The sequence below is a fragment of the Lichenostomus cassidix genome, chromosome 1 (assembly GCF_008360975.1).
Source record: "Lichenostomus cassidix isolate B80296 chromosome 1, HeHo_3.0, whole genome shotgun sequence".
In the NCBI taxonomy this organism is placed as follows: Eukaryota; Metazoa; Chordata; class Aves; order Passeriformes; family Meliphagidae; genus Lichenostomus; species Lichenostomus cassidix.
The window spans coordinates 98,297,393-98,441,300 of record NC_139479.1 but is presented as its reverse complement, the minus strand read 5'-3'; the positions used below and the strand labels follow the sequence as shown (position 1 = coordinate 98,441,300).

At 41.1% G+C, this 143,908-nt stretch overlaps 3 protein-coding genes across 10 annotated transcripts; all 3 read right to left on the bottom strand.

Annotated features, from left to right (window-relative positions):
• Nucleotides 1-2,758: 2,758 nt before the first annotated feature.
• TAGLN3 (transgelin 3) lies at nt 2,759-13,542 on the bottom strand. Its single transcript, XM_085073240.1, has 5 exons — nt 13,142-13,542; nt 12,538-12,719; nt 11,514-11,688; nt 6,793-6,895; nt 2,759-3,317 (listed from the first exon to the last, which is right to left on the bottom strand). Exons 2-5 carry the CDS (start codon nt 12,715-12,717, stop codon nt 3,176-3,178), a joined length of 600 nt encoding a protein of 199 aa, XP_084929366.1. The 5' UTR covers nt 12,718-12,719; nt 13,142-13,542; the 3' UTR covers nt 2,759-3,175.
• Nucleotides 13,543-22,851: 9,309 nt separating this feature from the next.
• On the bottom strand, nt 22,852-29,840 carry ABHD10 (abhydrolase domain containing 10, depalmitoylase). Its single transcript, XM_085073228.1, has 5 exons — nt 29,723-29,840; nt 26,716-26,899; nt 25,800-25,911; nt 24,722-24,859; nt 22,852-23,677 (listed from the first exon to the last, which is right to left on the bottom strand). The coding sequence occupies exons 1-5, from the start codon at nt 29,814-29,816 to the stop codon at nt 23,336-23,338; spliced, it is 870 nt and encodes a 289-aa protein (XP_084929354.1). The 5' UTR covers nt 29,817-29,840; the 3' UTR covers nt 22,852-23,335.
• Nucleotides 29,841-31,343: 1,503 nt separating this feature from the next.
• On the bottom strand, nt 31,344-96,882 carry PHLDB2 (pleckstrin homology like domain family B member 2). 8 transcript variants are annotated; one of them, XM_085073176.1, is made up of 21 exons: nt 96,562-96,882; nt 87,556-87,665; nt 83,058-84,406; nt 73,988-74,371; nt 71,531-71,674; nt 70,536-70,673; nt 60,778-60,906; nt 56,821-56,976; nt 55,949-56,059; nt 55,119-55,208; nt 52,931-53,002; nt 51,756-51,899; nt 50,758-50,931; nt 49,958-50,098; nt 49,254-49,353; nt 41,779-41,986; nt 39,871-39,961; nt 39,302-39,448; nt 36,667-36,886; nt 34,013-34,098; nt 31,344-33,294 (listed from the first exon to the last, which is right to left on the bottom strand). In XM_085073176.1, exons 2-21 carry the CDS (start codon nt 87,602-87,604, stop codon nt 33,154-33,156), a joined length of 4,074 nt encoding a protein of 1,357 aa, XP_084929302.1. In that variant the 5' UTR covers nt 87,605-87,665; nt 96,562-96,882; the 3' UTR covers nt 31,344-33,153. The 8 variants fall into 8 exon arrangements, with proteins under 8 accessions (XP_084929302.1, XP_084929321.1, XP_084929311.1 ...); XM_085073195.1 differs by lacking the exon at nt 60,778-60,906; XM_085073185.1 differs by lacking the exon at nt 52,931-53,002 and having other exon boundaries at nt 96,562-96,881.
• Nucleotides 96,883-143,908: the final 47,026 nt, after the last annotated feature.

Sequence of the window (143,908 nt, the reverse complement as noted above, 5' to 3'; positions counted from 1 at the left end):
ATTTTAATAGAAGAATAATAGTAGGCCAGACTATTATCATTTAATTAACAGTAACATTAATATTTCTTTATCTATCATATGGGGACATGAAAAAATAAAGTTAACTCACAGAATAAAGTATACTTTGCAGCCTTGACTGTCAGAGACTAATAGCTAGATTAGTTTGATGAATTAAGGTAATTACAGAATATGTTATGATCTTGGGGATGGGTTGCCAAAAATAAGATCCTGGGGAATCAGTGTTTTTGGCTGCTGTTCCCACACCAACTAGGTCCCGTGTCTGCAGCTATATGGTATAGATTTTCTTTCCTGGAGCACTGCTTTTCCTAATACGGTTGGTTAATTTTTTTTTCTGATGTGCAAGCACACAATGTTTTCTATAACTTCAATGAGGCTGTTAGCATCAGGAATAGAGAAAGCAACATACCCTGGGGACTTAATTGTAATGCAGCACTTAAAAATTGTGTTTTCAGAGAGGACATACATAATGTAAATCCTGCAGCGAGAGAGGGGAGGCCCAGGTCACCAAGTTCAGGATGGATCCTGCAGGCTGTGTCCCCCGTGGGGCTGGTGTGGGGCAGAGGCTCAGGCTGGGACCTCTCAGACCTCTTACCTACCTACAAGGCAGTTCTTCCAGCTCCTCCCATCAAGCCATTTTGCCTGCTGTAGCTATGACTTTCTAGTTTCTGTTTCACCAAGGTGAAATTTCTGGTGGCAGGCATTTGTCTTGCCATCAGCCCAGATTTCTTTCATCAGCTTCTTTGCGTTTAGTAAGAAAACCTGCTATTCTCTTCATGCTACATCTAATGTTTTGTCCAGGGGGAAGTTATGCACTATACTTAGCAATGAGCTACTGCCCTACCAGAGCTGAAAGGTGAGCTCCCCTACCCAAGATGCACCATCTGGGGTGGTCATCTGCTCCTCTGCTGAGCTAACTCACCTAAGTAACAGAACAATAGCCCTGAACAGGTAGTAAACACAAACCCCATGTTTGGCAGTAGGACAGTGGAGGAGCCAAGATGCCTTGGCAGGTGTAAGAAGAGGTATAAGTGGGGACAGAACCCTTTCAGTGGCAGCTACTACAGATCCACTCAGCCCCAACAATGCAACGTGACCTTCACATCACTTTCTCTGCAGTGCTTGGCTGAAGTGGGGAGATGTTACTCTCTTTTCCTGACAGGGAAGATAGAGCTTCCCATGAGCTGAAGGAATCATCCCTTCAGTTTACTCAGTGGTAGAAATTTTTGAAGCCACATGAACCTGTGTGCGGCTGGCCCCAGGGCTACTTAGTAAACAACTAGCTGTCAGCATGTGTCACTGGGTTCAAAGCCAGACAGAAATCACCCATATCTAGGTATGCAGGCACTCAGAGAGCTGTCAGAACAGATTAATCTTTATTTGTTACCTGCCTAGATATTATGCTTTCAGGCCTTCTTGGAAGACTGTCATGAATTAAAAGGGAAAAAAACCAAAGAGCCCACAGAGTTCAATTATCATGTTTCCCTTCCCTCTTGCTTGTGGGGAAGAAGTGAATGGGCTTTGTGAGTGAAGCTAGCAGAGACAGGCAATAGGAAGGAAACCCCGAAGAGAAAATAGTGTGCACCCCTCAAGTGTATGTGGGGCACAGCCCCAAGGCAGCTGTGCTGACTGGCAGGTCAAGTACTCAGAGAATCCTCTGGTGAGCTTCAGTGGCCAGATGACTGTGTCAGCCACTTCTTCTGCTGACACTCCAGCAAACTGTGTCCAGATTAATCACCAGCCATATTTACAGCCCTTCAGAGGTGAGCATAGCAAATTATTTGAATTGGAACTGTGGGTATTTTTCAGGTGAGAAGCATTCTGGTACTTTTGCTCTATTTCTTGTTTTGCATTTAAAAAACATCTTGGTTTGTGCTTTGCTTGGTATCAACTATCACAAGATGAAGCCTGTTGTCACTTCTGTGTGACAGACTGTTCTTTCACAGTGGAGAATTCCTCAAGTTTGGAGACTCACCTGCTGCTGGGTGTACTGAGTCTGTATGGGATGGAGCCTGTAGGGTGCTGTGCTTTGGACTGGGGGACTAGAGAAGTTGAAAACACAGTGGTGGTGGTGGTTACTGTTAAACTACCTGCACAGTGCCAAGGTCTCCTCTCTTTCTCATTCCGTCCCCTCAGCTGGGAGTAGGCAAGAAGCTGGGAGCAGCACAGCCAGGACAGCTGATCCTACCTGGCCAAAGGGATATCCCACATGTATTCTGTCATGGTCAGCAGCAAAAGCTCAGGGAAGAGGAGGAAGGGAATAGCTGTGGTGACAAGTAACCACCATGCATGCTGAGGCCATGCTTTCCAGGAAGTGACTAAATGTCTCCATGACAATGGGAAATAGTGAATTAATTCCTTAATTTGCTTTGTTTTCACACATGACTTTTGCTTTCCCTGTAAAACTGATTTTAGCTCAATCCACAAATTTGTGGGCTGCAGATGACCCAGCACACTAGGTCAATAAAAATCTGAGCTAAATTGGCTGGGACTGTATGAATCAGACTCAATGGATAATAAACATTTTCTTTTTTTTAGGAAAATAGTTTGGGTGTGCCTTTAGACAAATACTAAATTGAACATGTAACATGTGAACACTATAGCAGGGAGTCACTCAGAGAGGGCTTTGGGTTAGAGATAAAACAGATGGACTATTGAAAATATTTAACTCCTCCACACTGCACCATGTGATTGTTGGTTTCAATTACTTTCACCTTCTTTAAATAATGAGTCTTTGAGGTGTCTTTAATTTGTCTTTATTCTTAAGTCAAACAATATCATCACTGAATTGAAGAACGAGGTTACTGGTTGAAATACAAGTGCAGTGTGAGACAAATATGGAAGATAACACTTTGCAAATAAATTAATACAGAATAATTGTCTTTGCATAGTTCAGAAGTGAAAAGTAGGAGGCAGCAGTGCGCACGTGCTGTGAACTGACACACACCACCACAAAAACCCAAGTTCCTAGATGAACTCTTGCAGCTGCAAAGTAAACAAACCAAACCAAAAGTACCTCAAATCTTAGAGAGCGCTATCTATTAAAAACCAGGCAGAAAGGGAACTAATAAGCTTTTTTTTTCTTTTTCTTTTTTTTTTTTTTCCCATAACAGACCATGCTGCAGAAAGAGTGTTTTCTCCACAGACAGAGATGCTTTTAGATAATCTGCCTTGGCATCCCATAGCCTGTCATACCCGACTGTGATGCTCCTTTGTTGCTGCCCATCTGAAGGCCTATTACGTTCTGTCCCTGCCGAAGCTGCTCTTCTGAAAATCCTCGTCGATTCTGCTGTGCTTTCCTGTCCAGATACACACAAAAAAAGCAACATACATACATACCATCATTCTTTGTATGGCCAGAGGATCATGAAAAGCAATCTGAAATTGGCTTATGTCCCTTGTAATGCAATATGTCATTTGCACTATCCCATGTGCTGGACAATACTGGCTGGGCTAATTGCTTTCCTGCAATTAGAAGTAATGCTCTAGTCATATCTACAGCAATTCAGACTTTCACTGTACCTGTTATTCCAGAACCCCAAGGGACTTCCCCAGCAGCTATGACAGGTAAAATATTTATGTAGTGCTGTATATAATAAAATAGGGTTAATTTGTGTTAACCCCTATAGCTCTTAACAGCTGTAGTCCAAGGGATCTGATCCATGAGACAGTTACCTGTGCTGTACTTCAAGTTGATACCCATCTACAGCAACACTACAAATTGGTACAGTTTAACTAGTGGAGTAAATAAAAGCTGAGTGTACCCAGAGCAACAGCAGGCCAGAGAAGAGACTCCCTCATTTTTGCAGAGCAGACATTGATTGTCTGCAGGACAGAACATTTCCTTTGTTGCCATTTCCAGATCTCTCACCTCCTAAGCAACAGACTTCGCCCTTTTCACCTGTGTCTTAACTGTATGACAGTCCTTTATCTTCTGTCAAAACATGCTGACCACTTTTGTTCAGTGTCCCTGGTCTCAAAAGCCCTTTGGATCAATGAACCTTTGTTGAGGCATAAAAGAATCATTTTTCTCCCTGAAAATAGCACTGAAGGCCAAAGTGGTAGCTAAGAAGGCCAAAATTTGCACTCTTGTGCCTCGCAAGAAACTGTTCATCTTGGATTTATCTTTCATTTAAACAAGGTGGGCAAAACAGCAATTTACAATGGAGAAGGGTCAGTCTGTTTCTATCAAATGAGCCATTTGAATCATTGGAGCCCCAACTGAGGGAGGCTTTCCATCTACCAGACCCTACTCCCACACAGGCACAATCTATTTCCCTGCTGTGTCTGTTTGTCCTGTGATCAGGTTACGCTGTAATATGGCATCGAGTTACAGTTCCCCTTTTCTTCCCCACCCCACGACTAGATGAGAATACTAGATTAGGTACCTGCTGTGATTGAAAACCATCAACATGATCCTCGCTGTGAGGGTCAGATCCTGTTCTGTGCTGAGAACCCAGGCCCAAGTCCAAAAAAGCACTTAAACTCTCTGCTAAGCTCAGGGTGTTCAGGACATTGCAGGAGATGAACCCATGTTCACATGAAAACCCAGCAAAGCAGAAGGGTGAGAAAGAGCCACAGGACGCCAGGACTGACCAGTCATTTTTCAGAAAGAGCCACAGGACACCAGGACTGACCAGTCATTTTTCAGAAAGAGTCTTTGAGGCTCATCATAGGCGCTCAGATCCCACAGCTCTTGCCAGAAAGATCACTGTTTTGGGGGAGGCACAGAAAATCATGGTGCCTCAGACAGCAGGCCTCTCTCACTGCTGCATAATTTCTTTTCCAGAAGACTTAAACAGGCACCAAACTACTGCCAGAGTCTCTACAAGAGGATGTTTTTAGAACTACTCCTATTACCTAATTGAAGCTCAGGTTCACTGTGTCTGCCTCTATTTTAATTAAAAAAACAGGAAAGCATTCTACTGTTCTTTTCTCTTTCCTCCTAGAATGTTTACCTATGTTAATGAGTACTTCCACAGAAAGTCAAAAAGTAAATAAACAGGAAAAAAACCAAGAATTGCAAGGAAGAAACAAAAGGATAGATTAAAGAGAAGCCTGGATATGTTAATAAAAGTTGATTACATATACAGCTTGGATCATATAGTGTTATTTTTACCATCATAAGCCCCACATTTAGTGTATGATGGTCTTACAGATAACACATACAAGATTTGTTTTTAGGCGTGTGGAAACGGCTTTAAGTGAGGGTAACAAAAGAGGTGAAGGCAAGTCTGCTCACCTTCCATGTCTCACAATATGTCAAGTCCTGTTTGGCCTGTCTGGCATCTTACCTAAAACTGAGCCCACCAGATCTGTCAGCTTTACACCAGTGCTTGTGTTTGCCAAGCCACAGGATAACAAATAGCTATGGATCCATGAACCTTGCTGGGGCGTGCAAGGAAGGGTGGATCAGTCTGATGGGACTGGGTATATGAGACAGTGGAAATGGAAAGTTAAATGGTTTAGTTCAAATGTGGCATTATCCTAATCACTCTAGATCCCTGCACGGATACTCTTATGCCATTTGATATTGGTCTCTCAATTTAACTTAAGGCGATTAAGAATCAGCCTGAAAGCCCTGAATTATGAGTAACACTGGGTAGCAGTGAGGGGGCTTGGTCTGCCTGAAGGGATAGGGAAGCTACTCATAAAACAGCTCCTGACTGGCAATGTGCCGTAACACCAGCTTTCCTTAAGGCAGTGGCTCTAACATGGTATTTCACAGGGATTGCAATAGATATGGATTGGCTGTCCCAGCAGCATGGGCTACACAGACAGCTAAAGAAGAAGGGAGGTGATCACATCTTCATCCATGCCAACAAAAACTGTTTCCACCCACAATTAGGAGTCCAGATGAAAATTAATTTTTCCATGCAGGACTTTGTTTTAGTTACATAAAACAAATAAGCCTGTCTGGGTCATAGTGATTTCATGTCTGGTTTATATTAAAGCATGTAACTGGATTTGAAATCAATTTTAAACCTAATTATATTCCATAAATATAAACCTATTTGTGCAGTGTATTAAGGTAATCTAATTTGATTTCATATAAACAATGCACAGAAGTTTGAATTTATTCACCTAAAATTCAAATCTCAGATTCAGTTTAACTTGATGAAGTTTGCTTTATTTTCACTGAGCCTCACCTAGATGTCAGAAAATTCAAGGAAAAAAGACAAGGTCAGCACTCTTTTTGCTAACATGCCTTTGACATTTCTGTGTAAGAAATACTCTTGGATGGCAGAAACTCATGTCAATAATATGCCTGTGGGGCAGGAGAGCTAACTGTGGGAGGATTTCCTTTTCTTCCTGTTCCTGCTTTTCAGCCTCCCTAGCCAAAACAAATGGAATTTCAGAACAAATAAACAGCTTTGCCAAGACAGAGAATTCTTCACAGATAAGTGGTGCTCCTCAAGAAAAAAGAAGACTAGGAAATGCAATAATTTTTGGTTTGATGAAAAATAATAGAGAGACTTCATGCCTTCTCTTTGCTCAGTAAAGAGAATGGGGGCTCACAGACATCCATAACAGCCTTGTCTTCATTAGTCTTTCTGTATGCTATCTGCTGTGAGAGAGCAAATCTGATAACAAATGTACACTTTTCCTGCTTCCCTTCTCTAGCCTTCGGAGAGAAAAACCTCTCTATTACCAGGAAACTTGGGGAAGATTCTTCCCTTCCTTTCCCAATATATTTCCTTAAACCCTAAAGGCAGATGATATTACCAGCTTCCCAGGGAAGACAGCTCTGAGCAGCTCTGCTCTGGACTTTACCTGTGGAACCAGGATGGATCTCCTTTGTAGCAGCCATCATCCTTGGTGACTGCCAAACTGCCCAAAGCCATTAAGGTTCTCTGCACCGCTGCCATGTCCTTCCCTAGAAAGCCAGACGGTGAAATTAATATAGGAAATCCTTGCACAACAAATAGCTTGGTGCACTGAAAAACAGTTTTATCTGATGTATTAACTAACTCCCTCAGGTCCCCTGAAGAGGTGCATTATTAGAATTATAAATGCTATTTTACCATTGCTGTAATGAAAGTACTGACTTTGAAAGTACTGATGCAAGAGCATCAGTACTTTCAAATGAAAGTAATGAAAGTACTAATGCAAGAGCTTATTAAAAGTCAACAAAGGGATAGAGTTAAGGCAAAACTTAATTTTTCAGACATATCTAGGTTTCCAGGCCTTTGATTATTTAAATGCCTCCCCCCAGACAATTTTAAGTCTAAATAAACCCTTTGACAAAATTTTCTCCTAAGGAGAGATTACTTTGGTGTACAAATAATGGAAATAAACTCAGTAAAATGTAGCTGAAAGGAGAATAGCGTGTTAAATAACAGTGCTTTGTCTCAGTTTGTTCAGAGTAAGTTTGATCCCTGTGCTAGCGGAGCTCACAGCAGTCCTGGGGAGCTCCTGTGCAGGTAAACTTCTATCAGTCCTTCCCAAATTAACCATCAAATCACCTCTCTAATCATTCCGACTCACTACAATGCTATTCAGTTTCATACCTTCAGTTTCTGCCATTCGTTCCACTATTTTTCCATGTTATCCCTATGAGACCTTACTTCAGTTCAAAAAGTCAGGCCTTGTCTCATCTTTAGCCAAATAAAAGTTACATAAGTCATTATCCAATCCAGACATGGTGCCTTTTGGAAATCTTTCTAGCAAAAAAACAGTTGCAGCAGGTATTTTCAATTGTGTGAGGTGGTAAGTTATTAGAAATCTGCCTTTTGCTTCTCCCATATGAAATCCTTCCATGACTATTTTATGACTCCCCTCCCCTCTTGCATTCCAGTTCTTCCTCTCCCCTAAAGTAATGTATCTAGTTAACAGATCTGATTCCGGTTCTTCACATGTGAAAACAAGCAATACATAAAAGAGGAGATACCAGAGACACGATGATAACAGAATTCAGAAATACCTCCAGTGGACCACTATTAATGAACATCACCGTAGACGAACTGGAGTGTAGAGGGAAGGGAGCAGTGGACACTCTGTGTTCATGTGGTGCATCACCCTGATTACAGGTTGACTGTAATCAGGTGTACACCCTAACTACAGATGCAGCCCAGGGCTCTGTAACACACTGGCTGAGGTGAGGACAGCACTCTAAAGCTGAAAACATCTATCAGCTTCTAACTGTGGCTGTCATACAGACTACTAAAGTTTATAAAAATCCTATCTGCAGGGGACAATTTGCTCAGAAAACAAATTGTCAGCCATCCAGAACTGGTGTATTTTACTGTATTTAAGGCAAACTGTGTGAGACGAGGTCCTTGCTTGGGCGGGCGGCTGCAGAGCCAACATCCCCACTTGCACATCCACAGGCACACGCAGAGGAGCGCGAGGCAGGAGCCCTCAGAGCTCCCTGGAGCAGCAGATGCACCATATGCTGTAACAGATGCCACATACAACGTCCTTGGGATGCCTCCCATAGAACAGGAGTGCAGTGACTGCCTGGGATGAAAAGGGATGTGGAGAAGGATTTAAAAGTGAATCAGCTGAATAATGACGGCGAGTGAAGAAAAAAGCCAAAGGAACAAAAGATAGGCAGTGAAATATGATGATCAGCCTTGCAAAGCCATCTGGCAGCCCCCCCACGCTCTATGCTCAGCTCTGCTTTATTTGTCAGTGACAAGTGGGAGATGCTGCAGGGGAAAAAACTGAGTGGGAGCTGAGTGACACGTGACAAAACAAAGCCATGGCCACGGTTCTGCTCTGCAGAGACTCCTTGCTGCATATAAGGAGTGCTGTGGGCAAGGGAAGACCTGAATCCAAGTGATCTTTTGTCACTTGCCCTCTTCCAGCAAAGGATACAAAGGGCTCCATGGTCAGCAGAAAAAAAAAAAACACAAGGAAAAATTTTAAATTTCCAGTGCAGTAACCTTACACAAGGGACCATACACCTTCTCTAAAGCCAGGTTTGATTCTGGTATTGCAGCAAATTGTAGTCAGTGCCTTCCCTCAGCTCCAGTACTTGTTTATTGACAGGCATGTGAGCTGTCCACCTGGCCCACAGCTTCAGTCTCTCTGCAGGGACCCACTCTGATGACACTCCTGCATCTCAGTGTCCCCTGCAGTGTGCTTTGAATAGCATGGCCTTGTAGAGGAACTTGACACTGTTCTTAAAAAAAGGAGGAAGGGGTCTCCGCTCACTTCTTGAGCTAAGCCTTTGTTTTTAGAGGAAAACCTGTCTGGAAGGACCTCTTCTTCAACACCAGATCCAGAAAGAGAAGGTTCAAACACAAAGATGGAGAACTGATCTGCATAGTATTCCTGAAATGCTTTTTTGTAAAGGTTGAACAAATACCCAATGGTGCAGCTGCCTCTTCCCTGCCTGGAAACATACCAAGGAGGGATCTGTAAAAAGCAGGGAACATATCTTGGACATGGATCAGGAAAGCTGCTCAGCACAGTACGTTTATGTAAGAAAGGGCCAAAAGAGAGATGAAACTTCCCCTGGATCAAGAAGCCAGAGAGATGAAGAAAGATGCACCAGATGGACTGAGTGAGTTTGAAATAGCCAACAGCAGATCGTATCCTAAAACATTTTCATTAATCACTGCTAAGAATTTCAAAGCAAAAGCTCCCGCAAAACAACTAGTGCCAGGGAAAAGCTGTTTTTCAGTCACACACTTTTCTTTCCCTATAAACATACATTCACATCTCTCTTACTAAAGAGGTTATGGTGTGAAGGGTAGGACTGCTGCAATTAGGAAATAGTGAAAAAGAGACTGTCCTTTCTGCCCAGTTAATGCATCCCTGTTCAGACAATTCAGCCCTGAAGCAGCACAGATGCCAGAGGTCAGAGTCCTGGTGAGACACAAAGAGCTTGCAGTGCCTCACTGCTGGAGAGACATGCTGTTTCATCCCAGCACTGAAATGAGCAGCAGGAAGGACGAAAAGGGAGTGGGAGAATGAGGAAACACAGATTAGCTTTGGGTAGTCTTAAAAATAACAGTGAAGAAGAGTCTTGTATGTCTTCCTCCTAGGTTGCAAGTTTTGTTTTGACTTCCTGTCCTCTGGAAGTTACTATCTTTTTACCTTACATCTCTTGAGAAAACGTGATGAGTGAAAGGAAGAGAAATTAGGAGACTGCCACCATCATTAGGAGCATTTCGTCTTCAAAGCAAGTCCTTTTCCTAGTAAGGATCAATCTACTTTCATATGCATGATGGGAAGCCAGTAGGAGTTGTAAAAGACTGCAAAGAACAATGTCTGAAATGAGCCATTATCATCCCTTACGAGATATATGGAGCTTCTCACTCAACAGCTTGCTACGCTGAGGGGTGGGAAGGTGTTACTTTAGGGAAATGAAAATCTCATCATTTAAGACATTTAAAGGTAGATTAGATGAAACACTGCAGACTGAACTGGAAGAAACAATCCTGCCTTTGTGCCCAAAGGTATAGATTTGTCAAGCAAATCTGGTACTCTGAGACCATTATTGATCGCATAACTCCAGCTGTCAGTATATCCTTTCCCTTTAACCCATTCACAGGGAGCTCCCTGATCTTTCATTCCTCCAGCTGTCCTTCAGATGAGTGATCTCTTCCACATATCCCGACTGCTGGTGAAAACAGACCCCACTTTTTTCTCTCCATGTGTACTCCTACACAAACTATGCTGAACAGCTTGCTCAGTGCATTGTTTTCCTCTTTCCACTGTTTGATTCTCATGGAAGACTTCTGACCCTTTCATCTGTGCCTTTCACTACTCTGCAGCTGTCCTTACTCTGAGCGCTCAGCCAAAGCATTGCATCACCTTGTCCAGGGAGATGCAGGATATACAATGTGTTTGGTTAGAGCACTAGGAAGGGATGCACCACCACAGAAGTGGGCAAAACCAGCCCCATGAATGCACAAATGACTCAGCTCTTCAGCAACTAGAACATCCCTTTTGAGCATGGGATGGAGACCGACTTCACCTGTCTTACTGTAAAAGCACAGAAGCACCCTGATTTTTTTTTTTTGCTGTTGCCATAGTGACCTCTCTTAAAAGACTGTCTCCTTAGAGAAGCTCAGCTAACATGGTATTAAGCAGTGAGTTTTGTTTCTCTCTAGTCATAAATGAGCCCTCATAAGCTTCACAGAGGCATATATGCTCCTGGGAATGCATTTCTTAGCTCCAGTTTAAGCTTTGCTTATAATTTGAAAACTGCAATAAAATTTTGTCATCAGAAAATCAGGGTTTTCCCTATTTCTTATTAGGAGCTATTTACTTTGAAATAATTAGAAGAGAGAACAGGTCTGTGGATTTCTATCAGAATGATGGGGTTTTGGATAACACATCCGCTTGGAAAGGTTCCGTTATGCCCTCAGGGTAATATAAATCCCTCAGAGGAGATAATGCAGCACTGGAAGAACATGGTAATGAGGTAAGGCAAACAGAAACAAAAGATAATTGCACTAGAGAATATGTCTTAGACAAAATGCACATCAAAGCAAAGTAAAATGAAGACTGTAAACTGACTTTCAGTTTATTATTTTTACCTTCCCATAAATCCACTGTCTGGAAAATATCTGTTGTTCTTACTCCGTAGATTTCAGCAGCTTTTAAGAACTGAGATATTTGTTCCATCTGCTTGAAAGCCATTTTTGATTCAGTGATCTTTGCAATAGGCTCATTTCCCTTTGGATGCAAACTGTTTATTAACTTGCATAACAGCTATGAGATAAAGACAGAAACAAAATTAGAAAGCAGTCACCAAACTAGAGGGCAATTTCTGCACATGAAATGATGCTGCAAAACACTTTTGACCTGATCAGTTTCTGTCAGGGACATAATTTCTTCAGTTAAAAACAAAGAAGTGAATTTATAATAATCAAAGTATATTAGAAAAGCATTAAAGTTTTCACTAACTGAGGCAATACCCTAACCATGTAAATCCTAATCTGCTAGGAACAACGAAGCAATCACTGGCAGAAGTTATATAACAACTGACAGAGAAGAAGCCTCATGCCCAAGCCAAAAAATAAGCAATGTCAATTGAAATGTTGTTAAAGTCGCTTTGGCAGAGATTCAATGATTAGCATAGTCTTACAGCCACTGCAAACAGCAGCATCTGCCTGTTGTTCAATAAACCAATGGAATACAATGTTTTAGCTACAGAATCATTCCCAAGAAGACAGTTATGGCACAATCCTATCCTTTAAATTTGCTGTATCTCTTTGCCTTTCCTTGTCAACATTGATTTTTTCTTAAAGAGAAAAGTATACATCATTTAAAACCTATCTCATTTAACTGTATGAGAAAAGATGCTGAAGGAATGAGTCATATTTTTATATAACATGCATGACTCATAAGAATCATAAATATTGTACTGATCCCAGTGCACTAGTAGGATAATTTATCTTCTGAGATTAAGACTCTTGGTCAAAAGGAAATAAATTAGATACTAAGATATATATTTCTGCACTGACCATGAGCTCTGACCAATTTATCTAAATGAAGACTGAACACAGGGGCATTGTGCATACAAACACATGAAAGTGTGTAATTGGAAAAAACACTTACCGTTCCATCCATCAACCAAGTCTGAAAATGTTGTCTTCCAGGAGGAGGGTGCTCTATCTGTTCTCCACACTGTACAATAATCCAGTTCACCAGCCTAGACTCTAATTCCGGGTCGTATTTCTGTTCAATCTTTTCCTGAACTTCTCGGCTTAAGCCATAGCTCGGTCCCCTGTTAGCCATCTCTGGAAACAAGGTAGAACTTGCTCAGTGGGCAGAGTCCCAGTCTAGACCTTTGAAGTACACACAGGAAGATTAAAGAATAAAAGAGTGAGCAGCCTGCCCTAAATGTTAGACAGTTGAACAGATGTTCATCAACACTGAAAGTAACTGTATGACACCGGTTATAGCTGTTCCACAGAACAGGGGAGGGATCAACGAGGGAATATCCTTTTCCAAAAGCACAAATCAGATACAACATCTTTTTTAAAAGGAAGGAAAAAAACAGCAGTCCCCCCTGCCCAACCAGAAAACAGAAGAAAAGCAAGATTTAAAACACAGTAGGTTTTAAATAGAGGCTTCTGCTATGTTTACAGAGAATACAATAGGGTTGTCAGATCAACGTTACAGCTGCCTGCAAATCCAAAAGTACTTTAAAATTGCCTACCTAATACTTGCTAATAAGAAGAAGGTTGTGCATGGGAGCTCGAGCAATCCGATCAAAGATGCAGTCAGAGTCTTCTTCAGCAGAGATGCAAGGATAGATATCCAGAAATCAGCACACTGAAAAAGCGATGAGGAATTTAAGAGACGCAGGCTGCCACAATGCCCTGCTGCTGCTGCAGCATCGTGGTTTGAAGAACAGTGTATTGATTTGATTTTCCTCACATATGAGGAGGGTCAGAGCAGGGGCGTTGCTAAGAGCCATTAAAGAGACCTGCCTCCTCAGTCACAGCCCAGGGATCCTGTTTATCTCGCCCATCTGTGGTCTGTTTTCGTGCTTCTTTCCTCAGCCTTGCGCTGCTCACCCCACCGGCTCAGATTTACTCCACCTAGTCTGCATCAACCCAAACTGCACCAAGCATCCCAGTGACAGATAGGAAGAAATACAAATAGAGGCACTCTTTTAAATGAAGGTAACGGAAATTACCGCACATCTAGTTTATTTTTAATCATAAGCCAGAAACAAACCTTTTTTCTCCCTCTTCTGCATCTCGATGGTAGCAGGCTGAGAGTGTGAATAGTAATTTCTCCTCTTCCCTGTTGAAGTGCTGATATAAAGTTGGAACAAGAGGACAATAGGATGAAAAGTGAAGGAAGAGAAGGCAGGTAGTAGAATATTATTATCACCCTATCATCAGGCTATCAAACAGGGGAAGTGTCCTGAAAAACAACTCAAACCACTAAAATCAAGGTGAAATCACTGAAAACTAGCAAACCTAATCATAAAACACAAGGATTTTACTTTCTGCTGGTATGAGTCAGCTAACCTCCAGTGATAGAAAGGGAGCTATGCCTCTGTACAGTCACTTGAATTTTGATTATACAACTTGTACAATGTGGAAGTGGAGAGAAGAGTTAAGATGAGACTTTTCCTGTGGTCTGATTTAATCCTATATTAAATAAAATCAATTTGCTTCTTTCTGAGTTACACAAGACTTTGTCAAATGTCTTTCATTCATGCTGTATTATGTACCCTGCTATGAAACAGTTTCCTTTTGGCAAATGATTAATGTTCAGCTTGATATGAAAGGAGGTTGATAAACCTGAGGTGGACACACAATCAGTTTTGCCAACAAAAGTCCTAGCTGCATTTGGAAAGAAAAAGAAATGTGAAAAGGAATACAGTTCCTTGTATATCTGTTTCAAAATGGTCTCTTCATCCATTACTTTCTCACATTATGATTCTGAATTCTCAGATTTATACTGCTTCTGATGCTGCTGGGCTTGAACAGACTCAAGAGATGAAAAATTTAATAGATGGCCTAATTCATTGTTGTCCTCCACAGGCATTTCATTTAGTGCTTTCTCTTCTCTGCACTGGTAGTTTTAAACCCCTATGAAACACTTGATTACATAACTCAGAGCATGCTACGTGACAGGGCCACCACTTGAGCGCTTTCTGTCTCTGTGAGCACACTGTTCAAGGCACAGCAGATGCACAGGAACCAAGGCTGCAAGTCCAGCCTGGAGATCAGAGAAGCAGGCTGCAACTGCAACAGGAAGAGGCAGAACCTGAATTTGACATCCTTTCCCATCAAGCAACTCTTAGGGGCTGGGCTTCACACTCTGGCCAGTCCCACAAAGAATAAGCTTTATTTTCCACTTTCAGATCTTTTGTGTTCTTCTCTTTGAAAGGGAGCTACTTAGGGTGCCTGGCTGTTTCTGGTCACACCAGGGTGCTGAGTGCTCACTGGCAGTAAGATTTCATGGAAGTCACCCACCTTTGCATCAGCCTCTGTTTCCTAACTTGGGGGCAGGGATGAGTAATTTAACTCTCCTAAGCTGCAGAGCAGAGGTCTACCCCTTCACAGATGTTGGCTATGCAACCTGTTCTCGAGGGACCGTTCCACACTGTGAATGCTGAAAAGCTTGTCCATCAATATTAATTTTTAACAAGGCTTTGAAAAACTGAAAAACTGCAGAGGATTGGAAAAATGCCAGCTCCCCACCAATATTTTCCGAAGTACCACTACACAAATAATAAGCCTGCTTTCTGTGCCATCAATCCTGGGGAAAACAATGGAATGATATTTTTATTTTAAGGGATAATGTTGATGCAATTTACTAAAAGCATTGTAATTCATTAGAGTTTGCTATTCCATGACATCTTGATTAGGGAGCTAAACTAATTCTGAAACAACATGACACATTAGAGAGATTAAAGCTGGCTAACTAGTAGGTCCTGTAATATGACTGTAACTGAAAAATCATTAATGATGGTGTATATTTTATTCAGTTTGTACAAGAATATGTTCCCAGGCCTGAACTATTTAATGTTATTAGAAGTCACAACTCCCTCCCGCCCAGGCTCCTAAGAAGATCCCAGCTCATGTGAGTAAGCAAAAAAGTTAAAGAAACCTCCTTGAAAGCAGTCTACTTGGAAGCAGATAAATTGTCTTATTGCAGCCGAAGTCCAGTCATCATCGAAAAAGTACTTTTAAGAATGCAGCACTGTGTCCTATGACAAACAGATGTTTAAAAACATGCAGCAGATGATGAAGATAAGATGTTGGGTAAGACACTGTGATTGAAGGGCTTGGCTGAATAAAAACTGGGAGGTGCAGCAACAGCAATGGGAGAATCATATCCAGCTTTGACAATCACTCTTCATAAAAACGGGTTGGAAGAGTGAAGTAAATTCAAGTAGTGATTCCAGTAACTGAAGGATTGAAAATAGAGCTTTTACAGTTATCACTTCAGAAGGATTATCTGTTTATCTCACCAAAACCAGAAGTTAAGAAATGGCAAGCACATGTGCCTACAAGTTAAAGAAAAACTGAAGGAACTAAAGTCCCTTATGTCAGACACAGGTAGACCAAAGCCTGATGGTTAGAAATGTGATATGGAAGAAAGGGGCAGGTTTACAGTGCAAAGCTACTACCATTAGAACACTTCACCTACTGCTTCTAATGGATTTTGTCCTCTTATTTTTCTTGCAAAAGAAGACTGGAATTTAGGACTGAAAAACAGAGTTGAAGCTTGAATAATCGAAGTAGCATTTCATGCCTGTAAGCACTATGGCTCACCTTGTTCTCTCAGATAATCACTATATTACCCTATTAATTTAAAAAATCTTCGTAAGCCTATAAACAAATGCTGTCAAAACCAACAACAAAACTGACATTACCTAGCTCACTACCCACATGTAGATTCAGGGTAACTCAGTAGCTTTCAATGTCTTCCAACTAGAACAAAAAGGAAACATAAAACTTATCCTTCTACAGAGTGGTCCTTAACCTTTGCCAGATTCACTGTTTGGCAATTCATTCCTTAGAAAGAGCTTGGTATTTCAGCTATCCCAAGCATGATCTTACTAAGTATGGTGGGTTGATCCCCATCAGACAAAGCTATCCAGCAATAAGAATAACTGGTATGTCCAAGCTCCATTTCCCGGGTATGCCATGGCACAAAAAAAGACCTTTCAAAAATAAGTTAAAAGAAATAACCAACCAAAACAAAAAGAGGGAGTTTTCAAAAACTTTAAGTTCACAGCACCTCCCTTCAAAAGGAAGCATCTGAAGAGCTGCTCAAAGATCCTCCCTGCATGAATGTCTTTGTGTGATGTCAGGTTTTCTAGAGCTGCAGAGAGGATGCTCAGGTCCTGTACAACCTCGGTGCAAGAACAGACTTTTTCAGGGGACTGCAAGGAAGAAAAGTGCTCTACAGACCCTTGGTTTTATGCATGGCTTTGTTTTAAGATACCTGGAGACATTCTACACAGGAGAACTAGTCAGACTAGGGGATAAAGGTAGTATTGGAATATTGCCCTCTTTTTAATTGTGCAAAAACAGGTGGCAGAGTTATCAGAACCAGGGGACATTATTATTTTAGAAATTCTAACTTCCCCGTTACTTTGAAATCAACAATCTAGAGGTCCTCAAAGACAAAAAGAGCTAACTTAAGCAAGTATCTTCCCTTCCACTTGCAAAAAGGTTTCTCTGCCAGCTCTGAAGATGTTATGCCCCAAGCAAGTGCGTACTTTGAACACCTCAAATTTGGGATTAAAAGAAAAGTTATTCAGGAAAGGACATTCCTATTTGTGTGGCATAAGAGAATGTACCAATACTCCAGCCTGCAGAACAAGGCAGCTCCTAAGGCTGCCATGAACAGGATCATTTCTGGAACTTGTCCAGGCAGCTTGCCAGCAGAAAGAGTTACCACTTAGTACTGGAAACCAATTCTTGTGGATATAATTATCAGCATTCCCACTATTCAAGATGACCTTGGAGATAAATTGTGCATTTGAACTGTCAAGGCCTCTTAAGTTTTGTGCTTGATTGACAGCTTCCTTTGAAAGAAACCCAAAATACTTCATATCAATTGCTTATTCATATCAATTCATATCAATCTGTCCCAAACTAAAACAGTACCTCCTGAGAACTACTTTGGTTTGAAAATTATACACTGCAATACACATTTACCAGTAGAACAGAAATTGTTTCACTGAAGCATGGGTCAAAACAGAAAGCAAAATTTACACACAAATGCAGAAATGACATTTGCTTTCAGCTATATTGCTTTAAGGCACTGGAGCAGAGACCCTACCTGTAAAATATCCATTATTTAATCGAGGCTAGGGTGAAGCATGAAAACCCCTGCCAAAAGATCAAATCCCCTAACTACATAGATGCTGCTTCTTATGGTTAGGGATTTAGCTTTGATGTAAGGAACATTTTGAAGCGTTACTGTCCTAAGGACTAGCACACTCTGGCACACTTTTTGCCAGCAAACCATAACAAATTAAACCCCCAAACCGAGGATTCTTGTAAGGACAATATCTGATCCTAGGCAGCCTTCATGGGCTGCTTTTCCCAGGCTAAAGTCTGGGCAGGCCACTTGCATCACTCCACCCTCTAAGAGTGCTACTGTTCAGCAGACCTCTGCCAATGACACCACCTGCTTCCACCCCAGCAGGCAGCAGTGACCTTCTCATGTTACCACGTGGGAGGCAAGTGGACAGCATGGCCAGTGGTCAGGAGGCCCAAAAAGAACACAACCTTTCACGTGCTAGCCTAGAAACATTTCAAATATGTATTTTAATTTCAGAACCAAATGACTGGAAGTTCTAGGAGCTGTCATTTGCTTTTCCATACAAATATAAATGCAGAGCTGCCTGAAGTGCCTTGCCAGACACAAATCAAAAGACTGTAGCAGGCTGAGAATGCCTACTCCTCACCTGTGAGCTGCAATTACTGCATCATACGGAGGATGCCCTCTTCTCTTTAATGGAAAAGAGGCACTGGACCACATAACATACATATGCAGGACTTGAAAGAGAAATACAAGGTCAAACCTACAACCAGACTGCAGTAAGTCCTGTAATTTAGATTTATGCATTATGACCAAAGCTGTAACATTTTTCTGTTCTAGGCAAATATATATTGAAGAGAGATGAGCTGCTACAGTCAAAGTAAATCTGAGCTATAAAAATTGACCAACAAGCAGTAAATCTGTGAGCAGTGCATTTCTGTCCTTCATCTCTGCCTCTTTCCCAACAGTAACCACTTCCTTAGAAAACACCTGCCAGGAGCAAAGTGCCATGGACAGTGGCATTAAAACCTCATGCTCAGCAAGCTGGCTGCTATTTAACATAATGGCTGAGTTCCCTCTGCCTTTCCTGTCCCTGCTGGGCTTGAGAACAAACTCAGAAGGGTGAGAGTGCACACTGATGTTTGGTGTTTCTGTCTGCATTCCTTACACAGCTGATGAATCTTCACCAAGCCTTGGTGAAATTTTCATATACATCTTAATGAATTTTGTCATCAGCACAAAGCAGACTGCTGATCTCAGAGGCAGGTCAAACACAGAACTCTCTTCTATTTTTGGGGAAGCCTTTAGCTTTAATGTAACTTTTCAGTACTTAAAAACTAAAAAAACACGTGAAAGGGTAAGGTGGATCTCTTTGTAACAGCACAACTGAGTAACATACAAAACAAGGGAGTTGAAATCTCATTATTGCCCAGGACACGATTTCCCCTCCCACTTGTTTAGGTTTCTTTCCTGCCACAGAGGAGACAGAAGGACAGAAATGACAGAAATGACAAGCACAAACCTAATGTAGAAACTCTGAGTACAGCACAAGTTCAGGAAATGTTGCAACTCTGTATTGCAGCATGATTGGATTATTGAAAGTACTTGAGCAGCTGCAGACAAATCATTGGTTGCATGTTTCTCTCTAAGCACATTTTAATTTGATATTAAAAGTATGGTAACATAAATCTTTTAGCCCCATTGAATAACAGCATGTCCAAGAGAGCATGTAATCAAAATTAACATAAAAATGAAATAGCAGGAGGTGGTTCTTCTAAGGCCTATCCAGCTAGGCTTTTTTTGTGAGCACTGCCTTGTTTGCATTTAGCGTCGATGCAAGAGAAAATAGCTTAGCTAAACTGAAACTGTATGAAACACTTAACATGAATTAAGTTACAAAACCCCCCAAAACCAAAAAACCCAAACCAGCTGGTGTGTAATACAAAGCCAAACAACAGTAGAGACAAAACAAACAGAATATTTAACAAGACAAAAAATACATGTTTCTAAAACTGAGCTGTAAATACAGCTCAATATAAGCAGAATAAGAGCACCTGTTTATTAGGAAACAAGTTGAATAACCTTTAGACACTGGTTATTTCATGCAAATCAACCTTATTGTTGAGGATATAGACATTATATATTAACAAAGTATACTTTGCATTTGTCAACAAATTAGAAGTCTGTTAAAAAAAAATCCCAAAATAGAACATAAGAAATCATTACAAAGGATTTAAAAAATCTGCACCATGCAGAGCTTTCCAAGTGTGTAATACCCTATTTTAATACAGTATCTCTACAGACGAATGAAATACTAGTTTTTAAACATGACTAATACTGAAAATAATGACCAAGTAGGCATCTACTGGCAAAGAAAAAAAGCAATGCCTGGGGACAAAACAGTAGCAATTTTGAATGACACCATAATATGGGAATATCACATTATTCAGATTTTCAAAACTTCCTGGTAGGTCAACAGCTACTCAGAGGTAGGATGTAGATCTCTTTATCCCTATTGCCAACAGTCAAAACTCTGGTAATTTCCAGCATGAACACGGGGAAAATGCTTATGCTTGCAAAGATAAATACCAGTGGAACTACCATGGCACAGAAAAAGGTCTGTCTGCATAAGGCTACCTCAGAGCCAGCTCTGTGTTTAAGCAAACCAGATTTACAAATCTGGTAAATCAAAAGTGAGCACAAAAATCAAAAGTGAGCACAGAGAGGATGCTAGCATTCACCGAATTTCAAAACACTACTTGGGATATTGTCTCTATGAAGAAAGTATCACCTCTGTCTTTACCTTTAGGCCATAGGTAGCAAACTTTGGGTGTACCTGTAATGTAAACACTACCACTGATCTCCATTTAACCAGCAGAGAAGTAAAACAGAACTACAAAACAAGTGGCAGCAAAAACCCCTCCTCTGGGATTAAGTTTTCAGCAATGCTGTGGTTTGAGCAATTGATCCTGCACTTTTGTATTCTCAAAAATTGTGCCAACCCTGTTACACTGAATTCTCACGCCTCATGTTATTACAGCAGAATAGTGGGGGGGCAACAACACAAAACACCACCAGCAAACAAGGAAAAAAATGTCCTGAGAACTATTTACACAACTGCTTCACATTTGCTTTCAATTATCTTGCTCTAAGGCATTGCAACAGACACCTTACCTATAAAATATCAATTATTTAATAGAGGCTAAGGTGAAGCATGAATACAATGCAACTCTTTCAAGAGAAATACATAGCTGCAGTTTATGGAGGCACACAAAGCCTTTACCTGTATGTTTACAGGTATAACTCCCTAAAAAAAAAGCCTCAAAACTTTTCAGTCACTGAAATAACTTTAGTATGTGTGAAGAAAAAGTACATCTATTACAACTGGTAACCCTGGGCATTAATTAATATTAATTACTCTGGAATTACTGCAGTCCACTTGTTCCAGCTTTTTCTTCTATTATGAGCCAAACCAATCTAAGAAAAAACGGGATTAAATAAACCCTATAATCTCTTAGGGCAGAAAGTTTCAAAATAATTTTGATTTGACTGCATCTTTAAAATTTGAAAAGTCTATTTTTTAGGTCTTATCAGATGAAAGTGATATGAAGACATGAGATCACAACTGCTTAACAGTATATAAACATGAACACAGCTCCAACTCCAGGAATGCAATTTGCATTAACTTTCTCAAAAGTTAAAAACACATTCCAGAGGTTTTAAAGCTTAAGTGAATTGTATAGTGATACAGACAGAAGAACAGTTTATACCAGAAATACTTGGGAATAAGATTTTGCAAAATGTTCTAATTCCTCAAGCAATTATCCCAATCTAGATTATCCTGAGCTGGATAGAGACTGTTTATCAGAGCATGTAGTGACAGAACAAGGGGGAGAATGGACTCAGACTGAGAGAGTAGGTTTAGATTAGATAGTGATGGAAAAATTCTTTACTGTGAGGCACTGGAACAGGTTGCCCATGAGTTGTGGATGTCCCATCCCTGGAAGTGTTGGATGGGGCTCTGAGCAACCTGGTCTAATGGCCCATGGTATGGGGATTGGAACTGGCTGATCTTTAACATCCCTTCTAACCCAAACCATTCTGTGATTTTATGATTAAATGAGTTAGGGAATTGGTATACTTAAATTAGAACATTTCCATCTAAACAAGAGCCATCTTTTTTTACTCATATCAAAATTCAAATTTTGTACATCACAGCTTCTTGGTTTTTTGCAGTATTGAAGCCTAAATAAAACTGTACTTCTCAGGAACTCATATGAAATTTAGGTTTTCTTGTTGCTGTTTTTTTCATATTTTTATTTTAGTTGTTTGTTTATGGTGGCTTTTATTAAATTAAAACCCCCTACCCCAGCAAAGCCCTGTTCAGCACACTTCTACTGACACAGTGAAACTGAAAATGACAAAATCTCTTGAAATACCTTACCCCAGGAGCTTTAGTCTTTTAAGGTAATAGTAGTGATGCCATTTACTAGTTAAAAAAATAAACCCAGACACAATTATATGCTTTTGACTCATGTTACACATTAAGGCCAGCCTGAACTCATTCCAGCCTCTCACCTAAGTTTCTCTCTCTCAAGCATATGAATGGTGCTGTATTTCTGTACCAAAACAAGGCAATAGTCGCATTTGCAATTAAATTAATTTCCTATTAAAGTCTATGGCTTTACATTATAAGAATTATCCAACTATTAAGCTCTATTTACTACTTCTCAGGGTTGCACTCACACAGCTCAAGAAGAGACTGTTCCCAGTAATCTACAGCTCTCAAGTCACAGCAAAGAGGCAGCAGCACGCTATAGCACTGTACTCCCCACTCTGAAGAAGTTACTATGAAAGTCACCCTATTGATCCAGTTTCAGATCACACCAGAACTGTTCCCTTAACAGTAGCCCCTTGCCATAATTTCATTGTCAAATGAATTATGACAAACAGCCTGTAGAAGATGACACACACGCTCCTGATAAGCACAGATAAGGAGCTCTTAATGCTTTGAGGCCCTGCGTTCCTAGAAGTCAAATTCTTCCCTATGTAGTACCCCAAGCACACCATCAGGGTGTGCCTTCCACTTTTTAATTTTAACAGCACTTCAAAACAAAATAACCATTTATCTGAAATCTGTTTATTGTGCTTCATGGTATTCACTAACTCTAATAATTCAGTAAACAGTCAAGTTGTATTTTGCCTTGCACAGTTGGTTTCAGACATAAGATAAAATGATGTTACAGCAGAAGGGCAATAACTGGTGTCAAAGATATGAAAATAATGTTTTACTGCACAGGCCAATAGTAACAAAAACTTATCAACATTTCAGTACAAAACTGTAGGAAATTTGTGAAAAAAAATGGTTAAAGTGGTGAAGGAGAGGTTCTGAACACAATAGCAGCACTCCTTCACACTTTGGACTGTGTGCAAATGCAGCAATAATACAATACCTGTATTTAGGAAACAGAGGTAAGGAAACAGCAGATAAAGCTCAGTTCCTACTGTGACAGCCACAGGCCTGCCACCATCTGGGTAAGAACAAGGCTTCTGTTACTCAAGGAAAAGAGTCAGGTGTGGAGTTCATGCACTAACGCTACTCTGCAGCTTATGCTACTGTTGACAGCTTGTCAATTAAATCATCAACAGTATTCACAAGGAGTTTTGTATCCTCCTTGTCACTCATGCGATGCTGGCCAATTTTGCGGAGGATAACATCCACGTCCTTGCTCAAAACATGATCAGCAACTTGCATAGAGATCTGCCAAGGGACATCACCATCCTTCATGCCATGGATAAGTCGTATGGGACATGTTACAGGAATAGGACTATTCAGCACACAGTGATTTTCTGCTTCTCTGATAAAGTCGTATGTCAAGGAGTAAAATCCTTCCTCACTGTGCTTTGTTTGATACTTCCATTCACCCTTTTCTTCTATTTCTTTTTGTGCCTATAAAAAAAGAGAGCAAAGAATGGAGAAAACAGATGTTAGCAGTACTTAAGAGTGCCTCAACTTATTTCTGTTTTAAAAGCTGTGGAACTCCCCCAGGCATAAAATTTCACCTTGTTAATTTTTATTAACAGAAGTGTATTCCTGTTCTCCTCACACCATCTGAGAAGACAAAGTCCCTACCATGTCCCAAAAGCTGCTCTCCAAACCTCTCCTGCAAATTAATCTAGTTAAAACTCACCAATGAAAATCAGTTTCTTAGCCAGAATCTATCAGGAAAAAAAAAAAAAGAAAAAAGATGTATAGCCACCATGAACAGTAAGTCTCCTTGGCTTCAATCAGTTCACTGATCCTCAAACAAGGAGAAATCCTAGGGAAAAGACATTTTCCAGCGACCAATCTTTTCAGTCTTTGCCAACAACAGCTGTCTCCAAATACTGTATTTCCAGATTCTTACCTTAGTCCTAAATAGCAACACTGTCACTACAAAGCACCTTAGAAAAAACCCACACAAACTGGGAAAATATTTTAATTATTCTAAAGTATACATTATTTATTGCCATCTAACACCTGATTTACTCTCCTGAAGACCACACATTATCCTCATCAAGGAAGAATCTCACAAGGGCAGTTCCCACTACCTACACCTTATAGTCTTTACAAACACACTAATCTGAAGAATTTCCTTTCTATGCACACAACCTGTGTCATACTCATCACATCCAGTGCCACCTCAACTACTTTAGTAGCTACTTCTCCATCCTTGAAAGCACAAGGATCCCTAGTTCCAATGCAAATATAAGATGCCCAACACTGGGTATCTTATGGACTGCTAACAGCAGGGATCTGACTTCACATCTTTACCACAGCACTATAAGCACACTCTGGCTAGTACTCACACTAGTTCCATACTGTAAGCTTACATTATTCAAACACAGAAAATTTACTCGAAAATTTGCAAGAAAAGTACAGTTTAAATAACATAGTTTCTAAAATTCTTTGTAAAATTTTTAGACTGCACAAAAGCCAACCATTAACATTTACCTCAATGGGAAGCCTCTTAAAAGTTGTTACAACATGATCTGCTGCTACAGCTACTCCAACCAGAGCAGCTACTTTATCTGGGCGTGCTATTGCAGCATGAAGCATCAGCCATCCACCCATGCTGGAGCCCACTAGAATCTGGAAAACAAAATAAAAAAAGAGAAGAAAATATAGTGTTTTATAGGAAATGGCTAATAGTTTTTTCTTCTTGCAAAAAGTATCAGTTTTCACTTCTTTAACTATTTAAACCTTGGGCATTTAAACCTTGGGCATTTAAACCTCCTGCTGTCCTTACCCAGGCAGAACTGCTGTCACCTCCAGTGGAAATTTTGCCTGAGTAAGCACCACAAGATCTGGTATTTATTATTCTGTTTGGCAAGGCTGGTTATTGCTGAGACTGAAACACTGTAAACGAAATGAGAGTTGAAACAATTCAGTATCATTCGCATACTTTTATGTTTCCTTCTTACGATAAATGCACATGGTAAAGGCTCAGTGCAGCAAAAGAAGTAAACAAAAGCAATTAGTAATACAAAATTGCTTTGAACGTAATACTTCTAGGTTGTAGAAGATTCCAAGTTTCCCACAGTAATTTCTAAATTAACTGAAGAAATCAAATGCTGTTTCTCCTGACTTATTTTAATGCTATTTAATTATACAGAGTATCTTGTAATCTTCCTGCAAATCCCTTAATTAATGCATGAGCATGGGATGGTGACACACTTCTTCATTAAGAGGGCTGCACTGCACTGGAACAATTCTGTGTCCCCTGTCAGGTGGCACCTCCACCACCAGGCTTTCTCAGACTCTCTGGGACAACAGCCCTGCTCTGAGCAGGAAATTCTAACAAATAGCCTCCAGGAGGTCCTGCCAACCCATGCTTTCATGATTGTGTGACCTACCTGCTTGCAAAAGAGCTCCAATGAATATGACCTCTCAAATGATTCCTCTTGAGAGTGAGCAGGTGTCAGCTGTTCAGCAGAAGCTACTATTTACCAGAACTAGTATGCCATATTTTTGATCAATGTTATACCCCGAAGAAAAAAATAGTGTTCTATATTTAAAAATAAAATATAACCTGTGGTCCATCCGTAAGTTCATCCAGTATAGACAGAACATCTTTTCTCCACTTCCCAATTGTACACTCTTCAAATTTACCATCTGAACTTCCACATCCTGTATAATCAAATCTGAAAAAGTAACCATCAACATGAAAGTTGTAGTACCATCTACAGCAACACAGACACTAACTAAATGCTACTGTATAATCAAATCAGCAGGGGACAAGATACCAGACTGAGTATTTTCTTACTTGGTCCTGTTTATCACTAGGACCAGAAATCACATGAAAGAGGTTTAAATACAACATACACAACTAAGTTTTGCCACGTTCTCTTACCATTTGATATAATATCATAATTTACAAGAATAGTAAAAAAATTTCCCTTACAGGCAAAAACTCCCCTCAGATACTTCAATTTTAAAGGTATTTTTAAAATGTACAAACTCTTTCAAACACTGAACCCAAATACGAAGACATATGACACTCAGCATTCAATCTAGTGTATCAAAGGACAGCATCACCAAGCAGGGGCATATTCTTCTAAACCCACAGAAGAGACGTGGTAACTTAATCAAACTTGGCAGGTAAGGATGGTGCTTATAGTGGTAACTTAAAAAACAGAATTCCAGGTCCTTCCTTCTTAATTTTTGTGCCTGTAGCCTGACTGTAAAATGTAGCATTGGCTAGACTATAGAAAATTAGAGAATTTTCTGAATTACTTTCAGAATACATTTTCCTGATTAACCTCAGTCTCTCTACTGACAGAAATTCTACATTTGGAAATGGAAGAAAGACTTCTCAGCTTACAAGGTCCCTTAGCACAGGGAACATTCCAATTGAAATGCCAAAGTGTACATACTTGTGTTAAAACCCCTTTCCCCAACCCATGAGAACAGTTTCATTTTCTCAAAAACAATACTCCTGCATGTACCTGATGAAGGCATGACCTAATGATTTGCAGAAATCTTCAAGGGCAGTTGCTTTCTGACCATTCATATTTGAATTGAAGCCTGGAAGGAAAATAACCCCGGGATTCCTGCCTTTTAGTTTCTGATAAGCAATATTTGGTCGGTCTGGTCGAGTAAGAAAGCTGACAGATGACTTCAGCCTGCAAACTAATGAAAGGAGATATTTAGTACAGTTATCATGATAACCTTAGCAGAAGTATTTTATTCCCAGCATTTTATAAACCCAGGGTTCAGCAAATATGGACATATTATGTGAAAATAAGGTATCTTGGCTCAAGAGAAGAAAAAACTGTTTCTTACATTCTTTAAAGACTGACAAGTACTGATGAACCTAAAGGTTTACTGTGATTCATTCTCAAATCATTAAATGCCAACCATATAGAGAGTTCACTCAGCAACTAGCGAAGTGGTTCACTGAAAATGAACATTAAGAATTCTTAGATTTCATCAGACCTCATCTTTTATACCCTCTTGGATACATTTACTCATTTCACAAAAAAATCTTCCCATTTAATATCTGCTTAGTTTAACTTTTTATTTTCAAAAAGCATAATTTTGAGACTAGAGTAGTTTGTGCAATGGACATTTAGAAGTACAGGAGGTGACAAATTTTTAATGAAAATTTAAACTGAAGGACAAAACTGCACCTTTATCAAAACTCTGGATCTACACAATATAAGGAGATACAGGGGGAAGTTCATAATCAAGATTTGGGAAAGAATCTTGTGACTAACTTTTTCATCATGATGAGCATAAAACATTAGCACATTTAAAACCTAAGTAAATAAATAACATTAAACAGGGAAATAAGATTAACAGAGGAAATGCTAACTAATTAATAACAATGCTGAATCTTAACAGCTGCTACAGGATTTAATCTAACTTTAGCAGTCAGTTGTACCTCTACTGCAGGTGATGACAGGTAATTCGTAGAGAGCTGTTAAAGAGACTTAATCCACTCTATTATCCAATTTAGCAAAGTGATTTGTTAAACTGAAAGCTTGGCCAAGTCTTCTAAGACTTTGAGACTCTTAAATCTTAGATTAGAAGACGATTGGTTCTTCAACAGTGGGGCACAGAAACTACGCAACCCAAAAAAAAGTCCTGCAGCCTTAAGTTCTATTTTGTCACCATCAGAGAAATTACATTCAAGGGGTTTTGGGGGGTTGGATGTCCATGAGTAAGTGTGGATACATAACAGATACAGGATACAGCTAGCATTCAGCACTTTCCTACAGTCTAACAGAAATTGTATCACTTGAACTACAGATTAAAACCATTAAATTGCTCCTTAAACAATGAGGTAGTTATTTATCCTACTGATATAAGAGTTGTTTATAAAGGTGAATGAATGCCACAGTAAAGGTATTCAGATGCATCCACACTGTGGCTTTTGATTTGTGTGTCTCTCACTAGGCCAGTCACTTCTTCACGTGCCAGTAGGAGGATATACACGGAGAAGAACTACATTTAATAGAAAAATAATTAGGAGTATTTTTCTCCCCCTTAAGCCCTGATAGCCATCTCTGAAGCCACTGATCTTCCATGCTGCAGCACTCTGGAGGTGTCCTCAAATTACTTTGACAATGGGCAGGGTTCCAACTGCAGCTACAAGACACAACCACTGTCTAAGCTATTTCACAAACTACCCTTCCATTTAACAAGTTAATGGAAGTGCACCAGCAGCAATCCCAACCTGAATAATGCAAACCCCTAAAGCAACAACCCCTGCTAACCCAAAAGCAACACTCACTGCAGTCACCCTCTCAGATTTCCCTTCAGACAGACAAAGCCATCAGCAGCTACCCTGATGGTAGTAATTTCTCCTGCTGATTTTAGGATAGACCGTGGTAAGAGCAGGGAAGCATTTCTGAAGGGTGCAAGGGGGGCATTAGTATTTATAAAAGCAAGTTACAGACAGCAGGTGATTGCTGCAGGAAGACTGCAGGACTCTTGAGTGACGGTATCTATGGAATTCTCTTCATGTTGGAATCACTGTGCACTCTTCTGAACACCAGAAACTGTGACTAAGACCAGTATTGCATATTAAAGCCAAAGAAATCCTCCAAACAACTTTGAAAATGTTCCTGCACTGTGATCTTCCCACTGCCAGCAGCAGCAGCAGCACATTAATGCTACCGTGACAGGTAATGGACTCAACACTGCCTACACCTGGTTTCATGCAACCAGCCACACTCCAGGAGTAAGGCAGGACCAGTTCTGCCAGCAGGAACCGCTGCTTGGCCCGGCCCCAGAGCACCTAAGGACACTCCAATAAACGGATGCTCTGATCATGTCATTAACACACAGAAAGGGAGAAACACAGCAACAAAATGCCACTGTATTCAAGCTTTTATGCAGCTACAGAACGTGCACTCTTAGCGGCAAGTCAGTTTTACTCATTGAGCAACCTTAGATTAGATTCCTCTGTCCAGTTTAAAGCAATGAATAAACTCAACAAGTCAGAGAAGCACGGGGTTTGACACAGCAAGAAGAGGCACTGAGTGTTTGGGCAGAGGCCAATCGCACTCAGAAGCGGACGCCAGCACAGCTTTTCAGGTGCTTGGCGAAGCTTCCCAGACAGGCATGTTTCACAGCCGATCAAGCGAACTGGCGCACCGATTCCCAACTCCTCAAAACGCACCGAGGCAAGAGCTTAAAGCCAGCAAAACGCACGTGGGAAAGCAGCTGCCCTGCCCTGTGCACTGACACCGAGGCCCCTCCGCGGGGCTGGCACGGAGCAGAAGCCTGTCAGGACCGTCGGAAGGGAAGCGAGTTTAACATGCCCATCCCCACCGAGAGCGACGCGCCCCGGCCGCTCCCCACGGAGACGGCGCTGAAGGGGACAAAAGGGTGTCACCCGCAGCTGCCCCGGAGCCACCCGGCGGCGTTACAGCCGGCACCGACACACATCCTGTCCCTCCTACCGGCACCCCTTGTGCTCCGAGCTCCCCGGGGCCCTTCCCTTACCCGGGAGCGCCCGGGCCGCCCTCAGCGGTGACAGCGATCCCCACCCGGCCGAGGCACGGCCGACCCGCACCAGCGCTCCCGCCATAGCCGCCATGGCCGCCGCCCGCGCACGCGCCACACTCCGCCCTCCCCCCGGGTGTGAAGCGGCGGCGGCCGGGGCGGGGCGGGGCGGACACGGTCTGCGGTCAGTGCCCAGAGCCTCCTGGGGAGCGGGAAACGAAGTTCTATCGATAAAAAACCCCTCAAAGAACATCGAGCGTGCGTTTCCCAGCGTGTATGTTTCTCCTGAGCCAGCCGTGCCTTGTAGCCAAGAAAGCCGAAGGTATCTTGGTGTGCGCTGGGAAGAGCATTGCCAGCAGGCCGAGGGAGCTGATCCTGCCCCGCTGGGGCTCCTGAGGACAGGAGAGACATGGAACTGCTGGAGCGGCTCCAGTGAAAGGCAACGAGGGTGACTGAAGCATCTCTCGTAGGAGGAAAGGCCGAGGAACTGGGCCTGTTCAGCATGGAGAAGAGATGACTGAGAAGGGACCTCATTTTTAGGCTCACACCTCCTTGCCTTTTCTCCTCAGCCTTAGGTCTGTGAGCACAGGAGCCAAAACTGCCTTTATGCACTGTACCTTTTATATACAGGCCATGGAGGCCACAAAGAAAAGAAAATAATCGTAGACTTGCCAAATCATTTAGGTTGGAAAAGATCTCACATATGGAGTTCAAGTTGTGACCAAATGCCACCATGTCAACTAGATCATAGCACTAAGTGCCATGTCCAGTTGTTTCTGGAACACTTCCAGGGACATCCCTTCACCACCGCCCTGGGCAGCCCATTCCAATGCTTGACCGCCCTTTCTGTGAAGAAATTTCTGCTGATGTCCAACCTCCCCTGGCACATGACAATGAATGCTAACAAAGGTCACCTCCTGCCAAGATAAGGGTGTTTTCCCATCCAAGCACCAGGCCAGCACCTGTAGGTCACGGGACAAAGCAGATGAGGTTTTTAAGATTCAGCCTATGCTGTTTGCAATTCCCAAAGATCCTTCAGGGTAAGCAGGTGTTTGACTCCTATGCAGGTAAACCTGGCAGGTTTTTATCATCAGTGCAGACTGATCATAAAAGGTGGTGCCTATCAACCATGCTCTGTTTATGTTGCCTTGATGTCCACCTCTACAGTACCCACCCCACTCTGTGACGATGAGAGCAAACTTAGTGAAATCAATCATAAAACCACATTGGTTTTCATTTCCACAGTGAGTTAATACTTCCTTCTGTTCAAGTAATCTCTAAGTAAAAAACTGGGAGAACACAAAATCTTTAACTCAAGCAACTGGTTTGCAGTTAAACAAAAGAACTGTCAATCTCCAAGGCCGGTGATGAATTTTTCAAACAGCTTCATAAAAAATGAAAAAGGTATTATATTATGTACATGCAGTAAACAGACTACACTCCTAGTTTCACTGCCCTCCAAAGATTATTTTCCATAGCTCTTTCACGGGAAAATACATGGAATAGTTCAATTAAGTGTTACTGAGAAATACAAAATTGCTTGCATGACTGTATATAACTATTTAGAAGACAAGCAGAAATGTCTCAAGATAATGCAGCAAGAAAATATTTGAAACAAGCGTATTTTTAAAAATGTTTATTGAAATGCCTTCATTGCATCATGCAGGATACAAAAATCATTATTAGAAAACCTTTATAACTATACTTAGGAGTAAAATCAAGATACATAAGGGAAAAATAATAACTGTATAAACAAAAGCAATTTATTTCTGATAGTGTTTTAAATTATAGATTACAGGCTGTGATCTGCACAGATTATAAGAATTACCTTGCAACAACAGTCCCTTCTATGATTCAAGTCAAAACTGATGTTTGTCATGCTAGAACAACCACATCACCTGTGTATACCACAAACCTGTTTATTAGATGCAGGTTTTAAAAGGTGTAACAAAAATATTCTGCCAGCATACTTCTATTCTGTTTTCAGCTTATTTATTCCATCAAAAGCCATTAACTTTTCATCAAGAAATAAAAGGGCTAATGTGCTTTCTTCTAGTACACAGACCACAGAGCATGTAAGTTTCGATTCTGAAACAGAACCTCTTTAAAGTCATAATATAAGAGACCTTCTTGAAGTTCATTTCAATTAAATAATTTATATTTTTGCAATATTACTCAAGGACTTGGAAGCAATTTTAAAATGGGAGACCACTGCACCCTCAGTATTTTTGCTGTTTTAGGCATCTCAGTCCTTACTACTTCAAACTTTCAGGGGTTTTTATTCATGTACTGCTTAGTGTAAACTCTGAGAACTCACCTCTCTCTTTTTATTCTATTTGATGGCATTATTCTGTGCAGATATACATTAAACAACAAAACAACTCTCTGGGACTGAAAACCTGGCTCCAAAGAATTGAGATAGGTAGAGATTTTGGTGCTGACTTCAAGGCAGGCAACATTTGAGAGATTTCAGTAGAGCATTCACTTGGCACAAAGTAAGATTAGAAAAACACTGGGACCTTACTATGTAAAAGAAAATTGCTGTAGGGTCCAGAATCAGCTTATTCTATTCAACAGGGAAAATTTTTAAAAATCTCTCTTCATGAGGGATTACATAAGTTAATACATATGTTTCCATTTCTCATCCTTGTGGAAAAAATGCATCTTTTTAAAGCTATCCTCTTTTTTCTTTTGTTGAGCTCCACAGATGCAAACTTTAAACATACAGTTGTTGCCACAAAGTGTTTGAACACACAGAATATCACAACAATTTAATTACATTAAAAGTCATTAAGAGTTTTGGCACTGTCCCCTTACAGAAAGTTAGGTACAACTAACAATATGAAAACATGGTAAGGGAATCGTATAACTCTTTGGCTCTGTTGTTAACACTTAACTACTAAGGCAAGAACTGTGTGTACCTTAGGGCTGCTTTTTTGTTTGTATTTTTATAAAATGCTTGACTAAAAGTTTTTAAAAGTCACCTAATCATCTATAAATGTCCAATGTTGCATATTAAAATATATGCTAATTACGCCCTTTTGTTACACTACTAGAATTTTTGCATACCAATGAGAACACACACACTTGTAAACTGTTCAGTATAAGTTTATAAAGACATTCTCTATAGAAGAGAATTTGTAGAAACTTATAATTCAATCAAGATGCTGTAATTAAAATTGCCTGATTATCCATTTTGGAGCACCACGATTCTCTCAATACCTTTAGCTCGTTCATTCCCTATAAAGATCAACTAAAACAGGTAACAACCCCCCCTCTTCAATGCATTTGTAACCCCCTCTCAATCTGAGGTTTTGGGTGCACATCATAAGGAGGACATTTCAGGGTATTCGCTGGCTTTTCAGCTGTCACTAGGTATGGCTAACTTCATTAGTTACATTATTGCAGGATGCCCTATTGCTCCCCTTTTATTATAACATGAAGTGGGTGTAGCCTTCTGCGCCCGTAACAATGACATCCATCCATATCCTCATGGCTTCTGGAGAAGGAGCAACCATGTAGTAGATGCGGTCATGGGTCTTAACACTGAAAGTCAGCAAGGGGTTGGGACTCTAGAATAAAACACAAAGAAGGTATCAAAAGAGCGAAATCAAAGCCATTTATTGGTACTGGAAGTGGAATTGCTTACAGGGATTTTTATGAATAGGGTTAAGAAGAACGATAAAATGCTGTACCACTGCATCTTATATTGCAACAGAGATGCATTTAATGTGTTTGTAGCCACCATAAACACCTTTTACTTACAGCATTTTTCCAGTAGACTACTATACAGTGCTAAAGGGCTCCAAGCTGTTGTTTCATGCCTAAATGACTAACTCCCCGACTCTGCCCAGTGGTTTTCACAAACTGTTGACAGCTCATTTAAATTACAGATGAGAGGCAGGGGGTGCCATAAGCTGCCGGCACAGTTCACTCCCTCCCTGGGACAGAGGCATGCAGCCAGCCCTTGATTTGTCCAAGCCACTGATTTCAGTCGTCTTGCTACAAGACTACAGCACTAAGGAACTCCTTGCACCAAATCCCACTTTGCAGGTAGACACACTTATCTCTGCTTCCACCAGTATAAAAAAGAACCAAACCAAATCAGTGCTAATCACTGATTAGCTTCCTCTTCTTTTCCTCTACTCCAGGTTTTTTGAAAGTATTTGTTTTGTTCCTTTTTCCCCCCCACCGCCCAGTAATGTTAGCTCTCCCTTTAATTTCACAGCAGTGACCATGCTTTGGGTACTCTATGTGGTATGTAGTTAAAACAGCAATAACAAAGTTTACCTTATATGCATTCTTTAGATGATCATAATAGACTTCTTCAATTGCTTGAAAATATATTACACCTTTTAATTTAGTTTCGTGTTTGTCTAGAATGGAAAAGAGAGAAAGACTTCAGAACTGAAATGAACAGCAAAAGCAAAAACTTAATTTGCATTTCCATATATGTTCAGCTGACAAGGAACTAACTTAATAGTTCTGCTTCTGAAATCCCACAGAAACCTTCAACCTTTCTTACTAGTTTGTTGGTTTTGTTGAGAGATGCATTTTTGACTTTAACGTGTTTCTTTTTCACCTAGTTTCCAAAGATAAAAGCTTTTGTAACTTCCTCATCTATTTGCAAGTCACTCCCTTCACTGAAATGTTTAAATGTTATATATATAGAGGGTGTTAGCCCACAGAAGGACAGATGTCTCTCAGATACATCCACTCTTCCAATTCCATGAAAACAAGCCAGACTTCACACAGTTTGCAGGCTAAGATCTCCACTTTGCCTTCAATGGAAAACTGTCATGATGATCAAATTTTCAATACAATCTGACAGCAAAACCTCTGTATTAAAACATAATTTGTGCTTGTACATTTAAAAAAAAAAATGCTTCTTCACATGTGAACTTAACAGTCTCTACTATAATGTTTCGCGAGAAAAAGGAGCAGGGCAGGGCAGCATCCACCCTCTGTTTTCCTGCAGTGGGAAAAGAAATTGTTAAGAAGCATCACAACTGCACATGGACACTGAAGGCCAAACTTCCTTTCCCTCCCAGCACTTTTGTATGAGAATATAATGCTTTCTGACCCCAAGTTATAGTGTGACCTCAACACTGAACAGTCATGCAGAACATCTTTGTCAGTCCCATGAGGGATTCTGCTGTCATTTTAAACACTTGGGGAACTCAGTTTACATCCTATGGGTAGCTGCAGTTCCAAAAGCTTCATATGATGGCAAAATGAAATCCCAGAGGGCAAACGATACAGCTTTGGCAATCTGCCTGCTGGCCCCTGGAGGCACAGTACTGAAGCACTGAGGTATTGGATTATGAGATTACAGCACACAATATACTGAGAAATGCAGCACTATACAAAGCATACTGTCTGTGCAGTGCAGGTAGGCAGGGCATCCACTCTCCTTTCAAGCCCCACCTGTGCCCTTGGTCATAAGAGTGTATCAGGTCCCATCGCAGGTGTCTTTGTAGAGTTCCCTGAATGCTTCACTTCAGAAAGTGCAGATGCTTCAGTCACCGCACTAAACTCTCAGACTTTAGGGTAAATTCTTTGTTCGGTGCACTGGCAGAACTAAAGCAATGTATCAGTACATTCACTTGGAGTTCAACTACTCTGAATTTACAGCGCCAATACTTATTTTGGAAGTCTACTATGTATTTAAAGTTCTACATGGATCCTCGTACAAGCAGTGGCATTTTAGTGCAGCTGGTACAGACTTCTCATAAAACTATGCTTGTTGGCTGGAGTGCTTGAGACATTAGGGAAAGTTTTCTTTGGTAATTGAAATTTCATTATGGTAACTGTTCTGCACTCAAAACTGAAGCGGTTAAATGTTAACATAACTACTAAAATGAGAAAAAAAAAAAGATCAGTACCAGATGGGAGCACTACTGTGTGTTACAGGCCTTCCTAACAAATAAAGCAGATGTTAAGAACAAAATAAAAAAATGTCTGACACGTTCTTCATCATATTACTGCAAACTAGTAAGAAATAGTCAGTGGGCATGTAATGAATGAATGTAATGAATTCAAGTACATGTTTTAAAAAAGACAGAGAGCAATGCATAATCCTGCCACCAGTTTTAAGTTCCTTACAAGTTGTTGGAAAGCAGTTATGTCATTAAAGTAAATTAAACTGTTTGGGTGGTTTTTGTATTCGGTGTTTTTTTCTGCTTTTTAGCAATAGCCATCCTACATATGCCTCTTCTAACAAATATTCAGAGCACAATGTTACTTTTCAGGCTTCCTCTGAAACTTCAAAGTCAAACCATGTGTATATTTGCACATAATTTGGAGAAATATGTATGTTCCTAAATTCCAAATTCCTGCATTTACCCCAAGATAACAAAGTAGTATAATGCTTATAATGGCTCCAGATATTGTATAACACAACTTAAGTGTACAGAAACCTCTTTGGAGTATTGCATGTTCTTCATCTGAAATTCCTAAGACTTTCAAAATAAGTCAAACTCAAAAAATATACCCCTGTTTTTTAATTTCCTGAAAGTCTTTCCTGCATATCAAGCAACACGACTGCAGAAACATTAAACTTAATTTTCCTGGTAATTATAATAAATTATACTCTTGTTTGATGGGCACAAGAAATCATTCACTTATTGAGTGGAGTGTGTAATATTTAAAAATAAAATATGTTGACCCATTATTCTGTGTACTTGTAACCTGATCATCTTCCATTCTCTTGCCTTTCTGCATTTCTTCCTTTGTTTCACTTTGTATGCTCAGTTCTGCCTTTACCAGGCATGAGGAATGAACTCTACAGGGAAGGGTTTGCATGACCTCTAAGTGAACGTGTAAAATACCGGATGAAACGGAAACCTCAGTTTTATCTGGACTCTCTACTTGTTCATAACTCAGTTGAGTTTGATAAGAAAATAGAGGAACAGATGTACCCTAGTAGCAATCCTGCAACCTACCTGCATAATAAGTAAAAGTTCTCTTGTTTCTGTCAAAAACAAACCACCGTTTTTTCCACGTTTTAATTTTGCCTCCCATTTTAATCAGAAAGCCTCGGCAGGTCTTCTCTGTGAGGGAGATGTGGTAACAGGTCTCTATGTTGTGCCCAGCTGTTTCAATGTGACTTCGTAGGTCGAAGTCTTCCTTTCTAACAGGCAAATAGCGAGTCAAGGGACGAGCCTACAGGAAAGAAAAGAAAATCATGTTAATTGTTAAGAGAAGCCTTAACATTTCCTACTCTTTCTGCTGCAAGGACACAACTGAAAACTGCTCATAGATTCTAAGAATGAATGTAAGAAAAATTCAGAGCTTTTATTGCAGCTCTAATTTTCTTGAAAAGAAAAATCTGTTAAACTTTTAACTTTACAGTGTTGGATAACTTTGTAAAAGCCAGATAGAGCATAGAAGCTTCTTGAAATCAACAGGTGATAAACTGGTAAATCAGGGGGCACACTACAGAAAGGTTATATTCGAATGATGCCATTAATTTAATGTAAGGATTTGTTGTTGCTTTAAATGAAGTTCAAGAACTTCATATGTAGGATATTAAGAAACCCCTTTATTTATCTGGGCTAAATACTCACTGCACACATGTCGCTCTTTAATTCTACTGCTACAGGTATTTTCCCGCAGAGTATAATATATAGATAACAAGAACATGCTATTGCAGAAGACATTAATAATAAGAGTGAACTGTAATCTCCAGTTAGTTCCACAGAGATTGTGGCGAACAAAACAGAATTATTTTCTGCTGAACAATTTAACTGTGATATCTGATTCACAGTATGATACAGAGACCTGAAGTGCATCCCTCTAAAAAAACAGCAAAGAAGTGCAGGACACAGTGCCTCATTCTTGACTGCAGTTCAGGACTCCACAGCAAGCCTGGATAATGTCAGTTGGGAGAAAATGCAGGAAGAGATAGTGATTTGGGATCTCTGCCAGCTGAGGGAATATTTTTGTTTTCTGTGCCTGGAGAGTCTATGCACAACCACCACCCCCGCATTTTAAACACAGAAGACAGGTCTCCCAAGGCTCCTGCTGCAGTTGAAGCAAAGAGAGGCTACTCTGGAACAGAAGCTGATTTTAGCTGCTTTCAAAGATCAGTGAAAGGAGTATCTCCCTCTCTCCCTCTGGACTTCAGAGAAGTCAGTGACCTGGAGAAACTAATCTGCCCCTGCTCCATTCCTAAAGTTAGCCTGTTAAATCCCACTGTGAGTCTCAAATCAAAGGGAGTTTCCCTCATTGCATTCCTAAGAGCCTCTTGGTGCAATAGGAGCTGTTGCCCACAAGAACTCTTAGCACTCTTCTAAAATTATGCAGTTGTGTATGATACAAACTGACACCAGCTCTGGCAAGTGCAAAGGTGGAGTTCCTTCCTCTCCTTTACATTTCTTGAGTGTCAAAGAGTGCTGGGAAAAAAACATTTGGTCTCACTGTACAAAGGAAAGAAAAAAGTAAGCAAAAAAATCATAGTGATTTTTGACAGATACGTTTTTGTCTTCCTGCCAATTCAGTCTTCAACCTCTCTGCCAAGTCTGCCAATTAGCAGTAACTGATAGGACATTCTATTACAACACATGCATTCCCTAATTTGGGATAAAGATATTAGCATTGCATTACTGTTTACGCCATACTTGACTTGCCAACAAAATTTCACAGAAAATAAGAAGGCAATCTAGCAAGTAAAATTTAGCATTCATAATATTATACGTCAAATATAATATATATATTATAATTTTACATAGAAACAAAGGAATGGATATATTTAACCAGAAATAGCTGGTTAAACACCAGCAAAGGTAGCACAGATAAAACCAGAAAGATATTCCAATATGACACAGAATCTTTTGCACTCAAATATATCCATTAAGATGGAGGCATTGTCTTGCTCTGGTGTACTAGCAATGACCGCCTAGTTTATTTGCTGTACTCTATAGATATTATTGGTTTTGGAGGAATAAACAAATAGCTAAGACCCTAAGTCTAAAGAAAAAGAAAGCTCAAGGTACCTGTGAGCCCTGCGAAAAGCAAAAATATGGAGGAGGTAACACTTTTTATTTAAGTAACGTTTCTCATGTTGTATGGTCCCATTAGCTTTAGGAAAAAAAAATTACTCTCTATGGTAAATATTTACTCTCTTTCAGATGTGGAGCTGAAAAAACTTCCTTATCTTTTTCTTCTCTGTCAAATGATTTGAGATAATAATTCACATTCCAAGGTATTTTATGTATTAAAAGCAAAAGCAAAAGAAAACAAAAAACCCCATAAACTCTGCACCAATGGTTTATGAAATTAACAGACTCACAAATTTCTGTTGTTCTGGCCAAAAAATTCTGCTCTGCCTATATTCAGTAACAAACTTTATAGGATTAATATTGATACTTTATATATAAAAAAGCTAAATAGATACCTATACTGTTATCTAACTTTAAATGAATACTTTTAGCAAAACAACTGCACCTCAGAAATACTAAATCCATCTGTTCAGCTGAAAGCAGTTCTGTTTACCATTGGCAGAAACACACTTAGTCCTTTCTGTGTATGAAGGGGAAGTCTTGCAGTTCAAAACCATTTCACATCAACATGTCTGACCTGTGCTCTTTGTTTCTCACGTATTTTGACTTCTTTTTCAATTAATTTTTGCCTCTGGCTCGTTTCTTCCTCCAATCTTTTCTCCAGTTGCTCTCTGCGGCGTTTTTCTTCTTCCAGAGCTCGTTTCTTTGCTTCCATCTCCCGTTCCTAAATACCACAGCATACACAGAATTTCAATTGTATGAGAAACTGTAGTTGGTAATGTGATTTCTAAGCTAGGGCTAAATACCTTTTTGCCCCCTAAGTAGGCAGAAACATATATCCAGCACAGTGAACTGAAATTTGGAATAAGAATTGCAAATAGAAATGAAGGTTTTTCTTAAGCGGCTCCCCTAGCCGGTGTCAAACCAATGCTGATCAAGTTTCTGATGGGATTTTGCCATCAGCTTGCCCTTTGAGATAGCAGATATTGCATATAGGCTCTAGAGTGTAGTGGGAGGTGGAGTCAAGGGGAAGAGGTAATTTTTAAGTGTCTATTAGGTATAAACTGGTTGGGGTTCTGTGTTGCATTTAGGATAATATTATCCAAACCAACATGCCTACTCTTGGTTACTCAAAATTACGCTTACCCTGGTCTCAAGCAGCCGAGTCTTTTCAGCATGCGCTTGTTTGAGAAGTCTCTCCATCTCTTCTATTCTTGCAACGTTTGAAGTGCTAGCACTGCAAAAAAACCCACCCAGAGTTATTTCAAAGAATAGCTGGTATTTAAAGAAATATTTTGCCGTCCAACATAGTTTAAGAATGGAGTTGATAGTGTTCTGATCCAGTTCAGTGCAGTAGCCACTAACAAAAAGGAGGTATTACGTGTTGTGAGTCGATGAATGACTACAGTGGTTCTGTTTCTTCTGTACTTTAAGCACCACAAATTTTATGCGTTTCTAGAAAAAAATTATTTCTCTCACCTTAAATATAGTAAAATATAACTTACACATTTTAAATAGCTCAGTACAAAGCATCATAAAAATTGTTTTCCTTTTGTCCTAGGTTGCAATATTGATGTAGTTAAGTATTCTATTACCACCAGCTGTGGGCCATTAGCTGCTATCACCCCCTCCGGATGACAGGCAATGGGCAAACCAACACACCTTTAAAGTCTCATAGGGTGGAAAATTAACTGCCCATCTTCCAGATTTGATCAACAAAATCAGCTCACACTCTTTTCTTCTTCCACCAAAGTCTGCCTTGTGAGAAACTGAAAGATCTGTTGTAAAGGGTCTTTTTCTGGTTTTTGTATTGATTTGGGCTATTTGTTTGTGTTGTTTTCTTTGTTTTCTTTCTGGCATTGACTACTGGAGTCAGAAGGAAGCAGAAGAGCAAACAGCACCACTGAAATTCAACAGCTGTTGGGGCTTCCCAGTCCTGGGCTGGAGACTGGACTTATTAGATGGCCTCGAGGCAGCTCAGACACACACCATTCTCCTTCAAAATGGTCAGAGCAGCAAGTCAGAGAGAGAAAGGTTTCATATCATTGCCATATTAGATCAATGCACAGAATTAATTCTCAGCTTGTCTCCAGCTCTCAGAAACTTGCTGACTATCCATTTAAAACTGAAATCCTCGAAACCCGAGCACTAATGTTTTTACTTTAAAAAAACAAAAACCAGCACCAACCAATGCAAAAAAGCCCAAACAAATCAGCCAGCAGAATGACTGCCACTGGTATTTTCTGAAACCCTTAACACTGCAGTGATAGCAACTAAAAGGGGAAATCAGGGGCTTCCCTGTCACAGCAAACAGATGCTAAGTAAAACACAACATGCTAGCCAAAAAGCTGTCCTTGTGTTCACAAGGGATTCATAATGCTGTGACAAAGCTGTACTTAATTATCAGCCTCTGCTGGGGCAGAACTGTGAACAGGAATGAAAGCACTACCATAATGCTGGAAATAAAAAACAGACTGTCAGGAGAAAATTGTTTGCACACAATTTTGAGACTCATCTGGACTTTTAACACAGATCACGCAAATTCCTTTGATCTGAGGAATAGTGTCTGAGCTGACAACCTCTGAGGATGAGAAAAGCAAGCCTTCCAATGTCATCTCTTCGTTTTCACTGACCCAGAAAAGGGAGAGGAAAGGGCAAAAAAGACTGTTGGAGGAAGCACAAGTCTTTCAGCTTAAGCATCTAGCTGGTTAACATGCTGGACTTCTAGAACAAGTGTATGTCATTAATGGCAAATGTTCTTGAGAAATTTCCTATCAGAGGAAATTCCTTCCGTGTAGTGACCAGGGGAGGAAGCACTGATTGCTCTGTAGACTTCAGCATTATGACTTTTCCATGTTTTTATTTTCCATCTTTCAATAAACAGGTGAGATGTAGTTAAACCTGATTACGAGGAGCTACACAAATATGATGCCCATCTAACGATCCTCTATTTTCTTAACCAATCAGCAACATTCACACTATCATAGAGTCAACATGTACTTAGTCTCTTTTTTCATTATGACCACTGCAGGATCAGAAGGAAAGAAGATTTACCTGGAGATGTTATCTGGTGAGCATGCTGATATGCTTGTCTCCATACTGTCAGAACTGTCTAAGCTTAATGTATCAAAGGCATGGTCCTTGTAACTACGATCTGGGTAATGGAAGCTGTTCAAATACACATTGGATTCTGATGCTGTTCTGCTGTAGAATTCCGGAGACTTCTGCCTTTGGTTTTCAGAGATGCGGTGATGGTTATACCCTATAAAGTACAGAGTGAACATTGATTTTACACAAAAATTATGTGACACAAGCATAACTTGTTAGCAGCACAAGCATTTTGAACATCACCTCAGTCCTTACTGCACTGTGACCAAGGTACTACAATATTATGGTTAATTTTACAAGTTAATCACAGTGAAATAAAAGCTTTAAATACCTGTTTTATCTATGATGGATTAAAACATACACACATTAGTACAGCTGACTTTTCAATATATGTTCTTGCATGTGTATTATGAAAATCTAATTTGAACAAATGAAATTTACATTTTAAAATGAAAATTAGGCCTAATCTGGAAAGTAATGCAGTTAAATTCAGGGATTTAGAAGAAATTACACTGACTAAATTAGAGAAAGAAGAAGAAGCAAAAAAGTCCTGATATTCAATATTCTTGAGTACTTGTTTGGTTGATTTTATTGAATATGGATTATTTTTTGTCTGCTTGGGAAACTTTGCCTTCTGGTAACTGCAATTGGACTCTTAGTTTCAGCTGAAATAACATGGGCTGCTTGTTATAGAATCATAGGTACTAGTGTAGGGGTACTTTACTGGAGTTTTGAAACTGCAGTTCACCATATAGGATTGAAGCAGATCCTTATAGCTCAATGATTTTGAAGAAAAATAATGTTCATGCAAAGGTTCTGCTGCTATTTTTCCACAAAAACATTTTTTTCTGAAAAGTCATCCTTCTTGAACACAGGGAACTTTGCCTATGTGTCCTTTGAAAATGTTTCTTCACAATTATTTTTATCTCATGTTTCCATTGCTCTTTGAAAGTAATGGAGACTTAGAGAGAGGTTGCTAAACTTGCCTGATGAAGAGGAGAGTATAATGACAGTTGTCATTTTAACTGCTGAAGTATTTTACACAGTTCACCCTTTTCAAGGGTTGCTCAATCTATGTGATTACAAATGCAACTGCACTGCTCATCTTTTCCATCAATGAATGCAAGAAGCGAGACTTTTTCATAGTTCTGATACTCGGTCAGGTTTATAATATTCTCTGCACATTCCTGACCCAAATCGTGGGCTGCTGGCAGAGCAGGAGATTAGGAAGGACTGACAGAGTACATGAAAACCTCACATTCTTACAAGAATGCAGCCACTGACATTCCACATATTTAAGATAAACAGACATGGGAAAAATGCAGACAAATGTATGAATGCAACAAGGTCCAGATAAAACTTTTTACTAGACACCATTAAGACACTGATGTTAGGAAAACATGCCTAAAGTGCAAATATATTTCTGCCTTATTATTGTTCCTTATCTGCACATACAAGGTTACTCTCTGGTATTTTTTGCTATGCCAGACCTGGGAGAGTCCCAGTTCAGAGAACCAACAACTGCAGTTATCTGAAAAGAGTGTCTGCAGCTGAATAATTAAAGCATGTTATTAAAGAAACTGTGCCCTACAAGCAATTCCAAGGCAGTTTCCTCCTCGCTTCCCTCTGTACCATGCAAAGGTTTCTTGGAGACAGTTAAAGCTGGTTTCTAAGGAACTAATAGGACTCACTTGCCATTTAAAAGAACACTAAATTTCAATAAAAGTTCAGTTGTATCAATTAATGAAAGACACAAAAGGGACACAAATACACCTTAGCAATCATAAATAACAGCATCACAATACAGGTGTTACTAATTCACGTGTGTGGTTTGCGTTTTTCCCCTTATTTTGGCAAATGCTTCTGTTATTGCAGATAAGCAATTACCTTTCATACTCGAACCTTTGGAATGACTAATTACTTCTGTGAAATGGTTATCAATGATAATTAGGGAAAGAGAGAAAAAAATACATTACTGAAAGAACTTTATTCAAATGCATGTTTTTCTATTGCTCCCTCTACAAATCTTTGCCTACTCAGAACTCTTAATTCCATATTTTGTATTTCACTGAAAAATAAACCCATCTAAAAGGCATGGAGCAACACAGCAGTGCTACAAATGCTCTATCTCTTAAGATACAGAGCCCATTTTAAAGAAAATATTTATCAGCTGAATTTATGCAATCATGCAAATGTAACTAAACACTGCAAGAAATAAACATTTGTTAGGTTCCAAAATGAGGTGCATTCACAGAAACAAAGCATAATTCAGTGTTTTCCTTTTATCTTCATGCTGTAAGCAACAGGCAGCTCAATGCTCAGGATCAGCTGCGTACCAACACCACAAGGCTGCACAATCAACCTGCCTCCATTACAGCCACACCTACACACTGGGCGGGCACAGTCTGTTGTTTAAGGAATTTTTCACTGCTCAGGTGAAAAATTTCACACAACATGCACTTAAAAATATTAGATTCCTTGTAAGATCCAGCACTTAATTAAAATTTTCCCACAAGCCAAGATTTGTATCAGTCAAGTCTAAACTGATACAAGAGCTAAAATGTTTGTTACTGCATTGGTTTTAGTACAGAGCTCCATTGCTCTGCAGTAAACCACTACAATTAATAATGTTAACAGCCATACTGTTGAGAAAATATTGCAAATATCCATAAAGCCATGTCATCAAAGAAAAATATTCCAAAGGAGTTACTGCAGAATCACAAAACCCAGGTATACCACCACAAAATTATGGTGAGGGTAGAAATAAAGGTGAAAGCTGTTATTACATCGGCACTGTCAAGTATGTAAAAAACCCCACTAGTATTTTATGAAAATGATCCCTTTACTTTTTCTTTTATTCCTATTCTTCTCTTTTTTTTTCTTTTTTTCTTTCTTTTTAAAGATTGACACTAACACGTCAAGATACATTTGTTGTGTGGAAACATGCCAAAGAAAGAAGCCCAAGTCTGTCTACCTTGTCATTGTCACCCACAGATCTGCAAAGATTTCTAAATTTTCTGCTCTACTTGTGTGGCTATGAGCAATGAAGCAAAAAGTGAGTCCTGTGCAAAGCCATAGCTCTGCAGGTATTAGCATAAGTCAGAAGTTTTGTTGTGACAGGTTATTTGACAGGAGGAAAAAAAGAATTTTTGAAGCGCTGTCATTATTGTACAATTATTTAAAAGTTTTCCAAGAGTCAAGGAACTACTTGACAGTGCTGATGCAACCGGTACTTCTGCAAAAACATCACATGAGAGACAGAGCCTGGGAAAGAGATGTTTTCATACCTTTTTTGGCTTTTCCTGAGTTTGACAAGAAAAAGAGTGAAAAACAAACAAAAAAGGAAGACTGCTTTGAAAAGTTTCTAAATTGTTTGTACAGATATCCCTTGCTTTAAGTACACTGTTTTTTTATACAGAGCTTAGAAAGGACACAAATAATCATCTTGTTGGTACCTAACTTCTTTGTCCCAACAGCATTGTTCCCAGTCCTGTGTCTGGTCTTACACCTTAATTCCCAATTGACCATTCCTTCTTTCCTTCTGGAGTCCATCCTGCAGTCAATGGGACTGCACTGGCTAACCCTCCCTCCTTGCTCCTACCTGTCCTTGTGCAAGCTTCTGGCACCCAGCACACTCCATGGGAACTCCGATTCTCCACCTGTGTAGGGTGAGGTCTCAAGATTGGACCAAGTAACAGCTTCTTCATTCTTTTTTTGCATATGGTTTGGTTACAAAGGCATATACATAGGAGGTGAATTTATAAATATAGTCTTTCAAAAATACCTTATGAATGGCTAAGGAATACCTTTTTCCACTAATGATTTATAACGACTATGTGTCCTCTAAAACATTTAAATTGCTCTTAACTCAAGCTATGATTACTGACAGTGACTGATTCTTTCAACAGCAGTTCTTGAACTCAGATGACTGAGTGAATACAGTTTGGTAATCCTAGAACAAAGAAAAACATGAAAGTTTTCTTTAAAAAACCATGGAAGTATTTACTACTGCATCCAGCCTAAAATTTATTCATAACTATTACTTGTTCTTGCATAAAGAAAATGAGATTGAAATCCATGTTCAAACCCAAGTGGCTGTTCTTAATTTCCATATTTCGCTTTTAACTTTTCTTTTTTTTAATCTCTGACATTTACCTTCTTGGACTGAACTAAGAAAAACTGGAGAAAGCATATTAGAGAAAACTCAGACCATGACTAGTTTAGTGATACCACGCAGATAATACCTTTAAACTAGCTGAGCTGCCACTGCCTCCAACCAGCATTGAATATACTTGTTTTCAGATCTGCATGCCCACACCAAAACATCTGGTCTAGAACTTTGCTCAGTGCTATCAAGCCCTAAGGAGCACAGGAGCTACTAACACCACATCTGGAGCACATCATTCTCTCTGAATAGCAGTTTGTGGGTCACTGCTTGATGGCCAGGGCTCCAGACTGAGTGGATGAGGTGGCATTTATCACATGACAGCCTGGCTTTCCACTGAGCCCAGTTCCAATGCACTGGGTGCAGCTCTATGCCCAACGTATCGGGAAGCCAAGACTCCCATGTCGTTTGCAATGAATCACCTTGAACACAGAAAACCGATGGACTGAAAAACCTGTCAAGTGGGAAAAGAAACGCAAAGAAAGCACGTGCTGACTCAATACACATGACAGGTAGAGAACACTTTTTATTTATTCATCACCTTTTTTAGATGAACAACTAATTTTTTGGAGCAGGAAGCTCATATTTATCAGTATAATCAGTCTCTATATATTTACATAGTTCCAGTGATTTTTTAGTAAATCTGAAAAATATTCACTTAGTCTGAAAAGGTAAACCTGATCTACCTCAAGAATGTTTTTACAACAAATAAACTGTAGTTATTAAATTATAAACATTTATCACTGAATGATGGATTAAAAAACATCTCCAAGGATGTCCACTAACATGACATTTGGCTTGGTTTTCAAATGTATTTAAAGATGTCTGCTGAAATTAATCTCAGTTACTCAGACTCAAGTCCTGTTGATTTTAATTGAAGACAAGTAAGATTTCAGAATTTTAGTGGACAATGATATTCCATTTCAGTGGTACTGTGTGGTGCGTTGAAACAGTAAATCATGTTCAGAACACTACCCAAAACTCACTGTTCCACAGAAATGCACTTTCTTTACTTTTTACTTTCTTCTGAAGAAAGTTTCTTATCCCTCCGTGTGCTGAGCACAGGTATGAAGTGTGAGGGGAAACCAGAAATCCCACCAAGTTAAACTCAGTCCCTTCCCGCTCAAACCACAACATTTATTAAGGCTTTACCTGTAAGGATGAATGAAAGGTGCCTGAAGACTGTTTCTCTGGCCCTTCAGTATAGCTGGACAGAAGTACTCTAGGATCTGACTCCAGCCATCTGTCTTGGATATTCCTATCTTTGCTGAGTTCTGCACTGCAGTGCAGAAAGAGCCCTGCAAACACTTTTGAGGTGTGTTACCCAGACAGAGGAGCTTTCCCCAACCAAGAAACATGGCACTTCAGTGCTACTGCAGTTACACTCTTCAAGTTCCTTTAACAGCAATAGTTCAAGGAGCTTGAGGTAGAACAGAAAGGGAATAAACCCTTTAGTAACTACTAAGAGAGGCCACAAATGATCCGTGTGTTCCTATATCCTTCCTGTTACGACTCTGAAAATCCTGTGACAGTTCAAAGCACCTGTCAGCAGCATTATTTCCTTTTGGCAAAGCTGATGTTTCAGAAAGGACATCAAAAACTGTCCTCTTTCCTGGTACAAATTAATCCCTTAAGGCTCTCTTAAAAATTTTCTATTTCCATTCAAACTGTTGGATCTTTCAAAAAATAGCAGCCAACTAGTATGATAAACAGTATAGCACATGATTTCTCAATGGCATACCAAAAGTGCTATGCCAAGTGCCTTAATGAATACATTTCTCTCATTCCCCCCTGCTTTTCTTCCTTGTCAGGCCACAATTCAATTCTGATTTGTCAGTTTTGAGGTTTCTCTCTTTCTCGCTCTTCAGACAAAAAATCTGACCCTACTCTTAGATTGTCTTAAAAGCACAGTGACAAAAAATTAAATGTTAAAACTGATTTATTTTTAAAACACCTTGCCTGTGTTAGGTTTGGCAACACTTTGTGTTTAAGTCACACACTAACACTCTTTGCAATCATTTCACGGAAAAATTTCCAATTTTAAACACTTGATCTCTTGTAAAAGTTTAGCCAACACATCCCTATTGATTTTCAGACTTAAATGACATCACAGTGATGAGTCTGAACGTAACTGCAAGCTATTCCACCTTTGCACACACATTACATCGAAGATGCTTTCCAAGCTGAGCCTGAAGCTCCTTTTGTATTGTACCTGAAATACGTCATGAGAAGTTAGTCACGACACTGCAGTTTTGTGTAAGGCCTGCTGCAGAACTAAAGCGCAAAATGATCACACCTGGATCAGCTCTATAAAAGGGCTGTAATAAACCATGATCCTTTCTCAGCTTGCTTGTTCCATCCCTCCGTTGAGTCATCTTGGTGCATCTGATTGATCTCAGTCATGGCTTTGACCCTTAAGCAGCTGCAAGCTCTGACAAGCCCTACAACAATGGGATGGATCTAGCCCAGCTCAGGCTCAGTCAGTGCCGTTCTACACAAGGACCTCTTGAACTGGTATCGATAATGGTGATGCAGATGCTGCAAAGTAAATAAACTGACAGATGGCACTGACAAGTGCCTCCTTTTGAAGATGGGACACTTATGAATAATGCATCTCATTAAAGCAGAAAATAAGTGTATTGACTCAAGACAACAAACAACAGACACAGAATCCCACAGCCTACAAGATCATGTTTCAGAGGCGTAGCTTGCTTTTGGATCCAGAATTGCTGTGTCCCTATTAAAAAACACAGCTATCTATCTGTAACAGAACAGCTCTCTCCCCTCCTATTTTGTAGCCCAAATATTTAAGACCACTTATAACACCACAGTCACAGCTTCTCAAAATTATCTCTGTCTGGGGTATTTATCCAGGCAAAAACATATGCCTATGAAAACCAATTTTTAAGATCACAACATTAAAATGGGAAGAAAAAAAAGGAAGCAACTTTCAATATATTCCTTCAAAATCACTCACAGAAATGACCCAGTTAAAACAATGTGTATTGTTAATATACTTTTCTTGTTTACTGGATTATATTTGGTGACCTTGTACTTCAGAACTACACATGCACCTATGTCGTAATATTAACATCTTATTCTGCCGATATCAAAAAATCAATTACATTGCTTTTGTCACCAAGAAGTAAACTTTTATTTTACAGATCTGTTGATTATAGCAACACCAGATTCAGGCTTGTTCCTGAAAAACTGAACACTGATTTTAAACAGAAATGAAACAATGAAAAAGTCTTACCTTTGTGCATCCTTCTTGACTCCGCCTCTTTGGTCATGGTTGCCAGGCAGTGAGGAAGTACGCTGCCACAGCTGTTGCTCTGGCCTAATGGTAAATGTCCCTGTGGGAAATTTTGTAAATATGTGCTTAGAACGGTATTTCAAGACTTTTTTGTATTTGCAACTAATGGCAAAATAATGTGCTTTGTCATGGATATTAATGTCATGTCATATCAATCAAGCATGGATATTTCAACTGTGTACAGTCTCTATTAGGCCAAAATGTTTTCAAAGTAGTACGTCCACCTTCCTACTGTTTGTTGATTTACCACATCACAAATAGAGTATTTTCACTTAATACAGAACCTTTTCTTTACCATTTAGAGACCTTTGGTAGGAAAGAAAACAAGACGTTGTGGCTCTAGAATAAATTTAAACTGGCCTAAAAACAAAGTCCTTGAGATAGAAGCTGTGTATGTACTTATTAATAAAAAAAAAAGCTGATTAATGTACTGCAGCACGGCATTTCCAGAGGTCAGAATAATGGCTGGAAGTACAGAAAGTTTCATATATATTCCCATTTGGTAAAAAAACTGAAGTCCTTTCAAAGTCAATTTGATACATGAATTTGGGGGTTACATAATGCTTAGCTACCCAACCTTCCCTCTACCACAATACAGGATTTATGCAGAGGCTGGAAGGCTGTAGATAGCAGCAGCCACGTACTTTGTTTGTGATGTTCCGTCCCAGCGTGGCGCTGTTGAAGTGGGGAGACACAGACGGGGTGGTTTTCTTGCGGGGCAAAGTATCGCTCAGGTATGTGCACTCCCTGTGCTGCTTCTTGCGCTCCTCCAGGTTTCTGAAATGCTTCACGGGCAATTTGTTACAGTTTTGACAAAATGAATTTATGCACTTGCTCAGTCATATTCTACATGGAAAATACTGAAGATGATAGTCTGGAAAGAACAAAATCTAACATACAGAGTACTTCCCCCTTCACAGTGCTTTCCATCACATTAAAGCCATACTGATTTAAAAAATGTATTAAATTCATGTGCACATTTTATGTACATGTCCCTGTACCTTTTCTTTTGTGCTAAAAATTCAAGTCTAGTGTACAAGGGGAGTCCAATTACAACGGAAAACTTTTCCTTACAAGTTAATCTAATGAATTGTTAACTTAAAATCAATACAGCCTTTGAAAGGCATTGTTTAAACGTATATGAAAAATTAATTTATGATTTCACACATATATTCTTGCTGCAAATCCGCTGACAGTTGCAATAGCTCCTGAATATTAATATTTCCCTCTGCATTATTAATATACAGTGACTTTTTCTTCAGTAACATTCTATAATACATCGTGTTGATTTTTAATGTGCCTTTAAGTGCAACACTCGCAAGCACGATCAACTTACAGACTATCATATCACTCCAAAGTCCTCACACATAAATGAACTTTGTGGCCACCGTAACAAAAGAAAACAAAACAAATAATCCCAAGTTATCAGCTTTGAATCTGTTACCTGTTGTTGCCTGCGGTGTTTCTTAGCTGGCAGAGGTGGAGGTGTATCAGATAAAGGAATAGGATCTACATGAGTAGCCATGACCTCAGGCCAATGGACTGATGGAAGTTGAGCAATAGAGCGAGGAGAAAGAGAGTGAGGAAACACAAATCCAGAACAGAGAGGTGATCTTAGCTTTATAGAAAAAAGAGAAATTACACACAGAGTTTTCTTTTTGGAATTTCTCAAAAGATACGGCACATACAAGCTGCAGTTTTAGCACTGTGTTTATTGCAGTGTTTAGCAGGACAGGAGTTGTGTTGTATTGAAACTCTCAAGGCACATTGAGCTACCAGAAGCAGCACAGAAATGCCAAATTCTAAAACAGTTTCTGCCTTATTGCAGTGCAAAGGTACATGGCTTTACAGTTGTAAGGTTATTCTGTTCCTTTAAAAGGGGATTTATTCAAAATTTGCTCTGGTCGTTACAAAGGCAAAAATACCATGAAGAATGAAGAAAAGAAAGTAAGCCAGAAGACAGACTGGACAGACTGTGGAATAGCTAAGGCAGGTAGAAGCTATCCATCTCCCATAACTATATAGGTATACTTCTACCAATTTACAGAGGGGGAAAAAAAGAAGTTACAAAACATACAAAATGAAGACTTGAACACCCCCTAATCAAGTTGTCATAAGCTTGTCCACAGACCACTTCCCAAAGGTGCATTACATTATAGTGTTTGGCAGGCAAAGATTGTCACCTAGTGCTGCTTGGGTCATAAGAATTCAGGTTTTTTGGCCTCCAGAGTCCCATCTACCTCATCAAAGACACTTTATAACTGGAGCAGTCCTTCAGCTTTATAACTAAATCTGTTATCTGTCTCAGTAACTAGCAGAGGGCAGTTTGCTTTAGGGTCAGTTTGTTACATGTTGAATTACAAAAAAATAATAAAAAGAAGAAAATAAAAAGGCAGCCATGAAAGAACAATGTAAACAAAGGGAAATGTCTCTCAAACAAACCTCTTTATTTTGTGGCTGGCTCGTCAGCACAGCCGTGGAAGGCTCAGTGGCAACTGCATCAACATCTGAGGGGGTCTGAGTGGAAGGGGATATATTCGTGGAATTGCCATACAGCTCACTAATTTCACTTACACTGATATAACCCTAAAAGGAGGAATGCAGAAGTTAAAAGGAGCAAAAGCCAAAAGACGTGCAAGAGTATTAATGTATCCAGTACAATGAAAGTTAGTTTAGAGTGATTCAGCCAAATATTTGTTATCATTGGAATACTTAATCATAAATAAAAAAAAATTAGCATCAAGATTTTCAAATGTTAAAAACTTGGATTCTGAAAATTGTTCTTAATTTATTTCCAAAACCATTTGTGTAATCAAAATGCAAATGTACAGTAAGTGTCCGAAAGATTTTACTAAAATGCAAATATCCTTTAGAAATTATGTAGTTCTTTCTCAAGAAAGCAATTTGGCAAAAAGGAAGAACAAGTATTATTTTTATATCTTAATTTTTTTGGTGTATGATTAAATAAAATAATCTGATTTGTTCCTTGCCAATTAAGCTAATTTGAGTAAATCAAATGACTAACAGAACTGGGAAGAACTTCTATAAGGACAAGCCATTCCTATAAATCACACTAATGCAACATCTTCCATTTGCATCATCTGAAAGATGCTTCTAACTCTTATATTGGGTCTTCTACCAGAAGACCCAGTAAGATGGTGTTAGTGTTAGCCCTGCAGCCATTACAATTTGCTTCCTTTTTTTTTTTTTAATTTTTTAAATTAAGCAGTCATAAAGGAGGTGATGAACTGAGGGATGGCAGGAACATCAGTGTGCTTCTGCCTGCAGAGAAGATTTATGCAGGCAGATTTAAGATACAATGGCAAAATATAGTTATTGCATGTATTTCAGTGTTAACTGCACAAATGTTATTTTAAAAGTAAAATATGAGTTCTAATCAATTGTGCATAGGATACCAGGTTGTACAAAGTCAAATGTCCTAATTTCTTATCCATAGAAAACAAAGCTATGCAAAAGGAAGAATAAATCACTGTTGAAGCAACGTCATAAAGATGAGCTAGAAAGTTTATTTTTAAATCAAGATGTTAAGCTGCTTTCACATTGACAGTGTGTGGCAGGGGCTGCGTTTCTATTACTGCACCAATGCAGTGACATACCCGTGTGTATACTTCAGCAATTCCATAAGAGAAGGCACAGACTGCTATAGTATTTCTTCTTTTTAGAAATGCCTAAATTTAGCAATGATCATAGAAGACAACTTGAAAAGAAATACCAACATTACTATCTATTAGCATAATTTTCAAAGTATGTTATCAGTTATTTCAAGCAGATAAGACAATTCTGGAAAATTATGTATCATACAGTGAAGAAAGCACTCTACAAATGGGAGGCAAACCTTAACGCTCACATTATTTAATACAAGACCTCATATTATTATCTTAACTCTCGCTAATTGAGGAAACTGGCTAAGATACTGAAGTTTACCTCTCAAAACCTGTGACCACAGTAAAATAGAGTCCAGTACAAATTAACATAAAACTTGCTTAACCATCTTGTAGTGGCAGTTTATCAGTAACCAAAACTCAGTCATTTTATAATGCAATATTGTATTAATTTTGAAGATAAATGCACTTTCACCACTATATGAAAAACATCCAGTTCTGACTCACAGCGCCAGTGAGGATTCAGGATGGTGATAAAAAACCAAGCTAGGAACAAATGACTGTGCTGTGCAGTAGCTCAGGCCCCTATTACACTAAAAGAAATAAATGGTTTCAAGTCAGATTAGTCATCCAAGTAATTTTGTCAATGCTGAACTTGTAAACAGCACTGATTTTCCTCACTTATTTAAGTACTGGGATGAGCATCCTGCCTCTTTATGTGAGGGCGTGTTACTCTCTATCTGCACAGGCAGTGAGTTTGCTCACAATGGATGGCAGAGCGTTACAAATGTGTTCTCTGGTGAAGAGGACTGGCAAACATTAGACCACAGACTGGACTGATGTGTGAGCAGCCCTATGGTGAATTGAACTGCTGTGTCAGTACTCTCTTTAAGGCTGTCTGCCATTTGGTGCCTGATTGTTAAAGGTGCCAGGACAGTCAGAGAAGAATTAAACTGGACCAAGACAAACACGTCATCTGGCAAAGAAAGGCATTTCTTTCGTAGGACAGAGCCTACGGAAACACTGAGGATGAAACAGATAACCCTTGCTGCTCCTTCTCTTATGTGCCTTGGACTAAGTCCTAGCTGACTTCAGTGCAGTGATCAGAGTGACACCACTGAATAATCCATTTCATTAAAAAGAGTGTAGCCTCACTTAATGTAGTTGCATTTTGAAGTATGAGATTAAACAAGCCATTATGTGGATGTGGAAAAAACCAAAAATAGATAGCATCCACTCTCTAGTGAGAGAATGGGCAGATCCATCTCAAAAGGAAAAAAAAAGAAGCTTGAATTTGCCAGATGTCCTGGTGGGAGGTCAGATGTCCAGGTCACAACACAACGTAGGACACTGAAAGTGTAAGCAAGTGAGGAACAGTGCTCAACCCCACTGGCATGTGGAACTGATCTCCAGGAACCTGGAGATCAGATAAGCAAGATCCCAGTTCCCAGGTGCTGAATGGACATGTGGCAGGCATGGTTGCTTTAGACTTCAAGAGCACAACCTCCCAGAGTGACACCTACATCATTAGATGTGGCAGACCTTGCTCAGGGCTTCAATACACGCAGATCCAGCAAGTCCAGTCAGAACTCTGAAGTAGAAGTTAATGAAGCAGCCACAGATGCCTGTCAGTGTATTTTAGATGCTAAATTTTCCACTAACTTTTTTGGAAGTTCAATAGCTCAATATGTATCTTCGAACCACAACAGCTTGAAGTCTTCAAATCAATGCTTTTTAAGAAGAACAAAATGTACATTTGTCATGGTTTAGCAAAGAGCCATAGAATAAGGGAGGGGAAGCAATGATAAAATCTACAGTGCAAAAATAAGACCAAACTATATTTGTACTTGAACAGTTATTCCCAGATCTCATTCTTCTTCACTTCAATAAGGTTTAATTGTCTCGTTTGAGCAAATTAGACATACACACACTCCACACACACATAAAAAAACCCATTTCTCCACAGCAAGATATTAAAGCGATACCAGTTACATTTGGAAGAATGTCAAGAGAAGCTGTTTTTGCTCACTAATGAATTTGGACTTCTATGAATAAGTTTAAAAAGTTGTATGAAATTACTTTGTAGAGATTTGATGACTAGTACTTCGCTAAATACTAAAGCGCTTTTGTATGAAGCATTACTAAAAGTTATGGTAAACTCAAAAGCAGAGAAACTCTTTACCTCTTTCAGACTATTGGGACTGACAGGAAATCCCTTTCCTCCAGAAAGTGTGGAATATTTCTTTTCCAGATTACAGAGATTTTCTTTCTCCTGTTAAAAACAGTTACTTTATATTAAATACCAACAGCCATGTAGTGAAAATAAAAGTTAGCCATTTCTTTGACTGTGTCAAGAAAAACACTGGGATAGAAGGCTGAAACTGCACAGCAGAGATTCAGCTTCATCCGTTTAGAACAAAACTGAACAAAAAATGGAGGTACAGAACAAAAAGCAGATGAAAGACTTTATTTAACAACCACAGCCAAACCAAGTAAGTGCTTCTCCAGCATTTTGAAAATTATAATTCTGCTTAGTGAACTAAACATGATTTCTCTCATGATTAAGAGCAGAACATAAAATGGACGGGAAGGGTTCACACCAGCTTCTTATTAACCAGATGTTAGCTGATGCGAGGTAGCTCATCAGCCTCATCTTGTAGGGGCTATTACAAGCCAAAAATCTGAGTATTCTATGCACAATTCCAGCAGCCACGAAGGGAGCACAGCCTTCCAGCTTCAGCACCTAAGTGGGTGTTTCTGCTTGAGACCTCAGGCAAAGGCGCAGCTCTAAAACACTCATGATTATCAAATGCCAGAAGTGCTTTCTCTTAAGACATCTGCTGGTTAACTGCAAAAGATTTCCTTTTTTTCTAAAGGTGAATATCTTATCACATTATTACCAACTTGCTAGCTTCTGCAAACTGATGCTTTTCTTGTGCTCTACATTTTTTTGTTCCATTAAATGCTCTTTTATTACATGCTTAAAATGTTTGAAAGACAAAAAATACTTACCCTTTGCAGCATCATTATTAAGTTGTTTTTCTCTTTTACAAAATGATCTTGTTCTCTTTGTGCTTGTTGAACAATATGATTGGCTTGTTTTTTGAGAGCAGAAATCTTTTCCTAATATAAGAAGAAAATAATGACAATTTACATAATTTATTTTCAAAGCTCAAGACAACCTACAGCAAGGATCCTATTCATAAGAGTTCACTTATTCATATGCATGACTAAGCAGCAGGAAAATTAAGTTTTTACAAGACAGCTTACTGCTCTGGAAATAATTAAATAAGAATTAGACAGTAAAGAGAAAACTTTTACAAGAGACAAAAGAATAATTGCATGTATTCTTTGATAATATAATGACAAGCATCCATATACTGAACAGAACTGGTTTAGAGATCCAACCTCTGATTTCTGAAGAAAAGTGGTATTTAATTGATTGAGATAGGACCTTTACAACTCATTTTAAAAATTACTGTATTTTCTTAATTTGGTGTTCTACTATTATTTTAACAAAATCATTTAACAGCAAAATCAATAACAAGCCTAAAATAATTGTAGTTTTGTCCAGAGTGTACAAATCTTCTTTCTTAAAGAGGGAAAAAAAAGTTGGTAATTTTTTTGAGCAAATCAAAGGGTTTGATTTCCATATGCAAATATAAAACAGGGCATGAAATGTTATTGATTTATTTCTTTTTGGAGAAGTGCTTTATTTGATCTGTGTAGGATATCACTGGGCCATTGTCTTTGCTCGGCTTCACAAACTCTTTCAAAGAGGAACATTTTGCATTATTTTTTGCAGATGGGCAGGTTGTAGATTCATTTTCTTGCCTTTATGGTCAACAACAAAGAACAAATTAATGGAGCATTGGTGCTCTTACCTTTCTACTGACAATGCTACGCTGATATTCAGCTACTTCATGCAGGAGCTGTTGTGTCAGATTTTCCTTCTCTTCATCTAACCTGCTTTCATGTTCAAGCTGCTGAAATTCTAAATCTTCAAAGTGTTTGCTTTCTATGTCCAGAATATCAGCATCCTTAAGGAAAAGAAAAAAGGTAATATAAAAAAAAGCACTCATGCTCTACACAGTAGAAGTACTTACAAACAAACACAAAAATCAACCTAAAATTACATTTATATATCTCCTACAACATGTTTCACCAGGGTCTCAATACTTTTAATGACCTACTCTCATAAGAGAGTAAACAGGGCTAATTATTATTTTGATGTTGCTTTCTCCATCACTCCTACTGTGCCTCTTGCCAAGAAGGACCTGCATGGTGAGAGAGCTGTTTTCCAGCATCCAGAGCAAGTGGAGCCTGCCAAGCTGGCTGGGCTCTGCTGTGGCCTGGCTGGGACACCACCAAAGCCTGAACCCACCTGGGGAGGTTGTCACATGCCAAACTCAGAGGCATCTGCTTTCCAACCAAAAAGAACAATATATCACTCCTGGAGAACTGGTCACGGAATTAAGTAATCATGGGAACTCCAGTGAAGGAGTCTGGATAGCAGTTAGAATTCCTTCAGGTCCCAAGTATCAGCACTGCTTTTATCACCAGACACAGGCAGATGGGACAAAAGACGTGTGGAGCCATGTGCCATCAGCACACTGCTAGCACCTCAGCACACTGCTAGCACCTCAGCAGTGATGGCCAACCATGCAATTCCTCAGCCAGAGGCTGATCGTGGACACCAAACTGGAGCTGAGAATTGCCCTCTGTGTAGTTAAGGACTCTAGCCATCCACACTAGCCAGAAGGTATATTACTTCAGAAAAGATATCAGCCCACTTTTATGTATTCCCCTAGACTGAGACCTTGTTTTGTCAGAAAAAGAAGTCGTTGAATGCTGCAGACATGAACCAGGAAATAACACCTGCCTTCTGCTTAGGGATGATGAGATAAAATTCACAGTGCTTTTCAGAACAAGAAATAAATGCTAATCTTCCTCCTGCAACATCTGTGAATTCATAATATGAATTCCTGCTTACAAGTTTCAGAGTCCTGAAGAAAAGGGTATTTTTAATAATTGTGGTATTAGCAAACGGTAAGGCCCTATAAAATAAGCACATTATACATAACTTGCTACACAAGAAAACCTACATTCTGGAAGAAATTTAACATTTTAGAGGAATGCAAACTTTTTCCTTTTCTTATTTCAACCTAAGGCAAAGGTTAGTGACCAAGATAAGCCACTACTAAGGCAGGTCTCTATAAAAGGAATTCAAAACCAGATTCCAATGTACCAGGGAAAGACACAGGATGCAGAAACTGAAGAACCCAAGTTACTACATGGAATACAAACATCTTCGCCTTACTTTCCAAAGATGTGCTCTTCATTTGTAGGAGACAGTGACGAGACCAAAAGCAAAGGTGTGGGCTAAAATTTACAAGAAAGCATTTACCTACAATACAGAAATGCATCAAATTGGCCAGACACCTTCAGCATCCCCAAAAAACCTAGAAGGGCTTTGCCTGGGCCATGAAAACCAATAAACTCAGCCTACTGTTGACCACAATGATTGCTGCTGAGGCAGTAGAACAGACTTCAGAAAAGGCAGCTGATAACCAAAAAGCCAACTGGGGGCACTTAAAATACACTTCCTACACAATAGGAAGAGTGTATATGTGTTTCAGACACAGGGAAGCCAAGCATTTGCCAGCTTCCCACCCCAACCCAAACTCCAGACCCACCCTGCAGCCAGCTGCTCCAGTGAAATTGGCTGCCCACTGCCATGGGCACAAATTACCAAGTTAATGAAGCCCTGGAGAACAAGAAAGGAATTTGTCTCCTTCTCACCTTCCTCACTGTCAGTAAAGTAGCACAACATAATGTGCTGCAGACTCAGGTATTTCACAGAATGGTTTCGGTTGGAAAGCACCTTAAAGACCATCTGGTTCCAAACCCTCTGCTATGGGCAGGGACACCTTCCACTAGACCAAATTGCTCAAAGTCCCAACCAATCTGGCTTTTAACACTTCAGGGATGGGAAGTCCAGAAGTTCCCTGGGCTATCTGTTCCTATGCCTTACCAACCTCTGAGTAAAGAAGTTCTTCCTAACATCTAACATAAACCTCCCCTCTTCCAGCTTCAAGCCATTACCCCCTGTGTTATCACTACCTGTCCTTGTAAAAGGTCCCTCTCCAACTTTCTTGAAGACCCCTCAAGGTACTGGAAGGTGCTGTAAGGGCTCCCTGGAGCCTTCTGTTCTCTAGGCTGAGCCCAGCTCTCTCAGCCTTTCCTCACAGGTGAAGTGCTCCAGCCCTCTGCTCATTTGTGGCCTTCTCTGAACTCACTCCGACACATCCATCTTTTTCTTCTGTTGGGGCACTGTTGGGAGCCCCAGAGCTGGGCTTATTTTTGGGGAAGATACTTTCTCTACTTTGGGGTACAATACCTCAAATCATTTCATGACTGCTCTCACACTTGAGATCAGTTTGAGAGCTACTGGGCACTAATTCAGTGGTAACTTCTACTGCATTGACCACAGCAGCCACAGCTAACTCCCACTACAACTGGTCTGGAATGATATGCAGTAGAACTAAGTGGACTTACAACTACAACCCCACATTTCAAGTTTGGAACCACTTTCAAATCCAAAATCATAACTAAGACAACCTTCAAGGAACAAAAACCAAAAACCAAAAAACAAAACCAAAAAGAACCCAACAACAAAAAAAAACCCACAAAAAACCAACCGAACAGATTTCTAGAAGCCTCTTGGTGGTAAATAGTGAAAAGAGATTTACAACCATCCCACAGCAACAAGACTGCAGCTTCTAATGAATTAATACATTCAAGCATGTGATTGCAGACGTAAGGCTTCCTTTCAATATGTATGAGACATTACATAATACTGCCTTTTTTTTTAAGGCAACATACAAAAATCTTTAAGTGTCTCAAAACCAGCATACTTTATCCATAGTAACTGAGAATTTAATGTTGTTTCCAAAGCTGGGCTTTTTTACTTTTTGATCTTTGAAAAAAGTGAAATAGTATTCTGCAAATAAAACAACATCTAAAGAATATCTCCTATAAAGCAGAAAATCCTTTTTTCATCACTGCTATTACAGCCTTTACTTTTAGATGGCCTCTTGAGCTTGCCATACTGATGCTTTCAAAATTATTTCCCCCACCCACTAAACCTATCTATATGTGCTGTATAACCCACTTAAGGTTAATGAATACTAAGATTTTTCCACAGAAAATAAGGGCACCTTCATTGACAATACTGTAGCTTTTTTGTTTACAAATAATGCAAATTAAAATCAAGTAGCAATTAGACTTCATGCAAAGATCATTTATACCAGTGTGACACTGTTGAGAGTATAAAACAAAAAACCTCCTATTTTAGTAAGAGGTAAAGTCTTAAAAATGGATTTTTCAAAGTATAGTTCAGGCTAACAGCTAAGTTATATACTGAAAAAGAGAAGTTATCCATGGCTTCATTGAGATGGCCAATTCCTCTCTTTGTTCACACAGGTAAAGAATGATGCTCCACCACCATCCATCTAAACATCACAACAGCTTCCACATCACCCAGCAGGCCTAAAGGGCTAATTACAGGCAAGTGTCCCAAAGCTTTAAAAACATTCAACACCAAATGATTTCTAATCCACACATTTGCACTCTACTTGCTTGCCATCATGCACATAATCTATAACAAGCATTCCACAAAAAACCCCATAACCCTCATGACTAATAAAAATTCTAAGTTGCAAATATGTTCAGACTCTGGATACTTGAAAGAGAAAATGGTACACTTAACTAAAAAAAAAAAGAAAGTTAAAAATCAACAAAATAAAAAAATTAGTGCAATCTTGAAACTTGCTACTGACCCTCTTCAGCTGCTGCTGTAACTGTTCTCTCATGGACTCAGGGCAATTATCAAGCTGCGTCTTCTGCTCCGAGTAAAGCTCCTGAAGCCTCTCTAGTTTTTCCCTCTCAGCATCAAGTTTTAATTTTTCCTGAAGCATGAACCAGAAAATAAAGACAATTACCTTCAAACCCAAGCAGTTGTTAGTGATTATGACAGTGTGTGGCAAAACCTTACTCAACAGTTGAAGCACATAGGTCAGAGACAGAAACCTCGTTAGTTGAAATGCAGTGGTGGGATGCAAAATGATCAAAAGAAAACATCTATCATTTTAGTGGGGTGATTAATTCTCTCCCTCATCACTTTGTTTTGGACCTGTGCCTGGATGATGCTGTTAAAGCCCCCTGCCCAAATACTTATCTCACCTAATGAAAAAAAGAAAAAAAAAAAAAGGAAATGGTAGCCATGTTAGTGAGGTAACTGATGAAGCTGAGAGAGAAAGAGTAGCTTTTAAGTGGATGGAAAATGACTGCGGTTTGGCAGTGAGGGGAAAATGGACCTTCCCAGGAGAATGAATTTCATGCCTTTGTGGCTTTGTACAGATGAGTAAATTTAGCAAGCAGTGAAAAGCCAGAATGAGACAGAGCATTATAAAGAAATAACTTTGGGCCAGGAAACTCTGTTGCAGCAGAAACACCAAGTGATCCAGCAAATCTGCTTCAGGATACAGGAACTGCAAGCTGTTCATGAGGATCAGAGGGGATAGCTTCCCTGGTCTCCAACTTGTTCAGCTTTCCTCGTTCCACTCAAGCAGCAGTACTCAGCACACAGCTTCTCACCCTCCAAAGCCTTTGGCCTTTTAATCTTTGTAATCAAATACTACATGATTTACTGTGCAGCACTGTTCCAAAGACTGGCTGCACATCACTTAAAGCTTGCCTATAGACTGTTACTTATCTGTGGACAGAACTTTGGGAACCAATAAATCAGCGTGCAGAGCATTTTTTTCAATGCCTTTTACTTGCATATACTCTGGCCAACAGAGCAGATGCATTTTTCTCTAATTCAGCAATTAATAACTGGAAAAAACCAATATGCCTGATATACCAGGCATGAACAATCAAGTCCCTGAAGCCAGGCTCTCTTGTATCTTCTACCATCACACCTGTTTAGCTCTCTTTTCCTACTTTTTGTTCTGTAGTATTGTATCTCTTCTCAGATGGTCTCTAGCACTCCTTAATGCTCAAAAATTAACAGTATTCTGGCTACTTCAAGAACAGCTGAATTCTGCCACAGCATCTACTTATTTCCGCTCTTTCCAATCCCTACTATTATTTAATTTTAAAATCAAATGTGTGGCACAGCAGGTGCAGTATGATCAGACATTGCATCACCCTTTGCCATAGAGAAGGAATGCCTTTTAGTATACAGTACTTGCCATTTCAAACTTGGGAAAACTTCTTTGCTATGCCTGACAAGTTTCTCAAACCCTTATGCATGGCAGAGGCATAGTAGTAAACATGTATTAGCTGTGTACCTTCTTTATGATTTTACCTCTAAATCTGAGTGGAATCAGGGGCTGGGATTTAGTTTTCCCAGTATTTAAAAACAATAACAGGAATAATTTTTATTCAAGGTGAATGTCAACCAGGTTCCCAGCTCCGTTATGTTCATTTACACATTGCTTCTCAGTTCATACAATCAGATGAACAAAATGCTGGACACAAATACATTCTGTTAAGCTTGTGAAAATGAGCAACTGAGCCAGCATATTCTATGATCTGAACCCATGTACCAGCTTCTGTCTCACAGCAGCAGCAGCAGGGATCACAAATACAGAGGATGTAGCACATGTGAGCTGCACAGTGAGGGAGAAGTCCTGCTAGGTCACCTCTAGACTGCTGACCCCAAGAAGCCCCATTTGCTCAATCATCCTTACTCCCAACATGGAAGGAAAGCTATGAATAAACTGGTAGCTCTCCTCCTCACAAACTCTGCTGTCCATTTAACATTCAACCCACAGTCTGCCACCTTGTTTCACACTTGCCTCTTCTGCCCACCTAGCCATTCAAAGCAGCAAGGACTTCTCTGACCTTAGCTGCAGTGCCTCAGGAGCTATGAATAGCTCTCCAAATGTCTGTGTGTGGCTACAAGCATTGCTCATTCATCAACGAGCAAGTCAAACCTCGAGTGTGAGGAGACATCATCAGCAAGGATAAAGCTCCCTGAGAATCCTGACGGAGATACTGTTACATGCCTCAAGAAATTAGAAATGTATTCCTTTGAGATTGAAAGTGATACTCATCTGGTCTATTTATAGCATAGGAAGTGCTAACATCCCACCAAACTGGCTCCCTTCAAAATGCGCAGTCTTAACAGGAAATATCACTTTCAGCAATGAAAGGCATTCTATGTTTTGCAGCTGTGGAGTTAAGTTTGCTGATGGCTCAGGCTGTGCATTGGTGAAGTCCATTTAATTCACACAAAGTAATTTGAATGAGAATAAGAAAAGAGAAATGAGTGAGAAATTTTTCATAGTTTTTTGTGTAACTGAATCAAGGCAAGTTCTTCTAGAAGAGGAAAGATTGATAACTTTGCAAGCCAAGTGCAAGATGCAGCCGAGGCAGGTGTGTGGCTGACTCTGCAAGCTGTTTGCTCCAGAGCAGTCAGCAGCATGGCAGTGAACAGAGCCCACACTCCTGCTGCTCATCCTCATCTAACCGCAGGAGCTGGGACTTGGTTAATACTTCTCTGCAGACAGGCACTCCCCAGCCCCAGCACTGATGCCAGAGGCACATCAACTGCAGTCTGGCTGAATTTTTAACATCCTGTTTCCAGAGAAATCAAGTACAAAATTTAGCCTATTGCCCAACCTGGCCTGTAGTCTCCCTCTAGAAGCAGGTTAAATGAACTTGGAGTCACCCAGAATACAGAGCAGGACTGACTTGGAGTTTGATGGTGCTGGGGCAATGCTTGGATCAGTTTTGGAGGACTTTTGGAAACCATGAAGGATAATAGTAGAAAGAATTTTTGATATGTGACACTCTCCCCAAAGGCACAGACATGGGATGTCAGCACAGAACACATGGTATGAACACCGACCACAAGTGATCCACTAAGGTCAGAAAAGGAAATCAATGTTTAGATCCGGTAGAATTGATTTTAGGGCAAAGGAAGAGGCAAAACGACACCTCTCATAGATGATCATGACATAGAGGAGAGGAAAGGATGGCATTAAAGGCAATCATAGGCACTAGACTAATGGGAACAACAGAAAGAAAGGGAAACTAATTGCTTCAGTGCTGTCTCCAGTGGTTAAAGATGCCTTCTGCCTGATCAGTACTGCTAATTTAAGCCCTAGTGGCTTCCCACACCCCTTCTGCAGAGAGCTGCTGCTTTTCAAGTTTTCATCCCAGTCTTCTATTGCAGGCAGGCAGGCTGGCTAGAATAGTACAGCAACATGTGGCTGCATGTACATGTGCCCTCTGAACCAACCTTCCTGCATAAACTTAGAGAAACTCTGAAGAAATGAAAGTCAATTGGATGAAGTAGAGAAGCCTTCTCAAAAACCCAGCTAAAAACTGGACAAAAAGCCTCCAAACAAGTAAGAACCCTGTAATTTTTACCAGGTCACTGTGAAATGGATTGTATGGCTAGGTGAACTGGGCTTACTCATGAATCTTCCAAATCATCCTGCCCTCCAAAAAGCACAAAAACAAACAAAAAACCCAAAGCAATCAAAAAATTCCTCTCCAAAAGCCAAGGTACGTGTTATTTTCAAAAAGAAACTGTAAATGTGCCTACAAGGCAAATGAAAGAAAAAAAAAAAGCCAAATAAGCTGAATGATTCACATCTAATATCCTCTTATACTTCCCATGTTCCAGTCTGAAGTACTCCAGGATCTTCCTCAGTCCAACTCACCTATAAACCACCATGTTTTAAGGTAGCAATATCTCATAACCCACTCTAGACTTCAGACACGCATGTCCCATCTCTCAGTATGGAATCAGCTTGTCTCACAACTCTCACAGATTTCTGAGAAATGTAACTGCATATAACTGACTAGAAAACCCCACTGAAATAAAACAGTCTCCTGTGCAAACTTGTACATGCTCCTCTTCCGTATTTTTAGACTACTCTTTCTTGCATTCCTTGATCTATTCAGTACAGAAGCCTAAATTTGCCACAATTTAATTATTTGTCACTAAATCCCTGTGGGTTTCACGACAAAAGCTGTTAAGAGGAGAAAACAGAAAGTATGCCAGGCATATGGAAAGAAGCATAATAAGATAGGAGTTTGTTCATAATAGTTCTTTTTTCTGTATGAATAGTAACTAATTTATTATATAACAGTCTGTATTCAGTAATGGCATCTATACAAGAGATCTCAATAGTTTTGTTTCAAATGCATGTATTAATCTACTGTTAAAAACATTTTAAAATCAGAGTAAGCAATCCCTCTGCTTCAAGTAAAAAAATCACAATAGGTGTACACATTAACCTTCTCCTAAGACAAATCAAATTTTTTGGAATTTGTAAGCTCATTCTCTGACCATTGCAATGTGTTGTCCTAGTGAACAAATGGGGACACAAAAGAAAGCCCATGATTCTAGAGCACTGTTCCTTCATGAGTGTAAATGAGGAAATAATCATCCAAACCAGAAGAAAAAAAATTCAAGTTAGAAAATTCAAATTCTTATAGTCTTCAACATGACAGTAAGAGGATTCCCATTAGGGTATAACCCATTCTGATGTTTCTCTCATGACTGTTTCAACAGAAAGCTTCTGAACTCAGGTTTTTCTCCTTCAGTCTTTGTAATCATCTCTGTATTCATCAGTGTTCTCTCTACAGGATATCCTTAAGTGGATATATCCAGTGGGTACAAGTGTTCCTCAAAACACTTAATCTTGCGTATTGTGCCTTAATATTGTTATGGACATGGTAGCTCATCCTTTGAAAATACTTCCTCTTACATCTTGCTGAACTGGAATCTGACCAGGAAACATTTAAGAGGCTATGGTAATAAAAATAAATTTGTCAGATTCATCAGGATAAAAAGCCAGGAGCAGGAATTTTGCATCCAGAACAGAAAGGACTGAGGAGAGAGGCAAACGGTATATTTAACTTTCATTGCTGGTGGCTCATCAGACAGCTGCTCTTTCCTTGATCCTATTCTTGCAACTCTTTGCAGTACTAATTCAGCAAAGAGGCTGAGCTTCAAATGTTTTGGCATGTCTGGGATATTCTGTTAATGACTGAAAAAATATTTCCACAAAAGCATGTGGACAAAATTAAATGTATTCCAAAAAAGATGAGTTATCCCCTGCCAGCTGCTCCTGATTTCTGCTCTAGTAGAGGAACAGGAAACCAGGGTTGATAAAGGAGTTCCAGAGCACATATTTGTACCATGACATAGGTAAAGGTCCTCTAGAAGAAAAGGAATAATCTACCTCTCTTTTTTAAGAGTCTCAACTTTTGCATAAATATTTGTTTTGAAATGGTTTGCCAAATTTCCTCTTTAGCTGTGATTACCTCCCACAGCACATCTGCTGAATTAATTACTAATTTTCACTTATTCCTGTTTATTCATGCTTATTGGTCTATTCTTTCCTTCTTTCCCTGATTACGCTGTTACTTTCAACCTCATGCTTTACTTGGAGACATGGGTTGTAGGGAATCATTAACCATCTTTTTCCGTAGATGTTGAACTACATTATAAAATGGCAGAGATTAAGGAAGCAGCATGCAAAACCAAAGCACAGTGCAGAGCTGGGTGATATCCAGTCAGGCAAATACAATTTTCTCCAATTTCCTTCTAGACAAACATCAATCCTGATCTGAGTCTCTCAGGCGAAGGTTCATTGGAAGGAAGTGGTAGATGTGGACAGCACCATGGACCTGCAGTGCTGCTCCCCTGGAAACAACAGCAACATTATTGTACACCGTCAGCACGGAATGACTGCCATGGCAATCACAGGGAGCTTGCTCTGTTTGGGTACTGCCCAGCTCAGGTCTCTCTGGAGCAGGCTGTGCTCAAAATAATTTCGTCAAGATCTGTAGCTAAGCTCTTTCCCTGAGAGCTTCAAGCTGTATCTGTCAAATTGTGTTAGTAAGGACTTATCAGGGCTCTCCCTGCATAAATGGAACTTGTGATTAATAGCCTGAATGCTGATATTCACATATGTAGGTTGTCATCTTCTTCTGTAGATAAAACCAAATATGCAGCACAATGGTAATTAAAAAAAATATACGAAAGAAAGAAAGAATGAGGTGATTGTAAGTTGTTCTCAAGAACGACAGCCAAGAAGGCCCATTTGGACTCTTCATATCCTAGCATGGTTTCCAGCACAGCTGAAAGCACAAGCCATTTGAAACAGTTCTGGAAGCAGCCACCCCAGCCAGGACAAGTGAGTCCTGATGGCGCTTGTACGTGGCATAGACGCACCACATCAGGCTATGCCGAGTCCTGCAGGGCTGCTGAAAGGTTCTGTCATCTTTTTGAAATGGCAAACCTAAGTAAATCAACACAAGTTGCTTTGTTCCTTACACTGTGTGAGGTGGCATAATCACGAAGGCAAGGGAAATGCTTTCAACTCACCCCAGCGTATGCACTACACCATCTTCCCCACCGTTCACTCGTTCTCCCCCACCATTAGTCCTCATGCCTCATGTTCTGGGAGGGTTGAGCACAGAACTTGGATGAGACCAGCATGCAGCTTAACATAAACGTACAAACCCACTGACAGAACACATCCCTGATTTACAAGCAAGGGGCTGGGACACAGAGACACTGCACCACAGCAAAGAGCACACTGACAGCCCAAAACTGAACTTGCTCCTGCCTTCTGACTTCCAGTGTGTTTTTCAGTCAATTCTTTTGCCTTGAAAGGACTAAAAATTGTGGCTTTAAAACTAGGAAAAAGTTGGCAAAACTCTGCATCCTCACCTAAATGAAACGTGCAGAGGGCATTACAAAAAAAATTTTAAAAAATCAAATAATCAGGTAGAAGGTAGTACAAGAGCTTCTACTCACAGTCCCTTTCAAGTACATAACATGGCCCAATAATTAGGTTGTAGTTTATTATCTCTCTTTCAAACAATTTCACAAGTTTTTCAAACAGGTGCATGGATAAAGGTGAGACTCAAGCAGGCAGGAGTTTCCTGTCAAACAGGTGCCAAGATCAGTGGCAAATTCCATGAGGTGCTCAAGTTGCTTCAGAGACAAGTGCCATCATATACGGCACTAATGCCCCACTAACATTTCACAAGTGACATGAACTCTCCCTCTCACCTCCAGCCAGCCAACACCATGGGTGTATTCAGATATCACTCCCTTACCCTGACAGAAATGGAACCACTGTTCAAGATATGCGACCCCAACAGCTTCTTGCCTTGAAGCCCCACCAAAAACAAGACCCCAGGTATTGGTAGGGGTGAAATATTCAGGCAACTAATAGCAACTGTGACCAACCTGTGGACACTGGGACACTTGTTCTTGCGAGAAACAACACAAAAAGTACCATCAGCAGAGTGGAAACTCCTGGCCAAAACCCAAGCCTTAATTCTGTCCTAAGCTTCAAATTATTTCAGCAAAAGGCACCACCTACCACCTCCACCTGAGCCCCCTTTTTGTGGGTAGGGGCTGATCCTGTACAACTACAGAGCCAAGATGTTGACTATCTTGCATCAGATCTGCATGGGCTGAACCTTAACACAGACACACAAATCAAGCTTTTAAAAATGCTACTGTTTCAAGCCAGACAGAACTTTTATTTGTTGACAGGATCAGTGCCATCTGTTTTGCTGGCTGACATTACTTTCCCCAGAACACTTCAGCTGTCACTTTATATTTTACTCCTTTCGTAGAAGCTCATCTTCTGTTTCTATTTTCAACTTTTACTTTTATACAATGCTTTCAGACATATTCCAAATAAAAAGAACTGTGAGTTTATTCCTACAAAGATAATTTTAGTATTAACTGTGCCATGGCATAGAGTTTAGACCACACCCTCACAGCTGGGTTTGTTTGTTTAAAACAAAGAGGAACGCAAAAGAACTGACAAGTGAAATTTTGTATCTGCTCTGACTAGTGCCATGCTTCATACTGAAAAAAAATGTTTAGCATGAGCTTGTCTTTTAAACAAGTGCTTTTTCTAGGCTGTTTTCCATGTTTCATTTCAACTAAGAATTTAAACTAGACCTGTCATTTGGATTTTCTAACTGCTACATACTCACTAACATTCCATCAGGTGACTGTAAGGAAATTTAAATGTCCTCCAGATTCTACAAAAACGTCCATTGGTTTAAGTGAACTTTGAGGCTATTAGTGAACCAATATAAAAAGCAATAGATCTCTTGAATTTCTGAACATGTTATTTATTACCACTTACCAACCAAAACTTCTAGCAGCATCCTTTAGAAGGCATCTGGTTGTGCACCCTATCTGCACACCACTTTAAACTCATCTTTCTTCTAAAAGCAAGTACTAAACATGTCCCGTATGCAGCTTAAAATGTGACCACAGGCAACACTGAAAGCTGAAGGATCAGTGAGGGGTACACAAGAACAAGGGAAAGGGCAGACAGGGAAGTTCCAACTCAAATTGGATGTCTCCCCACAGAGCAGAGGTGTGGGAGCACCGTTCTCCTTTTCAGACACAGACTTGATGAGCACCGCCACAAAACAGCAGCCAGGCTCCTGACAGGGCAGGCAGAAATCAAAGACAGAAAGCTCAGAATAAAACAATGCAAGCTGTAAGGTGTGAATTAAATTGGAACTGTGAAAGTGCTAAAAACGTGCAGCTTGTTGAAGCAAAAGCAAATAATGCAGAAGACTTCCAGATATTTCTGGAAAGCTTCAAAAAAGGAGGAGAGACTAGCTAGAGCAATTCCACAGTGACAGGTCTAAATTATGAGGTAGAGGATGAAATTTAAAAAGGAAACAACACTGGCTGAAATCCCTGGAAAAACATCCTGACCTTGAGGTATAATTGGCCGAGGCACATCCCCTGTGGAGAAGGGAACTGCATGCCTGGAGAGGCTAGCAAAGAGACTGCTGGAGGGACATGGCAATCCCTGGCTTGAGGGGGGGCAAATTCATACTGCATGCCCTTCCCATTTCTGCACTTAATATCTTATTATACTGCTATCCTGTTTTGGATATCTATGCCTACCTACTTCTTGTGTAGTTGAGAGCAATTAAGTATGTGAGTGTATACCAAAACGAATTAATTCCTGAGACTTAATTACAAAGAGAATATTCTACAGTACTAAAATTGTTGGTCAGCAAACAAAGTAAAACAACATAATTGCTTTAAAATTACATACTTGATGGATGTTTTACATATCGTTCTATATAATAATAGATAAAAACTGCACCCTTTTTCATTCTGTTCTTTTCCTGAGAAAACATATTTTTTTCCGTATTATATAACTTAAAATGGAAGGTACTGGAACAGTTCAATTAATACTGTTCTTTTAAACAACAGATAACCCAAGTACAAGCCCTATATGAGTTTTTATTAATAAAATTATCTTCACAGTAGGTCAGGTCTTTTTACTTAAGCTTACTGTATTTTGCTTGTCAATCATACCTTGGAAAACAACAGTGTTACAGGGAAATTATGGTGAAACAATTATTTTTTCTTCCATATTTATCAAACAAATTTACTTACAGGCAGTACTTCATCAAATAAGCTCCATCAATATTAACCATATAAATATATTTTGAAAATCAAGGCAAACAGAGCACACAGCAGTCTACAATTAGTCTGAATTACCTTTGTCTTTTCACCAATAACATTTCTCTCCAGTTCAGCTATTTTTCTGTTTAGATGATCCAATATTTCCTTCTCTTTCAGCAGTTCTGTTGTTTCAGATTTCTGTTCCCCATCCAAAAGGGCACATTCCATATCCAACTAGGAACACAAAACATCTTTCAGAAGCAGTCCAGATTCAGAAAAAATCTTGATACACATTATTTTCAGGGGGAAGGGAAATGAGTTGGTGATTATTCACAAGAGAGAAATATTTTTTAAAAAGGAGAAGGAAAAAATAATCCCATAAATTTTTCTGTCAGAAAAGTTAAAAAGAGGTCACAAATTTGAGAAAAAGTAAAATTGCAACATAAAATTGCAAAATAAAGTCCAAACCAACTTTAGCTCGAGGATTCTTTTTTCCAAAACTTTTGTTTTCTATCTCTTCTCTGTGCTTCCTCCTGTTATGATTCTGTCTCTGTGCCCAGGCTCCATAGGAAACCCTCCTGGAACAGCTGTTTCTTTCCTGTTGCTGATAATTGGAGCAGGCACAACCCAAATGCCTGGCCAGCTCAGTTTGCAACTGCGAGATTCCAGAAGTCAGGAGGATGCCAACATACCCTTGCCACTTTAAAGCCAAGGAGGTTTGAAAGGAAGTTGTCTCACTTCCTTTCTCCTTAAACAGTCACATAAGATAGCACCATAAAACTCCCAAGTGACACAAGGTATTTAGATCAACTGAGTGACCATTAAACAAGCAAGATTGTTCTGATTCCACTTAGGAGTGTAATGGTTACAGCTGGGAAAGGCTAACCTAAGCATCATATCCATCCCCCAGCTGGGGAAAAGTACCCTTCATAATAGGAGACTAGCAGGTTTGTGATTCTGCTGAAAAAGCACAGAATATGAAGGCTGCCCACGTCCATGACTTCCCTATGTACTTGCTGAACCCATCAGACTTACACTGTGTAGACACAAGTAAACAGGCAAGACATTTAAACCCACAACATATTTCATACCTCTCTTGAGGATTCATCCATCTGGTCATTTAAATCTTTGATCTTCTGCTCAAGTTCTTCCAAGTTATTTAGTATTACTATGCGCTCCTCCTCCAGTCGACCAAGCTCCTGCCTTCTCTGCTCTTCACTGGTGCATTCTGGTATCTGCAGTTGCACATCACAAGAGGTTGATGAGAAAAGGAGGTAAACACTGTCTTTTCTATCCCCTTTCATAGAATTTTCATTTGAGACAAGTATGGCACTGTCGGTTTTGAACTCATTACATATTTCCTATCAACTATATTGCTATTTCTATATTTAGGAAGAGTACAAGAGAAACAAACATGATACTTTACTTCCAGGCATTGGAAGTAAATACTGTACTTAACAGTAAGCACTGTTCATTCTAAATGAATTACTAAAACTTAACCTTTGAGAATGCTTTACATGCTGTGCCATTTAGTTTGTGAAAATACAATTTCTCCCTTATAAAAATAACACAGGCAGATGAAGATCATTTTTATGTAAATTTCAGCTGTTTGTTTAATAGAGGCCAGGAGGCAGAATAGGACATTTTTGTAACCAGCCATTAAGATGGGCAGCTTCTGTAAAATAAGGACAAAAAGTTGGCTCCACCTCCCCAGGTAGCACTGAGAAAACAGTGCCCTTAACATTCCTCTTTTCATTACCATTTCCTTACTAGATACCTGTGTCAAGAATTGAACGAGATTATGAAGAAAATACCTGTGATCTTACACCAGCAAACACTAGATCAAACAGTACTGAGTTGGAAATCCATTCTTCATGTTCACCTGGCCCCAGGGGTTTGCAATCCACTTCCTCTGTGAAGGCTGCTGGCTCATTGTCCCCAGCCAGGATTAGAGGTGGGCTGTGTGCAGAGCTTACAGTCACCTCTTGGCCACACAGCCTTGCTTAAAGAGGCCCAGCTCAGCTACTGAATGGCTATTCTGAGAGCAGGCATTTCATCCTGAACAAATCTGAGCTCAATATTTTAAAACAATGAGCTGCACTTCATTAATGCAGTTGCTTGCTGCTGCTTTTCTTAGGGCTTAACAGAACTCCCTTTACAATGAATGAATGAATGGTATTCCTTGATTTAGCAATGGTAATCCTGGCAGGAAAGCCTCTTTTTGTCCGGTCTCCTGTTTGGATAATGCTGACACAACATCTTTGATTTCAACTGCCTAATAAGGATTTAAAGTAGTGTCTCTGACTTGTATGAAGAAAGCAACAAATGGGAAAGAAATGCAAGACTACAGCAACTAGTAAGTGAAATGTCCTACTACCTTTTCAACATGGAATGACCAAGTCAAGCCATAATAGCATGTTTCTGTTCAACACAATTTCACACAAGAAGACTCACAAGACACAACAAGACTCACAAGACTCACAAGACACACAAGCAGACAGATTTCCATAGGGATAACCCTTTGGAAGTGAAAATATTTTTCTATCACACCTCTCTTTCTACACACACACTTTTATTGAGTATCAAGTAGTAAATCTAGCATGGGTTAAATACAATTCACCTTAGGCATATAAACATGCTGAGGATCACACAGTGTGTAAATAACAGTAAATGGAAGAGACAAAGTATTTTGAAGGTGTGAACTTGTTAAACAGAAACCTGCTTTTATGGCTTTGCTTGGTCTCATTATACTCCCTATTTCCAACTCTTGAATGCAGTTATTTAACACACTGCCTGCCACTGGGATTTGCTGCACTACTGCTCTGGCACAGCCTGGAGGAGGCTGCTGCTGCACAGAGATGGTTAGGAATGCTGTTAGCTCCTTTTTTAAAGGACAATTTCCTTTCAGTCATGATACAGCACTACGAAGCACACAGGAAAGGGGTGCAGCTTATTAAAGCAGGAGTTGGGCTGTAGGGGCACGAGGCTTGCTGCCACCATGTCATCCCCAAGAGACAGCAGCTGATCTGGCAAGTGGCTCAAATCCAACCCTGGGAAAGGAGACAGGAGAGAATTCAGCTCAGGCAACTCCTCTTCACCTCCCATGTGAGTGTGAGAAAACATACTTCTCTTACAAGAGCCTCAGGTTGGGGAGAAAACAGCAGAGCTTCCCTTCTCAGCACCATCTCAGCATGGTGCTAAGCAGAGTTCCAGAAACCTTCTTTATTTACGTAGCTATAATTGTTCAAGCAACTCCTTCTCCCTTGGAAAATCTTAAAACTCTTCCTGAACTGTACATCCCATTAAATAAAAAAACAACTTCCAGTACCATTAGGTTCCACAAGATATGAAATAATCACTTGACAGCTGCTGGTACATTTTGCTGTCTCTATTTTATACATTTGATAGTTTATAAAACTGTATGAGTTCTGAGATTAATTCTCATACCTACGCCAGCCTAATCGTGGCGCCTGCCAGGTGCAGCCAACTCCTAGAGGAGGATTTCAAGCAGCAAAGCCTGGTTTACAATGTCTCCTACAGAGCATTACCTTTGGTGTGATGCTTAGGTAGGATGACTCGGTGGCGTCCTTCAGGAAGGTGGGAGCAGCAAAAGGCGGAGGCTTGGTGCTCTCATTGAAGTGCTCTTCAGCCCTCAGCCCTCGGGAGGGCAGGTAAGCAGCAGTGCCACGGCTGTGGCTGCTCAGCTCCGAGAAATCCGAGTCGCTGGCGGATGATTTCAAGTGGCTTCTGAACCTCGTTTCCAGATTCATCTGGGAGTCTTCGAACACGGAATCCTCATCGGAGAGCTGAAGTTTTTCGAGTTCTTTGTTAATTTTTTGAACATCAGCAACTGTAGTAGCTGCAGCAGGGTCGCTGTCAGATTTGGAGTATTCTGCACACAGATTGAGGATTGTCTCAAGCCGCTGTCGTTCCTAGTTCAAAAAAAGATAATAGCGCTGAGTGTCACATGTGAGCTAAAGTAAAGATGAAGTTAAAATTAGTTTGCTGGGCTTTTTTGGTTTGTTTGGGTTGGTGTTTTATTTGTTTGTTTACTTTGGGCTTGTTCTTTTTTTTGTTTTTAGAGTGAAGGATTAAAGTCCATGTAAAGTCTATCTACCACTTAGAGGTAATAAACAGATATACATAAATAAATTACAGTGCAAGATGAAGAATCAAAATTAATGTGGAATAAGAATTTAAGAATATTAAAACTTTCTACATTGGAAAGATAAATAAATGTTAGGACATCTTATTTAACTAGCTATTAGTTTCTGTGAAATGTAGTTTTGAATTTTTTATTGAGGTTTTTGTCTCCACACCCCTTATGCATGTACACACATCCAGTGATCTCACTGCATAAATCACTAATTGTTCCACTTCACACTTATGCTATATTCCTACCAAACTGCAAAATATTGCAGAGATTTTCCATGAACTCACCCATTCCTGACTTTTTTGGATTTTCCATTTTGCTAACTGTGATTCCTCCTTTTGAAATTAGTCCACATTTTAAAAAACATGGTTTTAGGAGCACTAACAGAAAAAAGAGTCATCACATCTAAAACACGACTTCTGTCAAATGCACAGAGGTGGAGGAAATATTTATTTACCATTTTACTCAAATTCCCTACAGATTCATACCAACATTTCAAACTTGAAACTCTGAGTAGCTGTGCCATTTTGACTTGATGTGCTTCAAGTTGCTATAAACATTTAATTCCTGAAGGATTTCTAGATCTTCACAGTACTTTTTATCAACTGTTAGCAAGCTATTTTTGTTTTATTTTGCTGTATGCATAACTTCTGTAAGTAACTTCTGTTTCAGATGATTTTTTTTTACGTTTTCATTTTTAAGAGGTAAAGCATCTATGTAGTTTCATGTTACTTTTGTTAAAGAAAAGAAAATTAAATAAAAAATTGCTTACCATAAGCCTATTGAAAATTTTGCTGGAAAAAAGACCACTGTGAGAGTTCCATGCTTGGCATTAACAACTTCATTAATGATCTCATTTCTGATTTCTGTGAAATCCTTTTACTTTTAGTAGTATTCAAAAAGAAAGCAAAAAACCCAACATCCTCAGCCTCCTTCCCCAGGAACCACTACAGACACTCCAAGCTCTACCTGGCATTACATTTACAGAGAGGATTTGCACAGCAGTTACTTCTGACAGCCCTAACACCTCCTTATGCCCAACACCAAGCGATAATAAGGATCAAGCCAAATAGGGCAGGCAATGCACTGCCTCAGCTTTCCCTGCAGCAGCCACTGAACTGTATGAAAATTTAATGCTGGTTACAAGCACCCAGCTTTCTATACAGCTACTGAGAGATTACCTGGCTGTACACGTGCACATCACCCAAGCCCTGTTTTTGAGCTGGAGGACCCACCTGAACCCACCCCTTTCCAAGCACTACCCAAACAAGAGAGCGTTGTGACAGAGCAATTTTGCCTTTGGGTAGCTTATTCCCAGGCTTCCACTGCAGGTTTCCTTGGAATCCTCCTGTGATGAGATGAGCCGCTGAAATAACGGAGCCTGGGGCAGCAACTGCAAACTTCTGTTTTCCATGAAATAGGTCAAGCAGATTCTGCAGACATCCTTCAACCCCAAATGGTCGACATAATTATAACTCCCCAAAGCTTTCTTCCCTCCAGGCAACCACTGCCAGACCCTAAGCCTCTTCCCTTACCCTTCCAACGCTGCTATCCTCCCTCTTACTAAGTCTTTTGGCCACGCAACTCAATTCCTAAAGCCCTGTGCAAATGCTGGCTGGGACAGCTGGTAATTATGCAGCTCTGCCTGTTGTGACGGCATCGGGCCTGTCGTAATGGGTACAGATGGGACACATGGACATCAGGACACGAGGTCCCGTCCCTCCCTGCAACAACAGGCTGATCGGGTAACCCTATGCCAAGCTTCCATCCCCTGGGTAATAATAGGAAACGACAAATTTCAAAGCATGGCAGCTGCTTGTTCCAGCCTAAGTGCTCAGGTGAGGGGCTCTTGCTGCAAACCTGCCCTTTGCTGAGCAGTCAGGAAAAAAAGGGTTTCTTTGCTTCCCCCTCAAGTCTCGGATGCTCAGAAAAAGCTTAAAAATTGCAGGAAAACCAGTCTTCAAAAAATTCCTGATGAGGTTTCGGACACGTTACAGAAATACTGATATCTCTCACTTCTATTTTGACATGTGCTGAGAGGCTTATGGACAGGAAGCTCTGTGGTTATTTTATACACTCTATTCACATCATTTCATCTCAGCCAGCTCATTCAAGCTCCAGCACACCTGCATTTAACTCTTTCCAGCATAAATTTCTCAGTGAAGCAGCAAGCTAGGAAAGCACCCTTGCAACGAAAAGCACAAGACGAGTAACACATGGAAAATCCAGTCAATAATTTTGCAAGAAATACCATACAAGTTATTTGTGACACTGAACACAGCAGAGGAAAAAAAAAAAAAGGTATGTCAAAAGCAGGAAATGGATTTAAAATTGGTTCTGGTGGGATCTGTTGAATCACACCTTATAAGCCTGTCAGCGTGTTTCCCCATAAAATGTCCTTTCTAACGAATTAAAACCTCTCTGTGTATTTTCTGTAGTTCTCTTCCCCGCTACAAAAAGGGCTAACAGGTCTTGTGCAGTTTCTGTCTGAGCAATTTCACTACTCCTGGCTTTGAGAAAGCTACACATCAGCTATGGCTGGCTGCAAATTTAAGTGCTGAAGAACAAGGGTGGGATAAGCAGATAGTAACCCTCTTCTGCTCTTGATTATCCGTGATATTAAGAGACATCCCTGGAACACTGTAAAAAAACTTTTTCAAAATAGCAGAGATAAATAGCCCACTTTTTTAACAGCAACCATGTGGCAATTCCTGGATTTGTTCATCTCCTGCATATCACATTTGTGAGTTTTACAAATGCATAGAGGTAATTCTATATCTAGATATCAAGGTAAGCCTTGGTTAACTAGCTGTGGCAAACAGGAAGCTTTGCAGGTCACTGCCATTAGGATCTGGATAACCTCAAATTTCATTAAAAATACATGTGCAGTCTATTCCTTGTGACGAAGACTAACATGAATTATGGCTAGTCCATGCAGCCAGGTTCCCTTTGCCTGAAGAAGAGGCTGTTGCACTTTTCAGCTGCCAAAGAACAGCACTTTTTCACTGTTGTTCAGACAGACAAACTACTGCCTTCTCAGCAAAAGCTGGAAGCAGCAGCTAGTCAAAAAAGATTGGGGGGGAAAGAAGCAGAGAGACTGGGGAAGAGAGATGCAGAAAGCCCCCAAACTTACTTTCTTACAGTACATTCACTACCTCATGGACAAGAGACAGGAGAAGCCTTTCTCTTTCTTTCCTACATTTCTACGGAGCTTATTCACAAGGTAAACTTGAACGGGACTGAGAGCTGTTTGCCAACTGTTCTTTCCCTTCCCTCCAGTTTGCACCAGTTTCTCACTCCAGCCTTGTTTATTTTCTCGTTGCCAGTCCTTGTTTTGCTCTGGTTAGTGCTTCAGCTCCGAGGTTCCCACCAGCAGCACAGCTCTCAGAAGCAGCACCTGTATTTCGTGTCCCTCAGAGGCACCTTTGGCAGCAGAGGCACGGCACAGAGAAGCTGTGGAGACACCAGCCCAGGTCACAGCAGAGGACCAGTGCCTCGACCTTTCCTTCTCAGGAGAAATGGACTGTAAAAGCAGGAGAGAGCAGTGGCACAGAGCAAACACAGCCTGCAGGGAGGAGATGAGCAGATGACTTTCTGAGAATTAGCTCCTGTACCTGAGGCAAGTTGGGCTCCTGAGGGAATGCCACTGGCTGCCAGAATTACAGTGTTATTCAACCCTTTAGTCCCTCGAGTACCTATGCAGAGGCTCCTTTTCAAACCACACTGAGGGCAGGAGCTGAATACCAGAGTTCCAGTGCAGTACTTTAGTTCTCTAAATGAAAATAGGTATCGCATAATTGATTTCTTCCTGGACCATACTGTTAATTTGCATAACATAAATAGCTGCAAAAATTATGTGCATGTAATCCAGATTTTGCCTTATTAAAGACTTCACAGAAATGTTCTACAACACTATTGAAACTGAATGTTACTGGAAAATTACGGAGTCATCAATATTAGTTATATTCTGCAGGAGTTTTTATCCTATTGTACAGCACTTGTTAAATTACAAAACTAAATGATAAGTAGCTATTCTGTAACACTAAAGAGATTGTCAAATACTAGTGGTGGGAAAAATTGCCTTGAAGCTAGAATTTGTCTGCTTGTCTGGGGTTCCTTTAAGAGCTAAGCACAATTTTACATGCAGCTTGGGTACTTTTTAAAGGGTAAGTAAAAAGACACAGTGCCAATATAAACTTATAAAACATGTATATGAGGTTTTCCACAAGTTGTATGAAGATTTACATAAGCTCTATTAACCATTATTTTAAAGCAGTACCATCTTAAAAACTCCAAAATATTTTCACTTCGTTTTCCCCACACATAAGCACATCTTACTAAACTGCAAGCCATCCATGCAAACCAGGCACAGGGATATTCTGTATTATCCCCTACCTCTGAATAAACTAATGAAATTCAGCACTCTTCTGACTGTGACAAAGTGGACTATGGAATAAGCCCCTTGAATTTTATTACTGCCATTCGAGCATTGATAAATTGAAATCTCTCCCAGTACAAATCCTGGATCTAGTAAAACTTCATTAACAAGCGTATGTTTACAGATCCCTACAGACAGCTGGGCTATGGAAGGCATCACGAACTTACTGCACAAGTAATTTTTAGGTACCTACCACCACCTAGAGGAAATACACTGTACTGCTTAAAACCCAGCACTAAAAACTTTAGTGCTATTTAAACGAGCAGCTATCAAAGAAAACAGATGGCCCTTAGTATCTACCCAGCTATATTGCCTGTGCTGTTCCACTCCCAACCACCCCAAGGGCTGAAGAGAAAGGCCCCCTTTCAATTCCAGCAGCTACCACAGTTGGGCTTTCATCTCAGATAGGAAAATAAGAGGGAGATTTCCTCTTTAAATAATTTTTTTAAAAATCAATAGCTAAACTGAATTGCATTGAACATTATCAGATCACAGTGATAACTTTTCTCCTTGTTTATAAGGCTCCTGGGCTAGTGTCAGCAACAGCTATTCTGACTTGTACTTGTGTACAGCCTGTATAAACATCCCCGTGCCAGGATGCAATGTCCGGTCAGCTGGGCTGGAGAGGAAGCAGAAGCAGATTGTGACCCTGCTGCCTGTGCCAGCAGCAGCCCTGTGCTGCCCCACCTGCTCCCTCAGCCCATCAGCCCCAGCACCAACACCAGAGCCATGGCAGCAATGAGAATGACAGCTCCTCCTGCTCTTCCAGTCACAGAGCAACAGGCTGGCAAAGCAGAAGTGACACCAGTCTGCAGCTAGTTTGTGTGAACTCAGGCACAGAGAGCAGATCTAAAGAAACACATACAGAGAAACACCAAATCCTGCACAAGTTCATATGTGTTTTTCTATTTGGTGCACAGGCACAAATTAAAACTTGGACTTTTAAATAATTTTTTAAAAGAACAAAACGGGTTATTTTCATTATTTGTACTTTTTTTTAAAGCTCTGGTTATCTCTTTGGGCAATGACAGAAGATAATTTGTTTTCATATGCAGGCTGCAGCAGCAGCTCTAAATACAAATTTCCAGAGGAGCCTCTGACAGAAGCAAACTAAGCTCAAGTAAAACTCATAGAGTAATTTATATGGAAAAGAAAAAGTAAACAAGTAAAAGTAAACAGAAGAGTTCAAGGGCAGATACTAGGTCAGACTGCAATAAGTGCATAGATTTTACTACCAAAAAAATTCCTCAAGTGAGTATCAGCTATCAAACAGAACATGCTCAAGCGACCCTGTGCCAGCAGAATAACTGCAGGGGCAGTGCTGGTGCAAGGAAATATACTCTCCACTTTTTATCTGGGCCACAGAGCACTCTAGCCCTCTAAAAAAGGGTTATTTTTCTGATGGAGTTATTTGAGTAGTCCTACACTGTTCTTCTACCTACTGTGCTTCAAAAACCCAGTATGGAAAAGCCTGACACTCGTGCACAGAGAGACTACATTTCCCCTGCCATTTACCTACCAGCCACTCAATCTGAGCTTTTACACAGCACTGAAAGCTCAGAGCACATAGTTTTGATATCCATGACTGCTTCTTTAGTTGGGATTTTATTCACACCTCCCCTCACCCCGTAAAAGAGAGAGACCTGAGCCGACGTGGATGCTTTGCCCATGTCAGTACATAGGGGCAAACAAAACTGTTTTTTGGAAGCTCTGGCTGGATATATCAAGACCCTGTTTGGACAGATCCTTGACTATCCTTTGGACAGGGATCCACACAGAAGGACAAAATGAAACAAAACCAGAACAGGACAGGCCCTAATCTACAAAGAACTGACATGTGGCTTTTTTTATATATATATTTCTACTTCTCAGAGATCTAGAAACCTGTTTATGCCATTTTTCAGACTCTCAAACCACTGGAAGGAGGCACTACCCTCTAGCAAACAGGAAATAAAGGTATGGAGTAGTGTCTTGAGTATAAGATAAACTCAAGCAGGAGGAAATTCCTTCATGTTCAAATTATATGCAACACACAAAACGTTGTTGTTTTGGTTTTTTTTAACTGGAAAAACAGTAAGCAATTTCTCTTTTTAAAGAATTGGGACTTGAAGGAAGTATTATTCACCAAGAGCAAATATTGAGGGGTGGAAAGGAGGAAATGTAGCCATTTCATCCAAATATAAAACCAGAACAATTATCTGCATTACTGAATACTGAAACAACCCAGTACCTTTCATCCCTCACCACAAATAATAGTTAAAAAAAAAAAAGGCCGTTCTCTTTGAAATACAAATACATTGCTTTTATGACTGATTATCTCAGGTTTTACAGCATTATTGCCTGGAAAACCTTCTGATAAGAAGCAAAGAAGCAATCACCACTCTGCACACACAGCACACCAGGACTAGGGAGAAGATAACTGAAAGGAGCACAGGAATGGCAGGACAGAGGCAGCAAGAAGAGGGAGAAACAACATTTCTGCTCATGTTTCCCACAACCTTTTTCCTAAAGCCACCCATCTACTTCCACTCACAGCCCTGGGGAGCTCAGTCCCAGCTTCTGAGAAGCTGCAGCTTCAAGGGGAACCAGCAGAGGTTTTGGGGAGCAAAGAAGGGCAGGGGTGCACATATCTTGACACTCATGGAGTGGGGAGCCCCTCTCCACACCTGAGCCTCAACACTACAGCCCTGGCTTCAGGCAGGCAAAGATGAACATTTTCATATCTTACAAACAACAGTGTGTATCTTATACAGTGATCAGGGGATTTAGGGGGTAAAGGCAGATTCCTGTCAGCATAACAGGCTCCTCACCCCCTTGTATCAAGGACACAGGTGAGGTGGGGTCGGGGAGGCATCTGACTGGGTTGCAATTCTTTAGCCTGAACCTGCTCACTCACCTGATTTGAGATGGGAACAGTGGCCCTGCACAGGCACCAGGTCATTGCTAGTGGGCATGGACAGGCACCCTCTTCTCCCAAATTCCCACTGCCCCTGCATCCATCCACCCCATGGCTTTTCACCCCCCAGCCTGCCTGAGAAGTGAATTCTCCTGCAGGCTTGCTGTGTGTATGCAAACTAGACAGGTTTAAGAGTATCCTATTGCCATTTTGCTCAAATTCATAAGGTGTGAATTAAGCACACAAATGTAAAGTTAACGTCTCAGATTTAAACTCAGGAATACTAACTGGCCCATCTAATGACCTCTGTTTCTGTGTGGATGATAAAATATAAATGCATGTTAATTGGGTCAGAGACTCCCAAAGCCACTTGGAAAACCTTTCTGAAGAACTGCTTTGTGTTCTTCCAGAGATAGTTTCAATATGAAACTGTTTCAAACATCTCTGTAGGTTCTGAAGACCTTTTTACTTTTCCTACCCAAAAGTTGTTTCAATAACACCTAAATTACATTTTACTACCTAGACAATCCCAAGCTGAGGAGTATTCTCTGCTTTACATTGACTGAGACAAAGAGAGAAATCATCCCCCTCTGCTGCTCTCCATTTTGGTAGGGGGAGAAGCAAAAGAGGCCTGTATTTTAATGAACATGCTCAGAAGATGAAAACTAAGCAGAAAAAGCTCTGCTGATGGCTGTTTATCCCACACCAATGTATACCTGACTCCGCAGCGCACGTGGCTGAGCAGTTTACAGTAGAATCTCTTGTTCTTTGCCAACTTACCACAAAATAATGCCATCATGTAAACCAAAATGTCCTGGATGCCTGCAGTGTAATTTGTGGGTTTTATGTATTTAGACATTTTAACAGAGCCCTCAGGATAACTGAACACAATTTACATGAGTTCCAACATTTTTTCAGGATGGTTGAATGGTACTGCCTATCCAAGCAGCAGTCTGTGTAAGCATTAGCTTCTTGGACTGCAATAATAAACAAGGCATCTGGAGCAAGCCACATTGAATTTCAAAACAGAGCAGCTTACTCTTTGCTGTACCTTCCTGATGGCTAGACCTGGGATGGTTATTCTGCAAATGCTAAATGCCACAGATAACTAAGGGGAAGAGAAAATATTACCAGCCGTTCCATCTCCTGCTCCCGGAGTCGCTCTTCCCTCTGCCTCCTGTGATAGTCCATGAGGTCTTCTCTTCCCGAAATCGAGCTGATGCTGTTCTTCCGCTCTCGCATGGATGTTTGCAGAGAATTTGGCGTCTGTCTGTAACTCTCCAGATCTGGGTCATCAAGTTCCATGGAACTGGTGGAAAGGTTTCTTCGGATAGAGAACGACCTGTCAAAATCCACTGGGGAGAAAGAACTACTGGGACTTGTTCCTGAAAGTCCAAGTCTATCAAAATCATCAGGGAGATATGGGGGAGAAGGTGCTAAAAGCATTTTTTTAGCAATTCGAGGGCTTGCAGGAATGCTAAGAGTTGAACTGACATAGGGATTACTCCCAGAGACAGAGTTTGCATGAGGTGAAACCCCTGAGCTGCAAGAAGAAAAATTCAGGTAATTATCAGCATCAAAAGCATTCTGAGGTAGATCTTTTTCTCCAAGTTTTTTCCTTTTAGTATTACCCAGAGAGCTTCTGGGGGGCAAACTTAATGGCACCAGCTGGTTTTCTGTTGATTTATGAAGTCTGGGTAGGGAACGACTGTACATTCCCATATGACTTAGAGATCCACCAGAGTATTTCCTAGGCCGTGAACCCAGAGTTTCCATCATCACATCCTTGTACTTAACTGGCTTCATGTGAAGGGCCAGGCTGTTCTCAGCATTCATCCTCCTGCCTTGCTTTGGGCTAGAGGGCATGCTGGCTGCCCCTGAACTGCTGCCAGGTGAAAGCACCAGCTCATTCCCCGAGCTTCCATTCCACATAGTCAGAAGAGAGCCCGAGATCTTCCTTGACTCCAGCATTCCTGGGCAGTAGATGTTGTCATAAGATTTGTTTCTCTGACTGTACTTGGAGTAGTGAAACTTATCCATGTGTCCAAGAGATTTTTCATTTTCTCTGCTGGCATGAATATCAAAATCTGTCCTGCCAGAACTATACCCGCTGAGGGATGGAGAAGTGCCTGATATGGAACCCAAATGCTTTACAGAGATGCTTTTATCTGGAAGATATAGGCTTTCACACGGGAACTGCTTGCCTCCTTGAATTTTGTTAATAGAGTGTGTATTTTTAACACTGGAGGAAGGATTAGGTTTAATTGGCATAGGTTGTGAAAGGGTTAAATAAGAGCCAGCATAGTCCCCATTTGTTTTAAATTTAAGAGTTGATGAATATTTCTTCGTGTTGAGGTTTTCCATAATATCCTGGAGACCATTTTCAAGGGAGTTTGCCACAGAACCCTTTCCCAAACTAGAATTTTGTAATTCCATCTGTTTTTGTGAGTGGCTATAGTCTGCCATAATCTTACTGGAATCTGTAAAGAAGACGAAACAACAAAAAAAATTTAGCACGTAAGTAATCTCTTGCATGTGCATGCCTGCAAAATAACTTGAAAAGAACAATTTTAGCAATAATCACTGTGCTAGTAATAAATGTCTCAGATCAGTACGCAAAGGAGGAGATACACAATTTTCCCATGTGTTTCTGCAAAAGATGAGAGACTGAAAAAGAAGGGGTAGAGGCACAAAACCAAATTCATACCAAAATCAGCAACACAGTTGGAAAGAGGCTAGACTCTTTCTTTGCTGTCTTATCCATTGCAGGAGCGTGTGGCTCAGCCTTTATAATCCTGAGCCTCTTAAGATATCCACAAAGTAAGGAAGAATTACTGTCCTGGTGTTTTACAGCTGAGGAACTGAGGTACAGGGAGAATATGCAAAGCAGACAGCAGAGTAAAGAATGCAGCTCAGGTGTCCCAGGGCCAAAGACACAAGACACTGCTCTGGATCAGTTCCTCCTTTAATCTGTGCAGCTAGTGCATCTGAGTCCCAGTGCACTAGTGAGCTCAATTTAAAGCTCAGTGGGAGTTTGTCACCTTTCTGCTTACTTTGTGGATGGTCCTGCAAACTTAATGGGAAAGTACAAAACCAAGACACATTTACCAAGGTGTTTCAGCTCATTGCTCAAAAAATAGGAAGCTTAACTACATCTGCAAAGAGAACTTTGGTTAAAAGATAACCTTAAGGAAGTAGAATGCTAGGCTGCGTTACTTCATCCAAAACAACAAAGCCACATGACTGTTAAAAATACTTATGGGGGTGAAGGTTACAGATCCTAATGATTCTTCAGAAATCTAATTTATACTCAGGAACAGAGTACAGACCGAAAAAGCCTTTGCTGTGGTGGATGTTCTTGTTCAACAATGTGTCAAGCTCTAGCCTACAGTTCTGAGCTCCACTTTGCCAAAAGCAAAGAAAGGAATTCAGCTCCTGACAGTGCCAGTTACTGCAGGAGATAAACAGGACCCCCACTTAGACCTCAGCTGATGTAGAAATGACACCATTAACATTTACAGTAGCTCCTGGGATGGGCTAGTCTATGCTTTGAACTAATAAAGCACTCCTGAGTGTCAGTTCCTGCAGTGCCAGCAAATGTTGCTTCTGAAAATAAGGGTCACATCTGGGATTTACTCGTGGCTCAGTCACATTCCACCTGTGACTTCAGCCTCCTCGTGGGAAACTGTATTTCAGCTTGTCACTTGGTGGGAAAACCTAATGTGTAAAGTGCCCTTAAAAAATCCTTGGAGGCAATATTTTAGTCCTCTCCCAAGTACTGCTTCAGGCAAATATATGAACCAAGAGACAGAATTTGTCCCACACCAGAGCTCATATGACCTGGTTTCACTGAGGTTCATTAAGTTCAGATCTTGTGAGGGTCTCCTTGATTATTAAGGAAAAAAAAGTAAGCTTAAGAACAAAGGTAATCATCATTATTAATGGAGTTGAAGAGGCAGATGATAAAAGAAGTCAGCATTAGGGAACACGAACACAAAAATCAAAGTAAAATAAAACACCTTGCCCATGGTGGACCTGGCTGAGCAGCTGTTAATTACAAGCTCTGGTAGTGGCCAAAAACATTAACTTCCACCTTTCAAAACTAAACCTCAAGTCTACCACTACACAGAATTTAATATTTCTATGCTGGCTGTAATTATGGGATTTATATTATAATTTTAACACACTTGTTATGATGATACAACTATCTAAGTAGCCTTTGAATCAGTGAGTTCACAGAGTTCTCCATCAGACCATCACCACTTTGAGCAGTGAAACAGCAGTTTCTTACATTTTGATATTTTACTTGACATTTTTTAGCTATTTTCATAAATTTTGATAGCAGCAATGATGAAGTTCAGATGAACAAAAGGATGAATGTGACCCAAATTCAAAAGAACTCTTGTCAGGACAAGACAACATCATCGGGAAGAATCAAGCATTCATCATATTAGTGGTGTTTTAAGGAAGAAGAGTAAGATGTAGAAGTTATTTAAGAGCCCAGATATAAAGCACAATGTATATGCCTTCTATACTTAGCCTTCTATTGTGGAACAGACCCTTATTTCCATCTCAGTCTCTCTTTCTTCTTCCATCTTCTAAAGCTCTCTTGAAATTGAAATCTAATCTCGTATGAAAATTTTACTGTCCGAACCTTAACTTGTACACAGCTAAGTTAAAATATTTTTGCATCAATTTCACTGGCTCCTCTATAAATAGCTTGGCAGACACATTAATGGGACATTAATAATTGTTCATTACTCCCTTGCAACAGCAGTAGGGCACATTTAATCCTACAAAGACTGGATGCTTTTGCCAAAAAACAAGTTAGCTCATGGAAACTTTCATGCCTGTTCGCCACAGCAGTGAAGGGTTCATTGTACTTGAAATCCAAACAAGTACAGTAAGAAAAGGTCATGATACCTTCATGTAGCCACTCCAGTTCATCTTTTCTCTACTATCCCTTATGCCAGTTCTTCTGCATTTTTGTTTCCAGCACTACAGTGCCTGCAATCGTACAGTTAAATCCCAACTGGATGACAACAACACACGTTTGAATAAACCATAGCTGCTCCCCACCAACCAGATCTTGTTTGTTTTGTTTATTTTTAGGGTAATGTTTGAGCAGAAACTTTATGAATATGCCAGGATGTGTTAAACATCCTGGCTGATGCTGTCTTTGCATGCAGCTATAGACACTGAGGATGGGAGCTTTGGCTCGTGACGTGCCCTGAACCCATCCTGCATCCAGGTCAGCCCCAGCTTTCATACTCAGCACAAGGGTCCTCTGTTTAACAAAGTATTTGCTGCCTGGAGCTACAGAAGGAAATTCTTCCTTTCTTCAAAAAAAATTTTATTCCTTCCCCCATTCCTTTCCTTCCTTTCCTGAGTTGTTTAGCTGGGGGTCACTGATATCTATTCCAGACAGGCATTAAACTGATGGGGGAGGGTTGGCTGTCTGCAGCATATCCAGCTGTGGCCTTGTTCTGCCTGGTAAATGGAGTTAGACATGGAATAAGAACAGAGCGCTGATCTTATCCATGCGTCAGGAGAATTAAAGGGACAAAATCAATTAGAAATTCTGAAAGATCTCAGTACATTACAAACAAACTTCATTTTAATTGATTACCTGATCCAACATTCTGGAAGGAGGAGAGGTTATTTCTGTTTGGCATCATATTTGTCTTCTACAGGATGGTTAAAATGACACTAATTTGAGTGAACCACATAAATGTTGACCTGCAAATAAAGTTTAAAAAAAAAAAGAAAAAAAACCACACTGTGTTAAGAAGTGTATTCAGGGAACATTTTTAGGTGCATAATATAGAACACAACTGGCTTTTCTTATGGTAAAATTTCCAGGGACAACTAAAAAAGAAATATGTTAAAAGGTTATTTGCAAAGAACACTCCATGTTTAATGTGGAGACTATGAAAAAAAACGCCAAACCTGTCTGTAGTTGGTTTATCAGTTTAAAAGTACACATCATTTGTTTTCACAATCAGCCATTATCTATAATCCTGACTCTCTCAGGCAGTTACTAGTCACAGCTCCTGCGTTTTGTCTGTGATCCTGTTGCTTCCTTAAGGAGTCACTAACAAGGTTGCACTTGGCTGCCGAAGGCTTTATTTTGAAAGTCCATAGCCCAGTTTTAGCCCACGCAACACCAGCATCCTGCAATCATGAATAAACTTATGCAAAACCAGGCACGTGATCCAAAACACAGAAAATGTTTTGGCATGAATGATTTCTGAGTTTCCAAAGAAGGCAGACTAGGAACGCAAAGGGATTCTTGAATGTTTATTTAAGAACGAATTAAAAATTGATATGGCTACGAGAGAGACTTGGCGTAAAAGAAATGCCAAAATTAAATCCCACTAAAAACTAAAATTAAATCTAAATCCAAACAGAAGACCTCTCATGAGTTGCTCTGTTAAAAGATTTATTTATTTTTTTAGACACATCTGTTTTTAAAAGATTGACAAAAAATTTTTAAAAATTGCATCAAGTGACAAAATTAATGGCGACCATCTGTAGGTCCTCTGGGCTTAGCTCTGGACAAGCAAATACGAACGTGTCAGAAAAACAAGTGAAGAATGGAGACAGACGTCTGGGGCTGTCTAGAGACAAGCCACCTATTTAATTAACTGCAGTCATCCCAGCCCCAAGGTTCCAGGTCTCTGGTGCACAGACTTTCCGTGCCATGCTTTTTCATGTTATTCTCCTGGGAGCACAGCCCTGGGAGAAGGGAGCAGGCTGCTGATCCTTGCAGAAGGAGGCTCTGTCACTCTGACCTCTGGCTTCTGCCTCACCTGCTCCCCACAGGCTGCTCTCCCAAGGGTGGCCAAGCCCTGTTTTTTCACTCTGTTCCCGCAGGAATCCCCCTGTGCTAGCCTCACTTTGCAATGCATTTTCTTCTTCTGTAGAGGTCATTTCTCAGTCCTAAGGAAAGAGTTCCAGCCCCACCGGGCACTTTCTGCCCCTCACAGCAGGATGGGGCTTCCTCCAAGATGAGATGATGTTCCCTGAAAGCAACACTCCTGTCCAAGGACCCAGGGCAGGGAAGGAGACCCCCAGGTGTGCTGCAGCTCCTGAAGGGACTCACCCACATGTCCAGCCTCTCCAGCACAACAGGATTGAAATTCTCCCGAGCAGATGATGGGAAACAACCTGGGCAGCAGAGAGCTTTTCAACCCAATTTTTATCCTCAACAGGTTTTTTTATTGACATGAAACTTTTACCATCCTTTTTACCTCATTTGGTCTTCCAACCCATGGACAGACGCCTTCCCTAATTCCTTCCAGCTTGCCTCAGATCCTTCAGACTCAAAACCTGCATGGCATGCCAGGCACCCAACTTTGCTGGAGTGGGGCTGGGGACTGCCCAGGGAGCCTGGCAGAGCTGCAGCCCCAGGCAGCTGACCCCAGCAGGAGTGACAGCAGCTCTCCCACTTGTCTGCAGACCAAACGCTGAAGGGCCAGGACACAAATCCAGTTAATACTGCAACTGGTTCACACCTTGGCATATTGCTTGTGTCATCTCTATTAAAAATACTGCCCTTTGTGCCCAGAGGTGCCCACAAAAGAACCAAAAATTTAACTTTTCAAGCCATGTGTAACTTGACAAAGGAAACTAATGACACTCAACATTTCACACTGGTCTGCAACAATGATGTCACTGTATTGTTGAAGAGAAGAACGAAACTTGGACAACTTGGAGCTAGAAGACAGAACAAAAGGTTGGTTAAAAAGAAAGGAAGATTCAGCACATTTCATGTGTCTCTAACATTGCTGCATTACGGTTAAGATCACCAGAAACCCATCCTTTCCATCTCATGAGATGACAGCTACTTAATCAATGTGACAAACATTAAAGAGAGCACAGCTGAAAGGAAAGGGTTTCTGTGCAATTAAAAATTCAATCTTTGATTCAATTTGGCGGATACCTGGGTTTGCTAATAACCTTTTTTAAGGTTAAATATTTATATGGTTTCATTCAGTTCAGGTTTGAGAGCTCATTACACATGTCTCTTCCTAGAGGATGAGAGAGCAGAGAAGCTATCACTTAGTAATAATTGGATTTGAGGGAGGAAGAACTTTCTAAAAACTGTACACTGTGAGCAAATACAAGAAACAATGAATTAATGAGCTAAGATAACAAACAGCTCTAAATCCACAGTATATCTGCTCTCATGAAATCGTATTCTTTCAGATGAGGTATAACAGGGCCTCCAGCAAGGCTGACTCTCGTTACAGAGCACATGCCACGCTCTGTCTTGTCTGGAACGAAGCAAAATGATTCCATCTGGGATTTATAAAGTCATCTGAAGTGAATATATACAGCATTACCAATCACGCTTCATCTCTACAGCGCCCAAGCCAAATTAAGTTTTGTTTCACTAACGACCAGAAGAAACAGTGATTCACAACTCAGGCAACGAGTCAAACAAAGGATTCCAGTTTTAAGATATTACAACACTGGGTGGCTTTACAGTAAGAATTTCTTTCCCTTGTGCAGTGGCTTAACCCCAGCTGGCAACTCAGCCCCCCCAGTTGCTTGCTCACTTCCCTCCCAGAATGGGGGAAAGAATCATAAAAGAGGGAAAATTTGTGGATTAAGTTAATGACAGTTTAATGGATAAAGCAAAAGTCACGCACAAAGCAAAGCAAAGTAAGGAATAAAAGCCCCAGGAAAGCAGGGTCCCATCACTCTGAATGTTCTACCCTTTTTTCTTTCTTCTCCCAGCTTTATACACTGATTATGATGCCATATGATGTGGGATATCCCTTGGGTCAGCTTGTCCCAGCTGTGTCCCCTCCCAACTTCTCGTGCCCCCCCAGCCTTCTCACTGGCATGGTGTAAGAAGGTGAACAGTCCTTGACTCAACAGAAACTACTTAGCAACAACTGAAAATGTCAGTGTGTTATCAGCATTATTCTCACACTAAACCCAAAACACAATGCTGTAACAGCTACCAGGAAGAAATCAACTGTATCCCAGCCAAAACCAGGACACTTTACTGTAGGAGCCAAAAGCTGCAGCTCAGTGAAGCCACAGGTACACTACCTGTGTACACAGCACTACCCAGCATTTCATCCATAGATTTAGGGTGATGTTTTCCCAGCACATAAGCTTCTCACCTCTTCCTTTACTTCTGCCAGGGCTGGTACCCACCTCCCTCTGGCACAGCCTGCTCTGGCACCCACTTTGCTCTTTTGCTACCAATCAAGTGGGTTGCAGTGCCTCAGGCATTGCTAAGGGGCTTCTCTGACTGAAAATAAACAGCCAGTTTTAAACAAAACTCTCAAACTTGGCCATCTAACTTTTTAAGGCTTTTCTGGTCTTCATTGTTTTTTCATTTTCAGTTTCTCGCTGAACATTAACAGTGGCTCCCTGCAGCTCCTGGCACCTCTACTATCTCTGACATTTCTCTTCAGAAACTCCTACAGCAGTGTATTGTGACTCCTGGAAAACAGATGAAACCCCGAGTGATGGAGGGTGAGGACAAAAGCCCATCATTGGCAGCGTCTGCACATCATTAGAGTTTCATTTGTTCTGCAACAAGATCTTCAAATGATTAGTGTCTGTTTCAACTATTCCAGTGAAACACACACTGTTTTGGAAACAAGAAAATCTCTTGAATTTTCACACCCTGAACAAAATTTGGTGAATGAGTGCTGATGGCTTCAGTGCCTGGAGATTTCATTTTCCCACAGTTTAGCATGCCTACGTGCATAAACAGACTGTTCCTTTACCAACCTGATTTACCTTTTTCCTGCATAATCTGAGGACAATGCACTTTCTCCTGATTAAATCAAACCTGTTTTTATTCCTGACTTACTCTGCTTATTTACAAACTAAAGTCTTGATAGGCTCAATCTGATTGGCAAAGTAAAACTCACTCGAATCTACTGTTTACCTCCAAAACACTTCGGTGTAAATCCATCTTTCCCCAAGCTCACTGTCAAACTAAAGCAATATAGTCACAGAAAGGCATCTCCATAATTTGGTGGAGATTCTGTACCTATGAATGGACACATCCCTAAGAGAGAGCAAAGCCATCTCAGTCAAAAAATGGACAACTCAGCAAGGCTGTGATCTAAAGGTTGCCTTAAGTATCCTTCTTCATTTCCTCCTCCTCCTCCCCCACAACATCATACCCTAGACCCCAAGGTACAGCTAATTTCCTGCCAGCATAGCCCTGAAATCTGCTCAGTGCCTGTCTTTTTGAGATATAAATCCTGCAACACATAGGTCCCTGCATGCAAGTGAGCACAAGGTCTGGTTACAGGCAAAGGGTGTTTTAGTTCCAAAAACCCACAGCTTGGCACCTTCAGCAACACTTAATAAATTAAAAATCAAGTATCTGTGAATCAGATTTGACTAAGCTACTCCCTTGCAATCCTGCAGGTTTCCGATGTGGAAAAGGGAGTGGCAGAGGAAGCCGCTCTTATGGCTTACCTCTTCCTCTGAGAAATTACCACACTGGATGTTGGAGAAGGAGAAATAAAACAGTGCAACACAAAACACCCTAAATAACATTACCCCCTTGTAAACCACATATATTTTACTGTAATAACCCACCCGACTACTTGCAAAATTGCACTTAAATATGACATTTTTAATTACTTTGTCTTACTGTTAAAATATTATTCTCTCCTGTTTGATAAGGACTGATGTTGTAGGCATTGTCACAGCAATTGCTCTTTCCAGTAGACAGACGTAATCATTTTAATCAGGTCACGACAACTGACAATTTTAAATGCGCATCAAAAATGCAAATATTCATTACCATGTAAATACTACAGTTGGGTGACTACAAACTGAGGGTGAGCCATTGATGTAAGAGACACAAATAAAAATGCCAGGGAAAATGTTGAAGCTTTATAACTTTTGTGCCATAACAGCTACTCTTACCTGAAACTGTTAATTCTTTTCTGCTCAAACAAAAACCACTGACAGCTAGAAACATACTAGAAGACATTTCTGTTAAAACAATGAAGTCCTTTCATCATGCAGAAAACCAGGGCTGGCAGAGGACAAGCCAAACTCCAGTCATGCTCATCTTTTCTATTTTGGTACCTTTCTGGTAGTTAAGCTCAAGAGTCAGTTATCTGACCCAATGACTGATTCATCTCATGACAGTAGTGACAAACTCCCTGGTATCATTCTGACACTCTTTCATTAACTCCTTTCCTATTGAAAATTTGAGTATGCTCAAAAGATTTGCAAACTGAAACTTTAAAATTTCACACAGAGATGGCAAATAGAAAGCTCTGCTGGTGGGCTGTGACTGCTTACTGTGCAGACTAAGAAAACCCAAAGCAAACAACATAGTTTTTCTGGTGTAGAAATAAATACACATAAATACTCTAGACCAATATAATTCTCACTCCTGAAGCCCAAGACATGCAGACTTTCTTCATCTAAAATTTCAGGAAGGGGATTGAGTGCAAAACAATTATGTATCCAAATTTGTATCCTACAGGAGCAGAAATTCTCACTGTACAAGAGCAGAAGGGCCTTAAAGAGAAGTTTCTCTGTTAGCATCCTACTTGACATGACAAACTTGCCCTGAGGACACTCCTGACAAATTCAATGAGAGCCTGTTGTAAGGCCCAGAAAATCTAAGCAGATAGAAAAACTAATCAGAACAGATTCAAAGATCATCCACTCTTTTTTTTTTCTTCTTGGATGTCCTTACCATTTCCCCCCATCTATTCTATTTTCCCACTCTCAGACAACCTTTGCCCACGATCTGCCTTCCTCTGTGCTGATTTCTTTCACTGCCACTTTGTGCCTGTCACTTTCTTCTGTTAATCAGTTCTCTCCAGGGCCCACTTACTCTGACAGTTTCTGTGTCTCTTGTTTCACTCATCCATTTCTCCTCAATTTGTCTCCTTCCCGGGATGCTTGCCCCATATTTCCAAACATCCCCTCTAGTTCTTCAACGCTTCTTCATTTCCCAGCACTCACTCTCAGGGCAGCCAGCATGCCCCCCAGACTAAATGCTTCTCATCACACTTGCCTGGCAAACCACACCATGACAGTGACAGCTCAAGTGGCACCCGCCGTGACTGCTGTGCTACCAAGCCATGGCTCTGCCTGCCCCAACACAGGGCAGCAATTAACAGCAGGTCCCAGGACTGCGTTCCCTCAGGCAAGGAACAGAGGTTTGATACCCACAGTTACATCATTTACTATAATAAAGGAAGTTGAAATGGTTCACTTAAAAACTGTCTCCACCTGCATGAGATCTGAGTATGAAAAAACCCCAAACTTGGTCGTATTTACACAGCTCACTCTACACTGCAGTCTCTAGAGGACCTTCTTTCTACAGGGGAAAACTCCCCTTGGATTGCTGTGGCATCTTGGATGTGCTCCATCAGTCTAAAACAAATCCTAAATGAACAGCACCTGTTCAAAACATCCAGAACATTGTTTTATAGCAGCTTGTTTAATTCAACGGGAAACACTGTTTGCCTTGCTGGCAGTTACCATACACCAGAATTAACCACTCATTTTAACAAATTAAAATGGAAATAATACACTACATGTGCAGTGATCACAGCATTAATTCCTTCACTTGCCTGCACCCACTTTGATTATTTCAGCTTTTCTCTGGATCTTCAAGTGGCAAAGACAAAAAAGATTTTCCCATTTAAACATCTTCAGTCCTTCTGATTCAACTCCAGCCTAAGATGGATCTGCAATCTTTCGGTCACCCCATCTCCACTTCCTATCTAAACCCAAAATACTTCAAACTTTTCATGATGGGCTTTGTTCCTTCTCAGCAATAGTCAACTGATGTCTTTGACTGCTTCCAAGGAGCTGGTTGATAATTGTATCTGATAAGCATAGACAGCAGCTGATATGGAAAAAAATGACTACTCTTCCTGTCCTGGCTGATGGCAAAGATTTCCATTTCCTCAGTAAATACAGGGACACACTAATGAGTCCATTTAGCATTTGTCAAAATGGAAGCAAAATAAATTGCTGGTGTAGAAAAGGAACTGTGTGAAATGAACTATATAGAAGTGGTAGGGCGTTACTACTTGACAGCCCTGAAGGTGTCTCTTTCTCTGAACCCTCTTAGTTCAGACTACCCCTCCTCGTGACAGCAAAGGTAGGCATTCTCCCATCTTCTGATCACTTAATCTCCTTTCTTTCCTACGTTGCTGCCTTCTGCTGTGGGAAAGAATCCTCATCCTTTGCAATTCCATTCTATCATGCCTTACTTTCTCCCATCTCTCATCTTTTCCCATGTTAGTAATTTATCTTTGAGAACATTATCCACGAGAATATAGAGAAAGCAAAAATTAAAAAGTTCACTAAACATGAAAACTTGCCAAAAAAGGCTGTTCTTGTGTGCCTCTTCCCCCAAAAGAGAGGGAAGGTGTGGCACAAAAATGACAAATTCACCATGTTCTGACTGGCAGCATGTTCACCCAGATGCCCTGGAGATGCAGACACACAGGATTTGGGCACGTGTAGAGTCAAGGCACAGAGACAAGATGACAGGTCGACAAGATGAGCATTTGGGGGAAAAGGAACTGGTGACAAAAGCCATGTGTGTGAGATCAAGCAAACCCTCAGCGGCAGGAGCAGAAAGCCCATCTCTTGAGTCTTTATGTAAGCTCAGACAGTCTATTTACACTTCTGCACACGGGTAAATTCCTCAGGCAGCTTTGGGGCAGGAGGAGAAGGAGCGGGCAGTGCAGTTTCCAGCCCGTTCCTCCCTTTGCTCGTGGGCAGCAGGTATCTTCCGAGCAAGCTCTGCTCTCCAGGCTGAACGCACCACGGAACGCGGGGCTCCGGGCGCCGACGGATCCTACCCCGGCTGCTGACTAGGCTACACGGAGGGGGACTTAGGAGCTCTAAATCTGTCGGGAGAGACCGAGACCCTAGCCCCGATTTCCGTCCGCAAGCCGCTCCGCCAGAACGCCGGGCTGCTGCTGCTGCTGAACTCCGGCGATGCCGAGCCGGCATCCAGCGGCGGCTGAGCGCCGGGAATCATCCCCGCCGGGCACGGCAGCCCTCGCACAGCCGCAGGAGCCTTTACAAGCCACCAGCCGAACAAAGGAACGCGGACAAAGAGCCTTGTCCCACGGCTTCCCCTCCATCAGGTAGATTATTGACGATGGAAAACCAAACCAAGGAAAGCCAAGCCCCGCCGTTCCTCCCTCGCCTCCTCGGACCTCGGACGGATGCACCCGCCGCCCCCCGGGGCAGAGGCTTTGTTCGCCGGCGGGGACGCGGCGGAACCGGGGGGAACACCCGGACAAAGAGGGAGAAGCGGCTGGTGACGGGAGGGATACGGAGGGAGCCCCGTCCCTTTCGGCTGCGGGGTGTCTGCCGAGCCGGGCACAGGGGGCACCCCGCCGCCCCCACCCGTCAGACGTGCGAAGGGGCCGGAGGCGGGGGAGGGGAGGGGGGCTGGTGGTGGCACAAACTCCCCTAAAAGTAGCCCAAAAAACGGGGAAGGCTGCGAGCCGCTGAGCCGGCGTCAGCCCGGGCTCTGCGTGCCCGGGAGGGACCCTCTTCCCATCCCCGAGGGGCTCCACCGCCTCTTCCCATCCCCGCGGCCCGGGACGGCTTCCCCCACCCCGCGGGACAGCGCTTCCCCCGCACTCACCGCCGCTCCCGCCGCCGCGCCCCGCGCATCCCGGTCCTCGCCGCCCGCCCGGCTCCGGAGCGCCGCCGCCCCCGGGAGCCGCCCCCCGCCGCAGCGCCCGCCCCCCGGCGGGGCCGGGGCACCCCCGCGGGCGGAATGGTTCGCTCCCTTCAGGCCGGGGTCGCGCGAGCGGGGCAGGCGAAGGGCAGCGGGGATGGGGGGGAAAGGAGGGAGAGGGGGCTGGACGGGCGAAAACGGGGAAACGGGCGCGGGGATATCCCCGGAGGGGCCGCCGCGGAGCTCATCGCGATCCATAAATATGAGTCGCCAAGCAATTTCCTGCCCGCGAGATTAGCTGAGCAAACAGGGCGGCGCTGGTAGGGCGCGGGCCCCGTTTTCCGTGCCTGGGGCTGGGGCTGCGCTTTACCTGCGCCCGCCCTCCACCTCATCCTCCTCATCCCTGGGGCAGCCGTGTGGCAGAGGGGGCTGCGCTCCGCCCTGCCTACCCCGGAGCAGAGCCGGGTTGCCTCCGTGCCCTGGTTGGGGCGTCCCTGCCACTCACCCAGCCAGGGGTCACACTGTCCTGCTGCCTGCCTGAGGTGTCCTGGGATCCAGGATTTTCTCTTACCTGAGAAAAATACACCCATGAAAGTATGCGTGTATACAGAGACACCCTCGTGCATACAAAAGACCCCTGTCCAGTCCCCATGCACCACCGGAGGACGCAGCTGCCACCACCAGCATTTTGCTGTTCCCAAAGCAGGGAGCGGGCTGGTGAGCCCGGCCGGCCCTTGCTGGGGCTGTTTCCACACCAAAACACTCCTACAATCCAGCACCGGTCCCGTGTTTGGCAAGCGGCTGGAGGTGCCAGCCCGGAGCCTTCAGGAGTCCTGGCTCAGGAGGCTGCTCGGTGACAGAGGCAGCGAGGCCACCTGCGGGGCTGGAGCTGTTACAAGGAAAAGGGGACAAAGCCTCCGAGGAGGTGTCGTCCCACGCCCGGGATCACTGGGTGCTGGGAGCCCAGGTGTATGACCAACCTTCGCTTTCCGAGCGCTTGTTCAGTGTCAGCTGGATGAGGCAGAGCCCGGCGGGCAGAGCGAGCCTGGAGGCCCGTGCTGAGGGCAGTGAGCCAGAGTATCCTGCACAGCGGTCTTGTTTCTTGCTGTGTGGCCTCCTCACTCTACCTTTCCCCGTTTGTTTGCCAAGGGGGAAACTGCGGAATCGCAGCACTTAGCTGCTGTGCGGGGGTCCTGCGGGACGGGCCGAAGCTCAGCCGCGCTCGGCCAGGTGAACTGTGACTGCTGACTGCTCCCAGGTGCCACGACGGAACCGAGCTTGCTGGGATCCAGCTCCTGCCTGCCACGGGATATTTTACTTGGCTAGAACTGGTACTTTACTACAATATAAACTTTGTAAGAACTCGTTAATATCTGGAATCTGTATAGTGACACCCACAATACTAGAGAATATTAAAAATAAAAGCGCCTTTGGCTGTCCTAGTGTCTCCTGTAGTTTACTTATAAAAAGACAAGCTTTGAGTCTAGTTACTCTACAAGGCCAGAACCTAGATGCTCTCTTCTGTGATGCCTCCACAAACATCCCAGTGCTTCATTTTCCACTAGCATTGAACCTGGCTCTTCTGTTTTGTTCACTGAGCAAGCAAGGAGAAGTACACCCACTTAAAAAATAAAGGCATATGTCTGTAATCAATGCAGAGTTAAGGACATGCTCACAGCTGGTAGAACTGAAAATTACTTTTAATGCTGCCACAGCCAGAACCAAAAGCAGCCAGCCTTCCCTTCATCACATGTGATCTTCCTTTTCCTTTTAAGTGGGAAAAAACTGTAATAGTCTGCCAAACTGTTCCGAGGGAAAGTGAAGCCTAGGAGTACGGAAAGCTGCAACTTTGCTCTTGCGGTAAAACTGTTACTCTGAAGGACTTGTGATATGCTGGCTGAAATGTTCCTTGACTTAGTTCCTACCCAGTAAGTGAGGAGGCAGCAAAGCTGGGTAAGGCAGCCCATATGTTTCCCCTGGTACCTGTACGCTAGGAAAACTTTGTCTGAATCAGTGTCATCTGTTTCTTTTCAGCAAAAGAAATAAAAATAAAGAATAGGATTTACTTCTAAAATAATTATAAGTACTCAAAACCAGCCATAGGTGAGGCTCTAAAATAACTTGGTAAGCTGTAATGTTTAATAGGCAAGAGTCTGGCAATTTAAAACAACAACAGAAAACCTGTCTTGGACATTTTATGAGTAGGAAATACTTAAAAATTAGGAAACAAGTGAAACTCCATAAACTAAAGAGCTGAAAACTCTTGTTGGAGCAAAAGCAGCAATGCTACTACTAAAGAAAGTCAGGAAAAAGTGTATGGAAACTTGCACAAGAGCTGCAAGTCATAGATGGCTTCAACAGTCCACCTAGCTTACATTAACTATTTTCATAGCAATTGCACAGCTACATCAACTCTGCTGCATATCACAGAGGCTTTTAAAATTCTCCACCCCTCAGTATGCAACTGTGCCCGATAAAAGTTTAGTTTCCATGGAAATTCATATAAGTAGAAATCAAATGTTGGAATGTTTGCAAAAAGCATGCTTTAATCAGGAGCATTGAAAATGGTAACAAAATGCCATTTTGTTACCATACTTCAATGCCATGCTTCTATAAGATAGAAGGAGAAATCACTTCATCTGGTTCAGAACTGAAGTAATCTCTGAGCAGGCACCCACAACCACAGCCTCTGCATTCCCTGGTCCCTTACCTTTACAGATTTTATCCACACCAGGTGTGGACATGACTGCATTTCTGTCAAATGATCCAGAGCCCACAGCTGGGAGTTGGTTCAGGCTTTATGTTACCTGCAGGAGGAGAGGTGATCCCTAGCCTGACAAAATCGGTTGAGATAAAAGTTCCCATTGATGACTGGGTGCTGTTACACCCAATCTTTTCTTTGATGGCAAAACTGGTCTGGTTTCTTCCATTTTGTGCCTTAACTACTAATTCGGATTCACAGTCTATGACTAGTGACATTCTTTGGTGGGGTGATGCAATTTTTTATGAAAACCAGATCAAGAAAATGATCCAGATGAAACCTCTTCCTTCCCAACACCTCTGCCTCTTCTGAAAAAGGTCCAAAAGGTATTTGCATTAGAGTGATTGAGGAGAAGAGAAACAAACAGATCTGAATAGTTGTGCTTGGGACTGAACCTCTGTTTCTTGAACCAGCATCACCACTACACCATTGGATTATTAAGTTGCACCTTTTTTTAACAAACCTGTCACAACAAATTAAGTTGTAAGGATTCAGTGCTTTCCAGCATATAACCAGAGCATTTTGAACCACTGTGAAGCTGTTGCTTGTCATTACGGAATAAAGCTGCACAATTGTTTATAGCTTGAAAATAATAACAATGGTCACAACCAGAACTTTGGGTGAAATTTCAAAGCAAGCAGTGATTCTTCTGTTGTAACTTAGTCAAAGACATTTTGAGACAGTGTAGCAGGCTGGATTCAAGGTTATGAAAGAATTTTGATTTTTAAGGCTGCTTGGGAATCTCTGCAAAATCAAAAGGCAACATGGAGCATGACTGCATTCATCAGTACCATTCTGGTGTAAAAAAGCACACCCTGTAGTTACACTGGTCATCCTAGTTAAAAATCAAAAAATCTATTAATGCAGCACACAGTAGAGATGTGTATCAGTAATAAAACCGTGTAAGTTAGGGTTTGACCAGTGGAGTGTTCTTGTGACTTGGCCTGAAACTTTCTTAAACTGTCACACAAGAGCTATCAAGAAGAAACTGCCTGGGGAAAATAAGTTACATGAGTAATCAAATCTCATGCTCCAGGGCACAAGTCAATTGCTAGAAGGGTCAAGAAAGGAATTTCCTTACTCCCTTTGCACAGTTGTACACAATTAACTAGGTTGTATTTGCAAGGCAAAAAAGTGCTTATAATTTTTGTTTTTCTGAATCACCAGGCACTGGCTGCTTTCGCAGCTGGATTCAGAACTTAAGGGACAGGTCTGGTAGGTGGGATTTGCTGCACTTCTGTGAGTTTTTTCTTAGATTTGCAGCACAGTTGGGAGGTTTGCCCTTCCTTTATGCCGACTGTCTAGCCCACATTATGACCGTGTTGCAGAACTACCATTAAAGTGAGACTAATTTAGGCAGTTAATTTTCTGTTAATAATAAGTAGTTACCTTTAAAAAACCCCTCTGTCTGTAATTGCACAACTCATAATGACTCATTTAAGTAGCAGCAGTGTTGTATCCATAATGGCCTAAAGATACAAACAAGACAGGATTTGTTGGAAAGGTAACCATTTTTATTAAGCAACTGGACCATTTAATGCAATCACAGATCATGCAATTTCTTCATTAAATAGAGTGTTTTAGTAATCAAAAGAATTTTTGCTACCACAGGATGGACATGGCTTCAAATCACAAGAGCACTCCTCTATTAGCTTGTGTATGGCTCTCTGTCTTCACAGCTGATTAATTGCTTCCCTTTCCTAGAATCAGCGTGTGCTCTGGTGAGTGGGGGTGGCTGAGGGCTTCATTAGCCAGCTCTGCTACTGCTGCTAAGCTCTCTACAGTAGTGGAAATGTGTTTTTTCCTGTACACAAGTCCATTTTTGATACATGATCTGTGAGAAAACATGTTGAAAACTACAAGCACTAGCAAAACCTTGGTCAGGGCTCCTCACAGATGCCAAAACAGTAGGAAAGCACTTGGCACAAGATGTGGTGCAAATTTTGTAGCTACACTGGTTTACAATTATAGTCACAGATTAGGACAGCTAATAGTTTTGCACTCAGTGGTTGGATACGTGGGTACCTTCATTCCATAGTTGTCCCTTCTAGTCTTTTACCCAGCAAACAGTAAGTCCTTACCTGCACCTAAGTTTGGGGTCTTATGATTTTCTTGTGATGCCAAGCCAGGGAAGTTTTTATTCTCCTTTGGTCTCTATTTATCAAATCTATATGGATATATAACAATACTGTGGGTAATGTCAGCAAGACACTGCTTTCTTTAGGAGGAAGTGAGAAGAAATCTAAAGCAATTTAAGCTACTTGCCTGAGGTTACACAAGAAATCTCAATGGGGGCAAGGCATGGAACACAAGAACCAAAGTTACTACTTTAATTTCACAGTTAATCTGTGTAAAGAGATATCACTCCCTGTTGAAATAAATTCTCATTTGTTTTCTTCCTCCTGCAAAAAGTATTCTTCCCCTTCAAGTGAAACTCAGTTAATTAGTATAGAGTCAAAAGAGGTAAAACAATGTATTTGTACCAAAAAAGAAAGATGGTTGCCAAAACATCTTTGTTCTGTTCGGAGTAATTTGGGCTTTTGTAAAGGAAAAAACTTTGCTTAATGAAGCTTAGATAAAATATATTCTTGCAACTGATTCATGAAGATGTTTTTGCTGACAAGTTTTTATATCTGCATTCAGAAGAGTTGAGAGGTTTTCTTCTCAGCAGATGGCCCCCAAATGTGGAATTATGTCCCATTAGCAGCACAAAGGATGACACAATATTGTTACTACTTTCTTACAGTAATAGGGGCAGCATAAGATGCAGAGATATATTTTAGCCTCAGATGTCTGTGTTTTCTCCTAACAGAGGCAGGATTAAAAGCATCTGAAAAATGTAAATTATAACAATTCTCTCCCTATGCAGCCCTTACTTAAAATTGCCTTAAATGCTTAGACAAAATATACTAAACCCGAAGACAGATGTCCTGAAGATGCACTAATACCCAAGGTTTTTAACGGATGGATGCTGTAGAAATCTGGCTCCTGAGGCCAGGATAGCTTCTGTACCAGACAGCTTGTTGGCATGCAAAGCATGATAAGACAGGATATGGCACATACCCCTTATGTATGCCCCATGCCAGATGAATCCATATTCTGTTCTTCCCTTTCCTCCTTATGTCAGCCCCATTTTGGGTTAATGTGGGCAATGTTGGGGGTCCTGCCCAGCCATCCTTCAGGTGCACACAGTTTCCTGTGCCTGCTGTTGGATGTGCCACCTTCCTTACAGGGACTGTCATCCTGCCAGTAGCAGGACTGGGCTGCGGCGGGCTGGGCAGGGGATGAAACTGTGGGAGGGCTCCGGATGACCTCGCCCTGTGTGCAGGCTGCAAACTGCTGGAAGAGCTTTTGGCACCTGAGCTTAGTGTAGAGAAAGAAAAGTACTTCAGATTCCAAGCTCTGCATCTCTCCACCTGCCCAGCCTGCGGGGGTGGGAACTCTGCACTTTAACCAGGAGCTAAAGCTTTCCAGGCCAGTGCCCCAGCTAACGGCACAAGGTAAACTGAACAGAAAATAAACACAGATATTTTGGAAATACAAGTAGCTTGAAAATGCTGTTTTACAGGGGCTGAGCCATGTAAGGTCTGCTGACTTAGGCACGTATCCTTGTCTAAGCTGCTTTCTGGAGAGCACCTGTCCCTCTCCCTCTGTGCTGCTCCTGGAGCTTGGGCATCCCTTTAGCACAGAGCCCCACATCTGCTCTTTGCTCTGGCCTGCTCTTCTGTGGCCACAACACCACACACTTCCCAAGAAATTCCCACTGACTGATGTAGGATTAGGCTCACAGGAAGCAATAAAATATGCTTGCTGATCCCACAGTATCACAGGAAATTAACATATGACAATCTTTAACACGTTGTTTTAATAAATTATAATTTTGTACTGTAGTTTAAAGACCACTGTAAAATCTGAGATAGGAAGCTGGGGGTAGTCTGGCTTCTTTGTCATAATGCCTTGTTTACATGTTCCATTTTTTTTTCTTCTTTGTACTACTGAAACCTTAAAGCACTCAAGGGGAGACATCTCAGCATTGGTAAGCAACAACCTTCTTTTAAATTGCAAGCTCCTCAGATCATCCTTTAAACTAGAAACCCGTTCTAACCAAAAAGGGAAAGGCACTGTTTCAGTGATACACTTTGCTGGCAGGACATAAATTACTAAGCAATATGAAATGGGACACAAAAGTAGCCCATAGGAGCCGGTGGATTAATGCACAAAGAGAGAGGAGGAATGACAGCAGATCCTCATTAGACTTAGGAACAGTTTGTCATTAGTGTGTTTTTTTAAACCTCGGAATTTTAAAGGGAGAAAAATGTTTCTTTATGCCTCCAATCTCCTCTTCAGTTAACGGAGGTTTCAGGTTCCCCCTCCCCCTTCATTTCTGGTGAGGCTGCCAAGTTTTCCCAGAGCTAAAAGCAACAACTTTCTGTTAAACGTTACTTCATGCTTCTGGTATTAATCTAATAGGAGGCTGGATGGGGAGGAGGGGGAAACAGCAATGAAAGCTGATTTCCTGCCATGCAGTGGGAAATCCATAAAAAATTCAGATCTAACACTAATTTTAACAGCTGGATGACTGCTTTGGCTTTTACTCGCTATAGGAACATAGAACTGCATGCTTTTTTGTTATAAAAAGAAAAAAGACGTCAAGCAAAAGGCAAAATAAAAAGGAGGCTTGCATTTGTAAATACCCTGATTAAATCATCCTTTTCAACTACTCTAGAAATATCAACAAATTTTGCAAATTGCCTCTCATTTCTGTTAACATTTCTAATAAGAATGTTCATGGAAAGAGAAAATATTCAAGGAAATTGTCTTGCTAATAAGGACTTCAACAAATATTTACTTGGGAAGTGCTCCAGCGACCACTTTGAAAAGGGCATTAGTGGGTTTGAGAATCATACAATGGGGATATTGAAATAAATCTCCTTGATGGAGGTGAAAAAAATCATAACAAAACCAGTAGATTGTGAACACTCATAAGAGAAAAACTGTCCTATAACAATTCCTGGCCACAGACAACATACAGCACACAACTGTTAGCAGCAGGTCTCTCAAGCTTGACTATTCTGATAATAATTGCTTGGAGGGTGATAGCCACAAATGTAATCCTTTATCTTGACTATTTAAAATAATGGCTATTTTCTTCTTTCAATGCTTGTTGCTCAGCCTTTGCTCCACCTGTTTCTTACACACCATATGGCTCAAATCACGACATATTGCAGAAGATTTTTTTTACATTGGTGCGAAGAAAGCTTAATACAGTACACATGCTGAAATTGAGTGCTGTTTTGCAGATGAAGCAGGGGTATAGTTGTGTGTGTGTATACAAGGAGGGACATTACCACAGATTATCTTGGTTATGAAGCTTTACCTGCCCGCTGATGCATGCGATCAACAGGACATGGCAGCTGGTTTTTATGCCCCTAGCTGTAGCCAGCTGTTAGGCTGAAAGTGTTAATCACCCTTTTCATCGGTCCCAGGCTTGCATTAAGCAAGCTGGAGGACTCTCAGGAGCAGTGATGCCTGAGAAATCCCAGAAGCTAACACCCAAAACATGAAGCAGAAGTTACGCTGTGTGAGCAGAGAGGCTTCTCAAGGGGCAGATAAGCACAGGGCTGGAACATTTGATAGTTTGAAGCACTGATGGGCAGGAGAGACGAGGAATGAAAGCCTTGAAAACTAGTGAGAGAATGAGAAAAGTTCCTGTGGATATGACATTAAAAAGATGTTTTAACAGATGAAGCTGCTTAGAGTGTTGAAAAGGCAGAGACCTCTAAGAAGAAAATTGTTTCCAGTTTCTTTATTCTGTGTTCCTAAACCCCAGGACATTATGCATAGATTTTAAGTCAAGAGGACCATTGCCACTGCTCTCTCTGTACTCCAAAAATTCCAGCTGGTATCAGGTTTTCCTTGTAATGGAAACAAGCTGGCAGAACTTCAAAGTCTTGATAACAGTTTATACAGAGAAAGGACAGCAACAGTTAGTTATAGTTCCCTATTAAAAATGTTGTTTTCACCTCTCTGTTTTTTTATAGAAGTTGGATAGAATTTGGCAATGAAATGGTGCCACTTGTACTGGTCAAAGCTCAGGAAGAGAATGTCAAAATGTAGCTGTACTGGAATTTGTTTGGGAAACATTATCTGAGAGCTCAACTTTTGTTAAATATGCCATGACCAGGGGCTATGAGCACCATGAAATCATTGACCTCAGTTGAGCAGCTTTTAAATGGCTAAAAAACTGAAATGCCAGTTTGAAAAACAGGGATATATGAGTATCCTGTTTCTTTATTGGAAGGCACAGAAATCATGCAAACCTGATAAACATTAAGACAGCATGAATCTTCCAAAGAACATAGGAAACTGAGTGAAAAAGATGTTGAGTAAGTGAAAATAACACTTTAAAATAAATTTGCCTTTGATTAACAAATCCAGTTCAAACCATTCCATCTGAGTCTTAATCTTTTCTAAGTTTTGACCACAGTAGGATTGTAGCTTCAGTTTTGAAGCTGTCCTACCTTTCCATTTTTACTTCTCTGCAAAAAAATGTTTCTCTTTTAAAAATGCTACAGTCCCTCCTTTATTTTCTTCCTCCTTTCCTTCTTCCCTGATCATATGCAACAGCAGAAATGGCCTTTGTTAGCTTTTTCTGGGCTGGCAAGAAGCCCAAAGATCCAGCTGACAAAAACCTCAAGTCAGCAATTCCAATGTGAAGAATGTCCTTTTCAGAGCCCCTGTTTCACAGCCTCTCTGTCACGGAGCATCTCAGCAGCACCACACAGAAGAGCCTTGCATTGCCCTTCCTTCCCAGGTGAATTATCCTCACTCTGTTCGTTGTGTTTCAGTGATTAGCTCTCCTTACCCACCCGTTGCTGCTCGGCATTGGTGTGCTGGGCTCTGGGGAGGCTGATGTGACAGCATCACTCCAAAACAAAGCTCCCGTCAGTGGGTTCAAGGAGCGACTGCAAAGCTCAGTGGGTGGGCTCCTGCCCCTCCCAGCCCTCATTTCACCTGAAACAGAGCATCCTGTACTCAGAGGGAAGCAGCTTGAGAGACTGTGCGAGCCTAGACAAACTATGGTAGTCAAAAGATCCCTGAGTTAATTACATATGTGTGCTGCTGTAATCCTCACCCACCCCTGGGTCTGAAATTTCTAACATGAAAGAGTCAAGAGCTTCACAGAAGCTGCTGATTCACAGTGGGCAGCACTCAGAAAAACAAGTGCTGTGAACAAACTTAAGGGTCTTTCTCATGCTTTAGTTGAATAAGGTGAATTTTGGTTTATTTTTTTCCCCCGAAGGAATTCAGTGATATTTAAGGAAACAAAGAGCACAGTAAATAAAGACTTCACTGGACTGCACAGTGATCTGCACTACAGCTTTGCAGCACGGAAGTGGTTCATCCTGTAATCACAGCACTGCATATCATATCAAAATAAGCACTTATTTCTCATGCAGTTTTCTTTCTTGAGCCTTTCCTAGTGAGTGGACACAACAAGTGAACACTGTGCTTTTTGTTCTTTCTCCTCCCCTTTCCTCAGTAGTCTTTTGGTATTTACCTCCTCTCATTTTGGATTTCCTGTCTGTACCCTAGGGAAAGGATTTTCCTGTGAGAAACAAATGTCACATTGCTGATCTGTTTGGATGCCAATAGTCCAAGCCTATCCTCCATGTGAAGCAAAGCTCTCATCTACCTGCTACCAGAATAGTACTGCTCTCAGATTGTTTTTTTTTTCCTGAACCATTTCATTTGGAACTAGCTTAAGAAAATAAATTTTCTGATTGCTAGCAGAGCTGCTATTTCCATTTTTAAAATTAAGATGGATGCAACTGTTTTGGGTAAGTGAAGACCTAAACTGGATTAAATCTCAAAATTCAACCCAAATATAATTTTGAAAACATACCTACTTTCTATAGGGTCCTGCATAGCACATATATTTTGAATGCTGTACTTGATGTTTTGCTCTGAGAGGAGGAGAAAAGCAGGTGAGAATACTCTGTATTTGTCTGGACATATACAGAGAGCAGGGTACAATGACTCTGGCAGAAGCATCCAGATATGGTGATATTAAATACACACAGCTGTTTCTGAAATTACAGAAGGTGGTTTTGCATGAGAGAAGAAATATTCCTGGCAATTCACACCTAATTATTCATGGAAATAAAATGTCACCAGTAAGACATGAGAAGGAAAAAAAGCTCTGCATTTGAACAGCAAAAGTCCCAGATGTGTCTGGTCAGATGGCTGGGACCCAAAACTTTCCTCCCCTCAAATTCATATCAGCACTTTTGTTTTTTTCCAGTGATCAGAGAGACAAAAAACCCTTTAGCTTCTGGGCTGGATCATGTCCAAGGCTGTTGAGCCTTGGGTGACTTGCTGACAGGCTTTGGAAGTGCTTGGGAAGAGAGGTGCCACCTCACTTCTTTGGCTCTGGAGAGGCCAGAAGACACACCACAATTGTGCTGTGAAGACAGAAAAGTTTTTGGAAGCTCCCCAGGGATCATGTTTATGTACACACATGCTCAAGTGCAAGGTGTGTGTCCTGTGCCAAGCGTGTGTCACATGATCAGAGTGCAAAAGTAGGGCTAAGGAGTGGAGTAGGGTATATTCCTTAGAGCATTTTCATTTAGAGGTCTTTGAGGTGTTTGGTGCTTAGGATGTTGAAAATGCCAAAGCATTTCTTTGCTATCCTCTTGTGGTATGTGATAAGGGTTGCTAGATTGCCGTGACTGCAACGGCTCAGCTGTGGCAAACAACAGTCTGTGTCTTTGAATGGGTTGTGCTGTACAACTTCAAGCTGTTATAGAGCACTGGGGAGTGTTTTGTGGCTTGTGGTATATGCAGAATGGGTGGTTTGTAGATCTTCTGGGTCTAACCAATCACTCCTGTGCTTGTGAGGCACTGGATTGGATGACCCTGGCGGCTTATTCCATGTACAGTGTGTCATATCTCACACTGCTCACAATTTCAAGAGAAATAAATAATTGCCTTTCTTGTATTCCCACTTTGAAAATTGACTAAAGACTTCTTTAATACACATGAAAGAATGTCAATAGGTTGAACTCTGGGTAATGCATTCTGGAAAGCTCAGAAAAGCCAGTGCTCTGGCCAGTGCATCACCAGAGAGCTAGCTGGGCTTCAGAAGAATGCAGCAGAATCATGGACAGCCTTGTTTCAATCTTACCTTGAACCCATTTGCTTTTCATTTTCTGCAATGTAAGTGTAAAAAGAATCTAAATCTCCACTTAGTGATCATTCATTGAACTAATGAAAGGCAGATGCAGACAGTGCTTTAATAAAAGTCAGACCCGGTTGCACGGGAAATTGCGTGGAGCCTGCAGGCTCTTTCAGACCAGAGGAACTATCTGTGAAGGGCGCAGTCTGGAGAGTCTTGAACTTTGTCTCAGAAACCTGTAATGTTAGAAAACTCTTCAGGTCAGTCTTATAAATAGACTGTCAAAAGCCTTTTTTTATCAAAGACACAAGGGACAACCTTTCTGTCACAGCAGACAGCCCATTCGCATGCTAAATCTAGCCAACAAAACAAACATTGTGTAAAAACCCTGATGTTTTCTAGGCAATGAGGTAGGTGAATAACCAAGGAAAGCTCATTCAAGGGAGAGACGGTGCTGGACAATGTAGTAATCAAAGAGTAAAACTGAACTGTGATCATGCTGACTGTACAATAAAGAAAGAAAACAAACCTCCATAGCCAAGTGCAACTCTCACTGCCAAATTCAAGTGTGTGGAAAGTTAACATTCCTATGCAGAAATCTCCAGTAGGATTGATGTAGACCAGGTCAGTCTGGTTTGTGTTTTATTCTGACCTGCCTTTTCCTTCTAAATGGTGTTCATTTGTATTTTCCACGCTGGATTCCAAAGTTGCATTCCATATAAAAGGTTCACTTGCTTAACTACCATTAGAAGCAGAGATACCTACTTCTTTGCTACTGCAATAATGAGGACATCCTTCAGAGCATTGCCACATTCTAACGGGGCAATATTTTTGCATCATTTATTTCTTGCAGTGGACAAGTGTTGGAACTTGGTACTGCATTTTCCTGATACAAAGCCTTCTGATTTCAGGGCAACTCCTTAAACACAAGTTCTCACTTATCAGTGAGAACTTCAGAGCAGGTAACACCTTGCTTGCTTGAAGCTCCAGGGGCCTGACTTCTGAAAACTCAGCTTTTACTCAGAGAGAAAGTATTTATTTGGCTGTGACTTTCTTGATGCCTTCTCTGCAAGCTGCCCTGATGTCTTTCTGGTTTCTCTTCCACATGAACAATATTCAGCCACCTGCATGCTAATTTAGCCTGTAGTCAAACCCTCCACCTACACAACACATTCTTAAACAGCTTTGTACATACCCTCAGTTTTGGGGTGGTGGCTCCTATTGTTTCAGCTCTCTATTCCCTAAAGCCTAATTGCACTTTGCAGTTGATTTAAATGAAGGGTGGCTTTTACACCCACTACCTTCAGCAACTGCACAACAGCATCACAAGTTGTGCATTTTTAGTACCCAGGCAAGCCATTGTGTTTATGTCCCTCAGAACTACTCAGCAGGACACTAACCATGGACTGCAAGTTTTCTCAAACATATAGATCTATTCCCAAGGAACGTCTAGAGCTGCAGACCACCTTCCTCTACATTCCTACAGTAATGAAACCCTGTATTTAAATGCAGCATCTCCCTTTTCCTTGACAAAAGTAGAATCTGAGTAGTACAGGCCTGTTCCACTCTTTCTCCTGTTCTTTAAATCATTCTCCCCTCCCCAACTAAATCTGTTTTCAAATTAAATATTCCATCAGGCTGTTCTCTTTGAAAGATCTGGATTTTGCCTTAAGTGTAGATTCATAACTTTGTGAAATACAACTCTACACATTAAAAAATTAACCTGTATTGTGAGCTAGCCTCAATGTGGTAAGATACAGTATAGCCAAAATAAAGAAATTTTTACCTTTCAGTCAAAACTGGCATTTCTGGCAATGAGTAGAAGCTGGCTACATTTTTTGGAAAGCTCTTGACAGTGGGACACCCACGTTCAAGTTTCTGCTGTGTTTATCTGAATGGGTCTGGAGTAAAAGCCTCTGCTCCAATTTAGGCAGAAATTTTAAGTGGGATCCTGTGTTAGGTCAGTGCCTGATACCACAAAACAAACATTCAAGAATTAAAACATCCCATTAGCATCCAAAACCAAGCATTGACACAACTGAGTTAACAAGCAAAATATATATGTAAAAAAGAGGAACATTTCAAACAGTTCTCCTTTCACTCCAGCAGGGAATAAACAAATTTCAAACCTCCAGTGCTGCTGAGGAGCAAGCATTGTACTCCAGCAGTAACAGAAGTGCAGCACTGGTAGCAGTGGGGTTTGGGCAGAAGCCTATAAGATTCCACCTTTCATAGGGTATTTTCAGACTTTTGGATGCTTCTTCAGATACGAGTCTCCTAGAAGCCAACTTGTGCCAACTTGGCTCTCCCCAGCTTGTTCAGAGTTTTTGCTGCTTTTGCTTCCTGGGCCAAAAGTGACACATCAGGTGTCTCATCAGAACAAAGACTGCTGCTCCTTGCAGAGCTTCTCAAAGCACAGGCTGGTGCTCTGAGAGCAGCAGCAAGCTCTCCTCCCTGCGGTGCTGCAGATCCCCACCCTGAGCCTGCCCTTTGCAGTCATCCTCTTTAGTACAGCTTCTGAATGCTCAGCTCCAGGTTGGGCCAGTTCCAAGGCTGAGGAACAGCCCTCATTTACCTAATGACACCAGCCCGGCCTAGAGCAGGGATGTCCTCTCTCTGACCCATTTGACAGAGGAAATTTATCAGCTTTGGATTTTTTCCACTTTAAACAGAGAGACTTGCTTCAATGCAGCTTGCCAAGACCTGCTCTATGGAGCACACAAAGGAGCACAGTGTCATGGAAATAAATGAGCCACTTCCTTGGAATTCTTCAGCCTGGCAGTCATGCCCTGGCAGGAGCCTCACCTGGCACTTATTTTTGTCAACCGACAGGTCATAACCCGGAGGTGACACATTGTTGTGAACAGGCACAAGCTGTTCACAGGAACAAAGAAAAGTGAATGCACAGGCAGGCGTTGGAAATCCCATGGAAGCTTTGCCTGATGAATGACAAACAGATTGCAAAAATGCTTAGATACTTCTGGGAAGTACCTGATCCCATAACTGTTTCATCCCAGGAAATTGCCTCATCACTAGGCAGAGCAGTCATGCTACCTCTTGCTTTTTGCTCTGTGGCTTGATGAGTCTTCCTTCCTTTTCTGGTAAAATCATGTCTTCACAACCACAGGTGAGGTGAGGAGCCTCTGTGACAATTCTTTAACTGGATAAGCCAATTATCCTGCACAGGAGGTGTAAATTTGAGCTGCCTCAGGAAGGGGAGGAAGCTCATGCTGAACTGATACTCCTGCTTCCTGGATGAGAGGTGGGCACTGACACAACTCCAAAGAGAACAACAAATCCCCCAATATATAAAGTGACAATGCAGGTGCCTGGTCCCAAACAATGAATCCTGATCTCAAATAATCCCTTATTTCAAAGTTGTGAACATGCAATCAGCTTGGGAGAGCACAGGAATTTTTGGGACATCTTTGCTCTTGTCAACAGCCTTTCCCCAGCGGTTTGCTCTCCCCAGTAGGCTATGGCTAGTAGCCCCATTTTGGACACTTGGACCAGGGCTTGGAAATGCAGTACAAGCCCTCAGTTTTTAAAAGTTAGGCATGTTGCAACTCCATGTTCCCGTTCTGCTGTTGCCCAAAACGGCACGTGCTGCAGAGTAGACTCACAATGGAAGCATGTGGGTGACAGACAGCTGGGAATTTTCTGACTTTCAAGCACTCAGTTCTCTTTCAACAAGACTCTAAAAACACACCTTGATATGTTTCTAAAGGAAAGTTTAAAAATGTGGAAATTATATCACATAGAAATTTCACAACTTAGTGTGAACCCCTGATCTCTGGGGTTAATGGTAAAGTACAGAGTGTCACATCTCTGCCTTAAAGCATGAGGTACTAATACTCCTCTATGAAAAGGTATGTACATTTCCCAGCCTAAGTTCAGAAGCCTTCAGTGAAATGTCCTATAATATTCAGCATGAGGCGTATGTCCACTTGGTGAATAGTCCATCCCTGACTTTTGGAATTCATAACATTCTAAACAATCACATGGAACCCTTAATTGTATATATTTTTATAGTAGCCTTGAACACACAGCTTTGTATCTGCTCTTTCTGTAACAATACTGCTCTCCTCAAGGAATGGCTGACAGAGCATGGATCCTTACTATGCTCCTAAAATGGGCAGTCTAGGAGAGAGTGAGCTTTTGCCATGCACGAGCTGGCAGAGGAGAGGAGGTAACAAAACCGGCTGTTCAACTTAGCTGGCTTGTCAAAACATTGGCCCCATAATTAGCTGTGCCCTTTGCAACCCCTTATTAAGCCAGCTGACCTAAGAAACACCAGCATCTCCTCAGACCTGGAAAGTGTAGAGTCCTGGTCAAGAAATGGCATGAGCTCACCTTCAAAGAGACGTGGTAATCCTCAGTGTGAATGACTCCTCAAGCTTAGCCATCACTCTCCAAAAGCTGGGGTCAGGACTCAGGAGTTCATTGATGAAGACATATTAAACCCTGTCCAGCTCAGAGCACACACACTGAGGCTGCTGAAGGCAGGATAACCATACAGTCAGAGCCAAGTCACACTGATATTGTATGGAGCCTATTTGGAGGCTTGGCCTCAATTAGCATATAAATGAAGTGGTACACGCAGTCGCAGCTTGCCAGAAAATGAGACAAAATAATCTCCCCAATTTGGCAGCTCTCTAGAGCATTTAGTTTGTGAATGAGGAGCCAGGCACACTTTGAAGCCAAGCTGGGTCCACAGCTTACAGCCAATTGACTTTATGAGGCAAAAAGAGGTCTTGAGAAGTCATGAAGCAGACCAATGCTTTTTCTGCTCTTAAACTAAGTTTCTATAATAGGAAAGTGACTTTAAAGATACTTATCATCGTTCCAGAAGACTGATAGCATTTCACCTATTGCATCCACAGGCCCAGATGAGCTGTGGTATGGCCCTCCTGCTGCAGGCTTCTGGCCATTAACAGAGTGCTTGATTTTATTCCAAGTAAAGGAGAAGGAATGGAAAGTTCACAGGAAAAATGGTACAGAGAGATGTGACCACGTAGCTGCTGAGCTTAGACACAGGAATTTTACTTAGGGATCTTTATTAGGGTAAATAATGACACAAAACCAGTAAACGAAGATCTTCAAAGCGGGTGCCCAACAGCATAGAGGGTATGAATAGCTGTGTTCATTTTATAGCATATACAAGCCTTTTAATGTATTTCAATTGAGATGGAAGGAAGAAGGCTTGTGTTTTTGTGCAGATGCCTTTCACATTCATTAGGGTTTAGCTTTTCTTCTTTAAATATTTTCAATTGTCAGGGCCTCAGCTCAGACGCAAAAGCAGGGGAATGTAAGTACAAAGGTATGCAGATTTTTCCAGGAGTAGTGGACTCTTACTCTTATAACTACATAGTCTGCTTTGGGGAGAATTGAATTTCTAGGAGAGAAAGCAAAATAGATTTAAACATAGGTAAAATGCAAAGGGAAGACCAATGCTGGGCAGCAATGATGATTTTCTTCATACTTTTAACTCTGTTTTAAATATAGTGCCTCGAAAAAAATTCATTCTCCATTTGCATTAGCAACCATGGTCAAACCTAGTTTGACTATACACAGAGCTGCTATCTGGGGAAAAATGCTTCTCTTCATTAAAGGGCAGAAGTTACAAGAAAATCTTAAGAGTGCTCTGTTAAAATCCTCTCAGCACCCTTCAACTAACCTCCAGTTTCTTTCTTCACTGAGTTTGTCCCTAGCCCTCATTTTTAAGCTTCAGTTTAGTGCTTTCCTATGATGCTGTAGCAGCTGCACTCTGGAGCTGCACAGATGACTCACACTTTGCAGATGCCCTTGGCCTCCTCCTCGGTGGGGTGAGGTGGTGCTCTACTCCTGCACTCCTGCCCATTTTGTCTTGTAGGCATCTGGACGTGTGGACTCCTGTGAAAATCCAGAGCCATGACCTGGTCCTGGACTTGCTGTAGCAGTGAGGTAGATAAAGTCCCATCTGCTCCTCACAACCAGGAAAGCTGTGATGTGAATAACCTCTTTTTCCATGGCATGAAATAGTCAAACAACCTTAATGAAAAGCAGAAATCACAGTGTGCTTGAGCAAGAGCTGGGAATTTTAACAACTTGGATTAAAGAAATACGTGACATCCAACTTGATTCAGTGCAAAAAAAAAAAAATTAGATTAATGTCACAAGAAACATCAAAATACAAGTACCCCTTGAAAAGCCCCCCCATGTCCTTCTCATTTCTGTTATCCACCCCTCAGCAATCTGCTTTCAGGGAAAGCCATTTCTGGCACAGCTATTGTGTGAAGGGTGGTTTCTGATCTTGCACTCTGCAATATCCCATTCAAGTTTCAACAGGGGAGAAATATTTCACTGAGGAATTAGCATTTGTTTAACCCATCCTCACAAAACAAAAAAAAAAGGAGCAAAGTGGTTCATCAAAAATGAGTATAGCAGAATGAAATAATCCCATGACTCAGGGCTGAACCAGAGTGATGATGTAAATCTACTAGTAACTTCAACTTGCATCTGTTCAAATTAAAGGGCAAAACTGCTCTAATCTTGTTAGGTCTTGTACATTCTGACAACACCACCTGAACTGGAACAGCAACATAATTTTCCAGTTGTCTCCATACTTGTCTTTCTTGTGGTCAGAACCTAAAAGTAGCTCTGGCAAAAAGAGAGGGCTGCTTCCCCCTCAAAGAGATTTTTGCCTTGTAAATACATTTCTTATTCATGCTTCTAGGCACATAACATAACCTCCAGGATCATGAACTGTTTATGACCATGACCTCTAGCTCAGAAACTACAGTCTGTTACAACATGAAGATGCTAGCTCTGTCCTGAACTCACCCACAAAAGGTCCTGCACAGATTAATTCATAAGTGTTGTCTGTGTCCCTCTTCCCCCACCTCAAAAATGCAAAAAAGCAAAGTAACATAGCTTAGTAGAGCTGGAACAGTGATAGTTACGTGGAGTTTTTCTTTGTCTGTATTATTTTAGCGTGCAGTGACATTGGTCATCACCTTCCTCTGCTTCATCACCTTCCTCTCCTTGCCTCGATAGTTGCTGGAGCTGCATCCAGCCCTAGACCAGCTCCTGCCTCTGGTGCAACTTCCAATTAGGAAAGTGTACATGAGTATTCACAAAGTATTGAGCCTTTCTGTACCTATTGCTTGTAGAACTTAGCATTAAGAAAGGTCAGGAAGAGGGCAGATTTCTCATTCAAAAGGAACCAACATGTAAAACAAAGATCTCAGGGAAGCTGACAACCTTCTGTGAGCTTCAACATAAACTACAGAGACCAGCTGCAAAATAACAGTTGGGTTTCAGCTATAAACAGACTGAGTTCTACAGCGGGTTTATATATCTATTTCAGTGAAGTTATTTATTCTACAGGAAAAATGCTCTTTTTAAGGCCCCAGGAAGGCAGGGGGATGAGAGGAGAAAAGGAAGTCCTGCTTATGTTGTTAGAAGAAGCTTCACTTCTAGACTCAGAAAGGGACTCCAAAATAAATATTTGACAAAGGCACAAATTTGGAAAGTCTTCAAGAAAATTATGCCTTTTAAAAAAAACAAGAAACAAACCAACACAAAACTCACTGCTCTTCCATCAGGACCTTTAAAGCTACTTTCCTGCCTTTAAAAGCACACACTCTCTTTTGTTTCCTGGCTGGGTGGGGAAAACACCCCCACAGAGATACAGAAATTACAGCCAAATGTAAACAAGAATAGTATGTGTTTTAGTATCTGCATGAGGCAGTGAGGTAAATGGAATGAATGCAGGATTGAATATAAAGGAGAAGAAAGAGTTAGATTTATCAGGTCAAGGACTTTGAAGATTCAGATTAAAAACTGTCCTCTGTGACCTTAGTACAAACCATATATTTTAAATTAATTGATTAATTTTACACAGTAAGTCACTGCATAAGGGTAAAGCCCACGCTGAAAGAAGGGTGGCTTTAACCAAAAGAGGCTTCTAAATGAAAACAGGTGATCTGTCATCTTCTTCTAGTGTAAAACACACAAATACTAAAATATGCCATTTCTCATGTTATCCTATTTTGTCCCTCAGAGAAGTCCACAGCTAAAACTGAAAAGCAGGCTCTTTTGGTTTCTATTTAAAAAAAAAAAATTAAGTGAAAAACCCTCAAAGGATGAGGTATTTGTTTTTTTAATTCTCAGATTTCTGCAAAATGCCAAAGTGGTCTGGAAATCTACTCAAGAGTAACAGGCTCCCAAATGGCACCAAGACAGGAAACACTTCCAGGAGCCCTCAGGCCAGTAGGACCCTTTGAAACCAGCACAGCTTCACTGAAGGGCCCTACTTGTTCCTTCCAAAGATGAGTTTTGGGAGCCAGGAGCCATAGGTTGGAAGTCCTAAAACTAGACCAGCCACTGATTTGTCATCACTTGCTTTCTTCTCCCAGCATGACCTGTCCCACAGATATTTGCATGTTTTTTATCATTAACTTAACCTAACATTTAAAAATCTAGTCTTGTGTCCCTTTTTCTTCTGATTTCTGATTTTATTCACTGCTGTATTTATAAAGACTGAAGTGTTTTTTCTTGTTTAGTATACAATAAATACTATGTATAGGTATACATATACTCTGCTAGATCTGTCACTTACATTATACATTATATTTAATAATTTAATCCCAGAGCATGCTCTACACTCCTGCTTCATGGAATTTGATGTACAGATAAAATTCTTCTCTTACTCAGTATTAGAAAGAGAAATAAATATTAGCACAATACAGTGAGAAATTTATTCAACCCAAAAGTAAAATTTCAGATTGAATTTCCTGAACTATTTTAGACCAAATACAAAGAAGCATGAGGACCAACAAGTTATCTTTGTGTGCTCCTCTTGATGGACTCCAAATGCATTCTGTTGGGAAAAAAAGCAAACCATGGAAATTCTTTAGAAGGCAAACTAATGACATTTTTACTGCTTAGCTCATTCAGAGCCTGTTACAGTCACATTTCAGAAGGATGCAGTTCTGTGTCAGTATGTCCAGCGGCAAACCTCTGTGATCTCTAAATCTTAGAGGTTTTTATTATCTCTAAGCAGGAACCACTGGGACAAGAGCACTGCACACAGCACCCACTGCTGCTCACACAGGGATGAGCCACTGAGCAGGGATTCTGCCAGAAGGACAGATCCCAGGCAAACCCTGACATGGACACAGCACCTTCAGTTCGGCCAAGTGACATGGCTATGGGAATTTCAAATGTTAGCTGTCATCTCAGCACGGAGCTCAAGGTGTACCCTGCTGGGTCTGGGACGTTTGGTAAAGTATTAATATGGGTATTTGAAGCAAATAACTCCCATTTTCTAGGAGTCATTGTAAGGATTGTAATGGGACAGACATCCAGTATTCTAACTAGCAGGTTGTCCTTTTGAAGATTAATCCAAAATGAAATTCCACTATTACCATTTTAAGGCCTGCCTACTTATTGGTTGCTACTTCTGATGACCAATGCCTGCAACCAGAGTGTTAAAATTTAATTCACAGTATATTATACATCTGTGTATCTCTAAATAAGCAGATTTTCTTCTTTTCTTCTTCTTAAGTGAAGAGTTAATAAGTTCCACTTATTATTAAATTTCAGAAAATATTTTAACAGGATGTAACTGGTATCAGTCAAAACATGACTTTATTTTCCACAAACAGAATGCTTTGTACTTTCAATTTGAAATGATGAAAATATACATTTTAAGACCTATGTAAACATTTTAAAAGTTTAATCTGATGTGATTAATCTGAGAAAATCGGAATCTTTATCAAAATTGCAGAAATTACCTGTGCAATATTCTTTTCACTTGCCTGTAAATATGTAAATATGAAGTAGGTATTTATTTTGGAAGAATTATTATGGACCTGCATCTGTCTTAGTAGGGAATTTAGACCTTATTGTCCAGTGAAATGGAAAGCAGTCAGAATAATTTTCTATAGCTGCACAAAATGCTTTCTTTTGCCCATTTAGGTTTTGGCAATAAACAATATTTATTTTAATTCATCACAAATGTCATTGACATTTTGGTAGAAAGCCAAAGGCTTTTTCTTTGAACATCTTGTTCTCAAGTGTCACATCTGGAAAAACTAATATTTTCAAGACTTGCTACACTTCACTTAGTTTTTGATTTATGACCTACAAGAAAATCTAGATTTGGAAAAAAAAAAAAGAAAAATCTAGAAAAATGTAGTGCCATGATCTAGTTTGCACGATGGTGCTCAAAGATTGGACTCAGTCTCAGAGGTTTTTTCCAAGCTAGTTAGTTCTGTGACTAATTCTGTGAAAAAGACTGCCAAAAGACTATTTAACCAAACTTCTACACCAAAAGGTATGATTTTTCTCTGAATTCATTCAGAACAAACAAGTCTTTTAAAAAAGGCTGGGATTTTCTTTGCATTACAAGAATTGGAAGTATTACAATGCTCCCTTTGCTAAGGTACCAACAGGAATGAAATTGAAAGACTGACAATGTTTATATCAGTGATGATCTCAAGAGGATTAGTCCTGGAAACAAAATGATGAAGAATTCATTTTTAAATGTTTTAGTCCATATTTTCTAAAGTGAGTTGGGATCTCTGATTAGGCAAATGCAACACACAGAACTGCTCAGAGGGTTTTGTTTTCCCGACAGTATTGAAGGATTTCCTTCTGAAACCTAGATCCTACAGAGGAAGACACCATCAATAGTCACTCCAGAAAATTATGCCATGGAATTTCAGCCTGAGCCTTCAGCAGGGACTTCATTGTGGATTAAACATAATCCACAGGCAGTCACAATCCTCAAAGTAAATTTTAAGCAGTTGTTTTCATGGCCAAGGGAAGGATGGGGTAGTCTCACTGTATGAGTGGTCACTCTGTCTCAGGAGGTTGTATTACAGGACCACTCTCCTCATGCACCTCCTTTCATCTTTGATCTTTCTACCTAGGATATATAAGCAACCAGTGATACCAATACACCTTTGAAGAAGAGACAACACGGTATCCAGGAGCTGTGTCATGAGAATCCCTTTTTGCTTCCTTTGTGAACTGCCAGATACCCATCCAGCCATCCCAAGCCATGGAATAGCTTTGGTCCATGGGGAATTTTAATTCTCTGGGGGAAATGACAACATGAAGTAGCTGCTTCTGCAGACCATTTGTGGCACAGGCTGCTTGGGGCAGCAATGCTCTGAACCCTACATGACAGCCCCACGGAGCTGTTGGCTGCCATGGGCAAACTAAGCCCTGCTCTGCTGTACATCAGCCACTGATGGTCTGGTCTGTGACATCTTGGATGTGAGGAATGGCCAAATACTTCTCTGAAGCAATGCTCCTGCTCCAAGCTGCCTGCCCGAGAAAAGGCTTTCTCAGCCTTGCCCACTATTTATGTGTGCCAAGGGCCCTTGGGCCCTTAGCACTTATGTGGGAGATAAAAAACATCTGCAGACATCCAGCCCGAGTCCTGGATTTTTTGGCAGCTGACATTCATCTTTAGGAGTGTAGTCACTGACTTTGACAGCATCCAAAGTGCACAGGGGTTTACAGGGTGTCTCAGCCTCTCCCACTACCCCCCATGTCTGTTCTGCCTTTCTGTCCTCACATCCAACTCTTGTATGCTCATGTCCCTAAAAGTGACAAAAGGACCACAGAGAAGCCAGGCAGAGCGATGGGTGTGCACATACATGTGCTGCCTTCTCCCAGCTTCAGGTCATCCCTGTTCTCTAAACCAGGGTGACAAGGGTGTTCAACCACCTCCCTTTCTATTTCCCCCATATATCTGGGCTGCCCATGTTCACTGACACCATTCACAAGTCCAAATAATATTGTCAGACATGTTGGAATATCTTCTAGAAGTGCAGAGCAAAGGAGATGGAGTGAGAAGATTCATATTAAGAAGATAAATGTGTTAGAAGTGTCAGTGTTTAAAAGCTGGCTAAAAAGAAAATATTCAAAACTGAAAACCAATCGTCTCTAAGTTAAGAAATTTCTATAAAAAATCATCTGTCAGCAGAAATAGTCTAAGGAATATTCCTGTAGATTCAAACACTAAGTTTTCTGCAGGCTTTATGCAGGTGTATCTTCAGTTCTTACAAAATTGAAACTGGTTTTCTGGCTGCCTCTTTAATCATGACTAAAACATATTTTTGAATTGATCAGAAGCAGCCATCTCTAGAGGCTGGGAGGCACTGGACAAGGATTCTGCTTGCAAGAGAAATCCAAGCTAGACAGCGTAAGTAGGCAATGCCTCACAGGACCTGACCAAATGTAGCCATACTAGGATCCATCCTCACTCCTTTCTTTAGATTTTGCTTTATTAACGAAGAATGATGACAGATTAAATCTCTTCCTCCAGACTATTTGTTCCCTGCACCAGTGACAGGAATGTTTAAACTCACAAACCAAATAGCCTCAAAAAAAATCTGTAAATGCAATCTTACAAAGTAAAATAATCACATACCTATGCCAGCTAAGTCAGCAAATACACATGATCCTTTCTAAGGAGAAGAAATGGCTTGCCAAAAGCATACTCTGTTTTAGGCAAGTTCTACTGCTTCTTACAGTCAGGCCCATACTATCAAAACTGATGACACTGGAAAGACTGATACAGTGAATTGTTTACTTCTGGATATCAGTGACTCAGTGAGGGATGCAAGACTACTTTTTTGTTCAGTGCTAATATGTTCTCCCTCAGCAACATCATATGCCCTTATGGAAAGACTGCTACTGACCATATATCCCTTCTCCCTGTTTACCACCTTATGGCTGCAGCAGAATTAGCATGAGACTGCTGCACTTTAACCCGTGGGCTCAATGGATCATCAGAATTTGTTTGCAAAATGGCCCATTAAGACAAAGCATCACTTCGCAAGACGAAGAATCACATGCTTAATTGCCTTCTCCGAACAAGCAGAGGTAATTGCAAGTGTCTTGTATTGATGACTCCTCTGCATGTAGGTTCAAAAGGAGAAATGAGTGAGATGTATTCACTATGGCACTACAGAAAGCGGTGACTCTGCAATCAGAGCTGTTTTTCTTATATGAAAAAATGATTACTCAACCAGTGCTGACTGTTTAAGAAGCAGAAAAGAACTACAAGGAACACATGAGCAGTACATTCAGCTGAATAATGCTGCACTCCAATGGAGAAGAGCAAAGGTTTTACTATTTATTGCCTAATCATACAATTTGCCCCTCAAATATAGAAAACCACTTGCATGGACCATTCAGCCTACAGCTGAATTTGCCTACAGCTGAGACACTGCAGGAGGTTTATTATGCTTGCATATATCAGACATTTCCAAGACATTGTGCAAAGATGTAGAAATATCCAAAGAGGTCTCTTCTAGGGTAAAGTCAAATTTTATTGCTTGATATTATAAGGCTGTATTTTTCTCCTGAAGTTAGCAGTATCTAGCAGCAAAATGAGTTTTATTTCCAAAGGATACTAAGGACTTCCATAATTATGATTCCTGCTTAGCATGTATTTAAAATAATTAACCCTAAAATTTAGGAGCCACACAAATGAAACTAACATCCCAAGGAGCTAGACAGTTAAAATCCTTGCAAGGTTTTGAGCCTGTGCCTCTCTGTTGCCTGTTCCACTCAAAGTCTGCTTTGGTAATCATTAGATCCATTACTCACATGTGAAGAAGAGATGGGCAAGACAGATACCACTTGTTTCTTAACTTTCTTTCATGGATTTAAGAAAAGCAGAAAATGGAAGTCTAGTACCAAAAATGAGAGGCTCACAGCTGAGGATCTAGGTAGGTCCATGACATCTCCTCAACTCTACATCCAGCTGTAGATGAACAATGATCCTAATTAGGGTTTCTTAGACAAGTTGCATGCCAGATACTTCACATATTACAGAAATTCTGCCTGAACCAACAACCGTCTCTTACTGCTCATGCACAAAGCACAGAGTCCAGAGCTGCTGCTATTACCAGCCTCAAAAGTGGTGTAAACTAATTTTAGGAACCATGCTTCTAAATGAAGATGCATCAGCAAACAATTAGGAGATGGTGGAGGGCAGAAGGAGATAAGGATTTATGTGGGAAGGTGGTATTTGCTGATACCAGTCATGAGAGCTGCCCGGAGGCACAGGTCAGGAGCTTCCTGCGCTTTGTGCACCAGCCAGCAGGCACAAGAACCATAAGAGTGACTGCCAGTGCCAAAAAATTTATTTCTTGAACTAGGTTGATGTGGTGGGTTGATTCTAGCTGGACACCACATGCCCAAAGATGCTTTATCACTCCCCTCCTCAGCTAGGCAGGGAAGAGAAAATACAACAAAAGGTATGGGCTCGCCACAGGGTCACAGCCTGCCTTGGGCATCTGCCTGCTCTGGCACGGCCTTCTCCATGGGCTGCAGTGGAATATCTGCTCCACCATGGACCTCCATGGGCTGCAGGGGAATATCTGCTCCACCATGGACCTCCATGGGCTGCAGGGGCACAGCTGCCTCACTGTGGTCTGCACCACGGGCTGCAGGGGATCTCTGCTCTGGTGCCTGGACCATCACTCCCACCTCCTTCTCTGCTGACCTTGGTGTGGGCAGAGATGTTTCTGTCACGTGTTCTCACTCTGCTCCTCTCTGGCTGCAATTTGCTTCTGCACAGTAATTTTCCTCCCCTTCTTAAACACGTTATAACAGGCATTACTATCATCACTGATGGGCTCAGCCTTGATCAGTAACAGGTCCATCCTGGAGCCACCTGGCATTGCCTCCATGGGACATGGGGGAAGCTTCTGCCAGCTTCTCAGAGAAGCCACCTCTGTAGCCCCACTACCAAAGGCTACCAAACCCTTGCCGTGCAAAGCCAATACAGTCAAGTTCCTGCAATAGCAATGAAAAAGAAAAGCAGCGAGGGCAGCAGTGGTGAGCACAGCCGTGCTTATGGCAGAGACCCAGGAACAAAGTACAGCAACGCAGCAAGAGAGCTCCTGGCCTCAGGAACCCAAAGGCCCCTGGCTTCCTGGGGAAAATGATAGCCTGTGACATACACCAACCCCTGTGGCTAGCAGCAATTTCATCAAATAGAGTAGCATGAAAACAGAAAAGAAAGCTCAAAATAAATCATGGCTTTAAAAAGAAATTAAACCTATAGCTTAATTTGTGTTCATTTACCAGGCCAGAATATTAAAGGCTTGAAAATGTTTGGAGATTACCACGTATTTGTAAAACTGTTTGTGGCTCCTGAAACACTGATCAAGATTAACAAGATTATGAAATTTAGGATGTCCAAGTGCATTTCCTTTCTTTCTTTAATGTTCTCCCTCCAGTGCACTTTGGTCATGTAGTGAAGAAATAGAAACAGTGTAATCGGGATTACTAAACCAAGCCCAGAGTACAAACAGCAAATAATCTGGAAAAAAAAAAAAGCAAACTTTTTATACACCATACTAAAATGACTAATACCACATGCATCTGGAGGAAATTAGAGCTAATTGGAAATAATGAACTAACCAAGCAGGGCCAGCTTCATAGTCTCTATTATTTGTGGTGGCTAGAACTAGCAAGAGTCAAAAGATACATCCATATTTGTATGCTCCATTTTTAGCTGTCACTGCAGCTCAACATAATTAATTCTATCACATCCCCCATCATCCAGACATATTGCCTAATATGTAAAAATAAATTGCTATATTTCTTCTCATCTCTCTCCCATCCAAACCACAGATATCTCCTGTATGCAGCATATTATTAAAACTTTGAGGAAGGCAAAAGTTAATAACTGGTTTCTCCATAGGAAAATATTTTATGCTCTGAAGGGATTTATTATCTGAAGTCAGGCAGGCTGCAAAGTCTGCTGATGAGAAACAACCCCTCTGCCATATTCAACTGTTTTGACAACTGTTAAATTCAAGTGATGACACAGTTGAAATACCTAGTCTGAAACAAGATAAGATGAATACCTCACATTAAATGCTTTCTTGTACTAATGCCTGTTTTTGCATGTATTAGCAGAAGAGCACTTGATACAGATGAGAGTAGAATTGGACTTGTAACCTTTACGTGAGTCAGATGTAATTCACAGCTCAAGTTATATCATTTGTATCTGTACTTGCTTATTTTATAATAAATAATGGACCTCTTATATACTAACTAGCATGGGATCCACAGCCTGGGGCACATGCTGGCTGTTCAAGCCTAGGACTGCCTGAATGAGGAAAACTCTGTTCTTGCTGAATAGGTAGTCACTAAAAGGCACCCAAAACCCCCAGCCAAATCCCCAGCAGGCCAAACACAGGGATCTCCTCACCTTTTCTGGCTTCCAGCCCAAAGCCACTCTGTTTCTCCCAAAAATCTTTTCTTATTGAACAGCAAAGTAATGGAACTGGGTCAAGGAGGCAGGTCTGAGGCTCTATCTCATGAGTGAAAATCCCTGTGCTCAGTAGTGAGACTCACCCAGCATGACAACAGCTCTCCAGCATCCCTCCAGAATTTCCTCAAGGACACAGCAGACTGGGGGAAAATGCCCTGAATAAAAAAATCTGAGTGCACAGACTTATGCTTGGAAAGATTAATACATCAATAATGTGACAGAAAAAGGCAACAGGCAACCAGACTGGAATTTCTTTGTAGGTAGCTTGCCAATAGTCTACACAATAGCTTGCATGGAGTGAATACTGAAATATTGAAAATAAGTTTGTTTTCAAAGGCCAGTGGAAAGCCTCTATGGAAAGCCTCTAAGAGAGAATAAGCGTGAAGACTACTAATCTTAATTGTTCTAATATTTTTTCTGTGTAGTGTTTTATAGGCAGGTGAAGAGCACCACTCTGTTCTCAGATAAACCAATCATATATTAGCAGCATACCAAAATAAGTGGAGATTTTTGTACTGTGTGGATTTCCTTAAATCTAGCTTCCAGACTTGGCCAGCATAATGAATTCTTTTCCTTTGATACAGCCCATCAATATCTCATGAATATTATAACATGTCCAAGTCCAAGCAACTGCAGAGTCAAGTACTTGCAAGCAGAGCTATGATGGGATTTGTCTCTCTAAAGGCAATCACGGGATGCCAGTGCACTAAAATAAAACCACACTTAAAACATTTCACACAGCTGCTTCCAGAGCAGGGCAGTGACTCTTCTGATTCTAGAAGGCTACCATAACTGGTTAAAAAACCAGACAAAAAAGACATGGAAATTCAGTCTATAAAAGCAAAGCAAGTGAAGAAGCAACAGAAAATTACACTTGGTATTTCAATACAAATACCACAGGTTTTCAGCTGTTCTCATTGACATATTCTAGACTTATAGTTCAGTGGGGCTTCTCTATGAAGCTGACAGTTCAAATGGCAGCACAGATTCAAAAGAAAGCTTATGCAAGCCCAAAGTGAATTTCTTAGCCTTGTAGTGTGAAAAGTACCAGTGTTAGATCAACAGCAAAGCACAGCTTTTGTATTAGAAAACTTTTCAGGACATGGTAGAAGAAAGGGCTCCAAGTCAGTGCATTGCATCAGCATGGCAGATCAGTATTACGGCCCTCCTGAGGGAATGTTATCTATTTCATCTTAGTTGAATCTCAAGGAATAAATGGAAGAGGATTATTTCTGCCCTGCTTCACAGAGACATGCAGAAGCAGCTCAGTCCCTGTGCCTGTTCTCCTTCATGCAATCTGGAGCAATGAGCCTTTCCTTGCAGCCCCCTAATTCAAACACTGGACAAGGGTAATCACATTTCACACTTCATGGTTTAAACTGATCACCATATGGATTAGGAAAGAAACTGTGTCTCACTGCATATGAAACTATCACACAAGTTCATAGCTCTGTAAGTGGTTTCTTTGCTGTAGGCTCAAGAATTGGGTATTTGCCCCAGCAGGAGAGGTGGATGCTAGACATGCATATCTTCCCTTTGCTGCTTTACTTTTCTAGCTCTGTGTTTCTGAAACTTGTCCAGAGCAGAAATCAAGAAAAGCTTCATTGCTCTGAGCTGAGAATACCTTTTAGATATTTAACACATTGCACTTTCACATACCAATAATGACTTGCTAGGAAATTCCCTTACTCTGCTAGTTAGAATGCACTGGGAGAATGGCTTTGATCATCTTCAGGTGGATTCAGTCCTTGGGGTAGATCTATCCTTTCAGATTAAGATTTACATAGTCCCCATAGAGGCCTCTAGCCTTTTTTTTTTTTTGGGGGGGGGGGTGGTTGGCTTTTTTTTTTTAAGAGAAAAAGCACAAATTTTGCATTTTAAAGCTGTTTTAGAGAAATCCAATCTTTTGCAAAGAATTTTTTTTTCCATAGTGCATCCACAGTGTGCCTACCCAGGTGACTGTTCTTCAGGGCTCAGAGAAACCCACAGGGTAGAACAGCTGGAGACCTTCTCAACAGTTTCCACAATTTTGGTGGGGAATATAACAGCAGTTTCCAGGCCCTGAATCCCCATTCAAGACATGCTGTACCTTCAGCCGCTGCCTGGCTGCAGCAGTAACAGCAGCAAAGCTCTCTGAAACAGGGCAGGTAACAGGAGTGCTTTTACCCAGTTTCTCCTCACCAACCAAAAAGCAAGCAGAATCTGTCAGGAACATTCATCAGAAGAAGAAAGCAGGACAGAGAAATGAAAAAATTAAAGGGCTTTTGGTCTGTTTCAAACAGCTCTGGACTCTTCAGTGCTTTGTCTAATCAGCTCTGAAGCAACAGAACTGCCATCCCTTCAAAGATCATGTCCAGAGCGAGTCACTTGGCTTCATACCTGCATCTTTGGCCTCTATATCTCACTCCCTCCCCAGCAATTATTGTTCATATCATCTCACTTTGGAAACCCCAAAGACTCTCTTTCCATTACTCCCTTTCCCAACAAATGAGCTCCTTCAGCCGTCTTTCCCATGGCTGGAGTTTGTTCCCGTTAGGAAGGCTGCACATACACTTCACACAATAGGCACCATCTCCATGACACCATGCACTGTCTGCACAAGGAAGAGCCACAAGTTTGCCACATAAATCATACCATGTAATCGATTTTCATGCCAACATTTCTGGGTCACAGTAAGCACTCATGCTCTGGGGAGCTTTTCATAACCAAATGACTTCAGATTTCTCTGCTCTGAATAATCTACTCTGACAATGGTTATTGTTGATGCTTGGAGCGCCAATCAACACTGGAGCCCCTCTGATGCCTGATAAATAGGCAGGTAAACACAGCTCCTGCCTGAAAGGCCTGGCTGCATAGTTTATGTCAACAAGCAGGGAGAGCAGAGTCCAGTTCAAGAATTAGAAGCATGAGCTTGAAGAAAGGCAGAAGCAAGCACTGGCCAAAAAGTTAGATCACCACAGGTTAAGGGTTCTTCCCTCCCCCACCATCTCCCAGTGTGATAAGAAGCTTAAGACCAAGCAGGACCTCATGAATTCACACCACACAGTCATGTTCCTAGGCAGAATCAGCTGAGCACACACCACTCCTGGCAGATACCACCTGCATGGTTTGAACAGAGATTCTGCAAGCTGCCTATTCCACACACTGTTACTTTCAGCAAAGCCATCTCAATTCCCATTGCAGCCACCATGGACCAGAGAAATAAGCATTCTTTTTGTCTTTGCAAACAACTAATTTGGTTTCTTTCAGCCTTACTTTCCTTAAATTATACAACTCATGTATTTCTCTTCACTGTGTAGGGCCCCAGTCTTTCTTCTTATTCCTTTCAAGCCTCTCCAGTTGGTTTTAGAGGGAGTAGGATCCTTTTGCATGTATTATCACCTCTGTCAGTTTAACCTTGTGGAATAACCGATAATATATATTATTGATAATATATATTGATATGATCTCAGTCACTGACATTTTGAGATCTTTTTCTGCAGAACTGCAATCCATCAATTTGTTTCCCACCTCGAGACCAACTGACCAATAATTGCTTGTTGCAGTGAAGAAATTCACATTTCTCTTCCCTGGCCTATATAATCTGTTTTCAAGTAATTTTTTTTCAGTTTCTTTCAGTTATTTTGAACCATAAGATCATTACCTAGAAATCCTCAGCCCCACTTCCAGCCCAAATATTCATTTATCAAATATATTTAATCATGAATCACTATTCCATAACCTAAGTCATTAGGGAAAATACTGACTTGAGGCCTCTCTGATTAATTCCTTCATTTGGATGATGATCCCAACTAGTACTTGAAGAGCATTTTTCTGATCCACTGTTTGATTCTATCATACTTCCCTTGACTTATCCAGCCAGACAATACCAACATTTTGTTAGAATGTTTGATTAAAAAAGGACACATTTGACCGTATCATCTTTTAAAGACTGATGTAAACTACTGTGGTGTTGAAAAGAGACAATCAAAGTGCTCTCCTCTGCAGAGTTCTGACAGCAAACTTGCAGATTAAATCATCTTCAGCAGGCATGAATTTACCAAGCAGAAGAAGTGACAAGTATCCCATGTTGCCTCTTGGAAGACACAGCCATCTTTTGCCCTCTCTTCCAAAAACTGATCTCCTAATATCTCTTCCCGAGGCCTCTCTGCAGCAAATGATGTTAGCCATTGCTCATCTATTTCCACCACTCCCTTGAAAGACAGGCCCCAAGATACTCTTTATAGGATTATAGAATGGTTTGAACTGAAAGGAATTGTTGAAGATCATCCAGTTCCAATTCCTCTGCCATGCACAGGGACACCTTTTCCAAGACTAGGTTGCTCAAACTCCCATCCAAGCTGGTCTTGAACACTTTCAAGGAGGAGGCATCCCCAGCATCTTGGGGTAACCTGTTCTCATGCCTCATCATAATTGACATTCTTCAAGAGGACAACAGAGGTTTGGTTTGCTGCTTGTAGTGCATCATACAAAACTCTTTTTTCCCTCCAGTTCAAGGAATTTTGGCTGACAGCCCAACCCACAGTAACTGCAGAGTGAGGATATGCCTGCAGTGCTCACAAGGACTAAGCCCACCTCACAGGCAGTCACTGCTCCTTGGCACACCAGATCCTGCTCCCCTTCCCACATGCATAGCCAGGCTGTGTCTGATGTTTGTGCAGGGTGGAACAAAAACATATTTTTGCTTGCTGCACCCTGCAAAAAGCAAAGTGTAAGAACTGCATTTGCAAGAGTAAAGGCTTATGGACTGACCAGTTTCAACAAAGCCAGGATCCAAAAAGAACATAAAAAGAAAAAGAAACAGTGCCAAAAATACAGTGCAGCTGAAGTTGAAAAACATCAGCTGATAGTGTCCATGATCAACATGGTCTGCATATACTCAGTTTTATTTCCCATTTACTTCCAAGGGAAATATAATAGCACAGAGTTCTAAGAGGTTTGGATCGAAAAGTATTATTTGACACACACAAAACATTCCATCACATGAGTCTCACAGGAACTCAGAATCTGGATTTCCAGAACTGCTAAGTTAAACTCTTTTGCAGCAATTTTCTGTTTTACCGCTCACAGTTGTACTATTCTCTTCTACAGCCAAACATGGCATACAGAAACTATTCCTTGCTGACTCTAATAGCACCATTTCTCATCAACACTGGTCGATCTTTCACTTTGAAGACCAAAGCAAGCACAGTCACTTGATTTGTATGAGAAAACAATTATCTTTGCCTTCAAAAGGCATTTAAAGCTGGAAATCAAGAGGCACTTTGTCATTAAAAACATCTCTTAGAACATTAGAGTTTCAAAGAGATTTAAAAACGGCTTACTGCAATTCCCTGTGATTTCTTCCTTCACTTGTTAACTTCAGTGTTTCATAAATCTTACTATTCTGCCAAAACCAAATGTTTAGCACCATTACATATTACTCCATAAAATAATTTGGCGAGCACATCACTTCCACAGTGGAGGAGACAGATAAAGTAGTAACTTGGTCTTTTTGAGGATCTTTAAAGAGAGTACAGCTTTTCCACAGTGAAAAGTGTCAGCAGCAAAACTGCCATTTGCACTGTACCACTGCTTCATCAGGATTTCCTGCCATAACAAAGTATTCCTAGTTGGGCCATCATCAGGAACATGCCAGCTCTGTTTGATAAGAACAGGCCTTATGCCATTTCAGTACTTGGCCACAACAGCACGGAATACCTGAAGTTCAGTCTTGTTGAGCATTGTCCCAGCACTAAGTCACATCCTGCCCTCACACAGCCAGTTTATAGGACACTTTGGAGCAGGTTTCTTCCCAAGAAGCACAAAGATGAGATGTAGACCTTACTCAGCTGTAAGGAAAACTCAGTACCAACACCAGGCTCATTGGCCAACATGCCACACAAGCCACTACATGTTGGCAGGAATTATTTTTCACCTCTCCAAAGAGTTGCCCTTTCCCACGAAAAATCTGCTGTCACACATGTCACCTGAAAGCAGCCATGTCAAATCCCCTTGGCAAGAAGAATTCAGTGCTCTAAAACTGAGCCCTGCAATGTAATGCTTGAGAATCAAGTTATACAGGACATTTAAATTGCACCTCTTCTTAGCAGGTCCAGTGAACAACTCCACCATCAATAATGGGACACCAGTACTAGGAAAAACCTGCAAAATTGTGTTACATTTTGTATCTGTGATATGCAGCCTTATAGAAGCCACACTCTCTTTTCCACCATATTTTTCACTTTTTACATTTACATATGTACACAACTTTTAAACACAGAGGTAGCTTTTAATCTCTGCAGTTTAATAGCTGCTCCGTACTCTAAAACAACAATTCCCAGGGTTTGAATTTGCACATCTTGACTTCGCATTTGTTACTAGAGGCACAATTATTCCCCCCATGCTAAGCTGCTGATTGCTCAGACAACTGAGCAATCTTAGCTCTGTGTTTATAGCATGTTGGGTTTGCATTACCTTTGGGCTTGCATGGAGACATCAGTGCCCATCACCATTGCTACACTCCACCATCTCCCTTCTCCAACAGGGCTTTGCTGAGCACATTGTGTGACTATCCCACTAAAATGATTTCCATAAAAATACTAAAAGAGTAGAGCCTACCCTCAATACAAAGGTGCAACCTCCCCAGGTGGCTTTCCCTGCCACAAGGACTCCCCTTCATGGATTCTCTGGTGTCTGTGCAAGATTGTAATCACCTCTAATCTCTGGGGAACAGCAGAATCTTCTCCACCATTTTACAGCATTTCATTAACAAAAATTAATCACTCTGAGTACCTTTCTCCCACTATCACACTTAAAGTTGGACAATAGATAAAAAGAGTTTTCAGACAGAAAAAGATATGCAGATACAGTACCAGATCTGATCAAAGAGCTCTGCATCCTTGGATATCATGACAATTTTATACTTGCATTAACCCTCTTTTTGCTGCTGGTTTAACCTTCTGAATTTCAGTGTTATTTGATTCTTCAATACAGTCTTTCCTATTTCTAGGTATAACGTGAGAATCAGCACTTGATTCACACCACTTTGCAATGCCATAACATGTTTAAAAATAACAGTGCACTAAAACATTTCCTTTTACACAAAGGTTTATAAGCCATTCCTCTCAGTTTTAAAATTAAACTTAAATTTCAGATTGAGGCAGTTCTGGGTCACATTATCAAAATGTGGTACATGAGAAATATGCAACATCGGCTGCAACTGGCTCCAGACTGGTGCCAGTTTAAAGTATTTATGCAAGACAGGAATAGACAGAGGGAAATAACTGTCCCAAACCCCACTGAAGAATATGCCCTTTCCCAGGCCCTGTGTTTTGCTCAGTCCATAATCATTTTCCAGTCTGCTGCAGGCCAGTGATCCTGCTGCCAGGGAGCCTCTACTGACTCCTTCTAAAGCAATGCATGCCAGTCAGGGATTTCTCCTTTCCCCTCATGCTTCATCTCTCACACTTCATTTCCCCATCACAAACATACTTTGAATCTTTTCTTCTCATGGTTTTTCCATCTGACTCTGGTATCCTCCAGGACAGCTCCAGCACAACAGAAGACCTGCATCCTTGTTGTGTTTTCTATGTTTCTGAGGACAATGAGCATGTCAAGTATTTAAAGAGGTGTCCACAAATGTGATGATTTTTAACTTCCCTTATGTTGCAGGATACTACTAAAAGGGAATCCTATTCACAGAAATGCAGGTGCAGGGTTTAATCCTGCACAGCTTGCTAGGGCTGCACCATTTGGGCTTTTTCTTCCAAGAATCTAAAGCAAGTCAAGCTCAGATGTGATGTTGGACTGGTTGTGTCTCCTCTGCCTGTTCCATGTAGTACAAAAAGCTCCTGGCAAAATGCTGTGACTGGAGAGGGGGATGCTATTTCAAGTGAAGAGGTTAGCAGCCTAAATGAAATAATTAAAACACTAGTGTCTCAAAGGCTGTTTAGTAGTTAAGTAGTTACTTGAATGAAATGCTTTATTGTGGATAAGCTAGTCAAGAATCAGATTTTGTTCTTGAAAATCTTTGTGATGTTTAAGAGTAATTCTGTCTTAACAAGCAAGAAAGGCTGAAAAATTCCCAATTCTAAGAACAACAAAAACATTTAGATTCATGGTTCTGATTTTAGTCAAGGGAAACCTTGTGGCAAACATTATTCCTTCACTTCCAAATCCACCTCAGGTGAAGCATACTCTTCAAACCAAATGAAACACCCTACTTTCCCAAAACACAGTTGATTAGGTATAGATTAGGTATAGACAATTCACTCCCACCAAACAGAGGAATTAATCACTCTTTTTTTTTTTCCAAATAATTTTTTCCAGGACCCAGTTTCATAGAAGATGTTTTAACTTTGATGAAACTGCATTCTCTATTCTACAGAAAACCTTTTCATCCAAATTTTTCCAAACATATTAAGCTATAATGCTGGAGAAACCTACTCAGGATGTGCCTCATCCAAGGCCATCATCAGTTTCTCCCACAGTGGATACCAGTGTTTGCTGGGAGCTGGGAGCACAGCAATTTCATCTTTAAGCTGCCTGCATGCTCTTGACAGACAACTATTGTGTCTGCATCAACACAGCTGCTATTTGATAATACAAATCCCTCATTATTGTTTCCAAAGGAAAAGCATGCTTCCCTTCTTTCTTCTCATTTCCTTAAAAACATTTTTTTTTTTTTTAGGAAAAATAAGATTGAAACCATCCCCTGATTTAAGAATCCAACACTCAATTATCCATGGAGTTGTCTCACATTAACTATTCTGATGGAGTTCATGTTCTACCTTACTGCAGAATGAGGGGGTTTTTGTATGCTGCACAAGATCTCACTCCTTAGGGCTACTGTTCGTCCTGGAAGCCTCCCCTTCCACATGAGGGGCTGTTCCTCCACGTCCTGCCCTGAGTTAGGATGGTCTGGAGGGCAACTGCTGGCTCCCAAATCACACATTCCCCTTGCAAGTGTCACGCTTTGGCTGGTGCTGCCAACCACCATGAGCCACAGCCTCCAGTTGCCTCAGGGAGATTGGAGCTGTGCCCGCTCTTCCAAGAGGAAGCCGGAAGGGTAGATGAGGATATAAACAATGACTACCTTGTAATTAGCAACAACACAATTACACACACAAAATACTGGGTTTGAAGGGGCTACATGGCTGCTTCAGAGAAACCCTTGTGTCAGATGAGCTTACATACCCAGCTCCACTGCACTGGGCTTATTCATATTTTAAATCAGACAGCAAAGAAGCTTCAGTGTTATAAAGAAGCACAGATAACACAGCATTCAAACAACTTTTAACTTTGCACAGACACTTTAAACCATTCACCCATGAAATATGTCAAAGGCAGCTTCTCAGTACAGGTCAGATGCTGAATGGGAGACACATTCCACCTCATAAACATTCAAACCACCAGTAATTACTTATCGGAGGCCACGAGAGCCCTTTGGTCTGCCAGTGCCTCCTCCAAACAGACAGGCAGTGGGAGTGGGTTTGTTGGTATGCACCAGGCATTTCAGGCACGAATCCCAGCCTTGTCCCAACGCACCCCTGAACGTGGGCACAGGCAGCCGGCGGTGAAAGCCTCACAAACCATCTCTGGGAACGTGGGCGGTGCTCAGAATCAAAACAGAGGCAGCGCGAACAGTGATAACATCGGTATTACAGAAATCTGATAACTGCCTTACTGAATCTTACTAAAAAACCCACAGGGGCTGCAGGAGTGGTTTAATTCCTGTGGCACATCTTGCCTGAGCTAGAGGAATAGATTGGCTCTCGTAAAAAGCCACAAGCCTGCTCCATCCCCACTTGTGCACAGGTACATAGTTTATTGACAGTCCCCAAGGGCATGAGAAGGTTGAGCTTATCAAAATCCTACACCTTGTCCATAGAAAGGATGCAGAAGAAATAGTCAAATTTGTTAGCCTTGGGTACCAGCCATAAGGAGTAAAACAAGCCACTGTTTTAAGGAGAGTTTGACTCTCCAGCTCTCAGTCCTTCATTCACTCATTCTCCAGCCACCTCAGGACCCCAGTCCAGAGAAAACTCCTGAAATGGTCACATATGCCCAAATCATAAGAGTCATACAGCCAAGTTAAATCAGTCCTCAGCAGACACAGTCACCTTCTCCAAATATCAGCAGCTCACCATCATGCAACAGTGGTGTGAAAAAGAAGTGCCATCTATGAGGAAAAGTTGCAGCAAAACTTCCAGGGCAATATCCCTAATCCTGGTGTGGAGCCTGAGATGCCTCAAGCATAACTTGAGATAATAATGAACCACCTTCAACTCCAACCAGTCATTCAGTCTTACAAATATTCAGGTACAAACCTGAGCACCAAAACACAAAAATTAAAAAAAAAAAAAAAAAAAAATTAAAAAAAAAAAAAATCAGTGATCAGTTACATTTCCCTTGGACATGCAAATGCACTTGGGTTTTTTGGAGGTCTTTGCTCTCGAGTTTTCAAAACCATTTACAAGACAACAGAGAATGTCTCTCACATCAAAAATAACAGAAGTTTTGTAATGCTTCACATGTTCAAAGGTCGGCCAAGTCTTTGACCACACAACACTTACGGGAATCAATATTCCCCTCCATCCTACCACAAAGTAAAAATATTCACAGGAAATCTGAAAGGAAGACTCCTTAACTTTAAAACTCTTCTCTTTTCACAGAAAAGATTTTGAAAAGAGATAGCAAGAATGGTCCAAAGCAATGTCCAGGAAGAGTTTTCCACGCGAAATTTTTATTTTTCAGTAAAATCTTTTTCTGCAAGAATCTTCCTACAAGAAAATTTCAACCAGCTCTAGTGAAAACATTTGTACAATCCAGGTGGTGATATATAAACACATGAGGAGACGGTAGCAAGTTTAGAATTACTTTCCCAAGAACAGATACCAAGAGGGGGCTGCAACTGCCCACCCCCCACTTTCCTTCACGATGCAGCATCACTGACCTGCACCATGTCATGGGAATGCCTGCAAGCTTTTGGGGCTGTCCTGTTCCCAACATCTTCAAAGAGCATTTTAGATAATTCATGTTTTCATTCCTTGCATAGTCAGCTTGTGAAGTGACTGAGCTTGAAATGTAATGTGTTCCTAATCAAAGTCTCACTGGGACGTACCCTCTCTGTGTTCCTTCCAAGATTCACCTCAAGTTGTACTTAACAGAAAAGTATTCCTGGTTTGGGATTTTTTTTCTAAGTTGGCTGGTTTGGGCTTTGTTTTTGTGAGCAGAGAATAATCTATAAGGATTTTGGTCTAATCATTTCTGAAGAGCAAAAACTGTTAACTAGCAAGAGGATCTAACTGATATTGTCCCATCAGCAGAGCCCTAGTAATCAGTGGGAGCTGTTTAACTACCGACACCTTTTTCCTAACATCTGCTTTGGTCCTGACAGCCTCTGGCTGTACCCTCCCCCTGCTCCCGCAAATGTTCCTCAACGTTTTGTTAGATTAAAGTATGTGTTACATAAAGTTATGCTTTATGTAACACATACTTTAATACATCTATACTTCTCCATTACTGTCACCTTACACTCTTCACCTCAGCCCAAGCATCAACAGGTTTCATGCCTAACAAAGCACTGAGATGCAATATTTTAGCCAGAACCCTCGTGAATAGGTAAATAAAACCTTCAGTCAGCAGAGGCTTTTGATCTGATACTACTCCTGTCCCAAGAGCTACATTTTATAGGGCATACCTCAAACATGTCACTTGACCAATATCAGATCCTAAGTCAATATTTATGCCCTAAAACTATGCACATTATTTGGCCAGCTTGTTTTATCTACTTGTGTTTTTCAGATGGAGAATGGTTCACAGGAAAGACTATTAAAAAAAATTGCAAAAAAGAAAAAAAAAGAGATTACATATAGTCTCAGCTCACAAAAATCACTCAACTCTCATTCTCTGGCTGTTTGGTTTCATTTCAAGTTGTTTTAGACAACTGTAGCTGTCTTGTGCCCCAATTACTTCCCACTAAAATCAAGGCAAGTTCCATGGCTGTCAATGTTGGCACGTCTCTCTACTTCCCCCACCTTTCAATACAGGCACTATCAAAGTCAAAGCTTGATGCTGAAGGGCTGCTGTGCGCCTGCCTTTTTAACTTGAGGGACATTGGGAATCTGAAACTCTGCCAGCAAACAGACTCATTTCTTATTAACACAGCCCATATTTAGCCATGTGTCTCCCAAGGAAAAAGCACATACTTTCTTCTTAACAAAGCCCAATCTCTGCCCAGCCAAATCCCTGGGGACCGCTGGATCCCTTTTTGCATGGCCAAATAAGGTAAAGCAAGAATTTGAAAAATGCAAACCTGGCCTGAAATTGCACACAGCTTTCAGGAGCCATTTTTGCATTTGTTAACCTTTTGTTAAACATCAGAGGGTGCTGCAAGGCCTTCATTGTACCACTTTTTCCTGTATTTTGGAACACAAGTGAGCTTTAAGGAGATGAAGTGGTAGGAGACCATGGCTGATGGCAGCAACAGGAAACAATGCTGAAGAAAACAGTGTTAAAACTTCACCACAAATAAAAATTGTGCAATTCACCAACAGATACTGACTGGACATCTCCAGATTACAGGCAAACACTCTTCTGAAATGCACATGAGAGGGAATCCAGTAGGTTACATAACACACTGCATGTCTCACAGGATTTTAATTCCGGTCTCCCACTGAACTTTCTTCTGAAGGAGTAGCCAGAGATGTCTGTTTCTCTAATGAAAAAAAACCAAAATGAAACATTTAAGGGAGAAAAAATAGGATGAATAATTTGTGTCTACATGTAAACATCTTTGCAATGACTTCTTAAGGAGAGAACTCTTGACTTCATTTTCCTCTGTCCATCTTCCATCACAGATACATCTTGTCCTCCAGCACTCTGCTTAGTGACCTGCCACATCTGAGAAGCAGGCAGCTGCTTCACAGGAGCCCAGAGATTTGAGATCCCCAGTACCAAAGTGCATTGAAACTACAAGCATCTGGAACATGGAAAAAAGTGAGCAGTTTCCTATCATTCTATATGAAAAATGTGTATGCAGGAGTTACGTAGCTTTACATAGAGCAAGTGCAAAACAACACTATGTAGCTCATGCATGCATGGACCAAATTGTCATTCAAGGGAAGCACAGATTTTTCAGCTAGGTGGAAGTGAAAGCAGAAACTCAGAAGAAACTGATTTTTGCCATTTGTTCTAACTTAGTGACGAGTCATGAGAAGTGATTAGGCACTGTGGGCCTTTTGTGACTGAGAAGCTGCTCTTGGCTTCCCTGAGAAGTGAAGACATTGTCATGCCATGAAGCATTTTATAATTTTGGTAATGACCAGCATTGTCTTCCATAGGATGATTTTGATGCTGACTCAGCACCTCAGCTGACTACCAGTCTTTTGTGGAAGCCTCACATCATTTGAGTTACCTCAACACACTGCTTGCTAGCCTCCTGCAGAGACTGAGGAAATACCTGTATCCATGCAGAGCAAGCAGTTGAAAGTCACTAGGGAGAAGCAGTTATTCCCTTCTAAACCTCTGTGTTCTACAGAAGATTAGCAACTGAAACTGTTAATGTGCTAACTAATCCCTTTAAGCATTGTCATATTAGCAGCACTCAGCCTACTTTACCAAATTAAAGGCAAAAGAGCAGCTTTTAACATTCTCTTTCCCAGGAAACAATTCAAGCAGAAGTGTACCAAAGTAGAAAACCAACAAGTTTAAAAGTGAGAAAGATTTACCTTTTGCATACAAGGCACAAGGAACACAGGCCAGGTTTAGCCCGGTTCACCACATACAGACTTCCAAAGCTGCAGGTCTCACCATTCACTTTTGTACCTGAGGTCAAGAGTGTGGCCCACAGCAAAGAACAAAACAACAGTGGTGACGCAGCAGGATCATCCAGGTTCCAAGTGATGTAGCATTGGGCAATCCCAGACAAGAGCACAGACTGAAAGAAGAAATCACTGAGAGCAGCTCTGTGGATAAGGACTTGAGGGTTCTCATGGACAAAAAACTGGACATGACCTGGCAATGTGCTCTCAAAGCCCAGACAGCCAAACACATCCTGGGCTGCAACCAAAGCAGCCTGGCCAGCAGGTCAAGGGAGAAGATTCTCCCCTTGTGAGACCTCACCTGGAGAAGTGCATCCAGGTCTGGGGTACCCAGCACAGGAAAGGCATTGACCTGTTCGAGCAGATCCAGAGGAGGGCCATGAAGATGATCAGGGGGATGAAGCACCTCTCCTACAGAGACAGGCTGAGAGAGCTGGGGCTGTTTAGCCTGGAGAAGACGTCATGGGACATCCCATTGCAGCCTTCCAGTTCCTTAGAGTGGCTTATAAAAAGAAGGTAGAGAGAGTTTATATATGGGTGTAGCGACAGGACAAGGGACAATGGTTTAAATTGAAAGATGGCAGGTTTAGATAAGACATTAAGAAGAAATAATTTCCTGTGAGGGTGGCAAGGCACCAGAACAGGCTGCCTGGGGAAGTTGTGGATGCCTGATCCCTGGAAGTGTTCAAGGCCACACTGGATGGGGTCCTGAGCAACAAGGTCTAGGGGGTGGCATCCCCGCCCATTGCAGAGGTGTTGAAACGAAATCATCTTTAAGGTCCTTTCCAACCTGAACCATTCTATGATTCCATGTTTCTATAGCATAAGAGGACTGTGGTGGTTTCTCCTCTGCAGGTGAATCAGTTTGCTCATCACGTAGGCCCACATGTTGGACTTGTGTTGGTCATGCCAACACAATAGCTTTGAAGTAGGTAAGAACACGTGGATTTGAAGAACCATGACAGGACTTTAAATTTTTTTTTAACAGTCTGAATATCACTCAGAGTTGTAGGACGCAGAGCTAATTTTGATGCAGATTTCAACCCTGTTCCATTCAGTGTGGGATTAAGAAACATAGAAATCCTTCCATCCTGAATGATGGATACACCTTCTTCCTTCTGCACTGATGCTGGAATGAAACAGCAGCACCCTCCCAAGGGAGGGAGAGGTGGAATCAGGAATCTCCCTGATTCCCGGAGGTTCAGGTCTTGGCCCGCTGCATCCTTACCCAGCAGGGCCATAGCATGCCAAGTTGGCCAGGATCCAACCCTCCTGCTTGTGGCCAGACTCTGTGGCTCAGCTGCTGACCTGCAGAGAGCAGGGCTCCACAGGGAGGGCTGAAAGCTACCCCTGTGCCAGCTGGCTGATGGCCAAAGCAGCTCCCTCTCCAAACCAAAGACAGAAAATACTATGAAGGCTCTGACTCCAGCTTGAAACTAAACATAGAATTATAGAAGCTTCCTCTTTTGCAGAAGGTTTCCAGGCTGAGGAAGGTCCTGTAAAGCTCTTCAAATAATCCAGGTAAAATTTGTACCTTTGCTTCTAATATAGTGGAGGTCAGTGGTGGAACTAAGGTTGACCTAATGATTTTGTTTCGGTTTTGACTCATAGCAAACCACGACCAGGATACTTCTTGTGAACTTAGGGCCCCAGAGGTGTTGTAAAGCTTTAGGCACTGTCACCTCATTCTGAAAATATTTGGTTTGTTGTTTTTTATATTAAAAAAGATGAGTCTAGCTGAGGAAGATAATCATGCCATAAGTAAGTTTTTATAGCATAATCAACAGGATTCACTATTTAGTCTAACTCAGGATTTCAAAAGGAAGACCATATGGAAACAGAGATTTTATATTTAGACTTGGGAGGCATGAAGAGAAAAAGAGGATTTGACTTACCTGGACAGCACATCAGGCTCCAGGTCCTCTACAGAGCTGGCCAAGTTTTTCAGCAGAAATGGGCTCTATCAAGTATAACTATGAGTTGCTGTTCTGGAAGAAAGCTTGAAGGGGTAGGAAGGGGAGGAAAGCATTTGGGCAGGAGTCAAGAGGAATATGTTCTGACAGTTGATTACATCTGGAACCTCGCCAGATACATGCCATCAGCAACCTCCCGGATATCCACAGAAAACTGCCAGGCCCAGTTCTTTGACTGACATTTCTCATGCTACCACATCATATACAACAATCCCCAGGAAAACCACATCAAAACAGAACAAGACTGACACATATCAACCCTACCAATGCTAGTTCTACTTCTGCTAACTGAAGTGAATGAAATTAAATAGATCTTTGTGTATGATTACTATCTGTGTGCTCCAGTGCAGTACAGTACAAAAAGCAACTTTATGCATAAAAACTTCTCTATAAATTCTGTTTTCTTTGTCAGGGTGAAGGACTGGAGCGAGGATTTTCAAATGCTGTACTGGAAAAAGGGCTACACATATGTTAAAAGTTCAGGGTGTACTTATATGACAGGCTTGGGACTTGGACTGCCAAAGCTGATTATTTCTACCTCATACTCACATAGGCTAATGCTCTGTGTGCTTGGCCAGGGCCTGGACCACAGTGTCCAAGTGCAGGTCTTAAGTTACCCAGTCAAAGCAAACAGATTTACGGTTTGGCCCATGCACTGTCCAGACTGAACTTCAGCTGACTTTGCTCGAGGCTCACCTCCACTCTCTACAGCTCTTCAGGCTCAGCACTCAGCCCTGCTCTCCCTTCACATGTTTGGCCTCCTTCATCCTTGCAATTAGAGTTTCCAAAGAGTGTCCTGCCTTCTCCCTGCCTCCCTTCTTGTGCAACTCATCACAGCAACACTCTGGAGACACAAAAGTGTTTGAAAAAAACCTATCCCTCCACAGTGTTCTATCCATCCTTCACAAAGCAGCCACATGGACTTCAGAACAGAAATTGTGTGGACCTGTTGCAGTGCATCCAGAGGAACCTTGAAGATGATCTGAGGGCTGGGCACCTCTCCTGTGAGGATAAGCAAACAGTTGAGGTTGTTCTTCCTTGGAAAGAAGGCTCTGGGGAAGCCTTTCAGTACATAAAGGAGTCTTGGCAGTGCTGGGTTAGTGGGTGGACTTGATCATCTTAGATGTCTCTTCCAGCCCTGAAGATTTTCTGATTATAAGACAGATAAGGACAAACTTTTTTAGCTGGGCCTATTGTAATAGGACAAAAGGGGAGGGTTTTAACCTAGAAGATTGGCTAGATTTAAACTAGACTAGCTATAAAGAGCAAGTTTTTCATAATGAGGGTGATAAAACACTGGAGCAGGTTGCCCAGAAAGGTGGTGGATGCCTCATTCTTGGAAACATTCAAGGTCAGGCTAGACAGGTCTCTGAGCAACCTGGTCTGGTTGAGGATGTCCCTGCTTATTCCAGGAGCTTTTGACTAGATGGCCTTTTAAGGTCCCTTCCAACTAACTCTATTTTATTGTTTCCTTTTCAACAAAAGGAAACAATCTCCAGAAGATAACACTAACCAAGAGGTATGAAAGATAATAAAGAAAGAAAATCAGGAAAATAAGGGAAACAAAAGAGAAAAGCAAACCCACATCTGAAATACTGTTTTGTTTAGCTTCTGAAAGAATGCTCCTAGAAGAAAGATCTTTGGTTTTGGTCTTGGAGTACATAATGGCCAACACCATATGCTTTTAGCCAAAGGATGCCCCAGGACAGGGGTTCCCACAGCTGGGAGTAGAGATAGCTGGTGGACCTGCAAAGGGGCCTGGAGACCACACCCATGTTCTGAGGTTGGGAATTGGAAGCTCTATGACAAGGCACAATATGGATAAAAGTTGGTCCAAGAAGTTTAGGAATCAGTGCTGCAGCTCAAAGCCATGCTCGTTCTGAGGAGCAAACAGGCATGCTTTAGTTTGCAGAGCTTCCCAGATGAATTGCAATTTTGTGCACCACTTTACAGGCAGAGGAAATCCTCCTTTTTTTGGTTTCCACCCTCCCACTTGTTCCTCCTCCTCCCTAGAAATTTTTACACTCACAGTAAGCCAAGCATCAAATGGTTTCAATGTGTGCTTATGCTCAGAGAGGGCAGAGACCCTGGTGAAGCACATGGGGTGTGGAATCCATGATTGTCACCGTTTCTTTTCCCTGTGACACAGTTGCAGGCTATTTCAACAAGACAAATTAAGTACTTCTAATTTACAGCAATTTTTACATGCAGAAGCTGTTAAAAATCAAAATAAGTATTTTCACATTTGACTGCAAAGATTAGTTCTTTACTGGTCACCTGAATCTTTTTTGCAAAGACATCTGAAAGGCATTTTATCAGCTGCTGAGCAGTATTTACTTACGACACTGTTCTAATTGCTTTGGAATGTGCACCCTGACTGCTGGAACAGCTCGGCCCTGCTAACACTCTCAGCAAAGTAATACTGGCTCATAGGACATGCCACTTACACAGCACTCATTTTTCATTCTCAAGGTAAACAGCACGAAATTTGAAAAGAAAAAACAGCAAATGCCTCATAAACAATGACTACTGCAGAGCTGTCCTACATGTTTACAAAACCATAAACTCATCAGCAAAATTAATCATTGCCATGACTAAAATCATCACAAATCAGTAATTTAGAACTAAACCCATCTTGCAGCTGGAAATTGTGTGGGTAAAAACTTATTCCTGGTGGCCAGTAAATCGGTGCTGGAGTCAATATCCAGAATGGACGAAGTAGTGTGTCCTGGCCACAAGTAAGCCCTTATTATCTTGCAGTCTTGCCCTCTCTTAGTAGATCAGTAATGAAGGTCTTGGTAGATCAAGGAAAATCTACTCAATCTTGCCTTAATCTTCTAAAACTGAAGCAGAATTCTGGTCTGCATTACACATGTCCAGCCTCAGTAACAGCCTAACAAAAAAAAATTTGGTTATAGCTTTATCTGCCTTTAAAACAAAGCAATCCCAAAAACTGAGTCATATCCTGGAAAGTGCAGTGGTTTGAACAGCACTTTGTCTGTCTGTATCACAAAATTCCATGTGTACTTTACCCAGCAGTGTTAGAGAAGCACAGAGTAATTGCTATTATGCATGTTGATTTATAAAACATTGAAAACATGGAAAATAAAGAACAATAAGGAAAAAATCATCCTAATCCTCCTAGCACTCATATAGAAGTGAACCACTATATGAAACACCTGAGCCAGTCTCACTGGCCTGGGCCAAATTTTATAAACAAGCTTGTAAACTTCAGATGCTTTGAGTTGGATTCACAGGAGGCAGGAATGTCACATGCCTGCCTGCCCCCAGCTTGAA

What these genes read in the sequence shown, in the direction of transcription:
- TAGLN3 (XM_085073240.1), bottom strand. Translation starts at nt 12,717, where the DNA reads ATGGCTAACAGGGGACCGAGCTATGGCTTAAGCCGAGAAGTTCAGGAA. An exon ending in CTTGGTTGATGGATGGAACG is followed by an intron (nt 11,689 to 12,537) that starts GTAAGTGTTTTT and finishes TTTATCTCATAG; the next exon opens with CTGTTATGCAAGTTAATAAA. An exon ending in GACAGTGGATTTATGGGAAG is followed by an intron (nt 6,896 to 11,513) that starts GTAAAAATAATA and finishes CTGGCTTTCTAG; the next exon opens with GGAAGGACATGGCAGCGGTG.
- ABHD10 (XM_085073228.1), bottom strand. Translation starts at nt 29,816, where the DNA reads ATGGCGGCTATGGCGGGAGCGCTGGTGCGGGTCGGCCGTGCCTCGGCC. An exon ending in GGCGGCCCGGGCGCTCCCGG is followed by an intron (nt 26,900 to 29,722) that starts GTAAGGGAAGGG and finishes TCCTTTCATTAG; the next exon opens with TTTGCAGGCTGAAGTCATCT. An exon ending in TTAAGAGGCTTCCCATTGAG is followed by an intron (nt 23,678 to 24,721) that starts GTAAATGTTAAT and finishes CTTTTTTTATAG; the next exon opens with GCACAAAAAGAAATAGAAGA.
- PHLDB2 (XM_085073176.1), bottom strand. Translation starts at nt 87,604, where the DNA reads ATGATGCCAAACAGAAATAACCTCTCCTCCTTCCAGAATGTTGGATCA. An exon ending in GTCCCAATAGTCTGAAAGAG is followed by an intron (nt 53,003 to 55,118) that starts GTAAAGAGTTTC and finishes TGCTAAATTTAG; the next exon opens with GCATTTCTAAAAAGAAGAAA. An exon ending in GACGGAACATCACAAACAAA is followed by an intron (nt 49,354 to 49,957) that starts GTACGTGGCTGC and finishes AATTTCCCACAG; the next exon opens with GGACATTTACCATTAGGCCA.